The sequence below is a fragment of the Cetorhinus maximus genome, chromosome 3 (genome assembly GCF_964194155.1).
Source record: "Cetorhinus maximus chromosome 3, sCetMax3.hap1.1, whole genome shotgun sequence".
Lineage (NCBI taxonomy): Eukaryota > Metazoa > Chordata > Chondrichthyes > Lamniformes > Cetorhinidae > Cetorhinus > Cetorhinus maximus.
The window spans coordinates 179,327,270-179,471,448 of NC_135881.1; the positions used below are offsets into that span (position 1 = coordinate 179,327,270).

Below are 144,179 nucleotides of genomic sequence, written 5' to 3' on the forward strand. Positions count from 1 at the left end.
CCTCAGCGCCCCCTCCCCCACTTCACTTCCCCCCCATTCCCCCTTCACCCCTGTTCCTCCTCACTCTCACTTCATCACCACCCCTGGTCATCCTGAATGCAAGGGGAATACTGAGGGAGTGCTGCACTGTCGGAGATGGTGTCTTTTGATTGAGAGATTAAATTGAGGCCTTATCTGCTCTTTCTGGTGGAAGTGAAAGATCCCAGTTTACTACAATAGGGGAAGGGCAGGACAGTTCTTCCTGATGTTCCTGGCCAATATTTATCCGTCACCCAACATCACTAAAACAGATTACCTGTTTCACTGTCGCTAAGGTGTTTGTGGGACTTGGCTATGTGCAAACTGGCTGCTGCATCATAACAGTGATTACTCTCAAAAGTACGTCATTGGCTGTTAAGTGCTTTGGGACATCTTGAGGTTCCTCCTTTTTCTTTTCTGTGAACACTGCAAAAAAAACCCCAGAAATCTGGCTGACAGATTTTAATCCCTAATTGTTGACCACAAGGAGCATCAGACACGATTGCAACTACTAGTCCAGTGGCTGGGAAAAAGAAAATCGACCCAGTTGGGACAGTGACCTGGGAAAAGACTGTTGGAAGGTGGGAGACTGATGGGAAAATCTGGGTGCTTCCCAGGAATTTTGGGAGGATTGGAGGACTTCCAAAGGTGGCCCTATTCCCCTTATATGTCCTTAGTTGCCCTCCATTTGTTGCTTTTAGCAGGTTTATCCCTGAAATGATGATACTGTATCCTGCACCAGCAGATGGTGCTGATAGACCTCTGTTGGCACGAAATGGATTGACTCTGCCTCTAATCTCCTCCCTGTTGCAGATTTTCAACAAAGCTTTTATTGAAGTTTGTCAGAGATGGGGACTGGCAGGGGAGCTGTGGTTGTGATGGTTGTCGCAGTGACGCCATGCACAGGAAATGCAATAATGCTTTTTAATCTTCCATGCATATGACTCCTTCCAAACCTCTACTGCCCATATCCTAACTCGCATCAAATTCCATTCACCCATCACTCTTATGCTGTCTGACCTACATCGGCACCTGAACTAGCAATTTCTCAATTTTAAACTCTCACTCTTGTTTTCAAATCCACCCCCCTTGGCCTTGCCCCTGCCTATCTCTGGATACTCCTCCAGCGCCACAATCCTCCGAAATATTTGCACACGTCCAATTTGGGTCTCTTTCGCTTCCCCGGTTGTAATCACTTTGCTGTTGGTGGCTGTGTTTTCAGCTGCCTAGGCTTTAAGCTCTGGAATTCCCTCCCTAAACCCCACCACTTCTCTATAAATCTTCTTTGTTAATATATTCCTTAAAACCTACTTGGTTGGCCAATCTTTTGGCCATCTCTGCTATGACTTCTTAATGTGGCTCAGTGACAAATTTTGTTTGATAATGCTCTTGTGAAGCACATAGGGACATTTTAGTATGTTAAGGGTGCCATATAAATGCAAATTGTTGCTTTTGTTAATGCAGATTGTATCATTATGTTAAGCTGTTTGTCAAACGCTTTGTGGATAGGGACACTGCTCCTTTTATGTATGAAAAAAGCAACTCTGAACTATGACATCGAAACAGTCAGTGTGGGGCAGGGAAAGAGTTAGTGGATAATTTGGCAAGTTTAATCAAAAGCATTTTCTTTTTATCCTATATTGCAACAGTGACTATCCTTCAAAAGTATTTCATTGGCTGTAAAGTGCTTTGGAACGTCCTGAGCTAGGAAAGGCACTGTATAAATGCAAGTGTTTTTTTGTTTCTGGAACTGACACGCCAGTCAACTAGTTGTTTTGCCATTACCTTGGGAAAGTGGAGGAGATTGAAAATTGTGTTTAATGTACAGCTGACTATAAGGCATCTATTCTAGATTTTCTGCCATCTAGTTGGATGGGTAGAACTGAGCAAATATGGGAGGAGGGGTTAAACAAACTCTCTCTGAGAAAATAAAGTACTGTTGCAAATTATCTCCCAAAATGCTTTTCATCTGTTCCTTTGAAATATGCAAGTGCCAATTTTAGTTAATAACAGCCGTTTCTTTCAAAGTTTAATAAGGATTTAGCAACAAAAAAAAGGTTACTGAGCATTCAAGTGTCCACTAATTAACTTAAGCTTTACAACCCCATACTTAAGACTTGAAAGGCACATTATATCCTAAGGAATGTGGTTCAGTAAGCAAGAGGCAGCAGTGGGACATAGTGAACTATATTTGTGCAGATATGCAGATAATATTGTATGTGCCACGTGTATACCTGAAATAATGCACAAGAGTAACACACACTGACACATGAGAGGTTGTTTCAATTGTGGATTGCTAGTTAAGAATTAAAAATGTTCAACCCTTACTACAGCTTGTGCTGTGCGTGCCATTCTTTTGTGAACACGTGGTTATGCTGTGCTATTCTATGTCTTTTCCCTCCCTATAATGAAGAGAGTGCCTGTCTTAAAGTTTGAGAGAAGGGTTTTAACTTTTGGGACTGCTTTAAGGACCATTCTTTAACACAACAGCAGATTATGCAGCACCAGCATTGCTGGTTTTGAGGACTCTCTAATTTGCAGCTGAAAATATAATATATTCTTTAAAAGGCAATTGTTACTTAATTTTTTTGAAAGTTAGCCAGTTAGTTAATGAAGTGCCTTCTCATTTGATGTTTCATAGAAATAAGGAAAGAACTCGTTTTTACATAGCACCTTTCATAATCTCAGGACATCGCAAAATATTATACAGCCAATTAAGTATTTTTGAAACATAGTCGCTATTAAGGAAGGGATGTTAAAGAATGGGAAGCCAATATATGTCAAGTAAACAGCGATGTGATAATAACCAGAAAATCTATTTTTCAGAACTTATGAACAGAGGTAGGCCCTTTGGCTCCTCGAACATGTTCTGCCAGTCAAGGGGATAATGGCTGATCTATAACCTAACTCCATAGACCTGCCTTTGCCCCATATCCCTTAACACCTCTTTTTTTTAGTAATGTTGTTTGAAGGGTAAATATTCATAAGGATATCAGGGAAAACTCCTCTGCACTTCTTTGAATAGAGTCATGGAATCTTTTATGTTCATCTCAAAGGATAAATGGTACCTTGGTTTCATATGTCATCTGGAAGCCAGCACTTCTAATAACTCAGCACTTTCTCCAGTACTACACGGGAGAGTATGTGCTCAAGGACACAGAGATATGAATGCTACCAACTGTACCATGGCTGATATTTCCTTTATAAATTTTCTTACTTGTGAGAAGGAACCCTGAGTTATAGAATTGTGCCGTTTGTAAAGGGACCCCTACATTTGTTGTCAATAGAAATAGTTCATGGGTTATGGGTGTCATTGGCTAACCCTTGCCCAGAGGGAATTTAACAGTCAACCACATTGCTGTGGATCAGCACATTTCCTTTCCTAAAGAGTAATTTTAGCAGCAATGGTTTCATGGTCAGATTTACAGATTTTTATTTAATTCAAGTTTTACCACCTGCCATGGTGGGATTGGAACCCAGGCCCCCAGAGCATTACCCTGGACCTCTGGAATACTAGTCCACTGACAACACCACTATGCTCTGCTGCCTACAGAAAGAGTGAGATTGATCAACCTTTCTTGTTTCATGTTTCAATTAAAAAAGTTGTTATGTCACTTTGACTTGTTCTTTGGTCTTTCTTCCCTGGAGTGTCGTGGGATTATTTGCATCCAACTTGGGAGGGTAGATGAGGCCTAGTGCACTATTGAAAACTGGCACCTCTGACACTGTCGCATTCCCTCCAGTGTAGCATTGAGGGAATGCGACAGTGTCAGAGGTGCCAGTTTTCAATTGAGATGCTAACTGAGGCCTCATCTACCCTCCCAAGTTGGATGCAAATAATCCCACGACACAACTTTGAAGAAGAGCAGGGTAGTTCTGCATGGTGACCTGGCCCACATTTATCCCATAAACTGTGTCACTAAAAATCAGATTGCTCTGCTGTTTGTGGGACAAACAACACAAAGATTTATAGATTTTGGAATTATTTTGAACCAAGTAACTGTGTTTGATGCCTGGAAATCATGCTGTGGATTTCCAGCTGGGCCTCGCTTTGTAAACTGTGAAAGATGTGCTTGAAAGCGAAAGCAAAGTGAAGATCTAATTTAAAAAAAAACCTTGGCTTCTTGAGCAGTTGACCAGGTTTTTGACAATGAAGAGAGTGGAAAGATAAGCTTGTTAATAGGTGCGTGGTATTGCATTCACAATCATGTGTACCATTAAAGCAATCACTAAAGCGTGCTAACACAAGCTTGCTTTTCAAAAATGCACACCAGAAAAGACTCTATGGTGGGTTACAGTAGGATTTTTGAACAGATTAGCCGAGACTTTATCTGCAGTTAGGTCTGTCAGAAATCACCCCATCAAGGTGTCCATGATACCCAGTGTTGCCTGTGGTGAGCTATTGGCCCAGTATTGGCTGGAAAAATAAAGGCGAGTTCACAACACCTGCTGTTATCAGTGCGGGAATAAAGCAGCAGTTTGTGGTGAGGAAGAGATAGACCATGAGTTGCAAATTGCTGGATGACTTGTTCTGTCCCACTGGTAGCCTCGCAACAACTAGAGCTTGACATCAACCTCCCCCCACGAATGTCTAGAAATTGCTGGATTTGTGCCATATTTATAAATTAAAGTTGCCGCAGAAAGTTAGGGAGGCATTTCATTTCACGAGGACCCTGTTAATGGGTTGATTTTTGGCACTCAATCTTGGAGGTCCAGAAATGGAACAATTGAGACTGTGGAGTCTCACTCCTGCAGGTAGTAAATTGTTGCTAGAGGTTTTTGAAATGTAACATATTTTTAAAAAATCTTACTTTTCCTTTCTGTCTCTTTTTTTTCCCTCTCAATCTAATCTTTCTTTCCTTTTTCTTTATTTCTCTGTCTATCTGATTGGACTGCTATTTGCCCTATTTCTTTTCCATTGGTTCCCCTGTTTCTTTCTCTATCCCCAAATTTAAATGGTTAATGAAATGAACTATAGGTCCCATCGTCAGGAGGTCCCAGATGCTCCATTGATGTTCATGTTTCCAACACATTGCAGCAGCAAAATAATTGGAGCTGAAAGGTGAGGGAAAGCATCTAACCTGGAGTGCTCACCACAAGAAATCCCGCTCCAGCAAATTCTGAGCCAATTTTTTTTACCCCCTTCTTTTAGTACTTAACAGCAAATGCATACATGTGTCAGGAAGGTGTATGTTTTACATACTCAAAACATTACAAACTTCTGAGATGGATTAAATAAAATACTGATCAGAAACAGGGAATTGGCCACACAGCCACAGTTGTTCATAACTTCATATTGTCTGCCAGATGTATGATACATGTAGATACTTGCATACACTTGGCTCACCAGTGTATAGTGCAAACCTCAGCACGTTATTTAATTCTGGGAACTATTCCAGCTTCCTTTGAAGTTGTTGGCATGGAAACAGCAGAGACACCAGCATTAAAGATCTAGCAGCTCTCACTTGTACCTGAGTCCAAGGAGGCAAATTCTTGATGTGAATGGTATCTGACTTTAATCCACAGATTTTTATGCAACATTCTTAGCTAGTAAACTAGTGATTTTTTTATATCTGCTTATTCAGATTTGTTGCGTACAGCTGTTTCAAGGCATTTAAAGAGAAATAAACCTGTCAAATGGGAATTAACGCTAAGTTCAGCTATGCTCAGTTTACAGACGTTTTTTTTAAATTCATTCATGGGCTTGAGATGTGGGTGTCGCTGGCTAGGACAGTATTTATTGCCCATCCCTAATTGCCCTTGAGAAGGTGGTGGTGAGCTGCCACCTTGAACTGCTGCAGTCCATGTGGTGTAGGTACACCCACAGTGCTATTAAGGAGGGAGTTCCAGGATTTTATCCCAGCGACAGTGAAGGAACGACGATATAGTGCCAAGTCAAGATGGTTAGTGGCTTGGAGGGGAACTTCCAGGTGGTGGTGTTCCCATGTGCCTGCTATCCTTGTCCTTCTAGATGGCAGCGGTTATGGGCTTGGAAGGTGCTGTCTAAGGAGCCTTGGTGAGTTTCTGCAGTGCATCTTGTAGATGGTACACACTGCTGCCACTGTGTGTCGATGGTGGAGGGAGCGAATGTTTGTGGACAGGGTGCCAATCAAGCGGGCTGCTTTGTCCTGGATGGTGTCAATCTTCTTGAGTGTTGTTGGAGCTACACTCATCCAGTCAAGTGGAGAGTATTCCATCACACTCCTGACTTGTGCCTTGTAGATGGTGGACAGGATTTGGGGAGTCAGGTGAGTTTCTCATCGCATGATTCCTAGCCTCTGACCTGCTCTTGTAACCACAATATTTATATGGCTAGTCCAGTTCAGTTTCTCAATGGTAACCCCCCAGGATGTTGATAGTAGGGGATTTAGTAATGGTAATGCCATTGAATGTCAAGGGGTGATGGTTAGATCCTCTCTTATTTCAGAAGGTTATTGCCTGGCACTTGTGTGGCGTGAATGTTACTTGCCACTTGTCAACCCAAACCTAGATATTGTCCAGGTCTTGCTGCATTTGGACATGGACTGCTTCAGTATCTGAGAAGCCACAAATAGTGCTGAACATTGTGCAATCATCAGCAAACAACCCCACTTCTGACCTTATGATGGAAGGAAGAAATATTAAAATGATAAGAAATAGATAACCTCTAGCTATATGGTTAATGTCACATAGATTGGAATACATCATTAGAATTTTGTTTTAAAGTTTGAAACCTCCTTAATTTAAAGGCCTCGGACTTTACTACACTCTCTTCCTTCACCTGCTTACTTCCTGTTCATGCCCTGTTACTTCACACGTCCACTTGTAAAGTTGTGGGGTGGGGAGAAGGGAAGAAAGGACAGAGAGAGAAGGGGGAGGGAGGGACAGACAGACAGAGAATGAAAACTGAAATGAGGTATGGAGAGAACTTTTATGGTACCAACATTTTAGAATTTGAACAGCTTCCCCCAATATCATCTTTATTAGATATTTCACCATGAGGGGTCCCTCGCTTTGGCAGCAAGGCCCGAAGTGCTTTACTTTTCTTTGTACTGGAAACATTCACCTTCCCTGCATTTGGTCTGAGATTCCAGTTTGTCCTTTGAGAGGGATATCTGTGGTCTGGTTCCCTGTCCTCATCATGTGCATGTGGCATTCTATTAAAGGATACAGTATTCAAAAAATAGTGTTCGACAAGTCCTTTATTTTTCTTTGATATATATTAACGATCTAGGCTTGGATGTACAGGATGTACAATGTAAAAGTTTGCAGAACACTTGGAAGTTTTATGAACTGTTATGAGAACAGAGATAGACTTCAAGAGGACAGACAGGCTGTTGAAATGGGTGGACATGTGGCAGATGATTTTTAATGCGGAAGTGTGAAGCGATATATTTCGGTAGTGTTACAATCCTAGTTGCTGTTAATGCTGGACAAGTGAGATCCAGAGTTAAACCTGGCTTGATAATTCCTAACTTTTTATTTATAAACCGTGGAGGAAAGTTACTGAACAAATTCGCATGAGTCCACTGATGAACTTTTAATACAAAGAATAAAACATTTATTAAAACAGGAAAAGTGAACTATATTATTCCAGACAAAAAGGTCGGAAAGATCTCAACACAAACACAAGAACACGATTCAAATTCCCACTGTTCCTTTACCCCAGAAATATCTTTACTGACACATAAACCGGTGAAGAGTTACGACTAGCTTGACACAAAGGCTTCTTGCTTAGGACTGGCACAGATGCAAACGATTTTCTTCTGGTGAATTCCTGAGCATTTACTTGATGCTTCTCACCTGACCCATATCTCTCCCCATGACTCTCAAAAACCGCACTCTAAGCTCACTGTTTCTTCAACTGTGGAGGAAACAAATGAGTTCCCTAAACTCAGTCTGCCAGTAGCACTTCCGCTAAACTGATCACTTTACTGTGTCCCATTACCCGTTATTCAGTTAACTATTGTCCCACTAGCCTTGCAGTTTTACTTCTCAGAGAGTTTCAAACCCTAGTCATCTCTCTGACACACACACACACACTCTGAACTCCCCTCTCTCACTCCTGTCTTTTCTGTGTCCCTGGATCACTGTCACTAGGCAACACTTTGTGTTTTGTCTCCAGAATCACTGAATTTTCAACCTCTTTTAACCAATCCCTTTAACTTCAGGGGTTGTAAGGCCTCATTAAAAATGTATATATACAAACAAAACCAAAAGATCTGAAACCTCAGTCACAAATCTATCCAGACTCATAGGCCAGAATTTTTCCATTGGCGAGTTGGGGGCGGGGCCCGCTCGCTGACGCAGAAATGACGCCGGATGACGTCGGGAGGAACCCCCAATGTCATCCCGGTCCATTTAAATATTGAGGAAGGCGGGCGGACAGCAAAATCAGCTGTCCACCCGCTGACCTGTCAATGGCCAATTTAGGCGGCCATTGACAGGATAATTAAGCTCATTAAATGCCCTGCCCGTCCAACCTTAAGGCTGGTGGGCAGGCCAGGAGCCCCAGCAGGAAATAGAAAAAAACATGAAACCTCATCCACTGGTGGGATGAGGTTTCATGTCTGTTTTAAAAATGTTTAATAAACTTTATGTCCTTTTTATTAACATGTCCCATCTTGTGTGACATCGTCACATGAGGGGGACATGTTAATAAATTTTTTATTTGTCTATTCTTGATGTTTAAAAAACTTTGTGATCTCCTTGAGGCAGCACTTAGTCTCAGGGAGCAGTGCGCTCTTTCGTGCGCATCCGTGAAAGAGCGCACTTTGACAGTTGGGGAATCTCTCTGCCCCCCCCCCCCCCCCCCGCATAGTGCTTCCTGTCGGGCAGCCCGCTGGGCGGGCCTTAATTGGCCTGCCCACTTAAAATGGCGGCGGGGCCCGCATCGGCAGCGGGGGTCGGCTGCCCACCCACCCACCCACCAAGGGCAAAATTCTGCCCTTAGGCACCAAGGTTCATAAACAAAGCCTAAATGAAACTGAAACCATTTTGACATTTCTTAATTCACAAATGTATATGTAAATTCAACTTAAAATTATACATTGTTCTAACAGTAGAAAGAACCAGGAGAGGCAATATAAAATAAAGGGTACAATTCTAAAGGGAGTGCTTGTAAAGAGAGATATGGGGGTAGATGTTGAAGGCAGCAGGGCTGGTTGAGAAAGTGTTTAAAAAGGCATATGGGATCCTGGGTTTTGCAAATAGGGCAGGATCTTTCACTTGGGAAATAAAGCACATTGATGTCCACCGAGCAGCACGCCTACCGACACTTAAAAGGCCTATTAAGGCCATTAAGTTAACAATTGTCCTGCATTTTCCACTGCCCGTTCAACCTAACAGTTGACAGGAAGGCGAAACGGCCAAGTGGCCTTTGCATTTTTAGGAAACATCATCCACGGGCGGGGTGAGGTTTCTTAAAGCAAATAAAAATAAAATAAAAATTTTACACTTGAATTAAAAACAGAGCCATATGAGCAGGGAGATGTTTTATGACATTCTTATTTTGGTCATTAGTTTTTTTAAACAGCGCTTCATCACCCTGAGGCAGCTCCGTGCCTCGGGGAGATTAAAGTGCTCTTTTGCACACGTGTGTGAAGTTTACGCTAGGCCCGCTCGCCCGCTTCCCCCCCCCACCACCTTTTGTGCTGCCGCTCGCGTCCCACGCTGGGCAGGCCTTAATTGGCCCGCCCGCGTAAAATCGCGGTGTGTGCCGATCGCGGGCGGCGGTCGGCTTCCTGCCCGCCCCCACTGAGCATCCCCACCAAGGGCAGAATTCTGCTCATAGCGTACAAAAGCAAGAAAGTTATGATGAAACTTTATAAAACACTGGTTCGACGTTAGCTGGAGTACTGTGTTCAATTCTGGGCATCACACCCTGAGATGGATGTAAAGGATTTAGAGAGGGTACAGGAAAGATTCATGAGAATGGTTCCTGGGATGAGGAACTTCAGTTAGGTGGATAGATTAGAGAAGCTGGGGTGGTTGTCTTTAGAGAAGAGAAGGTTGAGAGGAGATTTGATGATGATGTTCAAAATCATGAGGAATCGAGACAGAGTAGATAGAGGGAAACTGATCCCATTGGCAGAAGAGTTGAGAACCAGAGGACACTGATTTAAGATGAAGGGCAAAGGAATCAACAGTGAGGTGACGAAGAACAGCAAGTAATTAGGATCTGGAGCGTCGTGAAGGCAGATGCAATCGTGACTTTCAAATGGGAATTGGATAAGAACCTGAAGAGAAAAGATTTGCAGGGCTCTGGGGTATGGGTGGGGAGTTGGAATATGTGAGTTTCTCTTGCAGAGAGCCAGCACAGATACAATGGCTCAAATGGCCTTCTGCTGTGTTGTAATCATCCTATGACTCTATGATAAGAAAAAACTTGGCTTCTTTCTCAGCACTCCTGCCAAAATTGGAGTTTCTTTTGTCTCTAAGATATTTTCAAGAGATTAAAATGTGAACTTCCTTTTTGTCATGGTGAGATGTAACTGTCTAGCTTTTAGCTGTGTAAAATGACCTGGATCCATTTTCTTACTTAGTCATTACTTTAAAAAGAAGCAATTTGCCTCTACCAGTGAACATTATAAGGCCAACTGATTTGGAGGTGTAGATCCAGGGGACCACTAATATGGCTCAGAAGTAGGCTGCTTATCATCTTGTGTTGAAAACATGAAGATATTTCTGCCACTATTTGGGTCAGATTAATCTACCATCATTCATAGCCCTATTATATGTGGTTTAGAAGTTTCTGTAAATTTGGGGTTTCCATTTGATGTGGCAATGACTTTCAGGAAATTTGATTCTTTGTTCTCGGATATTCTCATACGGCTGGTGATCTCCCCCAGCTTTCCCCTAGATTTCCTCACCTAGAGTTTGTTTGTGTAGTCTTTCTATATCGCACCTATTTATCTTCTCACCCTTTCCTTTGATCACTCTGTGGTCTCATGAAGGCTGGGAGGCAATCGGCAAAACATCCTATGGTGAATGTTATCCTGTCCCAAACAATATGTGGTCCTAGATCTTAATAAGCTGCAGTAATGACTTCTTTAGAAATGCAATCAACAATCTCAGGAAAAGGACACATATCCCAATCAGAGTCTCATATATTGTCATCCAGATACTGAGAATGACCAAATAATTGCACCTTTATGGTTGTGTCAGTTCTTACAAGAAATTGAGTAACTCAAATGTTTTGATCAACTGCATCAAGCTAGATCAACTGTTGCTAACTTCTGCCCCTTCAGCTTGTTGAACATCTTCAGTTCCATTATGGGTTCTGGGTTGAAATCCGTGTTTCAAGTCAGGTTTTCTGCTTTCCATGTTTTTTACAGTTCGATGTTGGACAAGGTTGCCATTGACCCTAAACTGGGATAATAATTGGAGTCTTCATGATTATACAACACAGGGTTTGATACCAATTCTGTATTTTCCAGTGCCTTTCAAAAAAAAAATGTATGTTTATAACAGTCATTTTACATCATCGATCCGGATCCCAAATTATTCAAAAGTAGGAATCACAAGGCTGTAAGCTACATAACAAATTAGAGACCTGTGACTGTACAACATAAAGTACAGCTGACAAAATTGCACTGTGGGTTACACATTGTGGCATGTGCAAATATGCTTATCAACATGAACTTTCCTGGAGCCTAGTTTTCAAAGCGAAGTGAACCACAAGTTTTCATGTGACTTAAAGAAGTCTTAATACTAAACGTATATGGTACAATGGAGATTCACTGAACTACCTGAGATGGCTACCTCGTGAGGATCTCAAACTAATTGACCTTGCTGCATTTAAGAGTGAAATCGAAACCAATACTGGACTGATGTTGCTAAGTGCTTTAGTTGATTTTTTTTTTTTTTGCTGTGCACCAGAAACTGCTTCATACTGAAACACAGAAGTACCAGAATATCTGCAGCCTTGGTCGCTTAGGGCCGAATTTTTAGCTCGGAGGGCAGGCAAGCGCCCGACCTGACTGAGTGTGAAATGACGTGCGATGATGTCGGTCGAGTGTGCCGACATCAATGTGCACTCATGCGATAGTTTGGACAGCGGGTGTGCGCTGGAGCTGGCAGCACGCCCGCCAACAATTAAAATGCCTATTAAGGCCATTAAGTTAACAATTGACTTTAATTTATTTTCACTGCCCGTTCAACCTGACAGTTGGCAGGCAGGCGAAAAGGCCTTTTTGGAAACTTCATCCATGGGCGAGATGAGGTTTCCAAAAGCAAATACAAATAAAGTAAAAGCTTTATTTTTTACTTAAAAACATGTCCCTGCTCATGTGACAGAGTCACATGAGGGGACGTGTTTCGTTACATTTTTCTGCTCTTTGTTTTTTTTTTGGAAATTTCTTCATCTCCCTGAAGCAGCTCCGGGCCTCAGCGAGATAATTCTGCACTCTCGCGCGCATGCGTGAAGCTCACGCCAGGCGTACTCGCACTCCCCCATCCGCACAGGCAGCGCTCAGTGATGCCACTCGCGTATCATGTTGGGTAGGCCCTAATTGGCCCACCTGCGCAAAATTGCAGGGCGCTACCGATCGGCTGACCATCCCCCACCATTCCCGCACGCCAAGGGCAAAATCCTGTCCATAGTATAGCAATCACATGAACTTTAGTATACAGCATTGAAATCAGATTATTGGTAAGTTTTGGTTTGCTTTATAATGACTGCCCTCAACTGTTTTCATATTTTTCTTTTACCCTTCCGCTTATTACTGTTGCATTGCCTCCCTTGAGTTGCATGTTAATTAACGGTCAGGGCTAGGACAACTGTCGGGAAGGCAAAACAGCATCCTCATTCCCTTATTTCACTCTTAAAATTCATGGGCAGAATGCTATCCTCCCCCGTTGGCTGGTTTGTGGGCGGGGTTTCCATAATATTCCTCGGACGGCCTCCCTGCCGGGTTCCCACCTGCCCTGACTGCTTTGCAATTTCACGGTGGGATGGGTGAGGCCTAGGCCATCCCCCCCCCACCCCCACCACCACCATTTCCCCAGTTGAGGCCCTTAGTTGGCCAGTTAATGACCGGTTAAGGCCTGTTCCCCGCCCAGCCTCAATTTTCAGCCTGGCGGGAGGAGCTCAGGGGCGCGGAGGAAGCCTGGAAAGTGCCCCTGTTCAGGCTTTGGACGGGAAGGTACTTGTGGCGCCTCCATAAACAGCCTCCCAGCCTCCTTTCAACATCGGGCAGCATGTCACGGGCCAGATGGGTCCTTGGTAACTGTGTGGAATGCCCCTAATTGCCATGCTGGAGCCTATTTAAATGAAATTATGCATACACATGCATATACATGTGCAAAAACATGCACTGACACACATGTGCATGCACATAAACACGCAAAAACAAATAAAAATCATAGAAAAAATTCATATTAAAACAGAAGAAAAGCTCAAACAAGCCTGTCTGACCAGCAGTTATATTTGACCCTATTCCAATTTCCAACCCCTCAGGATGAGATCCAAGTCCCCCAAGAACCTTGTTTGCCAGAAGACACCAAGTTGCTTCATATAGACACCGCCCTTGGCATAAGAAACAACTACTAACATACAGTCTTTTCACATTTACTGGTAAAACATCAAGATTATGAAGTCTGCTTGAACACTTCAAACCAATTCCCATTTATTAAAACACAGCCCCATTCAATCATGAAGATTCATAATTAAGTAAAGAATCCTAGAAGAATTTCTGAACAGTAAAAGAGAAACTTGTTTGGGTGGTTTTTTTTTTTTGCCTGAGAGCTAGAGAAGAATCTTGCCTTTCAGAGTAAAACTCATATAACAGTAATAATGCCTGGCACTGTGATATGACCCTTTGGGATGCTGTAACATCAGCACACCAGCTCTAATCAGCCCAGATGTGGCTTTAATACGGTCCCAGCAGCGGATGTTATTGCGAACTTCGGAACGTATTCTGGAACCAATTTAATGCTGGGCTTCATGTCGGATTCTAATGATATGGAAAATCTCCATTTTTATCGGGGTTAAACGCTTTAAAAAGACAATACGTTAAGACAGTTAGTACAGTGTGTGGAGCGTTGACAATATGGTGTCACCTTTTAGATGTAAAAGGACCGAAGAGTAATTATGGTTAAATAGTCTGGGGTACTTTGCGTATGGTGAATGTGAATGTTTAGTCAGTGCATGAGCTGCGCATTGGGAATTCTAACAGTTAGCTTGGAGGTGTGTTACATACTTGCATTTTTAAAAAAAAAATAAGGAATGGCTAAAATGACAGTACAAATTACTGGAAATGTTTAAGAATACTGAAATGTACTATTGTCAAGTCACTGGCTAATAAATGTAGATCCTTGCATTAACACCTTTCAATCTTGCTATGCATAATTTCTCTTGTAGCACAGCATTAGCTAGGTAAATTCCATGTACAGTTAATCAAGTGCTATCCATGTACTCCTTCCCGATAACCACTCTATGTACAGTTAATCAAATCTTACCCATATATTCCTTCCCGATAACCACTCTGTGTGCAATTAGCTAAATTCCATCTGTATACCCTGTCCCTGTTCTCCATGTACTTACTAGCCTGGTACTCTGCCCATACACAGTAAACAACACTGTGGTGTAACATGGAGCCATCATTCCACCTCAAAACTGCACAGAGCTGTCACCCAATTTTAATAACTGACACGTTATGAGTTATTGAGCTTGAGAACAGGATGTTAATGCATCACAATGCATGCAAGTAGTGTTTTTTATACAAATGTTTTATCTGCATATAGCATAAGACTGCTATATTATTTAATCTTAGAATGGTATAGTAGCATGACATCAGAACTTGAATACGCCTGAGGGGAATACCACACTACTCTTTTAATTTGATTCATTTTCCTGTGCACTTGCAGCGAGCAAGAAGAGATGCAAGTAACAACCGTGAAAATAATTGCAAAAACTATTGATGGCATCTCTTCTTAAACAAGGATTAAACAGTGGGTTTGGATAAGCAGCAAATGCATGATTGTCATTAATAAAACCAGTAGGGAATTCAGGGGAAAGTTCTTTGCCCAGAGAGTGGTTAAAATGTGGGACTCAGTGCTGGAGGGATTTGTTGAGGAGAATAGCATAGATGCATTCAAAGGGAAATTAGATAAGTACATGAAGGAGAAAGGAATAGAAGGTTATGCTAATAGGATTAGATGAAGTTAGGTTGGAAGTGATTCACGTGGAGCATGAGGAAGTTGGGGCAAATGGTCATTCTGGCTGTAAGTTCTATGCAATATGAATGGACAGTCAGCTTTATTTAGTGCAACCCTGAGCTTTTTCACAAGTTCAAGTATACAACTTGCTATTGAAGATGGGTAAGTGCAAACACAGCATTCTGTTTCGTATACAGGGCTGTCCGTGCCCCTTTTGGTTTCTGAATCCCAGAGATGCTTATCCCATGTGTTCATGGATCTTGAGTATGCGGGATGAATGTTACCCATTTTCAAAAAATAAGGGAAAAAGGAAGGCAGATCTCAATCCCATTGCCTGGCATTTTCATGGAGCTTGTTTTCTTTCAATATTGCAGGTTGCACCGGTAATTAAGGAGAGGATGATGAAGAAAGGCAGCATGATGGTTGGTTACCAGCCTCACCGTGACAAGGTTAACTTCTTCCGTCAAATCATCATCAGCCCCCTGGTCAGCCGTGAGGATATGGACTTTATTCTCAATGAGATCGACAGCCTGGGGAAGGATTTGTAATTTGGATTGAAGGTGTAGATGATAAGATATGTTTACAAGAAAAAGTTTCAAGTTGTTCAGGGTTTAGCTTAGAAAACTAGGCAGAACTGACTTGTACTGTACTCATTTTAGCATGAACAAAATTAACTTTGATGAAGCAGATTTCACCCTTCAGAACACATATACTTGCTTATTTTACAGAACAAATGATGAGGCTTAGTGGAATCTTAGGGAAATATTTTTAACCTATATTTGTATTGAGTTGCTGTTATCTAGTGTTATAATATAAATGCCATGCCTACATAGTAGTGTACATCTTTGCTATCCTGTGTGTGCCTGAACTTCAAAAGGAAAAACTGACCACCTATGAATTTACCTATTGCTTACAAAATTATGAACATATAGCTCTATGGCTCCCACTTTGAATGCCTCCTTTAATTGTTTTGTTGCTGGAGCCACATGTCCTAAAATATGTTTCATCCCAGCAATGAGCCATGCTCAAGGTCAATGGCCATAATCCAGCAGTAGGAAGGAAGCTGCGGCAAATCAGGAAAAGATGTTACCAATGCTACTAGCATGGGAATAAAAAAGTAATTCTTTCAGTTGGAATATTAGTTTATATTTGAGAAAAGTAAAAATTCTTGTTTAGCGTATTGTGTGTTGTCAGTTACAAGAGCAATTATAAGCTTGTCAACTTGTGTTCCTTATATGAAGAAGACAGGGAAACTTCGCCAATTGTGCAATATTAAATAGGTACGGCTTTTTGTAGTTAATATGACACATGGTATATTGCCACTGCATTAATAGCAGCAGTGAGGCGGTTGTCACATTAAGCAAAAAGGCAAGGTCACTTCAGTTGTTTCTTGAAATTATTTCTGAAGCTTATTAGATATTTTACAGAGAAACGATTTTCTTTGCACTTGAACCTTTTCAAGGAATGATATAAAAATCTCTTAAAGGGATGCTTTCTCCTAGCAAGGCTGGAATTTCTGTTTGTAAACATCCCTCCTCGGGCTGATGGTCATCCAAACATCCAGGTATCTGAGTGCCTGTTTGAAGTCCAGTAATAGTACTTCTGACAGTTTTGAATTGCATGCTTTTTACCTAGAATTTTTATTTCAAAACTTTCAAAAGTAGCCTATTATTGGAAAGATCACTCCAGATGAAAGGCGCTGCTATGTTAGATTATGCTGTTTCTTATTAGTAAAATGTGTTGCCTGTAATAAGGTATCACTGTATCATGATGACTCACCCTTTCCATAAGATGAAAGTGCGCCTTTAAAACAGCCATTTTATCAGTGTAATATAAAGTGTTTTTGATTGGCCCAGTGCTAGGCTATACATTACTTTCTTTGATCTCCTAAGATCATTCCAGAGATGTGAGCTTTAAACAAAATATTTTGCATATAAGTATACAGGTCAGGAAATGCACTTCAGAAATGTACCAGAGATTAGCCACTAAATTAGAACCTGCTTTCTTTTGCAAAGATTCAACACTTTAGGCTCTTCAGGCCTCTTTAACTCTGGAAACATTAATATTTCTTGAATAGAAAGACAATTCCAACTTTTGAAAGACACCTGAACAAATCTGATGAGTTAGTCAGTTTTAAAGGACAGACCATGTTCACTGGCCTTGATTAGCTGGACCCACAAGCCATCAGAATACCAAAGCAAAGCACTTCTTTGCATATTTTTTTATTTTCTCTTTAAGTACCTCAACCTTGTTCTAACATTCCTATTATTTCTCTCTCTAAAATACTGGGTCAAGATAATTTGCACCGGAGAGATTAAATTCCATCTCTTCTGACCTTAATGAGAAAAAAATCCCTCAAAGCCTGTTTTACACACCAGAAAAAAAAAACATGTTTTAACAGTGAGAAAGGTTTCTTTACCCAGAGGGAAGCTGCTGAGATTATAATGGGAGAGGGATATCGATATCTGGTGATCGATCTCCACGGTCCATTTGTTTTTATTCTGACCTTTACCAGCAATCAGTGGTTCTATTTTCATGAGATTATTCTGTTATAACTTATCGATAGGTATGTTGAATTGCTTTCGTTGTCCTCTTTTTCATCAAACAGCACATCAGGATTTATTGGCAATAAATCCTATCCATAGTGATGGGGGAAAAAAGGAGAAAAATCAATTTGTAAATTTTCAGGTAGAATTTATTGATAACATTTTTGACAGAATTCACTGATAAAATCGATTGATTTGGATTCTTAAGAAATCCATCTAGCAAGAGGGTTTTCACTGATTGCTGTTTGGAACGAGAATTTTAAACGCGTGTCCAAAGAACACGTTTATGATTCTGCCACAAACAAAACACAGGGAAATCTTCCTCCTTGATGCTGAGAAAAAAGTTGAAATATTTAGCAAAAGATTGGAGCACATCAGCCAACATCATATTGATAGAATCTGTGATTGGTCAGTTATCTCTAGGGTTGTCAGTCCTCCTGGATTGTTGTGGAAATTCGAGGAATTAAAGATTAAGCTCCAGGGCACTGCTGCAAGCAAAAACCCAGGAGAAAAATCATTGACACAATTTTAAAAATTGTTTATTTTTTAAAGGTTCTTTGAACGCTTTTGTTTACTAGCTATAAACATATTGAATATGGGAGAAAGTGCTGTTTGAATGACAGTTAAAAATCCCCCAATCAATTCACAAAGTGTCTACTCACTTTCCAATTGGCAGTGATGACAGTGCACTATGAGAATGGGCATGACGGTAGCCAATGACAGCAGTGTGGGGCAGGGAAGTTGGAGGCAGAAGGTCATGTAATGGCACCTCCGGGCTTATGTCCAACCAAATTTGTCAACCTTAGACCCTTCTTGGTCTCTTAAGTCAGCCATTTTATGTTGTGTTGCTAACATTCGGTTAATGTATCGACCTTTAGTCTAATGGGGACATATACCTTTATGACAACAAATAAAACCGAATAATCATCATTTGAGAATAAAACAAATCTGAGACTAGAATTTTACTGAACAAATGAGGTCACATGATTTCCTTTCTCTAACACTCCATGTATGTGCATGTTGTGTATTGTGCTGCTTTTCTGCTTAATATGATGTCACTGAAGAAAAAGTTGCCACTAGGACTAGACACCACATCTGAAAGTAAAACTGCTTATGAAGTGATTGTTATCTGTGTTTGCAGTGCTACTTAACTCCTAGTTACATTGCGCTATCACTATTGGTGCCAGTGTTTGATTGTCTACTACGTGATGCTGGACTCCACTGAACAACTCTAGTGAACACCTAGAGTGAAACCTTATGGTAACTTTCCTGTATGTAGTGCAGTTTCAGCATTGTTTTCAAAATGCAGCATTTTAGGTGTTTTGGACCATTTAGTCTAAAATAGAACCAAGGCATCAATTTTTTTTTACACTTAATTTATTGGGCTGAATGTACTTGAATGAGACTAGAGGTGATAACTTATGTTTCGACATATAAAAGTAAGATTTCTGTATTTAATGCGGTGAAATAAAAAAGTAATTAAGTTCACTTGTGTCTTCTGTTTTGTACAGAGAAATTATCATTTATTTGTTATTTGGTGTCTGAGAAGCTTATCGTTTTGAGTTGGGGAGCTTATCTCCTGCAATAATGCCTCCTCCCATATCTTCAGGGTCACTTCTGCTGTACCCTAAAATTCTGTCTATTCTCATTCATATGCTAGCTCTTGGTGAGCATGGGATCATCTGCCTAGGTAGTCAATGGTTTGTTATCATCATTGTGGGTCTTAGATGGGGTTGTCCATGGTCTTGATTTACAGATACTGTTGGAGGCAAGGCTGTTGATAAACTTTACCTTTTATTGAACATTCTACTATGTACAGTACAAAGCTTAGCACGACGCTTCACATAGAACTATCTGTCAGCATACTCTGTTGTCATGTGATCTTACATCACTGATGATGTAGACTATCTATTTACATATTTAACATTAACTCTTTGCACTACAAATGGTACCCAACTTCACCTCTGCCGCTACCTTTGGTTCCGTGACTAGAGCTGTGATAGTTGTTCTCTAAGTTGAGGATGAGCCAGAAGAGCTTGTGACTCAGGAGGGGAAAGCCAGAAGCATCCTGTTCACCCACTGCTGGACATTGCATGACCTAGCTCCAAAATCCATCTCCCTTCCCAATCCAGTTCAATCCTACTCCACCCAGAGCTGAGCTTTGAATTCCACATCCAGTCTATCACCAAGTTTGTGTTCTTTCACCTCAGGAACATCACCAAACTCTGTTCTTACCCCATCCCATTAATTTTAAATCCTCATCTACACTTTTTGTTCTAACACCTTCCTTTCTGGACTCCTGCATTCTTACATAAACTCCAATTCATCCAGAACTCCATCATATGCTTCCTATCCTAAATGAAGCACTATCAGTCTATTTTTCATATCCATCAACTTCCAATTCTTGTCCTTGATTTCAAACTCCCCCACCTTGATCTAGGACATATTAATTTGCTTATAGTGTGACAAGTAAATTAATTTACCCTGCAGTAGGGCATGGGTCCCACAAGAAATAGGCACTCCACGTGAATTAACGAAAATCTTTTGAGGAGGAAGTATCTGTGAAAAGAAGGTAGGAAAAAGTTATGACAGGCGTGTGAGTGTACACTGGGCCTGAATTTCCGCTCCCAGTTCGGGAGCAGAGTCAGGACAGTTGCCGGCTCTGCAAACCTGACCTGGGAGAAAATGCCTGGGAAGGTTGGATTTCGGATTTGGGGGAAGAGGGGGAAGAGGGTGGGTGCAGGGCAGGTGAAAATGGAAGTTGTGGTGGGCGACCCCGGAAACAGCGTGGAAGCTGCTGGGTGTGGAGGCAGGCTGGGTGGAAGGCACCGGCACTTTGTCAAAGATATGAAAAAAGAAATAAAACACAAAACAGCCCTCCAGCCCTCACACCTCTGACCCCACACTCCCTATGTCCCATCTGTGCCAACCCATGTCACCTCATGCCCTCCAACCACCCCGTGGCCCCTCATAACCCTCCATATTACCTCATACCCCTGTGACCATCCTCTTGGCCCCTCATACCCTCCATGTTACCTCATACCCCTGTGACCACCCTCTTGGCCCCTCACCCTCCATGCCAATCTATGCCTCTGTACCCGCCCGCAAAGCCCTTCATACCCTCCATGCCATCTCGTCCACCACCCAACCCCCAATGGCCCTTTATAGCCCCTATGCCAACTTAGTGCCAACTCGTCAACCCACGACCCACTTTGCAACTCCGCAAAGTTTAGACATGCCCCTACCAGGTCTAATCTGCACACGTCGTGTTTCCCACTTCTAACTGACAAAAATAAGACATGGCTGGAAACAGCTGCTGTTTTATATGGGCAGCTGCCTCTGTGAACCACGGGTGAGCAATTTAGAACCTGTCCCCATTAGTTGCCCTGCAAAAATGGTAGGTGCCGTGTTTGGGGGCAGGACTGCTGGATTTGGGCCTCCGGAGCCATTTTTGCAACGACAAAGAGCCTGTCCATCTGCGCAAAAATTCAGGCCTTGGAATCTTACAGTGCTCTGCTCGGAGCCCTAGCTACTTACTCAGCAATAAGGAACTTTAATATAAGACTTGCTCTTGGTACAAAACTATTTGGCTAACAGGTGATTTAAAGATCAATGGCATTCAAAGCGATTAAGGGGATGGGCTAAAGAGTGGGATTTTCCGGCCCTGTCCTGACAGGACCCACCGCAGGAGATTCAGCAGCCCAGCCCAAAGGCCATGGACTTTCAGTGGGACCGGATGATCGTGGCAGTTGGCGGGGCTGGAACGTCCCATCCTAGATTTCAATGTGGGCAAATGTAACTTATACACATTGGAATATGGAACATCCATTATCAATTGGCAAAGTGGAAAATTTAGGGGTTTGGGAACAAGTATATTAGCCATTCACAAAATGTAGACTTAATTGAGAATATTTTGAAATAATGCATTTCAATAGCATTTGATCACAATTCTGTTCACGTTCTATAAAATCTGGGTCACTGGCGTATTGATATGCAGCATTCAGAGAGAAGTGGCTAGCTATCAATAAGATGTTGATGCATTGAAGAAGCTTCTGAGAACAATCCCAACATCTCAAGTCCCTCCTCATTACTATGGTTTCCCAAGCCTGGCACACCAACCTGGTAAACCGATGCTGAACCCTTTCTGTTGTTTTAACTGCTTTCTATAAAGGAGTGACTAAAACTGCATACCGGTGACTGTGGCCCAACTATTGCCTTATACACATCTTTGGAGAAAGTCAACCCTAACCAGTAACCACAGGACGGACGTCACTTCTGTCATTGTCAAGCAGGTGGCATTCCTGAAGCATTCTGCTCTGTTTTTTGGTAAATTGAATGTTCTTTCCAATAGTAAAACATTGAAAAACCATTCCCATAACAGCTAATCAGAAATCTACTGACTAGGTTAAGCCATTGTCTCAATTGCAAGCGGGTGGTAGATATCAACAGGTGATTTAAAGATCAATGGCATTCAAAGCAATCTGGAGCAATTAACGGGATGGGCTAAAGAGTGGGATTTTATGGCCCTGTCCTGATTAAAAAAAAAACCGAGAGGCCTATATAGTTTGCCTTCTACAATCCTGGTAGTTGCATGATACAACAATAACTCTCCTGACCTCATTACAGCCTTGGTTGAAACGTGGACAAAAGAGCTGAACTCCAGAGGTGAGATGAGTGACTGCCCTTGACACCAAGGCAGCATTTGACCAAGTGTGGTACCAAGGAGCCCTAGCAAAACTGGGGTCAGTGGGAATTAGGGGGAAAGCTCTCCGCTGATTGGAGTGAAACCTAGCACAAAAGAAGATGGTTGTGGCTGTTGGAGGTCAATCATCTCAGCTCCAGGACATCACTACAGGAGTTCCTCAGGGTGGTGTCCTAGGCCCAACCATCTTCAACTGCTTCATAATGACCTTTCTTCCATCATGAGGTCAGAAGTGGAAATCTTCGCTGATGATTGCACAATGTTCAACGCCATTTGCGACCTCTCAGAAACTGAAGCAGTCCACCTCCAAATGCAACAAGGTATGGAGAATATCTAGGCTTGGGCTGACAAGTGACAAGTAACATTTGTGCCACACAAGTGCCAGGCAATGACCATCTCCAACAAGAGAGAATCTAACCATCTCTCCGTGACGTTCAACAGCATTACCATCGCTGAATCCCCACTATCAACATCCTGGGGTACCAAGACCAGAAACTGAACTGGACTAGCCATATAAATACTGTGGCTACAAGAGCAGGTCAGAGGCTAGGAATCCTGTGGTGAGTAACTCAGCTCCTGACTCTCCAAAGCCTGTTCACCTACAAGGCACAAGTCAGGAGTGTGATGGAATACTCCCCACTTGCCTGGATGAATGCAGCTCCAACACCACTCAAGAAGCTTGACACCATCCAGGACAAAGCAGCCCACTTGATTGGCACCACATCCAGAAACATTCACTCCCTCCACCACTGAATCACAGTGGCAGCAGTGTGTACCATCTACAAGATGCACAGCAGGAACTCACCAAGGCTCCTTGGACAGCACCTTTCAAACCCCCGACCACTACCATCTAGAAGGACAAGGGCAGAAGATACACGGGAGCACCACCACCGGCAAGTTCTCCTCCAAGCTACTCACTATCCTGACTTGGAAATATATCCTCAATTCTTCACAATCTTTATGTCAAAATCCTGGAACTCCCTCCCGAACAGCACTGTGGGTCAACATACACCACGTGGACTGCAGAGATTTAAGAAGGCAGCTCATCACCTCCTACTCAAGGGCAATTAGGGATGGGCAATAAATGCTGGCTAGTCAGCAATGCCCACATCCCATGAAAAAAAAAATCATAGCTATCAACCTCTATCAATTAACCTATAACTCTAGCGCAGTAAAGCCCAGTGGTGGAGAGCATTGCGAACCATAGATCCAAAGTTGCTTCCTCATTCCTGGGATGTTACACTTACCGCATGTCATGTTGGGATACAGTATGTGTAAATTCAGACACGTTAGATTTGCAGTTAATCTATGTAACTTGCATTTACATGAATAAATATTAATTGTTTCCACCATCTCCCTTGTGGCAACATGTAGCATTAGAAGGGGTTCAAAAGCACACTACACAAAGAGGAATTTAGAACTTTTCTTTATTTATACAATGAGATGCAAATAATATGTTTAATAGTTTCTTTTTAATATATACAATACTCTCTTTACATTGCAAAGATAATTATTATGTGTGTGCGTTTACACACGTACATATAAGATTGGATATTGCTTTAAACGGTGTAAAATATATTGTTAATCATTCAGATAAAGTTTTCTATTTCCCTGCTGTGCACCAATTTACATTCATTCCTATTTAATGGACTGAAGTCCCAAGTCATAGATTTTGTAACATTTGTCACAAAATAGTTTGTATTTATTACAACAGCCAAAAACTATTAGTGAGTTATTTTTTGTAAATAAATACAGCAAAATGGGATTTTATTCTGAACAGAGTTCCTATTTGAGAAAAGGAGTCTTAAAAATTACTTTCTTCCTTTTGTTGGATGACCCAAGGTTGATGGGGCAAAGTTAATCGGTAAAAGGTTTCACATTGGCTCATGCACAAAACTGAAGCTCAAAAGTGGAAAAATACAGATTTTGTTAGATAAATTAAGTTACTGCGCCCAAGTAATTGTCAATGCATGTATTCCAAAACAAAAATAAGTAAAAAATTGTTGTGCATATTTGTTCACTCCATTCCTGTTTCACTTTTGAGGTGGTTGGATTCTTAAGGATTCAATTCATGTGACACTTGTACCAATGAAAATTTTGGTACAGTATCCTATATGGAAAACGTCAGACATTTAAAAAATTGTACAATATATCAAGCAATATATGGAGAGTGTGCCATTTAATGACTCTCACCAATGACTCTTGTCCTGAGATTGCCTGAAAGTCCCTTTAACATCATCTCAATATAAAAGCTTTCGAAAGACTGTCAGACACATTAATCCTATGAAAAAAAATCACCTTACATCTTTTTTGCATAAATGTCAATTACTTGTATTAAAACAATTATGTAGCCACTTAATATAAGTTGAGCACTCCAGCATTTACAAAAAGATATAAAAATGAGGATTATATATAGTGACAATTTCAAAAAAATACATTCAAGCAGCATATAGTCCTGAACCTTGATTAATCTCCAAGCCCCACAAAACCAATTAATATAACGGAGCCAGTTTATATAGTCAGTTTTACGTGTGTGCAGCTTAAATTTTGCAATATTCTAAAAAAAAATCACAGTCTGCAGTGAAGAACTTGCAATATAATATTTCAGTTCCAAGCAACATTAATATGTTAATAGGGTGCGCAAATCCCCAGACAATGGGTTAGGTAATCTTGTTTAATCAAATTCTTTATGGAGCCATAGGAACAGAATAGTAGGTCATTTAGCCCTTCAAGCCTGTTCCATCAGTTTGTTAGGCATAGCTGACTTGAATCTTAACTCCATTCACCAGTCTTGATTCTAGGTTCCTTAATACTATTGCCCAATAAAAAGCCAACTATTAAAGTTTTCAATCGACCTAACTTCCAACAGCTTTTTGGAGAAGAGAGAATTACTGATTTCCACTACCCTTTGTGTGAAGAAATGCTTCCTGAATGGTGCAGCTCTAATTTTAAGGGATGCCCCCTTGTTTGAGACCCTTATCCAGAGGAAATAGTTTCTCTCTATCTACCCTATCAAATCTTTTAATCAGGCTAAACACCTCAATCACGTCACCTCATGATTTTTTTTATACTCAAATGAATATAAGCCGAGTCAATGCAACCTGTCCTCAAAATTTAGCCTTTTAGTCTCAATTTCATTCCTAATCCTAATCTAGGATATAGTTTTGGCACCACATGGTATGATCTGAGAATGTCATTCCTGCAGTTGATTTGGTGTTAGAGTAGCATGACATTTTCCTCTGTGTCTTAACAATGACATATTGTTTGCGCACTGTGTCAATTGAGAGGAAAATGCCAAGGATAATTATTTTGTGGGTTGAAGCTAATTGGTTCCAAAACTAGTGGCACCACCTGACCTTTGGAGCCAATCACAATTCCTCCTTGAAACTTATGAATAATTAGTGGAGGTGGCTTTGTCCTTTTAAGCGCACTGGTTTCACCACTAACTAATGCTTTGACTGGATTGGTTATGAGAACTGTTATCAAATCTGCAGTGATTCCCTACACTGATTCATATCAGAGCACCATTACAACAAAGAGAGCAGGGGCTAATACATAGGCATTGAGGCCTGGATTTTCGTAGGGGCAGAAATGGGCCCGGGTCGGGATTTACGCATGCATATTACACGGAGGCAGATGCCCATTTAAATCAGCAGGTGCCTCCACTCGTGTGATTTTGGTGAGCCAGGTGTGTGAAGCACGGTGAGCACAGTTAGACTTGGCAGGAGTCCTTTGGAGAGGTGGGGAGCCCTTTTGGAGAGATATGGTATCCCTTTTGGATATGGTCCAGGGTTACCTCTGAGGGAGGTGAGGTGCCCTTTGGGAAGGTCATGTGGCCCTTGAGACAGGTATATGCCCCTTGGGATTGTTAAAATTAGGCATGAATGTGTGTAAAATGTGCAAAAACCCATTAACTGTCTAGCTCATTGAAATGTTAGATGTGTCAAAATGAACTGTCAGAAGCAACTGTCAAAAGTGCCAAAATGAACTCTCAAAGGCAGTTGTCAAATGTATCAAAATAGATTGTCAAGCCGTCAAGGCATTTAAAACTCCTGCCCTTTAAATCTTTGAAAAAAAAATTCTGGAGTGTTTAAAAAAATCATTTTTTGCTGTTTCACTCTGTCTCTTGACATAAGCCTCAAGGCTACCAGTACTGGATTAGTACTGCATGACTGATTTCACAATCTTCCATTTTCACAGTAGGGTGCCTTCCATTTTCACAGTTTGATTGGCAGCTGCAAGTGGCTATAGACTCTTTGAAGAGGGACTATGAATTCCAATGTTTGTTTTTATAAGGGGTGAAACACTTGAATGGAATGTTTGTTTTTTAATAGTGAATTCATCAATAGACAGGGAAATTTATTGCATTTAACCTCAGCCTGGGTTTTAACTTCTGCTCGTGGTGGAGTGAGTTGGCAAGTTAGGTGTAAGGGCAAAGGGTGGTGGGTGGGGCCATGGCTTGGCTAGAGTTAGCACTAAGTTGGCATAGGGGCTATAAATACACATGGGGTGGGTAGAGGGGTATAAGTTGGCATGGGTGGTATGAGTGGTTATGGGTGAATGTGTAGGGGCATGGGTTGGACTGGAAGGTATGAGGGACCATGGGGATGGGTAGAGGGCATGAGGTGGCATGCAATGGCATGGATGGGGCATGGGGAGCGTGTGGGGGGTGAAGGGGGGCTGAGGGATGAGGGCTGGAGGGACGTTTTAGTTCATTTAAAAAAAAATCTTGGACACAGTGCCAGGGCACAGAGGTAGGCCTTCTGCCCACTCCATCTCTGCATTAGTTCCACGGTGGTAGACTTGACTCCCAGAGAACCCTGCCATCCTGGAACAAAAATCCCAGCTTCTGGGGCACTTTCGCCCGGGTCGGGTTTGTGGAGCCAGGAAACGGGATGACTCTGTGCTCCCGACCCAGTAGCGAAAATCCAGGCCTGAGTGTCTTTGGTTTAGAAGTGGCCATCAGCCTGACTCTGGGGGACCATACTTTAGTGAGCTGGGTTAAAGTCAGACAGCCGGAACATAAAGCTGACAAATTGGAGTCAATGCTCTCATTGCTTACCTCAGCAATTTACAAGTAGATTCCAAGTTACGCCTACTGTTTGGTCAAACAGAATTACTGTATGTGAGAAACTTGGGCTACACAACATTTTATTTATACTAGCTGAAAAATGTTTCCTGTCTTGGAGGTATGACTGACTATAGCTAATATCATTATGCAAACCACATCCTATCTTACCAGAGATCAGGACTAATGCAGACTTTGGTACAGATCAGAAAGAATTCAGATGAACCATCGCACCCCAGTCAGACCTTCCCTCAGATACTCTCAAAACAGGATGCACCCACTGCCCTGAATTTAAAAATCTGCATGGCGACTGGCCTGTCAATAGAGTCCTCATCAGGCCAAATGCAAATGACAAAGGCTGTGTGTATATGAATGCATATTAGGCAGAATTGTTAGCTTTTTCATCTGCACCACCATGCCCTCTCCTCCCTGCTACAATTGCTGAATGCTCTGATGTAGCTCCATGGCCACCAGCAGTAGTCCTGATCCTCCCATAATTGCCTATTTTATCTGTGAGCCACTATACTGAGTATTGTTGGGGTGAATTGGGCAGTAACAAGGGCCATGAAGCTGTCAGATTGTCATAAATAAACAACTAATGTCCTTTAAGGAAGAAAACCTGCCATCCTTACCCAGTCTGGCCCAACACGTGACTCCAGTTCCACACTAATGTACTAATGTGGCTGATGCTTCACTGCCCTTTGAAGTGACCCAGAAGCTACTAGTAGCCTGTACGCTGATGATTTTAATCGGGTAGGATGCAGATAATGTGGATTTCAGACAGACAAAGTGTTAAGTCCAAAGTTTCCTGCCTGAGATCTGCCCAATGACCACTTCACAGGCTCCAGACCTGTAGTCCTACTGACTAAATGTTTCAGGTTATGTTTGCATACAGGCCAACCTTTTGCATACTCCTGCCATCACTATCATCTGAATGATAATTTCACTGTCACTTCCGTAAATCAATTATCCCTTGTACGCTGTCAGACCAGCAAATCAGCAGAACCCACTTTTCCAACGAAATGAATAGATCTGGTTTTACTTCACATTGGCACAGTTTCACACCCCAGAGGGAGGGCAGTGGTGTCCATTAGATCAACAACAGGCATCAGTCTCTAGCTTTAACAGGGCAGGCCTGGACCTGGTTCCTGAAGCTCCCTCCACTTCTGCCCAATCTTTATTTCTCATTTGAATCCATGCAACTGTTTGCCTTCAATCTTTCAATGTAGTCCACCATGTTTTTTTACTTATTTCACAATGACAGCGGGACGCTCCAAGGGCACACAAGGTGAATTTGTTCCTATATTATACCAGGCAAGTGAATAAATGAATAAAAACATAAATTTGAGGGGTGGGGGGGGGGTTGGGGAGGAGGGTGCTGGTGGATTTTTAAGCGGTTTGTTGCTGCATACAATTCCTTAATGTCATCAAAGAGGCACCTTTGTTCCTATGAATACCCTTTGAATATTGAAAAGAAACATTGAAAATTCCTTGAGGTATATACTTATATATACCAATAAAGTGCAAGGATAAAGGTTACACGATGGAATCTTTGGTTTCCTGAGCAGTTGGTCAGAATTGCAATCCTATAACAAAACGATATCCCAATCTTCTTTTGAGTTCCCAGAACTCCACTCCTTACATGAAGAATGGCCCGTCCTTCGTTAAGTGACGTGAGAGTTTCTTCTGTGGGAGTGAAGCTAGAGTTCTGCCAAACTGCCCGCACCTGACCACAAGTTCTTCTTCGTTGTCCACTAGCCATTCTTTATGCCACAGTGACTACCCTCAGGCTCTGTTTGGTCTCACTGACAGAGCAATCTTCCGAAATCTTCTCCTCAGAGCAGCTCCGACCAGAGAGCTTGTCCATCTGCTCCAGGTCATTGAAGCGTTCCACTACACACTGTGCAGTGAGACGTGCTTCTGGATCGTGGTCCCAGCATTCCACAATGATTTCACAGAGCTGCTGCACAAGCTGAAAGACAAAGGGAGAGAACAACGTTCACATGAATTTTGGGCAAAACGCATACTGACTCCAAGAAAGGCACATGTGGGTGCAGCAACAGCGCAAAACTAGCTTCCAGCTAGTAATCAAATTTGCCTCCAATGGTACATTTCACATTCCTCGAGGTTATCGCACAAGTCAAGTTGTAATGTCGAAGCATCCGATGGCTGACCCTCCTACCGCAACATCAGCCGTATCTTACTTGAACTGATGTTCATGAGTACACAGCACCAGCAGCTGTGGAGAGGTCAGATCAGTGACTGAATCAGCCTCAGTGAAAGCAACGCGTTCTACTTTGGGAAAAAAAGGCCCAATTCACCTCAAAGAACGAGAGGAGTAAAACATATATGTACTTCCCGTTGCAGGCACTTCCTCCCAACCAGGAACTCACTCCAGTGATAAATCTTCCGTCCTTTGTTTATTAGCTTCATATTCCAATTCCACTAACTGTGCTGATCGTGCCTTGTTAACAAGTGCTGAAGACTAAAATTGTGTTTTTTTTTACCAAGTATTGTCAACAAGACTAACCTACTCATCAAGGTGAAAGCTAAATGTAGGCTCTAATTTAGTAAATTCTAATTTTTTCCAGGGAATGGCAAGGGGATTCGGAAGGACACTGGAGAGGTGGGGAGGGAGAGTGGGGGGAGGGGAGGAAGGCTCCACTACAAAAGCACATTTGACTGCCGGCCCTTCCTCTCTGGTGTCCTCTCTCCCCCTAGTTGGTCAGTCCTCAGCATTTGGAACTGCTGTTGGAAATGGATGCTAACAGGGGGCAATTTTCACTTTATAGTTGCCTCTTTGACACTCAGATACAGGATGGGGTCTGGCCTGAAAATAAAGTGCCGTGTATTCATATATAAGCAAGTGTCAGTCATGAGGAACGATATTTAAAAGGAATCCTCAGCTGCTCTCAGGTAACACTGTTTGCACTTTTTGAGACACGTTTTCCGCAGTAGATCAAGTTTATTCTCCATCTTAAAAGGATTTGAAAGCACTTGTAATTGATGTTGTAGGGTCTGAACTCCTCTTGCTTGCTGCTCCAGTGTTGCTTCTCTCCGAGACATGTAGAAAAAAATCATGTCCCCTTTAAGCTGCCACAGCCAACTGGGAAACTGTTACACCACCTAATCTCTTGCTGTCAGGTCAATAAGTTGCCTACTGAGAGTGCACAAATGGGCTACCGCATGGAACATTACAACAGTGACTGCGCTTTCAAAAATTACTTCATTGGCTGAGAAGCACGTTGGGAGGTTCTGAGGATATGAAAGACGCCAAATAAATGTAAGCTCTTTCCTTCAAATAAGCTCACTTCATGCTATCTGGCGAGACCAGCTCGTTTTTGTACCTGGCCAGTGCATGGAGTGGGTGAGATCCCCAATATCAGCTACACATTGAAATAGCAGTAATAATAGAGCTGGAGAGCATTAATAGGAATAGATAGAGCACACATACATTGTTATAAACACAACATTTGGAAGATTGTTATGTTCTGGGATTGTCTCTTTAATTTAAGGTAAATTGGAACAGTGACAGGGGTCATGTGACTTGCTCCAAATTCTGCCTCACAACAAGCTTGGGTGGCATGGTTGCTATGGGGACAAGGGGGATCCAGGATGACTTACTGGGAAGAAGGTGCTAGATGTTCACACACGTAGACAATGGCAATAGCAGCTGTGCTGCCTGTGGGTATTCTGTTAAGGTCAGATTTTTGCAAAGTTGGGTAGTTTCCACAGACATTTAAAAATGGCAGGCGGGACCCAGATCCGGAAGTCTCATCCCCATTTCCAACAGATCCAACTTTTATCGGTAGGGTAAAGATGCCGGGGTATGGATCACACAGGAGGGAAACCCATACCCAGCAGGGCCATTTGAGCTTACTGCTGAGTTCAAACAGACCCCATTTTGGCTGTTGCATGGGCCTTGAAGGGCAAATGCTCTTGAAGGGCAAAAGTGGTCTGTTTAACAGTCATGATCTGAAGCTTTTTTAAATCCCCCACTCTTTAAACTGTAAAAAAAATACTGCCTGCAACGGTCAGTGATTGTTTAAAAAAAACTGCTGGACTGCTTTGACTGACAGGCCATATGTTGTAGCATCTGTTAAACAGTTTCAATAGAGTTATTTGTTGGTATTTCCCTAGGAGTTATTCATTATGAATGCTTGGCTGAGTTTCAAAAGCTACAATTATCCCAGCAGGTGTTCTGAGCTCACAGTTTGATCGACAGCTTAAAGATGTTATTAAAGGATTAAGGGCATAAACAGAAGTTTGTTTTTATAAGAGATTAGCCACTTGTAGCGATTTAAAAGCTCTGACACTTTCATGAATGTAAGTTTCTTAGTCTTTCAAGTGTGACTTCAAGTGATTCCACAAGCCCGCGTCCTTTTGACTCAAGCACTGAGTCACAGCTGATATTAATACTGAGGATGTGTGGTTGGATGGATTTATACAGAAGGACATGGCCTGATAGATTGAATGGGCTACTCATGCTGCCGGCTTTCTTGCACTCCTTTGCAATTGGAGAGCGCTATTACTACAAAAGGAAGTCCCTGAAAGAGTCTAACTCTGGTGTCTTTGCCAAAGCTGAAAGGGAAGTCCTGGATGACCCAGAGCTCAGCTGATTTCTTCATGGGCAAAAAATTAAAAAAGTGAAGGTCAACTTGCTGAATGACATAACATTATTTACTGGTAACAAGATGGTTAAAGTACCTGGTGATTAAGCCAGCTGTTGGGGATCTCAGGCCTTCCCCGATCTCTCAGAACAACATCCTTCATGCTTTCTACACAGGGATGCTCCCGGACCTTGGAACCAAAGGCAGGCTCATAGTCTTTCACTTCTGTGGAGAAAAATTTCAATAATAAATTAGGGTAGATACGAATAAACTATTTTCTCTGGTGTAAGAATTAAGAACAAGGGCACATAACTCTAAAATTAGAGCTAGGCCATTAAATAGCAGAATCAGAAAAGAGTGGTTACAATTTGGAACTCTCTCCCCTGCAAAAGACTTGAATGCTGGGCTGGGGACAAGACAACTGGAGCTTCTAAGTCAGAGGTAGATAGATTTTTGTTGGGTAAGAATATCAATAAATATGGAGAAAGACAGGAAAATGAAGTTGAAGTGCAGATCAGCCATTATCTAATTGAACGGCAGAGAAGAATGACTGACGCCTGTTCCTAACACTCCTATATTTCTAGGCCAGGAGGTGAAAGGGGGCACAGTGAGACTTGGTATGGGTACACATATATAGCTTGTTGAAATCACTTCCCTGCTGGCATTTCCAATTGTTACGTAACTTTATCAATATTTCTTTATAAAACACTTTTCCAATTTCAGTAAAAATACTGCTCATGTGAAATCATATGAAATCAGGTTTACTTTTAATTGCAATGAGGGACTGGTGGAAATCACCTCGCTTTATGGTATCATTGCAGTTAGTGAAATGCAAATTTTCTCTCTCTGTTTACAAAACCACCACAACCTAAGAAGCCATGGAAATTTTTTTCACAATTCCCAACTAGAAAGAAACACCTCATGCAAGTTTGACCAGGTGTAAAAACTTCCAGTACTGAAGCCTGCATGGCTGGCATTACTCTGAACCACATGCTAGCAGTCTAGCCAACTAACTAGCATCCCTAAAGCTCCTCTACTTCACCTTGATAACATCTTAAGTCAGTTCTCAAAGAATATTTCCACTTTTGTTTCTTCCATACAGCATACAAGGTCATTTGGTCCATTGTGCCTGTGCCTGCTCTTCTGCAGATGTTTTATTTTTAAGTGTATATGCAATTGCCAGCCATCTTTTGAAGTAGACAGCCAATTTAGTACAAGCTTGTGCTGTATTATGGGCAGTTTTAATGATCTGGATTCTCATTTGCAGGAAATTGGAGTGAGGCTGCTCAAACCCAAAGCAAGAGGCTTTTCTCATTAGTTAAGGCTGGATTGCAATCCAGTTCTCATGATAAGACAATGCACCAACAACCTCCATCGCTCAGTTCCTCTGGGGCGTAAGAGCTAAGAGTGTGTCCTTTTGCAAATGGAGAGTTTTATTAGCATATTAACTTTTCATTAATTATCCATTCTGCAGTAGCTGACCTAGAGGGTTAATATGGAACACTGCGTTCCCATTCAGTGTCTCTGGCCCACTGTAGTCAGCGACAGTTTGATGTTTATAGGTTAACTATGAGCTGGTATCTTTGGCTTTGCTAAATAGCTGGGGCAAAGAAAACACTCGCAGGCTTGGTAGAGGCTCCAACATTCCAGAAGAACAGGAGTTTGGTTGATGGTGAGTGTGTTAACACAATGTAAAAAATGTGGTGGCTCCCATCTCCACTTGGGTAGAAAATCAGTTCATCATGTGCACCAACTTACGTTGAAACCTACAGTTTACATTTCAGCCTCAAGCATGTGAAGGTAAAAGCTCTCTCCTTTTCTGTGGGAACGCAAAATGACAGAATCTAGAAGTCTGCCAACTCCCTTTTGCACCATTTACGAAATGCTGTCATGTCTCGCGGTCAAAGTAAGCTTGCAGTTTGCTTCCTGAACTTCAGCATCGCACAGTCTTTTCTTGTACCTCAGTAATGTTACCAAGCCAAATAACCGAGCAAGTGAATTTATATCTATTTCACTGCTGGCTCTTTCATTAGTGAGAAACAGATTGGATTATAGAGCTCCTGCATTTGGGGAACATCTGTATTGGAGTAAACAGATAGCAACTCCACAAAGAGTAGACCTTATGTGTATTTTAGCTTTGCCACAAAAATGCTTTTAACCAACAATCAGTAGGGAACAGACTAGAATTTTCTTAAAACTATACTGGAATAAAGTGCTAAATTAAGCCACATTTTGGAATAGCCGATATCAGTTTTGTTCTGCCTAATCCCATTTGTGCACTAGATTGCAGAATGTACAAGGCACCAATGGGGGCAATGGTCACAATATGTGCACATGCTGGACAAAGAGATTTAGAGATGTTCTTCTGGAATATCAGTCAGCATGTTGTAGAGTAATCACAGTTCCAGCAGCCTTGGTTCAACTAGTGAGTTAATGAAACCACTTGAGCTACTGCCGTACAAGTGACAAAAGTCCAGGTGTCCATCCACAGACAGAATCATTGTGTTTAGCTGTACAGTTATTGAAGTGCAGCAAATGCAGCTCCCAAAGATCTTGTTTAAGCAGCCTACCACTCATGACATGATGCTGTCCAAAACTCTGTGACCCATATTCTAATCTACACCAAATCCTGCTCAGCCATGTGCACACTGGCCTACAGTGACTCCCAATTCACAAGCACCTCGGTTTTAAAATTCTCGTCCTCATATTCAAACCAAATGATGGCCTTCCCCTTCCCCATATCCGTTTCATCCTCCAAGCCTCCAGACCTTCAAGAACTCTGAACTCCTATACATCGCCCACTGCCTTTGCCCCATTATTAGCTATTAGAAGGTCCAGGATTCTCTCTCTCCTCCTCTAAGATGCTCCTTAAAACCCATCTCTTTATGCTTTTGGTCACATATCTTAATATTTTCTTCTATGGCTCAGGGTCCATTTTTGTCCTATTTTGTTCTATTACGCTCCAGTTAAGTGCCTTGGGAGGTAGTATACTGTGTCATGCAAGTCATTGTTGTCTAATGGCCAGATCATATTTCTCTGACTTTGGAGAGAATGGGATGCAGAATGGAGTACATCAACTTCATCCACTTGAATGCCCTGCATTGTTTTGGACATGGCAAGCGTTTAAGAAATGAGGTGGTTTTCTCTCTGCATAAAATGCTACACAGCAAGATCCAAAGCTCTTCTATTTGATGACAGTTTAAGTCTTTAAAAAATAGAACTACCATGACGTGGTTTCTACAGAGCACCCTGTGAGCTAGCTCATCAACAGATTAGATTGCAGAACTCTCGCATCTGAAGGCATGGGTAGAACTTATTTTCTCCACATGGAAGTTGGGCGTAAGTGCTCTCTGATCTTAATGTCTTAAGAGATTGCAAAGCCTCAGGAATCTCTCTCGAATACTCATGACTGGACCAGGCTCTGATGATAGGAATAGGGAAACAGGATGAAGTAGGACATTCAGCCCCTTGAGTCTGTTCCACCATTCAATTAGATAATGGCTTAATTGTCTCGTAACTAGCCTATCTTAACATCCACTAGTCTGTCCACGTTGTATTGCAGTAAGGGGAAATGCATAGGTTTTCTCAGCAGCTTGTCAAGCAGCTATGGCATTCCACCAGCAGTAGATTCAGGTTTATAATTTCTACGTGTGTTAGGTTTTGTGCTCACTGGGGGAAAGGATGTCAGCACTGGAAACATATATTTGACGGGCTTGGTAACAAGAAATCCAAGTCAAGTATATGATGAGTTAGATAAAAAGTAATGCTCTCTCTGCTCCAACAATGCTCTTTCACTCTAACCCAGGTACAGCAGATCCTACCGTTCCAATATTGACATCTGTATTTCTCAGACCTACTACCCTAATGCCTACTCAGCAGCCCGATACCAAAACCTGCCAAGTTCCCAGCACTAGAACGGAACTCACTTAGGACCATTAATATCCATCAGAAGAGATTAGGCTAATTGTGCTCTCTGTTTGGGCTGGACTGAACCCATGTCCCAGAGGAGGACGGACAGAGGATAAAAGGCAAAAAACTGTGGCTGTTTGGAAATCTGAAACAAAAACAGAAAACGCAGGAAACACCCAGGCACTATCTGGAGCGAGAAATAGAATTAACGTTTCAGGTTGAAGACGTTCTGTCAGATCCAGTAAAAGTTAAAACTGTAACAGGTTTGAAGCAATTGAAAGCCAGGAAAGGAGGGAGGAGGGAGGGAGAAAGAACAACAGGAAAGGTTTATGATAGGATAAAAGGCAGAAGAAATTAAATTGTCCCCTCCCCTGCCTCTGTACCATTTTAAAACCTGTTACATCTCTAAATTCTTCCTGCTCTGCGGGAAGATTATCAGTCTGAAACGTTCACTCTGTTTATCTCCATTGATGCTGCCTGACCTGCTGAGTATTTCGGCAATTTTCATTTTTATTTCACGACAGAGTTCTAATCACTCGCTGAGTCACGTAATTTTATTTTTTAAGATCAACATTACAGTCACATGGGAATAGTTGAAAACGGTTCTAAGTTTCTTGTCAACAGCACAGCATACCGAATAAATCTCAGCATTTCTGTGGGTAGCATGAGGAAGCAATGAGCACAACTTGCATTTAACATAGTGAAATGTCCCAAGGTGCTTTGTAGGAGTGTTATCAAACAAAATTTGACATCCAGGTAGAGAGGTAGGTTTTAAAGAGAGTTTTAAAGTAAGGGAGAGAGGCAGAGAGGCTTGGGGAGGAAATTCCAGAGTTTAAGGTTTAGGCAGCTGAAGGCACAGCCACCAATGGTGCAGCAATGAAAATCAGGGATACTTAAGAGGCTAGAATTGAAGGGGCCTAGTGATCTTGGAGAGTTGCAAGGAACTAAATACATCAGGTTATGAGATCTACAGGAAAGGCAAAGATAATGAGCAGAATTTTCTGTGCCCGTTGGCATCAGGTGTCATCGAGTGTGTGAGCGGACAATATAGCGGGAACGCCAAAAACTGGTTTCACGATGTCAGAAACCAGTTTGCAATTGCCCCCTCCGTCTGTCAACGGCGGGCCGCGTTTCCCACCACCGCACATCGAGGACTTCATTTTAATACATCTGCATATCACTATAAGCCTTGTTTGCCAGAATTACCCCTCCAAAGTTGGATCATCCAGGCACATCGACGTGTGCTTCACAACTGAACATAAGTGATGCGCACCTGGTGAGCTGCACTCTGCTTGGGACTTTGAGGTTTGTTTGCCTACCTTGCTTCGGGCAGCACTCACAGTCATCGGCGTCAGGCTTCGCAGACAGCACCACATCACTTGGGGGAGCTCACGGGCAGGTCTCTACTTATAGTACCTGCCGTAAGGTAGGGGTAGCTTTTCAGCAGTTGCCAAGTTAGGGCTTGGTTTGGGAAGGGAGAGAAATGGCCTCGGGCAAGGGAAGAGGCTGCAGGACTAGGGCTTTACTGGGGAAGGAGGGTATCCCCTTCCACACAGGGTGTGTGTGGAGACACATGCCTCAAGAGGGTGAAGGTTGTGGAGTCAGTTTCCAGAGGAGATGAGGCCAGATGGAGATGTGAGGGTGTGTGTGAGAGAGTGAGTGGTGATGTCCCTTGAGCTGGCAGTGACTGAGATGCTAGTGAATGTGTGATGGGCTTATGAGTGTGTGAGTTTAGAATGATGAGATGGTTGACTTACCCTGGTGGCACGGATGAGATCATTCATCTTCTATCTGCACTGGATGGCAAACCTCTTCTGTGCAGCATTGGCACTGACCACCACTGCCACCGCCTCCTAAGCTGGAGTGATGACACTGATAGGCCTCCTGCAGCCAGAGCAGAGATAGAAGACATCGTGATGGGCTCCAACAGTGTCCAGAAGGCATTCCAGGGATGCGTCACTGAATCAACGGACTGCAGTCTCCTTGCCTTTTGTCTTCTGTGCAGCAGTCCTGGGCTGAAAGCACTGAGACGCGTGTGCACGGCTGCACTTTAAATATCGCACTTGGCGTGAGGAAGTGGCGAGGTGATGCTGTGGTGGGCGAATTGAAGCTGCCTGCCAGTGAAGTGGTGTGTTTCTTGGGAATGAATGATTAATGAGGCAGGATTGGGACGAAACGGCGCAAAAACCTACCATTGTGGCCAGTAGGCAAAACGTCCTTTTCCCCGCCCACTACTACAGTTAGTGCAAATCTGGGATGATTGTGCCCCTTGTTACAGGCGTAGGAGTAGCCTTAGTGATTTAAGAATGAAATCACTTCCATGGTAAGAAGATACAATGAGAGATAAGCACGTAATGAAGACTTTAAGAGTCTAGAATTAAGAAAAAGACAAGGGGAGGGATTCTCCGCACCTGCCCACCGCCAGGATCTTCCGGTCCTGCCGCAGATCAATGGACTTCTGGCTGAGGCACCACCTCACCCGCGGAGGGTCCCGCCCGTGACGGGGCCGGAAAATCCCGGCCAAGGATTTAAGGCTGTAGTGAGGGTTGTGCACAGGTAGCAGCTGTGAAGTGGTAGATTATATAAAAGAGGGGAATAGATAAGCATGTAGCAAAGGCAGCATAGTTTTATTGCGGATTTTAAGCTTCAAATAGATTGGTACAAACAGGGTAGCACGTGTTAGAAAAGTAGTGAATTTCTTGAGTGTGTCCGGGATGGTTTTCTGCAACAATACGTCTTGGAACTAAAGCGGGCAGGCCATATTTTAGATTTAGTAATGAACCAGATTTAGTTGGTGATTAATGTTGTGTGAACATTTATCAAAGAGCAATCATAATACAAATGAGTTCAACATAGTGTTTGAAAGGGAGAACCATGAAAAAACTACTAGGATTTGAGATTTAGCTAAGGCAGACTTCAATGGGATGGGACAGGCTGTCTGCAGTAAACTGGAAAAATCTGTCAATGAAAATCAGTGGGAAGTGTTCAGAGAAGAATTTGAGATACAGGACCAGTTTAAACTCCCCAGGGGCAAGAGCTCAACTTGCCAAAAAAATGCAGTCATGGACAACTAAAGAGGTAAAATAAAAAACATACAAAAAATAGCACAGATCCTGGTGAATGGGAAAGGTACAAAAACAGCAAAAGGTGGCAAAACAGAGCTACTAAAGGGAGTGTGAAAAGAAACTTGCAGAGGAATATCAAACTCTTTTTTATACAATTATATTAGGAAAAGGAGGGTGGTCAGGAGCAATCTGGGCCCTTGAAAATTGAGAAGGTTGATATTGCCAGTGGAAAAATAAGGAAATGGTGGACATACTAAGTAATCACGTTGCATCAGTATTTACAGTGGAGGAAGAGATCAACATGCTGGACATCACAAGGAAAATATAGAATCAGGGACAGGGGCTCAACAAAATTAATGTAAGCAACATAACAGTAATGAAGAAAATAGTGGCATTAATGAGTGACAAGTTCCCAGGACCAGATGGTTTCTCTCTCAGCCTTTTAAAGGAAGTAGGTAAGAACATTATCAATGTCCTAACTATAATTTTCCAAAGTTCTCTCGATTTGGCAACAGTTCTCTGAGATTGGAAAATAGTATATGTCACTTCACTATTTATGAAAGCTGACAGAGGGAATCCAGGGAATCATAGACCAGTTAGCCTAATATCTTTTGTTGGGAAATTACTAGAGCCTATAATCAAGGGCTATTCACCTTGAATATTTTCAGCTGCTCAGAGAGCGAGCACGGATTTGTAAAAGGTAACTCACAACTGCCAAACCTGATTGAGCTTTTTGGAGAGGTGACTAAAGTAGTGGACAGAGGAATATCTAAGGATGTTATTGATATGAACTTCCAGAAGACATTTGATAAAGTCCCTCACAAGAGATTGTTAGCTAAAGTTGATGCTCATGGGGCTGGATGCAAATTATTGGCCCTCTGGTTAGGAAATTGGCTGATGGACAAGAGACAGAGTAGGGATAATGAACAGGTATTCTAATTGAAAGGATGTGACCAGTGGTGATCCACAAGGATTTGTGTGGTGCCTCAACTATTCACTGCATTTATCCATGACTTAGATCATTGGATAGAAAGCCCTATATCTAAATTTGGTATGACAGAAAAATAGGCTGCATTGTAAGCAGTATAGATGGAAGCATAAAATTATAAAAAGATACTGATAGATTAAGTGAATAGGCAAAACTGTGACAAATAAATTTCAATGTAGGCAACTGTGAGGCTATGCACTTTGGACCTAAGAAGGGTAGAACAGGGTACTTTCCAAATGGTGAAAAGTTAGAAATAGTAGAGGTCCAAAGAGACTTGGGGGTGCAGGTATATCAATCATTTAAATGTGACAAACAGAAGATAATCAAAAAGGCTAATGGAATGCTAGAATTTATATCTAGAGAACTAGAATACAAATGGGTAGAAGTCACACTTCAGCTGTATAAAACCCTGATAAGACCACTGCTGGAACACTATAAGCAGTCCTAGGCAAGGATATATTGGCCATAGAGGGAAGGCAGCATAGACTTACTAGAATGATACCTGGACTCCAAGGATTAAACTACGAGGAGAGATTAAACAAACTAGGCTATTTTCCCTGGAATTAGAAGGTTAAGGGATGATTTGATAAAAGTTTTCAAGATATTAAGGGAAACAGATAAACTGGATAGAAAGAAACTCTTTCCACTGGTTGGGGGCTCTAGGACTAGGGGGCAAAGTCAAAAAATTGATCCAGATCTTTGAGGAATGAAACACAAAGGCTGGTAAAAGTTTGGAATTTTCTTCTGTAAATGGAATTGATGGCAGATGGCAAGTGGCAATTGATGCTAAATCAATTGTTAATTTTAAAATTGAGGTTAACAGATTTTTGCTAACCAAAGGTACTAAGGGATATGGGGCGAAGGCCCATGGAGTTATGGAGATATGGAGTTATATAGCAGATCAACCATGATCTCACTGAATGACTGAATAGGCTTGAGGGGCTAAATGACTCCTTTTGCTATACTCCTACAGAAGCTTACAAAAGTAACGAGGAACGAGCCCAAGGTAAGGATTTGAACAAGGCTGAGAATTTTTAAATTGAGGCATTACCAGACCAGCAGCTGATGCCGCTCACCGAATGCAAAGAAAGCAGGAGAGTTTTGTAATGAAAGTACAGCTGAGAGCTGTCGATTTTCAAAGCTTAAAGCTATGTGGCCAATTATTCTTTGTCACGTCATCCCTTGTCTCATTGCCAACTCTGCCCTGTAAATTATTGGCACCATTGCCGGCAGTTTGTTCAAATAAAAAGCATGTGCCAAAAATTTACCAAACAATCAAATTGTCTCGCGCTCAAAAGAATAGGTATTTGAGAAGCACAAAGAACCAAAGAAAGCAATCATAGAGACCTAAGTCTCAACACGTTTTAGTTTGTGCTCATTTGTAACTGGAGATCAGCCGATGGGAGCAAGGCTGGAACAGGGAGAAAAACCACAGCAGGAAAGGAAGTTTACTTGTCCCGATGCCAGGACGACAGGAAATGACCATTTTGTGTTTTTTTTGTTGCTGGTGGGAGATAGCCGCTTGAGGTGCAGCAATCCAGATCCAGTTTTAATAGCATTTACCCTAGCTTTGCATTTGTAACAGTTGAGAATGTTCCCTGTCTCCCTGAGGCTCTGGACACAGGCTTCACCTAAAGTATGGTGTAATCCAATTGGAAGTGGAGCAATGCTGGAAAGCAAGTCCTGCACATGTTTTGTTAGCTGATAGCTACTCAGCAGCTTGATTATAATGAAAATATTTGTTTTTAAAAAGGGAAAACGTTCTCGGACATATTAAGTCAATAAAGGATACTTAACAGGAATGAGTGGATTAAGGAGAGATTTTAACTCTCAGGAGGTGGGTGGCTACTGTTAAGCAGTCTCTATCATTCGATGTCGGAATAAAGATCAACCTAAACTGAGTACCAGGCAGAGTGCTTCTGTCCAGTCACGGCTGGTCACTGAAGAGCTTCATAGAACAATAACCTCAGTCCTCACTCTCTGAAATGTCAATAGCTCCATTAACAAGGAGATGCCAAGTTAAGACAAATCCGTAAAGTTGACATCTGTTTTTCGGTTTGCTCTCATGAATTAGAAGCATTCTTTCTGAATTTCGTGACACAAACAGCAGGTGCCGTTTTTGAAAAGTTAGGTAACTCTAGTCAACATATAATTATATAGAGTTTAAGCTCTACCCATGGCTCCTCCCATTCTGCTTCGTCCAATCCTATCAGCATGTCCTTCTATTCCTTCCTCCTTCGTCAGCCTATGCAGCTTCCCCTCAAATGCATCTATGTTAGTCATCTCAATAGCTCCATGTGGTAGCAAGACCCACATTCTACCGCTCTTGCGTAATGTAGTTTCTCCTGATAATGCAGTTCAATTAGACACTAGGAATATTTTTGTTTCTGTTCAATGTCACAAACACTTTCCCACAACAGACAATAGACAATGAAAACAGAAAGTGTTTGGATGTGTGCAACACGTAGGGCAGGATTTTGCCCTTGGCGGGGGCCAATTAAGGCCTGCCCTGTGTGGAACGCGAGCGACAGTGCTGAGCGCTGCCTGTGCGGGCGGGGGGAGGAGGGGCAGCCGGGCCTAGTGTGCAGTTCGCACATGCAGGCGAAAGAGCACTCCAATCTCCCTGAGGCAGCTCCGTGTCTCAGGGAGATTGAAGCACTGGGTAAAAAAATTAAGAAGAGAATAAAAATTTAATAAAACGAGTCCCCTCATGTGACTCTGTCACATGAGCTGGGACATGTTTTTAATTCAAAAATAAAGTTTTTATTTAATGTTTATTTGCTTTAGGAAACCTCATCCCGCTCGTGGATGAGGTTTCCTAAAAAAATGTAAAGGCTGCTTGGCCTCTACGCCTACCTGCAAACCATTAGGTTGGAAGGACAACCTAAATTTGAACTTAATTAGATTGTTAATGGCCTTAATAGGCCTACAATTTATCGGTGGGCACGCAGCCAATTCCGTCATGCGCCCGCTGAACGAAATATCGTGAGCCTGCGCAATGACGTCGGGATGCACACCCGATGTCATCGCGTGTCATTCTGGGGTGTTGGGCGCGTGCCCGCACGTCAAGCATAATATCCTGCCCTTAGTGTCTGGGGGTAGGATTTTCTGCCTGTCAGGTGGGCCGGGAGCGGGCGTGGGCGGGCATGGAGCTGATTGCCGCCCGTGATCGGCTGCACGCCACCATTTTACGTGCACAGGCCAATTAAGGCTCACCCATTGTGACGTACGGCCAGTAGTGCTCAACGCTACCTGTGTGGCCGGTGGGGGAGGAGGGAGAGTCGGGGCCTGCGCTTTGTCACGCATGCGTGTGAAAGAGCGCAGAAATTTCCCTGAGGCATGGAGCTGCCTCAGGGAGATTAAGTTCATATGGAATGTTTTAAATAAAGAAAGATAAAAATCATTTAGACATGTCCCCTCATGAGCTGGGACATGTTTATGAAAAGTGAATAAATTATTTATTTATTCAACAAAACCTTCAGGAAACCTCGTTCCGCCCATTGATGAGGTTTCCTGAAAAACGTGAAGGCCACTTGGGCTCTTGGCCTGCCCACCAACCTTAAGGCTGGACGGGCAGTGTTGTTAATTACGTTAACTGGTTTTTTACTGGCCTTAACAGGCCTTTGACAGTTTGGCCAGCGCGTGCCTGCCGAATGAAAGATCGGGATGACGCGCGGTGATGTCGGGGATGCCCATCGTCACCACTTGTCATTTTACACGTTGGCATGCTGGGCCCGCCCACACACTCTGACGTGAAAATTCTGCCCTGGGAAACAGAGATAAGTTAAGCGTTTGATAAATCATTTCATCAGGGTTTTCCTGAGTGGCCCCATTCAAAACATTAATCAAACTTTCTCTTTTCTGGTCATGACGGAGTTGCCTGTTCAGTTTCAACATTTGTGTTTTTCTATTTGATATTTAAGGCTTCATTTAGTGACAGACTGTAGAATCAATCATATTGCCTGAAGGTTGCACTAGAACACTCAACTTCACATATATACCTAACAGTGGAAAGTTTGAGTTTTAGGTTAATGTTTGCTGAGCACATTACACTCAGTAGTTTTAACCAATATAAGGTGACAGATGTAAACAGGCTGGTCAGTACAGATTGTCATGAAAATATCATAGTTTTCAGAATATTATTGTAGGCTGATGGGTGTGAGTGTGGATGGTTCTGTCTGTGTGACGATTTAATTAGACTAGAGACGTTTAGATTACAAGGTTGAAATTATCGAAAGAGTTATGGGTAAAACAGACTTTTGAAATGGAGATGGATAAGCTAGGATGAGGATTCCACAGATAGGGAGAGAATGAAATTTGCATTTTCAGATAAGTGAAGGGGTTGTTTAATTTTCAAAGGGATGGTGTGATGTTTACAACTAACAAGATAAGTGAGGCAAAGCAATACGCTTATCTTTCCCAAAAGCAAAAGGCCATATTGACAACATGAAAGATTTTTATATCACGGGAAAAGTAAATTTCCAAAGACATGTAGAGCAATGGAATTTTACACATTAGAGAGAGAGAAACATATATAAAGAAGGATGGAAGGCTAATTGGGGGTGGCTGTGGAAAACCTGGAAAGGTTCACTGGGTGAGACAGACTTGGGAATAGACTCTAGCCACACTGAAGAAGTGCTGCTCCAGTAACTAAAGTTGTATTAAAAGCCTTTGGAATTCCACTGTCGAGTGGGTGGTGTGGTAACCTTGCTGGATTGCTTATTTAAGTGTAAAATCCATTTTGGACTGTTGGCTTAAAGAGGGTGCGTAGTTCGGAGTCAAGTTAATTAAGAATTTTGGGATTTGTTATAATATCAAGATGTGCTTAAATTCTTTTATTTTGTTAATAAATGTTTTAATTTAATTTTTAAAATCTCTGAAGTTGTTGGTGGGCTCATTACTCCTGAATTCAGTGCACAAATCTTCTAGTAATAAATGCAAATGGTAAAACTGTTGTGATAGCGTGGCCAAGTTTCCGATGTGGATTTGGTCCACCTGGCACATAACACTTGCCACCTCATAACAAATACAATGTTCAAATGAAAAAATGTGGATGGGTAAAGCTAAAATATAAACAGAAAATGGTGGAGATAATCAGTAGGTCGGACAAGATCTGTGGAGGAAGAAACAAGTTAATGCTACAGGCTGATGATTATTTGTTAGACCTGGAAACAAGTTAGGAATGTATCACAGGCTTGGAAAGTGGGGGGAGTGGGGGAAAAAACTAAAGGGAAGGTCTGTGATAAGGTGAAAGGTCGGAGAGATTAGATGACAAAAGAGATGATGATGTAAGGCACAAAGGGGTGGTAATGGGGGTTCCACAGATGCTGCCTGATCTACTGAGTATTTCCAGTATTTTCTGTTTCTATAACATTGGAATACATCCTGATGACAATAATGAAGCTGTCTTTTAGAAACTCTTTTTTGAGGATTATTCCCAATTTGTTTTGGTGATCAGCTGCCATTCAGGCCGATATTTAAACGACTTCTTTGGTGGCATCTCCCTAGTGTGCAACCTCTGTCACCCAGAAGGGCAAGGACAACAGGCACATAGAAACACCATCATCTCCAAGTTCCCATCCAAGTCACACAACATACCAACTTGGGACATATATCTGCCATTCCTTCACCGTCAATGGGTCAGAATCCACAAACTCTAACTAACGACACTGCGGAAACCACATGGACTGCAGTGATTCAAAAAGACAGCCCTCAAGGGCAATTAGGGATGGGCAGTAAATTCTGGCCTTGCTAGAGTCAGCCATGTCCCAAGAATAAACTTTAAAAAGAACATGATTTTCACCATGGAATGATTGAAGAGGTTCTTTTTCCCCATGCCACATTTTATAAAGCATGTTTTGAATTTCAATGGTACTTTCAAGTAGGCCAACTAAAGGTAACACATTTCTCTAATACAAGGGCTTCAGATAATGCTGATAGGAGATTTTCTCAGCACTACATGAACGTGCACTGCTGATAGGTGTCGATTTTTGCTACAGCTAATCCCTGGACAAATCCTTGTGTACCCTAGAAACAAACAGAACAATAATGGCAGTTCTGATGAGAGGTCATTGCCCAGAAACATTAACACTGTTTCTCGCTCCGTAGATGCTGCCAGACCTGCTGACTGTTTCCAACAATTTCTGTTTTTATTACAGTAATTGCTTTATTGTCCTGGCTTTTAGCTGGTGTGTTGAATTTCCTTGAAGTACCTTCCCACAGCTAAGAACTGTAAAGAGAAATGCTTAACATTCAACTTAAAATCATCACCAGGGAAAAGGTTCCCAGAAAACTATTAGATGTAAAGTCTGACAAGTCTGCAGGACCAGATGGCTGGCATCCTAGGGCCTGAAAAGAAGTGGCTGCAGAGATAATAGTGGCATTGGTTATTGGGTTTGCCTTGTTGCCCTTTACTTGTTTTTTGGCTGGGTGAAGTTTCTCTTACTCTATGGGCTGAATTTTCTGTTTGTCGGGCGGGCGGAGCTGACCCAATCGTGGGCGGGTGTGGACGGCGATCGGGGCTGCACTGCCATTTTATGTGGGCGGGCCAATTAAGGCCCGCCCAGCGTGACGTCCACAGGGAAGCTCTATGCGCTCTCTGTGCGGGCAGGGGGGGGGAAGCCCTAAAATTGAGAGTGTGCTCTTTTGCGCATGCGCACGAAAGAACGCACTCATCTCCCTGAGGGAGATCACCTCGACTTGTAAAATATTAAAAATAGAAAAAAAAAAATCCCTTACATGTCCCCTCATGTACATGAGTTGGGACATGGTCATAATTTCCATAACAACTTTATTACAATTTTTAAAACCCTACATGAAACCTCATCCCGCCGGTGGTTGAGTTTCCATGTTTTTTCTAGTTGCCACCAGGGCCCCTGGCCTGCCTGCCAACCTTAAGGTTGGATGGGCAGGTCCTCAAGTAGCCATTGACAGGTCGGCGGGCCCGCAGCTGATTTTGCTGTGACCCCGCCTTCTTGAAAATTTAAATGGGGGATCAGCCCGATGTCATCCCGTGACATTTTACGCATCAGCGAGTGGGCCCCACCCCCGCTCGCTGACGGTAAAATCCAGCCCTATGTGTGACTTGGAGATAGTTAATATTAAGTTTTATCTTGAAACTATTTACAGCGATTTACATCCAAGACCTCGTGCTAAGTACATTTTCTCTGGACACTGAGTTGTTTGTGTCTTGCTCCCTTGGAGTCTCCTGGTTATCTGACCCTGATGTCATACTTCCATCATCATTAACATCATTGTTTAATTAACATCAGCTGTGGCTCAGTCCATAGCACCCTCGCCTTTGAATCAGAGGGTTGTGGGTTCATGTCCCACTCCCGGAAACCAAGAACTGTGATTGTACTCAAAAGAGTTGCAATCTGTGACTGTTGATAACTCGAAAAGAATTATTCACCCATTACTCTACAGCAGCTGTGGGCAACCTGCGGCCTTTGGGCTGCATGCAGCGATTCATTCAGGGCTCTGAGTGCAGCCCGCGAGACATTTTGTTGACCATTGCTCAAGTGCAGGGTTGCTAGATTCTGCTGGTTTTTGTCCGCATAGTTTTTTTTCTACCTGTATTACTAACGAGATACGCATGTAAAGCAAGGGTACGTGAAGTGAGGTGCATGCTGATTGCACACAACATTAACTGTGAGGGCTGTGTGCTCCCTCTGCATCCAATCAAAGTGCTGCTACGGTTCAATCGGCACGTCCTGCAAATTCTAGGTACACAAGCGCAGTTAGCAAAACTATCTAAGAAAGCTTATGGAGGACAGATCCAACCAGAAGTCACACTGAGTATGATGAAGTGTTTTTACCATTTGAAGTTGATGACAGTTCTATTAATTTGTGAATTATTAATCATTTTCTATAACTTGTTATGAAATATTCAATGGGTAATAAATGTATTTAATCTTATTCATGGGGTCATGGTTAGTGCACATGCCCGATTTCAATCTTGCGGCCCGCTGAGATGAAGGAGGATCACTCATGTGCTCCACTCACTATCCTAGGTTGTCCATCACTGCTCTACAGTTTGTAATCTTCCAAAATTCCTTTGATTCTGAAAGGGTCCTATCAGATGGGAAAATAGCAAATGTAACACCTTTATTCAAGAGGTAAACAGAAAGCGGGAAATTATAAGTCAGTTAGTCTCACATCTGTCATAGGGAAATTGCTAGAATCCATTATTAAGGAGGTTATAGCAGAATACTTGGAAAATCATAGTGGAATCAGGTTGAGTCAACATGGTTTTGTGAAAGGGAAATTGTGTTTAACTAATTTATTGGAGTTCTTTGAAAAACTAGGCAAGGTGGATAAAGGGGAGCCTGTAGATGCAGTGGTCTTGGATTTCCAAAAGGCATTTTATAAGGGTGCCACATCAAAGGTTACTATACAAAAGAAGAACTCACGGTGTAGGAGTTAGCTTTTTAGCATGGATAATGGAGTGGTTAGCTAACAACATACAGAGAGTAGGGAAAATGGGTATTTTTGAGGTTGGCAGCTGTAATTAGTGGAGTGCCACAGGGATCAGTGCTGGGGCCTTAACTATTTACAACCTACATCATTGTCTTGGATGAAAGGACTGAATTTATGGTAGCTAAATTTGCCGATGACACCAAGATAGGTAGGAAAGTAAGTTGTCAGGAGGAGATAAGTAGTTTACAAAGGGATATAGATAAGTTATGTGAGTGGGCAAAAAAATGGCAGCTGGAGTATGATGTGGGAAAATGGAAACTTATACAATTTGGCGGAAAGAATAGAAAAGCAGTATACTATCTAAATGGAGAGAAATTGCAGAACTTGGTGGTACAGAGGGATCTGGGTGTCCTGGTACATGAATCACAAAAAGTTAGTATGCAGCTACAGCAAGTGATTAGGAAGGTGAATGGAATGTTGGCATTTATTGCAAGGAGAATGGAATATAAAAAGTCAGTATTACTGCAGTTGTACAGGGCCTTGGAGAGACCACATCTGGAGTACTGTGTACAGATTTGGTTTCCTTATTTGAAAAAGGATATAATTACATTAGAAGCAGTTCAGAGAAGGTTCACTCGACTCATTCCTGGGGTGAAGGGCTTATCTTATAAAGAAACGTTGAACAGGTTGTGCCTTTTCCCACTGGTGATTGGAATAATTATGACTGAAACATAAAAGGTCCTGAGGAGGCTTGACAGGGTGGATACCAGGAGGTGTTCTCTCTTGTGGGGGAGACTAGAACTAGGGGCAGGATTTTCGGGTCGTTGGGCGGGTGCAGTGGGTGGGTCTGGGAGTGGCTGGGAAACGGGTGATCGGCCAGCCAGCGATTGGCCAGCCAGCGTGAAAGGCGCACTGAAGAGCTCAGCGCTGCCGGTGTGAGGGCGGGAAGAGGGCGAGTGCTGAAGTCAGCACGGATGCGGTGGAACGCGCAATGTAAGCTCCCCGAAGGCAGAGAGCTGCCTCAGGGAGCTGAAGAATTTTAAATCCAAAAGTAAACATTTTGAAATTCCAAAAAAAATTTCCACCCATTAAAAATCACTCACTGCAACACATTGATGATTAAAAAAAAGCTTGGGTACAATTTTCAAAATTAATATTGGAAACCTCATCCCACCCTTGGATGAGGTTTCCTTGAAAATCCAAAGGCTGCCTAGCCGATTCACCCTCCCGCCAACTGTAAGGTTAGACGGTCAGCGAAAAATCCAGGTCAGTTACTACATTAATGGCCTTAATATGCCTCTTAATTGTCGGTGGGCGTGCTGCCGACTCTCGAGCGCACCCACCGACCGAAATATCGCATGAGTACACGATGACATTGGCACGCTCACCCGACGTCATGTTGCACTATTTTATGCCTGATCAGGTTGGGCACGCGCCCGCCTGCCCGTGAGAAGTAAAATTCTGCCTTAGGGGACGCAGTTTAAAAATAAGAGGTCTCCCTTTTAAGGCAGAGATGAGGAGAAATCTTTTCTGTCATTAGTCTGTGGAATTCTCTTCCCCAGAAAGCAGTGGAGGTTGGGTCATTGAATATATTCAAGGCTGAGTTAGCCAGACTTTTGATAAGACGAGGGAGCCACGGGTTATGGGGGCAGATAGGAGAGCGGAGTTGAGATCACAATTAGATCAGCCACGGTGGAGCAAGCTCGAAGGGCCGAATGGCCTACTCCTGCTCCTATGTTCCTATGTAACACTTTGTCACGTACGGAATGGTAGGACGTGGGTGCCAGTTCTTGGCTGTACTATTCCATTGAGACACTGAGCAAGAAGGCTTGAAATACTCAATCCCAAGAAGTTGCCAAGGATCCACAACGGGAGACAACAGATTGATTTCTGTTGTATGAATCCTGAGCTCATCGTGATTAGTGATTGGAACATATTCTATTTCAGACACACAGTGCCAATGTCATAAACTCCCAGGCCAAGTGCAGTGCAGCAATATGTAGGGCAAATCTACTCTTACTCTTCCTGAACAACATATCTCAGTTTGAAACACTGGGCAACATTTCCCCCCATCGGGGGGGATGTGCGGGGGCAGGCGCGGGAGGGTGGGTTCCTGATCAGCGCCCCCAATTTAGGGCATGCCTCCATTTTACATGGGCGGGCCAATTAAGGCCTGCCCAGTGTGACGTCTGCCAGGAAGTGCTGTGCGCTCCCTGTGCAGGCCGGGAGGGGGGGGAATTCCCTGAGCCGGGAGTGCGCTCATTCACGCACGCGCGTGAAAGAGCGCACAGGTCTCCCTGAGGCAAAGTGCTGCCTCAGGGAAATTGGCTCAAATCTGAAAAGCACTATAAACAATAGAAAAAAATTCGATGCCACATCCCCTCATGTGACACTGTCACATGAGTCGGGACATGTCCATAGCTTTTATTTTAAAACATTCTGAAATTTTAAAATCCCCTATGAAACCTCATCCCGCCCGTGGATGAGGTTTCATGTTTTTTCAGAAGCCTGCCAGGGTTCCCGGCCTGCCCGCCAACCTTAAGGTGGGACGGGCAGGTCCATTAATGATGTCATTTAGATTTTTAATGGCCTTAATAGGCCGACCTGAATATGTAAATGACGCGGGATGACATCGGGACTTCCGCCCGACATTACCCTGTGTCATTTTATGCACCGGCGAGCGGGTCCCCTGCTCGCCGATGGAAAATGCAGCCCACTGAAAACCTCCACTGCAACAATGTGACATTTTGTCACTTCCCACAGTAGCCATCTTGAGGCCTTCTCAAGTGAGACTGTGGGCAGAATTTTGCTGTCGGCGAGCAGGGGGCGGGGCCCACTTGCCGACACGTAAGATGACGTGGGATGACATAGGGGCAACTCCCGCCGTCATCCCGCCCCATTTAAATTTTCAGGAAGACAGGCTTACAGCAAAATCAGCTGTGCGCCCGCCGACCTGTCAATGGCCAATTGAGGCCATTGACAGGATCAATTATACAATTAAAGGACCTGCCCGTCCAACCTTAAGGTTGGTGGGCAGGCTAGGAGCCCCGGCGGGGAATAGAAAAAACATGAAACCTCATTCACCGGCGGGATGAGGTTTCATGTAGGGTTTAAAAAAGTTTAATAAACTTACAATGTAAATTATGAACATGTCTTGTCTCATGTGATATTGTCACTTGAGGGGGACATGGTAAGGATTTTTTTTCTATTTTTAATGTTGTTAAAAATATCAGCGATCTCCCTGAGGCAGCACTTATCCTCAGGGAGATGTGCGCTCTTTCATGCGCATGCGCAAAAGAGCACACTCTCGCTTTTGGGGAATCCTCCACCCCCACCTGCACAGGAAGCGCACAGCGCTTCCCGCCGGACGTCATACTGGGAGGAGATTGGTTCGGGCCCGCCCACCCGACAGGCAGAAAATTCTGCTCTATGAATTTAATGTCAAATTAGAAGCAGTTTTGTTGGCACTTTGCCTAATTGCAACTGCATTGAATCTTCTCAAATTTACGACACATAGGCCTACTAGAGCTAACAAGTAGAAGAGGCTTTCATGCTAACTCTACTGGTTGGATTCAAATCGGGAACATTCAGTCTTTAACACACTATACAACCACATGTCCTCTGGGAATGGGATAACTTTAACTCAGATATGATTGCCAGTTCTTAGGCACTTTTACACCTTATCTGAGTTCTGTTAGCGGGTGACATGTGTCACTGTCTGCTGGCTGCACTCAGGAGTATGAAATCCCCAGTGTACAGGGAACTGAAAACATCAATGGGTCCAAGAAAATATGGATCTACAAATGCAAGGTTCAGAGTACATATAAAGAGATAATCCCTGTGTTCACACATTGTAAAGCAATTGAATCTTTGTACAAAGATGTGGAACCCAGCATGACTTGCAGTCAGATGAAAATTAAAAGGAAGAGTGTGACACATGAAGATCAGTCTCCCCAGAGAACAGCAGTGGGACTTCAGCATTGTAGAAGCACAATTTGAGTCTTTGATATTGTACTAGGCAGCAAAGCAATTCTAGAGAAATGGCAGGAAACCATGCATCATCGGACCATCAAATCCAGATTAAGCTCATCCTTTTTATGAAAAGGGAGGACTAGTAGTTGCATAGACCCTTTCATGACCTCAGGATATTGCAAAACACTCTATGGCCAAGGAAGTACTTTTGAAGTGTAGTTACTGGGAAATGCAGCAGCTAATTTGTGCACAGGAAGTTTCCATAACAGGCAATGAGATTAATGACCATTTGATCGTTTTTTTTTACTGCTGTTACACTGATCGAGTAAATGAAGAGGAACTGTTCCACTGGCAAATAGGTCAATAACAGAGGGCACAAATTTAAGATGATTAGCAAATGAACCAGAAGCAATAAGAGGAAAAACTATTTTATGCAATGCATGGTTAGGATTTGGAATGTCTTACCCATTAGGGTGGTGGATACAGATTCAATAGTAGCCATCAAAAGAAAATTGGATGAATACTTGAAGTAGAAAAATTGCAGGGATATGGGGAAAGAGTCGGCAGTGGGACTAACTGGGTTATTATTCAAAACAACTGGCACAGACTCGATAAGCCAAATGGCTTCCTTCTCTACTGTACTATTCTATGTAGATAGTTTGATAAATATTGGCAAGAAACCCTCTACTCTTCTTTAAAATAGTGCCTTGGGAGCTTTCATAGACACCTGAGGAGGCAGGCAGGGCCTTGGCTTGATGCCTGACTTGGCGAGGAGAGCACTATCAACTGAACAATGGTTGAAACCCGTGATCATTTTTTCTTAGTTCTCTCCTTCCTGTTGAAATTTCCAAATACTTTACATCAACAGGACTAAATGTGGAGTTTATTGTTGAACAATGTTCTAAAGAGCAGTCTGTTGTAGTTTTAAAATATAGAGCTTTAATGCCACTTACCACCAACAGCTGTACATCGCGATGCTATCTCCCACAGAACTAGTGCCATCGAATATACATCAGTCTGTTTAAATGCCTCAATGTCCTCCAAGTTGATTCGAGACTCCAGCACCTCAGGCGCCATATACCTGGCTGTACCAACCTACAAAGTACAAACAAAAAGGGTAAGAAACGTCAGGTATTGTACAGCAAAGAGCATCTGACACAACTTGTAATAAAATCCAACAGAACTGAAGTGACTCAGGTCAAGAACAACTTATTTTGTATAGCACCTTTAATTTAACAAAACATCTCAAGGCACTTCATCTGTGCGTTATAAAGGTATTAGGGCAGATGATCCAAAACTTGATCAAAGAGGTGTATTTTAAGGAGCTTCATAAGGGTTGAAAGAGGGGAGGAGAAGTTAAGGGAGGGAATTCCAGAGTTTAAGGTAGAGACAGCCAAAACATACAGCCACCAACTATGGATCAATTAAAATTGGGGATGCTCAAGAGATCAGAATTAGAGGAGTGCGGATATCTCAGAGGGATGTGGAACTGGAGGAGATCACAAAGATAGGGAGGCATGAGCCATGGACGGATTTGAAAACAAGGACGAGAATTTTAAAACTGAAGCATTGCTTAACCAGGAGCCAACATTGGTCAGTGAGCACAGGGGTGATGAGTGAATGGGATTTCAAGTGTAAGGATATGGGCAACAGGGTTTTGTAAGACTTCAAGTTTACAGAGAGTAGAATGAGAGAGGCCAGCTAGGAGTGAGTTGGAATAGTAACGTCTAGAGGTAATGTTGTGAATGAGGGTTTCAGCAGCAGATGAGCTGATGAGGGGGCAGAGCTGGGCAATGCCATGGAGGTGGAAAAAAACAGTTTTCGTGATGGCATGGATATGCAGCCAGAGCTCATCTTGGGATCAAACATGACACCAAAGTTGCAAACAGTCTGGGTGATCCTCAAGACAGTTGTCAAGTGGAGAAATAGAGTCAGTAGCTAGAGGATGGAGTTTGGACCGAGGACCAAAGCCAATGGCTTCTGTCTTCCCAATATTTAACTGGAGGAAAATTCTGTTCATCCAATACTGGATGTTGGATAAGCAGTCTGATAATTTAGAGACAGTGAAGGAGTCAAGAGAGGTGGTGAAGTGGAGCTGGGTGTCATCAGCTTAATTGTGAAAACTAATGCTGTGTTTTCAGATGATGTCAACAAAGGGCAGCATGTGTATGTGAAATAGGAGGGGGGCCAAGGATAGACACCTGGGGGACACTAAAGGTAATAGTGCAAGAACAGGAATAGAAAACATTACAAGTGATTCTCTGCCTATAGTTAGAGAATAATGGAACCAGGTGAGAGTAGTCCCACTGGATGTAGGCGAGTTGGAGGAGGATAGTATGGTCAACTGTATCAAAGACTGCAGGCAGGTTGAGGACGAGGAAGGAAATTCACCTTTTTCACAGTTGCATAGGATGCCATTGTGACTTTAGTAAGAGCCATTTTGAGGGTACTGTGGCGGGCAGAAACCTGATTGGCACGATTCATATGTGGAGTTCCAAGGAGGTTTGGTGCAAATTTGGGAGGCGACAACACATTCAAGGGCTTTGGAGAGAACAGGGAGATTGGAGATGGGATGGTGGTTTACAAGGACAGTGTGGTCAAGAATTATTTTTTTGAGAAGGGTTATAATGTTATAACGGCTACAATAAATAATTTGAAGGAAAAGGGGACAGTATCTGGAAAGAGAGAGAGAGAACTGTTCGCATATCAGGTAATATGGGGACCAGCTGGAAGGGAAGTTAGGCAGTCAGCAGTTTAATGGAAATAGGATTTAGGGAGCAGGAAGTGGGTCCCATTTATAAGATGAACTTGAGGGACCATAGGAGAGAAACTAGAGAGCAACGCGAGTTCAGGGCTAGGGCCGAGGAGACCTTTTGGAGGAATTTTGGCCTGGTAGGCTGGGGAAGGGAGTGAATGGCAGAGGCAGTTGAATGGATGGTGTCAATCTTAGTAACAAAGTAGTCCAATTTTAAAAAAAAAATAGCCAATTGTTTATCTTTAGCTTCAACCAAATGTTTTTCCTCATTGGTTTCCTTGCCCCAGGCAGTGAAACTATAAGCAACCAGGCATCCCAATGTCCCAGCTATTGAGAAGGCTGTGCAACACCAGCGACCACAAGCTAATTGGAGCATTTCATAAATTCTCTCTTATTTCCCATTCCTGTGGGTCGGGTGTGGGTCCAAGGGGAGGCTTCCAATCCCAAGAGCATTTGATATTAGCAATTCTGCAATGAAGAGAGCAGGGAGTTCAAATAAACAGTCTTTAACACACCAAAGTTGGTCAAAAGCATTGGAAAGAAGGCCAATTTTACAGCAGTACTGTGATATAAGAGTTGCTCTTGTCAGCTCTACAAGTCAACTGGTCTAAGGGTTCAACTGTAATGAAATTCAAAAAGAGTTATTTGACTAGCAATGAGTAGATTATAGGATTTCCCAATAAACTCAGTTACATCACAAAACTAAAGTATCACTGGCAAAGGATGAGTGAGGCCTCTATTTTGGAATAAGGGACCTCAAGCTGAATAAGTAATTGTGCAATAATTAGCTTTCTGTCTTTCATTTGAGGGGCATGTTTCCTTGACATTGGGCCTGGTACCAAATATGAAGTGTTCTCTCTGTGGAACAATGTTGACATCACTATGAAGCCAGGATATGTTAAACTTGAAGTTTCTTTCTCCCATGAAGACTGTGACTTTGAGACCAAAAGCTCCAGCCACCAGTTCCCATGAACAGTTGGGCAAGGCCTGATGAATTGGAGAATGAACCATATTTCCTTACATTTCAAACCTTAGCTTTTTAAAACTCTATTTATTTAAAAAATATATCCTAACTTCACTTTCAGTAGATCAAGCAATCAGAAAATTAAGCAAAGCTCTATGTTAAGACTGTGAAAATTTTGTTAGCCACAGATACTTCTGAAGAGAGTGGTGTGGGGGAAAAACGCTTCACATTTTAACAGCTGTTCAAACTTAATTCATTCTCATTGTAGCCAGTTGTCCAAAAATGATCCAAGTGACATAAAAAAGTCTAATTCACGACCACCCAAAGGAATTCCTTTGTAAGGCAAGTCATAACTTCTTCATGACTATTGTTACAAATGAGGTGTATAAGATTGTTATGTTTAGGGCCTGCATCTTTAATTTAGGATAAAAGGAAAGGCATCATACGACCTGTTCTGATGTCTGCCTAGCAACAGCCCTGGAAGAGGTGGCTGTTAAAGATTAAAGGAAGGCTCGGGTTGTTTTGCTGGAAGGAAGGTGTAAAATGTTCACACTTGGAGACAATGACAGCAGCAGTGGATAGACTGGTACTCTCCAAAATCCCAGGACAGTGTTGAGACTTGTGAACAGTTGTACTCTAAACTGTCCATTTACTTCCAAAATAGAATAGAATTGGAGTTTCAAGGATAGCTAATCAGTATTTCTACCTGGACAAAAGGTCTATGTGTTTCACGTTGCCATGGAGATGGGCACTGAAAGGCGGACAGTTTCTGAGATATCCCTGAAAAATCACAGGATACACAGGTAGTCTGCCAGAATCCGGAAGAGAGCAATCAGTGAGAGGAAGAAAGCCTCATAAGGTTGAGCATGTAGGAACATGGTGGGAGTTTAGCGTTTGGATTGAAAAGACCACATTTGTGAGAATTTGAAATGAGGCTGGAAGATTTGCTTAGCTTGCGCTAGAGGGAAAACCACCAGGAAAAACCCTCACCAGGAAAGACAGTTCTGAGGTTAAAAGTTACCAGGCTGGAAGGAAAAGAATGAAAGTAAACCCTCGGTAGCTGAGAATCACTTTGGACTGGGTCCAGGGAAAACTGAACGACTACTTCAGGGACTTCAGTGGGTTTTTTGGTTGTAGTAAAAGGGGAAAGTTCTGTTTAAGGTATAAGTTGCCTACAAAAATAGCATTTCATCAATAATGCTTTTAGTCTCTTTGTTATAGTGAAGTCTTAAAACGTGAAATCTTGTCACGTCAACCTTTCAGCTATCAACTGGAAGTTCGAATTTAAAGGGATCGCTTTAAAGGGATCGTTTGACAAGGGATTGTTTTACAAGGGATCGTTTGACAAGGGATCTTAACACTGCCAAGATTTTGAGTTATGAAATCAGTTTTGTGCAGCACAACCTTGCAACTGACTACCCCAGCCTAATTTCTTCATCACATTAATGACCACTTACTGCTTTTTAGGCTGAAAAAAGATGCACACAAAAATAAAGCAAAACACACCCAGGGAGGGCAAGGTGCTTATCCTCGAATCAAAACCTGGCACTATTATTTAATGCAAACAACACATTTTCTTTACCCTGAGGCTACAATAAGCCACCTTACATACCAGCATCTTGTGACAATATTGGAGCAAGTTATTAAACTGATAAATAGTTTCATACAGCATAATACTGCCATTAATAAAAAAAAAAGGTCACACAACTAAGTCACAGGGACATCACTAGTGTCCACGTGGTCTATCTAAGGCAGTGAATGATTGTGGCATAAGCTGGAGTAAAGCTCATTGAACCAAAACCAAAATCCACTTTCGGGGTGAGACATTAAACTGAGGTCCCACCTGCCCTTAAAATATTTTAATTTAATTTTCAATCCAAACGCTAAACTCCCATCCTCTCAGGCAGATGTAAAAGGACCTATGGCATTATTTTCAAGAAGAGCAAGGAAGTTCTCTCTGGTGTCCTGGCTAAAATTTATCCCTTAACCAATGCCGCGAAAAACAGAATATCTTAAAATTTATTTCATTCTTGTTTGCAGGACCTAGTTGTTTTGAAATTGGCTTCCTACATTACAACAGTGAAAACACTTCAAAAGTACAGCTGTAAAGTGTTTTGGGATCTTGAGGTCATGAAAGACTTTATATAAATGCAAATTCTTTATTTTTAAAAAAATATCTGCAAAACACATACATGCAAATTTTATGCCTATTACAATCGTTACTACACATCCCTACGACAAACTGAGTTGTTTTGGCTCCATTCCATTGCTAAACTTCTGGAATGTAAACTGATTTTGAATTAGGTCTGAATTGACTTTGAAGCTGAGGCTCTTTCCTTCCCAGAGACTCACTCTGCTTTAGTCTGGTGTCAGGTTAGGCCGAGGGTATATCTACATAACTGGAACATTGGTGTGAAGTGACACCTCTGCATCGATTATGCTTCAGTCACATGCTGAAAGCACCTTTCATAGGCTGTACATAGTGATACCACTATTCTCACCCAGAATGGAGATGATTGAGCAATTCCCCCAATAAACATACCCACACACATACCATACACACACCCACCCCTTTCAAACACAGACACACCCCCAACAAACGCACACAGCCCACAAACACGCACTCCCCCCCCCTCCCCCCGCCACCCCCACCCCACACACACACGCACACATACAGTTACGAATGTATAATAATTTTCATAATTTTTTTTGGCTTGTTTGTAAAGCAGGTTTATAGGTGTGAATGTAGATGGTTCTGCCTGTGTGATTTAGTTACATTTGGAGTCAGGTAGACTGCAAGCTTGAAATTATCAAAAGAAGCTAGATGTAGAAATGTACTTGAAATGCTAATGAGGAAACATGGATGCTGTCTTAGCATGCAAGGTGTGAAGGAAATTTACATTTTTAGATAAGTGAAGGGATTGTCTGGATTTCAAAGGGATCTTAGTCTACTTACAAATAGCCAGATAAGCAAGGCTAAGGAATGTGTTTATTTTTCCCAAAGTTACTGACAATATTGACAACATGAAAATTTTTATAATATGGGAAAGGTACAGTTCCAAAGGCATATGGAGTAATGGAATATGCATATTAAAGAGAGAGAAACATATATAAAGGAGAATGAAAGGCTACGTTGGGGGCTGTGTAAGATCTAACATGAATGTGTAAAACAACCTTGAAGAAGCCTTCAGCCATTTGTGCACAAGTCTGTTATGTCCAGTAACTAAAGTTGGAGAAAGTCATTTGGAATTCCACTGTCAAGTGGATACTGTGTTAACTTGCTGGGTTTTAAAAAATCTAAAATCTATTTTGGATTGTTACCATAAAGTGGGTGTGTAACTGGGAGTCAGGTTTAATAGGAATTTTAGGAGTTGTTATAGTATTAAGTAATTGTAGTCTCATGTATGTGCTTGAAATCTTTTACTTTGTTAATAAATATTTTAATTTAATTTTTAAAATCTCTAAATGTCTTGGTGGACTCATTACTTCTGAATTCAGTGCATACATCTTGCAATAAATACAAATTGCAAAACCATTGTGATAGTGTGATCAAGTTTCCTTTGTCAATTTGGTCTACCTGGCACACATCATCTGCCACGTCATAACACACATCACACACACACACACGCACATATTTTCTTTAGTTTTATACAAATAACATTACTTGCCTTTGTATAGCACCATTAAGGTAGTCCAAAAATGTCCCAAAATGGTGCATCGGATAAATTAACACTGATCCACAGAAGATATTAGGACTAATGACTAGAAGCCTGGGCAAACAGGTAAGTTTTAATGGGCACCTTAAACAGGAAGAGAGAGGTGGAGAGGCAGAGAGGTTTAGGGAGGGAATTCTAGAATTTAAGATCAACACAGCTGAAGGGGTGGTTGTTATAATTAGTTATATACACACATAATGCAATACATATTATATGCTAATCATATGGCCCAGATTTTCACTTCAGGGTTGGGTGCATACCTGGATCAGTGAACCCAACTTTTAAAAATGGCCGCCTGAGGTTGGGATTGTCATTCTTGGGGTGGGGGCTGAATTAAATGTCAGGCCTGCCAGCCCCAGAATGAATGTGGATGCCACTGGGTGCGAAGGTGGGCTGTGGGTGGAAGGCCCTTACCCCCTTGATGCCCAACTCACCTAGTGTCCTTTGACTATTCCTTGACAATTCTCTACCAGCTTGACAGTTCCTTGACAGCTCCAATGAATTTATGCACATTTTACGCACACTCATGTTTACTTTTAACAATCCCAAAGGGTGCCTTACCTCCCCTGAAAGTTTAAGGGGACCACATCAAAATGGGTTCCTTGTCTCTCCAAAGGCATACCCTGGTTATCCAAATGAATCCACCAAGTTCAGACTAGCTCTTAGCTGGTGTAATCTGCACACTCCAAGTTTCACACTCCTGGCCTACCAAAATCCCACTTCAGTGGAGGCAGCTGGTGATTTAAATGGCCAGCTGCTGCCACAAACTGCACATGCGTGAACCCAGGCCCAACCCCACTCCCACCCTTGCGAAAATTCCTGGCAGGGGGGCTTAGATTTTCTCGCCATTTCTGAGATTTTTGTCATGATGGAGAGCCTCTCTGCTGTGGCAAAAATCTGGGCTTTTGCCTTTTACATTTTTTTTTGGGATCCAAGTTGGCTAGCAAAGCCAGCACTTATTGCCCGTCTGTAGTAATCTGATATGTAATATACCTTTAAGACAAGTATTGTAATGTAAGGTCACATGATCTTAATACCCAATATCAGAGTAGCGCGGGTACCTCTCTTTGAGAGAGTTTTTGAGCTAGACACTGAAGAGTGAAGGCAGAGTTTTAAGTTATAAGCACACGGGTGTAGCTGCTGAGTTTAGTTTGTAAATAAGCAGCATGTGTTTATTCTAATAATGATCTCCTGATGTTCTCTGTCTCTGTACCGACTCGGTCACCCCAAAACAAGTGTGCAACCCGGATCCTTTAGCCCCTACAAACCAAGGGCACTGGATCCAACACCATCCCTAGTTGCCCTTGAACAGAAGGTGGGCTATCTTGCACTCTGTATATCACCTTTTATTCTGTTAGCACCTGCCTTTTCACTATATGTGCTATTCCTTTTGCAGCACATGGTAAAAAAACTCCTAAACACTGAAATCCCAATCAGAGGTTTCAGGTGCAGGAGCATTTGGCCTATCACTGTCCGCAGAGAAATGTGCTACCAGCAAAGTAAAATGAAAGATGTTAAATCACCAGAACAGGAGCACTCCAAGATGTATACATCATCCCAGCAGTAATGTCTGTGGGTGAAGAGAATGTGGGGAAGTACTCTTGTTCTTTATGCAATTTCCACCATTCCATGCTTTATTCTGTCCTCTAACAAGCTCCAGCATCTGAACAAATGCAAATTTCACTGATGAAACATCTTTACCCCTGGATTGACACTGGTTTTCCAGTGATAGCCTGATGATATTTCTGGTTTTAAAAGCACCGAACCTACAGAACAGACTGAATCACATTCACTGCATTCGAATCCAAAACAGCAGATTCAATCCAAAAACTGGTTAATCACTAAATTATCTTGATCAGTGTGAAGATATAGTTCCCTACAAGGGATTGCTATCCCCTACCAGAAAGCGTTTTGGCACAGATTTACATCGAGGACATAAATCAGTTCAGCTGTGATGCACTCAAAGACAAATAGTCTTTGGTTCACATTCACTATTTAGGTTGACACATGAAGAATGAGGCTTAGGGTGCTCCTAGCACCCTGATCCGTACCCCAGAAATCAAACCGCGATCCGTAACCCAGCTGTCAACCCGTGATCTGTACCTCAGCGATCAACCCACGGTCTGTACCCCAGAAATTAACCCGTGATCTGTACCCCAGCCATCAACCCACGATCCGTACCCCAGCCATCAACCCACGGTCCGTACCCCAGCCATCAACCTACGATCTGTACCCCATCCATCAACCCGCGATCTGTACCCCATCCATCAACCCATGATCCGTATCCCATCCATCAACCCACGATCCATACCCCATCCATCAACCCGCGATCAGTACCCCATCCATCAACCCATGATCTGTACCCCATCCATCAACCCGTGATCCGTACCCCATCCATCAACCCACGATCCGTACCCCATCCATCAACCTGCGATCCGTACCCCAGCCATCAACCCACGATCCGTACCCCATCCATCAACCCGTGATCCGTACCCCATCCATCAACCCGCGATCCGTACCCCATCCATCAACCCGCGATCCGTACCCCATCCATCAACGCACGATCCGTAGCCCATCCATCAGCCCGCGATCCGTACCCCATCCATCAACGCACGATCCGTAGCCCATCCATCAACCCACGATCCGTACCCCATCCGTCAACCCACGATCCATACCCCATCCATCAACCCGCGATCCGTACCCCATCCATCAACCCGCGATCCGTACCCCATCCATCAACCCGCAATCTGTACCCCATCCATCAACCCATGATCCATACCCCATCCATCAACCCGCAATCCGTACCCCATCCATCAACCCGTGATCCATACCCCAGCCATCAACCCACGATCCATACCCCATCCATCAACCCACGATCCGTACCCCATCCATCAACCCGCGATTTGTACCCCAGCCATCAACCCGCGATCCGTACCCCAGCCATCAACCCGCAATCCATACCCCATCCATCAACCCGCGATACATACCCCATCCATCAACCCGCAATCCGTACCCCATCCATCAACCCGTGATCCGTACCCCATCCATCAACCCGCGATCCGTACCCCATCCATCAACCCGCGATCCGTACCCCATCCATCAACCCGCGATCCGTACCCCATCCATCAACCCATGATCCGTACCCCATCCATCAACCCGTGATCCGTACCCCATCCATCAACCCGCGATCCGTACCCCATCCATCAACCCATGATCTGTACCCCAGCTATCAACCCGTGATCCGTACCCCATCCATCAACCCGCGATCCGTACCCCATCCATCAACCCGTGATCCGTACCCCATTCATCAACCCGTGATCCGTACCCCAGCCTTCAACCTACGATCCGTAACCCTATGTGGAATGAGAACAATCTGACTAATTGGATAGGCCTTTCGAAGAGCTGGCACAGGCACATTGGGGTGACTGACTTTGTTCTGTCCTCTATGATTCTATGAATTCTTCAATGTGACACTAATTCCTAAATTTAAAATAAAATAAAAAAAACTTTAACTAAAAATTTTGCTTGCCTAACCATAAGTCTGCAATAACTGTCAAAATGCTGCTAACAAGCTACTTGGAGATCTTCTGCTTATTTACTTTTGGGTGGATGGTTTAATTTTAAGCTCGTGGTGAGCTCCACAAGAATAACACCAGTGACTCATTGTTCCAACGCCAAGCCTATTAAATGGAATTAACCTGCTGGCTGAATGCCCTTTTGCTCTCCTTTATTAGTACGATACGGTAACATCAATTAGGTGTCAAATAACATACCATGAATGACAAAGTTAGCTTATTAGAAATGTTAATCTAACATATTGTGTCTATGGACTTTGAGGTGTTTGACCAAGTGTCACATAATAGGCTTGTTAGAACTAGAACCCATGCAATTAAAGGGACTGTGGCAGCGTGGATACAAAATTGGTTAAGGGCCAGAAAGCAAAGAGGAGTAGTGAATGATTGTTTTTCAGATGGAAGGGAAGTATACATTAATGTTCCTCATTGATTGCTATGAGGACCACGGCTCTATTTGATATATATTAATGACCTGCACTTGGGTATACGAGGTACAATTTCAAAAGGTTTGCAGATGACACATAACTCAGAAATATAGTAAAGAGTGAGGAAAATATTAACAGACTTGAGGAGGGCATAGGCTGACTGGTGAAATGGATTGACACTTGGTAGATTTAATTTAATGCAGAGAAATGTGAAATGCTACGTGTTGGTAGAAGAATGAGGAGAGGCAATATTAAAAAAAGGTACAATTTAAAGAAGAGGGGAGGCAGGATCAGAGAGGCCTGGTGTGAATATTCACAAATCTTGGAAGGCGATTAAAAAAAAAGGATACTTAGCTTTATTAATAGAGGCAAAGAGTATAAAAGCAAAGAAGTCGAGGTGAATCTTTATATGATGCATGTCAGGCCTCAGCTGAAATATTGTATTTAATTCTGGGCACCTCAATTTTGGAAGGATATCAAGGCCTTAGAGAGTTATTGGTACCGGGGATGAAGGACTTCAGTTCTGCAGAGAGACTGGAGAAGTTGGGGTTGTTCTCCTTGCAGCAGCGAAGGTTAAGACAAAAGTAGAAAGAGGTGTTCAAAATTATGAACAATTTTGACAGGGTAAATAGGAGAAACTGTTTGCAGTGGGAGAAGGTTGGTAACCAGAGGATACAGGTTTAGATGATTGGCAAAAGACAAAGAGGTGACATGAGGAAACTTTTATTTTTACACAGCAAGATGTTGTGAACTGGAACATAGTCCATGAAAGGGTGATGGAAGCAGATTACTTTCTAAAAGGGATTTGGATAAATACTTGAAGGGAAAACATTTACAGGGCTGTGGCACAAAAGCAGGGGAATGCAACCAGCTCTACCAAAGAGCCAGCACAAACTTGATGGGTTTAATGGCCTCCTTCTGTTCCATATCATTATATGATTCCACTAATACTCACTGATATATTGCATTAAAGATGTTAGTTAGGATGACGCTATTTTAGGAACATGTTTGAGACTTCTTGTTGTTACTTTTGTACACTTCCATTGCATTCCTAAAAATATCTGCAGGTATCCCTTTAAAATATTATGTATTGAATAACATACTAATGAGGGGTTTGAAATTTGTCTTGGACTGTTTCTGGATACAGACTGAGTCATGATCAGGCATCTTAACTGAGATGCTGAGGCAGGCCCAAAATTGGGCCTGAGGCTTCATGAACCCTTTATATGCAAATGTCAGGCCACTCCCCCGCCAGCAGCTACCTGAAAACAAGTTCTGGAATCGAGTAGTAGCTAGGTCGATAGAGATCACTGCGGAGTTGGGTCAATTATGTGCCTACTCTTCCCATGCCCATAGCGCAGGATTTTAATTTAATTTATCATCAATAATTGTATAATTTACCTTTTGTTGCTGCCTGCGGGGAATACTGAAGAATCCTAAGCAGGGAAAACCCGGCATCAGAAGCAAATTTTCCAAAGGAATCCTAGAAAAGGTGTCAAATCCCTAATTACATTACGGAAAAGATCTTCATGCCTGTTTTTGGAGGCAACCAGGAATGCCAAAAAAGATGGGCCTGAAGAACACATCAATGGCACAGATTGAGTGTAGGCTGTCCCACTGCTAAATTGGTCACATAGCTCCCGTTTTACATCCGTAAAACAGACACAATGCATACCGATTTCTCTGCTGAGGTGTTGGGAGAATCAAGATATGCTAATTGCACAGCCTAAGTGATCTTCCAAACTGGCTCAGGGAGTCATTGAGCAAGAGGGAGATAATTTTCAGATCTCTATGGGAGGTTAAGTGTCAATCAGCATCATACCCATGCTACTATCATATAGCTACTGGGAGCTGGTTTCAGAGTTGCCACTACAGAAAGCCTGGGGATAAATCCCATGATACCAGCAGGAGGATGGGAGTTAAACAGATTCCCACAAAAATAAATAAGACATTCCATTAACATTGGACTATTGCAAGAACTATTGCATTGTTTCTGTCATCGTCGGTGATGTTTTCATTTGTACTCGTTCGAAACACAATCAATGCAAGATTGACAAGTGCAGAAAAGTCTCCCAGCTTTCTGTGTTTCAACAATTTGTCTATTCTCCATGAAAATACGGTGAGGACTCCTCAAAACTGTCTCTTCTTCCTTCTAAGCTGCCCTTACACCATCCTACATGGTCTTTCTCCTCTGTGCATCCTCATTATATTGAGCTCCACTCTCCACAGTCTCTTAGTCATACTCAATCTTTCCAGAGCCTTATACTGCAGGGCTCCTTACCTTCCTGGGCCTTTTCTTCTGCCAAAGGTCTTCATGTTTTTAAAACCCATATTTGCCATGACTCAATTGCAACTTCCCTAATCTACTTCATCTTCCGTTTTCCGTGTGAAAAGTCTTCCCAGTGAACTTTGCCACGTCACCTTGGCTTCTCAGTAAAGAAAACTCATTGATCGAGTGTATGCGATTTGATTACTGCAAGGTCTGTGCAGGAAGAGCAATGACTCACACGCTGAGAGTACTCTCAAAAAAAAAATAGGGTGCTATCTCACAGGGTTTGCTCATGTGCCTGGAGCACAGACTGGAATCCTCATTGTCTTATCCTCATAGTAGTGCAGCAGCCATTCAAATGGTAGATTATGTGCTTGGATCTTGCTGTGCACTGTAAAGTATGGAAATCATCTGTATATTAAAGCAAGTGGCACTTGGAAGTGGCGGTCTCTGGAGCACACAGGAGATAGGAGGATATGGCATGGCTAGCCATGTGACAAGGTACCCATCTTCTCCAAAGGGGATTAATGAATAACTTATGAGTGGCAAAGGGCATGAAAGGGTCAGTCTTAACTTACACCAGTGTGGAGGCTTAACACTAAAATACTGTGGTATTTCTTCAATGTTAGAATCCATAAATTATACAGCACAGGAGGACACTATTTGGCTCATTATGCCTGCAGTGGCTCTTTGAAATGGCTACCAAACTACCCCACTCCCATGCACTGCCTCCATCACCTTGCGAAGTTTCCTTTCCAACTATATATCCAATTCTCTTTTGAAAGTTTTTGTTGAATCTGCTTTTATCACCCTTTCAGGCAGTGTATTTCAGATCATAACAATCCACTCCTTAAAAAAATTCTTCTCATCTACCCTTTGGTTCTTTCGCCAGTTAGTTTAAATTTGTGTCCTTTGGTTACTGACCCTCTTGCCAGTGGAATCAGGTCTTCCTATCACTCTATTAAAACCCTTCACAATTTTCTACACCCCTATGAAAACTCTCCATAACCTTCCCTGCTCTAAGGAGAACAAGACCAGCTTCTCTAGTCTCTTCATGTAAGTGAAGTTCCTCATCCCTGGCATCATTCCAGAAAACATCCATTAATAGATAAAGAATCCCTAGGAGGTTTTTTTTTAATTTCTCTTAATATTTCTCACCACTTAACTAAAAACCTGAGTGTTGTGTAGCCAATCTGTGACGGTCTGATTAGGATTTGCTTTTCCTGAGTGCGTGGTGATGGTTTCATGCTCGGAGGGAGTAACCATCAGAGATGGAGTGACAACAATATAGCCTCGATACTCCCAATGAGTGCTCCTGTGTGAGATCAAATTGTCTCTCACTCCTGAGATAGGTTGGACTCTACACTACAGGACAGAGGGGAACTTTGGAACTTTGGAAGTTCTATTATTAACGGCAGTCAACAATGACTTACACTCCTATAGGGCCTTTAATATAGAAAAACATAAGTCAAGTCCTTGGAGTATTATCAAACACTATTTGACATTGAACCATCTAAGGTGTTATTAGGATAGGTGAACAAATACTTGGCCAAAGAAGTAGACCTTAATGAGTGTTTAAAAGGAAGAGGAAGAGGTAGAGAGATAGAGAGATTTAGGGATGAAATTCCAGAGCTTGAGGCAACCACCATCATTAGTTGAAGACTAACACTTACCTGCCCACTGTTCGCTAAATCATCCACAGACAGAGATGATTCCAACCTTAGGGATAATCCAAAGTCACACAGACAACATGTCAGGTCATTTTTTACCAGAATGTTGGAGCTTTTCAGGTCCCTGTGGGCAATGGGAATCTTTGGCCTGCCGCATGGGGTGTATTCACTATGTAAGTGCGCAATCCCTCTGGCCAGTGATCCTCCCAGCAGGCACAGGTCCTCCCAGTTCACAACATGCCTCATAAGGTAGTCTTGCAGGTTGCCTTGGGGGTGATAGGCCGTGATCAGCCAGTACTGCTTGCCCATTTCTGTCTCACGTTCCTCTGCAGTCAGGAACTGCAGCACATTTTCATGCTTCAGGTTGATGTCAGAGAAGATCTCCTTCTCGTTCTTCCACGACATGTACTCGTCAAAGTGGAAGATCTTTGCCGCCACTGTCTCGAACTGCTCTGAGGTACTCTGCCTCAGTTTGGCTTTGTACACCTCGGCGAAACGCCCCTTGCCCACCACTGTGTCGAGCTCCAGGGGCAGCAGCTCAGTATTATGGTTGATGTTGTTGGCACAGGTGGAGCTGATGTCAGATTGGTCATCGTCGAGGTGCATGGCGCTGCCCTCACTGCGTTCATTTGGAGGCCGGCGCCGACGACCTGGCTTCCTGACCTTTTGATCCTTCGCCCACTCTTTGTTTAGCTTCCTCCGTCTCTGGACCCGGTACCAATAGAAGGTAGGGATCACCACGACAGCGATGATAAGTAGTGGGACAAGAGTGACGAGGACAACCTCCAATATCTCTTGCCTGTTGTCCCGTTCAGGATCTAAAGGAGAAAGGCAACATTAGAGTTGTAACAAAGTATGTCAACACACACCAGTCAGATAGAGATCGCAAGATAAATCTTTTGGATGAAAAAACACAGCTGAAAAAACAGTCACTTTACTCTTGTGTCAACTCAGCAATCATTCAGTTCAATTTAAACTCCCTTTAAAAAGCACAATCATAAAGTAAAACAAATGTGACTTATCACACCTTTTATTAATCTATTAGCATGTAGCACATGGGGGTTACCAAAACTGACCAGCACCAATACTGCTATAGCAAAAAGGTTCAGCAGATTGTTGGGTTGTTCAGGTCCCCATGAGATATAGGGATTTCTGGCCCAGATGTAGACATGCTACATGCTGAATGGACCCAGGGCTTGTAGGAATGGTCGAGACAAATAAACTGAGCTTTTAAATTGAGTTTGATGATCCACGCTCGTTTGCTCTTTTATTTTTCCAATATGTAAATGCTTTTAAAGGAGTGTCAACTCAGTCCATAGTTTTCAGCTGGTGTCTGAAACTATTAATTCTTATGGCATCCTCATTTACATCTACTTCTTTGGATCACAGTCCCTGTCAGCTGTGGTTCAATGGTTATACCCATACTTCTGAGTCAGGAAAGACATGGGTTCAAATCCCACCCTAGAGACTTGTGCATATAATCTAGGCTGATACTTCCGGTGCAGTACCAAAGGGAGGGCTGCACTGCCAGAGGTGTTGTCTTTCGGATGAGATGTTAAACCAAGGCCATGTCAGCCCTCACCTGGTGAACTTAAAAGATTTTATGGTACTAATTTGAAGAAGATGGGAGTTTCCCCCAGTGTCCTGGTCAATATTTATCCTCAATTAAAATTAGTAAAGCACATATTATCCAGTCATTTATCTCAGTGCTGTTTGTAAGATCTTTCCGTATCCAAATTAGTTGCTATATTTCTCTACTTTAAAACAGTGACTACACTTCAAAAATGCTCCATTGTCTGAATCAAGCTTTGGGTCGTCCTGAGACCATGAAAGGCACCATCATAAATGAAAGTGCTTTCTTTAACAGTATGCAAACAGAAATCATAGCAATTGTACCAAGAAACTCTCATCAATCTCATTGTTCCAAGCATTTTTCCTACTGTACAACGAAGCACAACTGCACAACCAAGTCTCATCTCATCCAACATTAAGTGGGAGATTCTTCAGGGAAATTAAAAGGGAAGCACAGGCATAAGACATGGAGATGTGATCTGGATCACAAAGGTATTTACTTGTCACATCCCTGGGTTCTGCAGCAGGATAGTGGGGGCCATCTCCCCAGACTAGTAAAAACTGGGATTGCTTAGGGCAGCTAATGACATTACAACAGCCTGAGCAGAGACCTTATGATAAAATTTGTAGAGGAGGCTGCCCTTGAACATGTCTCATTGTCATGTCCTTATTGGAACGGAACTCCCACTTTTCCCAGTGGCTGAAGTATTTCCCACTTTCCATTAGGTTCACAATTTGCTGGTGAGCAGTTACGTTTTTTTTGTTAAAGTTTAGCATTCAAACTTTAGGGATGAACACTGCCAGCAGGTTTACCATAGCAGTGGAAAATATCTGCGTCTGCTGTGAGTTATTTAACTGCTGGCAGTGATCCCACGCTGGCTGCTAACAGGAGTCAGGCCTAATTTGTTATATCTTTGGGATTAGGAGGCACTCAGCTCACCTGCTGTGAACCAGGCATCTCATAATTTCCCCCAAAAAGCTAATCTACTACTTAAAAAATATGGAGATTTAAAACAAGACAATTGACTAATCCCAGGGATAAGATTGTCAACTCCAGTTTTTACATACTCCCCGAGGCTTCATTACACAACCTCCCATTTCTAACTTCTCACCCAGTCAAACAGCTATTTCTTCCCATCTCCCATATATTTATAATTAATAATCAAACCCAGTCAAAGAAAATGAAAAAAAAGTGCACAATTTTTCCTTGATTGTTTACAGCAATGCCCAGGATATTAATTGTTATTTCATTGGGGACTTCGGGATAATCGTGGAGTTTTGGCAGCCTTCACCAGGGAAATAATTTCTTGAATGAAGCATATCTCTTACATCTAACACAACTAACCATCAATATGAAGGGTGGGAGTGTGCACCTGGGAATTTTTCAGGCCATTATTAAGCCACAAACCCTTGGAGTGAAAAGGCATAAAAAATGACAACAACTTGCTGTTATATCACGCCTTTAATGTAGTAAAACATCCCAAAACACTCCTCAAACGCATAATCAGACAAATTTGACACCAGGTCAAGGGAGGCGACATTAGGACAGGTGACCCAAAGCTTGGTCAAGGAGGTAGGTTTTGAGGAGTATCTTAAAGGTGAAGAGTTGGAGAGGTTTAGGGAGGGAATTCCAGAGCTTCGGGTCTAAACAGCTGAAGGCACAACCACCATTTGGGAGAAGGGAAAGGGGGATGTGCAAGAGGCCAGAATTAGGGGAATGCAGAGTTCTCAGGGAGCTGTGGGGCCAGAGAATATTGCAGAGATAGGCAGCCGAAAGGACTTGAACACAAGAATAGGAATGTTATAAGAGAGGTGCTAGAGGACCAGGAGCCAATGGAAAGGTCAGCTGGCAGAAGACTGTTGGGTGAATGAGAAATGGCGTGAATTAGGATTCAGGCAGCAGAGCTTTGGTGAGGTGCCATGTTGGTGGTAGATCGCTTAAGCAGGTATTTGGAGAGCTGCTGGGCATGGAAGTTTAGGATGAGCTCAAGTTTATGAAGGGACAATAATAGCATCCAAGCTCGAAATGTCCGACTTTGGCTGGATTCAATTGCCTGCTGATTGAACTAATGCGGTTCAGTCACAAACCAACTGTTTTATTTAAGCAATAATCTGCCAGGGGAATTCCTAGCTGAACTATTCAAACCAATGAGCTGCTTCGAGTTCGACACTATAGCACAGCAAGCTTCCACGATTTTAAAGATGTTTCTTGAGGTGTTTTTTTTCTGCCCATGATGAACGTGCTTCACAAAACTGAGTGGAAAGCCGTCACGACCCTTCTCCCCCTGAGCCAAACTGCACATGTTTGTCTGTTAGAGGTTCCATGGGCAGGATTTTCTGGTCGTCGGGTGGGCCCGGGAGCAGTCGGGAAATGGTCTGCCGCCTGCGATCGGCCCCCTACCGCGATTTCACGCTAGCTGGCCACAGGGTGCGGGAGGAAGGAGCGCGAGCACTAAAGTCTGCGCATGCGCAGGGGAGCGTGCACTGAGAGCTCCCTGAAGCCACAGAGCTGCCTCAGGGAGCTGAAGATTTGGAGAAAAAGAAATATTTTAAAAAGTGAGAGAAACATGTCCCCACATATGGCTCAGTCACATGAATAGAGAAATATTAAAAATGATGTCTAAACGTTTTTACATTTTTTAAAATTACTGTTGAAAACTTCACCCTGCCCTATGCAGATTTACTGCCATAAAGGCTTTGTTTCAGACAGCTTATTCTACAGTCAATCTGTCCTGTGGTTTAAACTTACTCTCTGTTCTATCACCATCTTCTATTGCAAGTGTTGACAGCAAACTTTTTTAGCCAGCACCTGACGGTTTATCATCCACTCAATTTCCAGGAGAGGGGGAATGTGTCTCATAAATACATTCCTTCACAGAGAGCTGAGAAATCCATAGAGAGAGAGAGAGACAGACAGACAGACAGAGGGGTGGAGGGGTGGCAGGGCAGACAGAGCGGGGTGGCAGGGAAGAGAGAGAGGGTGGGGAAGAAAGAATATAAAAACATAAGACATAGGAGCAGGAGAAGGTCATTTTCCCCCTTGAGCCTGCTCCTCCATCCAATAAGATCATAGCTGATCTGACTGTGGCCTTGACTCCACTTTCCTGCCAGCACCCCCTAACCATAAAAATCTAACTCAGGCGAGTGAAAGCGTGGGTGAGCAAAAATGGGTAAAAGAGGGGGGAAGAAGGGTGACAGAAGGACAGGGGGAGGGTAGGAGTGGAGGGACGGAAGGAAGGAGAGAGGGAGGGCAGTGAGTGGGGGGGAGATAAGGAGGTGAGATGGAGGAGGAAGGGTGAAAGAAGGTGAATATGGTTAGTGTAGAGGAAGAGAAAGGGGTGAGAGAGTAAGACAGAAAAAGAGATATTGAGAGAGACAGACCAAAAGAGTGGAGAGAGGGATTGCTGAATTTAAAAAGTCAAATTGTAGTATAAGGGTCTGGCACATGTAGGGCTAATGTGGGACTGAGCGCAGTACTGCCAACACAGTGTTGTAAGAGAGCATAGGGCCTGCCCCTAGGGGTCAGTTTAACGTTGGACAGAGCTGTGTGCGCAAGCAAGCATGGAGACAGCTCCTAGCTTGAGCCCTTCACTGTAAATATGTACATAGTTCTTGTCATCAGTTAACCTACTTAAGATCATGAAGACTTCATTAAGGCCTACCCGAACAGTATTCAACACACTACAACAAAATTCTTAAAAAACACCTTTTCTGAGGTGGGGTTCAATCCTGTCTCTCCAACAGTTTAAAAATGTTTGAAAAGTAATCAGTGAGCACAAATCAAGAATGACTAGGCTACTGTAAAAGAAAATGATTTGAGCTGGGAATAACTTGTTCAGGTTAGGCTTAAGAATTGCAGACAACAAATCAGGATCGTCCATTGATATTTATGTAAAAGGATCTCAAGAAAGAACCAATTTTTGAGACGTTCAACTTGGACACCAGTCAGATTGCAATAAATGAGTGCAAGCGGTATCTGCTTGTAAACATGGCTTGGGGAGTAGCAGGCTTTGATGTGCTAGTAAATTTAAACACAGACAGGAAACCGCATGTCTGAGATCAGACACACGATTCACTTCCAACCACAGATACAGTACATGACGTGAAAGCAGACAATCTGTTTTCAGTTAATGTAAAGAGAGAAGGGACAGCTGGAATCTTCAAATGGTGATTAAATAGTAACTTCAGTCTTATTTTTTGGGGCCATTACAAAAGAATCCAGCCTTTGATGAGTTAAGTTGACACAAGGCAGGCTCCTTTGGTGGCTTATATTTAACATAACGCCTTCAGAAGGGTTTCAGACATCAAAGGGCCTTCCTATGAACCACCCACGTTTGTCATCTCCATTGTCTGATCTGTCACGCTGCTCATCCGACAACCATTGTTGCACAAGCAGAAGTTTCTTTCAATCAAATAAGACCAAAGCCATTGTCTTCAGCCCCAACTACAATTTTGTTTTTTAGTAACCAACTCCATCCCTCTCCATGATAACTGATGCTGATTCAGACCATTCATAAGCTAGGCATCTCATTTGAACTAGAGCTGAGCTTCCGATCCCCTTTTCTTTCTGTCACCAGGACAGTCTGCTTCCACCTCGGTAACATTGCCTGTCGCTGGCCCTGCTTCAGCTCATCTGATGCTGCTCGTTCTTGTAAATTAGAGTCTATCCAAAACTTTGCTGCCTGTATTCTAACTCACAAAGTTGCATTCACCCAGCACATCTGTGTTTGCTGACCTGACATTGACACCCGTTCTGGAAATGCTTCAAATTTAAAATCCCCATGCTCACTTTCAAATCCCTCTGTGGCTTTATCCTTCCACATCTCTGGAACCTCTTCCAGCTCTACAACCATTATAGGTTGTTGTACTTCTCCAATTCTTCCCTCATGTGTATCCCTGATTCTCTTCATCCCACTCAGGGGAGGCGATGGCGTAATGGTATTGTTGCTGTCGCTGGACTAGTAAACCAGAGACCCAGGATAATGCTCTGGGGACCTGGGTTCAAATCCCGCCATGACAGAAATCAATAACAATCTGGAATTAAAAGTCTAATGATGACCATGAAGATGTTGTCAATTGTTGTTAAAAACCCATCTGATGCCCCTTTAGGGAAGGAAATCTGTTGTCCTTGTGACTCCAGATCCACAGCAATGTGGTTGACTCTTAAATGACCTACCAAAGAAATGAAACTGGATGGACCACCTGGCATTGACCTAGGCACCGGAAACAACAACAGCAATCTTGACCCTGTCCTTCTTACTAACATCTGGGGGCTAGTACCAAAACTGGGAGAGCTGTCTTCACAGACTAGTCAAGCAACAGCCTGACATAGTCATCCTCATGGAATTGTACCTTACAGGTAATGTCCCAGACTCCGCCATCACCATCCCTGGGCATGTCCTATCCCACAGTGGTATACAGTCAGGAGGAAGCTCCCCCCTGGGGGTCTTCAACATCTGCTCTGGACCACATGAAGTCTCATGGCATCAGGTCAAACATGGGCAAGGAAACCTTCTGCTGATTATCATGTACTGTCCTCCCTCAGCTGATGAATCAGTGCTCCTCCATGTTGAACACCACATGGAGGAAGGACTAAGGGTGCAGAATGTATTCTGGGTGGGGGACTTCAATGTCCATCACCAAGAGTGACTTGGTAGCACCACTGCTGGCTGAGACCTAAAGGTCATAGCTGCTAGATTGGGTCTGTGGCAGGTAAAGAGGGAAAAACATACTCGGCCTCATTCTCTGCCAGCTGCAGATGCATCTGTCCATCACAGTATGGGTAGTAGTGACCACCGCACAGTCATTGTGGAGATGAAGTCCTGCCTTCACATTGAGAATACCCTCCATTGTGTTGTGTGGCACTACCACCATGCTAAATGGGATAGATTTCAAACAGATCTAGCAACTCAAGACTGGCCATCCATGAGGTGCTGTGGGGCAGCAGAATTGTACTCAAACACAATTTCTAACCTCATAGCCCAGCATATCCCCCACTCTACCATTAACATCAAGTCAGGAGATCAACCCTGGTTCAATGGAGAGTGCAGGAGGGCATGCCAGGAGCAGCATCAGGCATACCTAAAGATGAGGTGTAAAGCTACAGCACAGAAGTACTTGTGTGCCAAACAGCATAAGCAGCAAGTGATAGACAGAGCTAAGTGATCCCACAACCAACGGTTCAGATTTAAGCTTTGCAGTCCTGCCACATCCAGTCATGAATGGCGGTGGACAATTAAACAACTCACTGGAGGAGGAGGCTCCACAAATATCCCCATCCTCAATGATGGAGGAGCCCAGCATATCAGTGCAAAAGATAAGGCTTGAAGCATTTGCTACAATCTTCAGCCAGAAGTGTCGAGTGGATGATCCATCTCGGCCTCCTCAGGAGTTCCCTGGCATCACAGATGCCAGCCTTCAGCCAATTTGATTCACTCCACCTGATATCAAGAAACGGCTGAAGGCACTGGATCGTGCGAAGGCTATGGGCCCTGACAATATTCCAGCAATAGTACTGAAGACTTGTACTCCAGAACTTGCCACGCCTCTAACCAAGTTGTTCCAGTACAGCTACAACACTGGCATCTACCTGGCTATGTGGAAAATTGCCAGGTATGTCCTGTGCACAAAAAGCAGGACAAATCCAACCCGGCCAATTACTGCCCCACCAGTCTACCCTCGATCATCATTAAAGTAATGGAAGGGGTCATCATCAGTGCTATCAAGCGGCACTTGCTTAGCAATAACCTGCTCACTGATGCCCAGTTTGGATTCCACCAGGGCCACTCAGCTCCTGAACTCATTACAGTCTTGGTTCAAACATGGACAAAAGAGCTGAACTCCCGAGGTGAGGTGGGAGTGACTGCCCTTGACATCAAAGCTGCATTTGACCGAGCGTGGCATCTAGCCTTAGCAAAACTGGAGTCAATAGGAATCAGGGGAAAACTATCCGCTGGTTGGAGTCATACCTAGCACAAAGGAAGATGGTTGTGGCTGTTGGAGGTCAGTCATCTTAGCTCCAGGACTTCACTGCTGGAGGTCCTCAGGGTAGTGTCCTGGGCCCAACCATCTTCAGCTGCTTCATCAATGACCTTCCTTCCATCATAAAGTCCGAGCTGGGGATGTTCGCTGATGATTGCACAATGTTCAGCACCAGTCGCAACTCCTCAAATACTGAAGCAGTCCATGTTCAAATGCAGCAAGACCTGGACAATATCCAGGCTTGGGTTGACAAGTGGCAAGTAACATTTGTGGCACACAAGTGTTAGGCAACGACCATCTCCAACAAGAGAGAATCAAACCATCGCCCCTTGATGGTTCAATAGCATTACCATCACTGAATCCCCCACTATCAACATCCTGGGGATGTGGTGGCATAGTGGTATTGTCACTGACTAGTATTCCAGAAGCCCAGGGTAATGCTCTGGGAACCTGGGTTCAAATCCCACCAGGGCAACTGGTGAAATCTGAATTTGATAAAAATCTGGCTGTAAAACCCATCTGGTTTGCTAATTACCATGTGACTCCAGGCAATGTGGTTGACTCTTAAAGGCCACCTTATCAAGGGCATAAATGCCCACATTCCATGAACAAATAAAGGAAAACCCATTGATAAGGCTGAAGCATTTGCTCTACTCTATGGCTAGCCATATAAATACTGTGGCAGATCAGAGGCTAAGAGTCATGTGTTGATCAACCTGTCCACCATCTACAAGGCACAAGTCAGTCAAAGCAGCTTGATTGGCACCACACCCACAAACATTCATTCCCTCTACCTTTTTTGTCACATAGTAGCAGCCCTGTGTACCATCTACAAGATGCACTGCAGGAATGCACCTTCCAAACCCATGGCCACTACCATCTAGAAGAACAAGGGCTGCAGATAGATGGAATGCCACCCCCTGATTTGGAAATATATTGTGATTCCTTCACTGTCGCTAGGTCAAAATCCTGGAACTCCCTCCCTAAGAGCACTGTGGATGTACCATGGACTGCAGTGTTTCAAGAAGGCAGCTTACCACCACCTTCTCAAGGGCAACTCGGGATGGGCAATAAATGTGGCCCAGCCAGTGAAGCCCACATCCTGTGAATGAATAAATAAAAAAATCACTGAGGGGCTGTGCCTACAGCTGCCTAGGCCTTAAGCCCTGGAATATTTTCCCTAAACCTCTGCCCCTCCAACTCTCCAACACTCTTCCTTGGTAAGATGCTTCTTAAAACATACTTTTGATCACCTGCTCTAACATCTCCTTACATGGCTCAAAGTAAAATTTGCCTGTAAATTGCTCCCGCAAAGTGCCGTGGGACATTTCGGGTGATGTATTAATGCTTTTTGTTGTTAGAACGGTTACCCAGACTGAAACAACTCTTTTGCTCCTTGCAACACTAGGGGCAGAATTTTGCCCTTGGCGGGCAGGCTTGGCGAGCGCGGGCGGTCGGGAAGTGAAATGTCGCCTGCGATCGGCGCTGCACCGCGATTTCACACTGGTGGGCCAATTAAGGCCCATCCAGCGTGAAACATGAGCGGCAGCGCTGAGCGCTGCCTGTGCAGGAAGGGGGGAAGGTGGTGGCGGGTGCGAACCAGTCGAGCATGAACTTTGTGCATGCGTGCGAGTGAGCCCTGCATAATCTCCCTGAGGCAGCTCCGTCCCTCAGGGAGATGAAGAGATATCAAAAAATAATTTAAAAAATAAAAATGCAATGAAACATATTCCCTCATGCGGCTCTGTCACATGAGCAGGGACATGTAAATAAATGAAAATTGAAAGTTTTTATTTGATTTTTATTTGCTTTTGGGAGCCTCATCCTGCCCGTGAACGAGGTTTCCAAAAAAACGCAAAGGCTGCTTGGCCTTTTCGCCTGCTCGCGAAACCGTTAGGTTGGACGGGCAGAGAAAAATTTGATTTAATTGGTTACTTAATGGCCTTAACAGGCCTCTTAATTGTCGGCGGGGGTGCTGCAGGCTCTGCTTGTGCCCGCCGACCGAGCTATCACGCGGCTGCACGTTGGCGTCGGCAAGCTCAGCCGACCTTGACGCGCATCATTTCATGCACGAGCGGGTCGGGTGCGCGCTTTTCATTCGAATGAGAAGCCATGGATCGGAGGGAAAGTTTTCAGCAATAGCTGATCCTGAGATACAGTCTTCCTGAAACTGGTTTTAGAAGTGCCACTTGCCAAACATGATTAGCTGCATCAATCGCCGAGGCATGAAAAGCTCAGTAACTCAGGCAACTGAAGTAAGGATAAGCGGAATTATGGTCAATCATTAACATTTCAAAGACTCAGAAAGGTTCAAATACAAGATTTATTGGTCTAAATTATCAAATAACTGCTTTGGCTTTTCATGCACTACTTCTGAATCTGGACATTTTAATTGGGTGCTCATCACCTTGAAATCCTATTTCAAAGACCATTTAACTTAAAAGTTATCAAACACCTCCAAGCTGCAAAATTTACAAGGAGAACTAGGGGACAGTATAAGATATGTGAGCAGTCATATCTCAGGCCCAGATTTTTGCCACAATGGAGAGTCTTTTGCGAGGGGGGCACAGCTTAAAAATTAGGGGTCTCCCATTTTATACTGAGGTTAGGAGACATTTTTTCTGAGGGTCGTTAGTCTGCAGAACTCTCTTTCCCAGAGAATTGTGGAGGCTTGGGTCATTGAACATATTCAAGGCTGAGTTAGTTAGATTTTTGATTGACAAGGGAGTCAAGGGTTATGGGGGCAGACAGGGAAATGGAGTTGACGTCAGCCACGATCTCATTGAATGATGGAGCAGGCTTGAGGGGCCGAATGGCCTAATCCTGCTCCTAGTTATTGTATCATTCTAATTAAAAGCCTGAAAGGCTAGTATACACACAAACACAATCAACAAACAAGTTTCATTTTCAAATCCAACTTACCAACTTTGTCAGTAAATATCAGATCTCTGTTGCATTCGTCTTCCGTCGAGCATGAGCACATATAGAACACAGAGCCTGGAACCTTTTTCTCTTTCATCTTGCATTGTGTATTATTGTAGTCATCCAGCAGGTGTCCATACAGAGGAGTCGCCGGATGATGGCACAGTGTTTCTATGGTTACGTTGGCATCTTGCTTTCTCCTAAATTTTAAGAAAAAGCACAGAGTCATAGAGGTCTACAGCACAGAAAAAGGCCCTTCAGCCCATCAAGTCTGCGCCAGGCAAACAAGTGCCTGACTATTCTAATTCCATTTTCCAGCACTAGGCCCATAGCCTTGTATGCCATGGCATCGCAAGTGCACATCCAAGTATTTCTTAAATGTTTTGAGGGTTTCTGCCTCCACCACCCTTTCAGGCAGTGAGTTCCAGATTCCCACCACCCTCTGGGTGAAAAAATTCTTCCTCACATCCCCTCTAAACCTCCTGCCCCTTACCTTAAATCTATGCCTCCTGGTTATTGATCACTCCACCAAGGGGAAAAGTTCCTTCCTGTCTACCCTATCTATGCCCCTCATAATTTTATACACTTCAATCATGTCCCCCCTCAATCTCCTCTGCTCCAGGGAAAATAACCCCAGTCTATCCAATCTCTCCTCATAACTAAAACTCTCCAGCCCAGGCAACATCCTGGTAAATCTCCTCTGCACTCTCTCTAGTGCAATCACATCCTTCCTATAATGTGGATTCCAGAATTGCACGCAATACTCTAGCTGTGGCCTAACCAGTGTTTTATACACTTCCAGTATAACCTCCTTGCTCTTATATTCTGTGCCTCGGCTAATAAAGGCAAGTATCCCATATGCCTTCTTAACCACCTTATCTACCTGTCCCGCTACCTTAAGGGACTGGTGGACTTGCACACCAAGGCCCCTCTGATCCTCAGTACTTCCCAGGGTGTGCTTAAATTGAAAGGTGCAAGAGAAGCAGAGAAAGGGACTTACTAAGACCTTGTGACGACCAAGTATGGAGTGCACTACAGGAGGCAAAAGACTTAGTACAACTTCTAGTACAGGTCTCACATATCAAAAGCAGGCAAAACCCCAATGAGCTCTACAGACCTTGGTCTACTTTCTCCCCCTAGCAAGTTTAAAAAGATAGAGATTTGATAAGGTAGATCCAGAGAAACAATTTCCTTTGTTGCATGTATCAAGAACAACGGAGCACAATCTTAAATCTAGAGTTAGGTCATTCAGGAGGCAAAGCTGGAAGCACTTTGTCATACAAAGGATAATGGAAATCTGGAACTCTCTCCCCCAAAAAGGCTGTGGATATTTGCGATCCATTGCAATTTTCTAGACTTGAGAACAATAGGTATTTATTAGATAAGGGTTTCAAGTGATATGGAAAAAAAGTGGGGCAATGAGGTATAGATCTGCCAGAAAATTCCACATCTCCACTAGCCTTTGTGTGGAAAAGTGCTTTCTGATTTCACTCCTAATTGCTCCAGCTCTAATTTTAAGATTATGCTCCCTTGTTCTGGACTTCCCACCAGAGGAAAAAGACTCTCTGCATCGATCCTATTGCAACCTGTTATAATTTTAAACCCTTCAATTAGATTACTCTTCAAGCTTCAAGCAAAGGAATATAACCTAGTATGGCACAGCTGACATAATTCATTTAGCCTCACAGGGCCTGTGAATTATGTGGTAGGACCTCTTTACTTTGCATAAACCATCAGCCTTTGGCAGGTATCCTCTATACAACTGGGATGGTGATCTTGGAACTACATAGTGGGCCTTGGCCCTTCACCGGAGCTACTCAATTAATAAGTAAACAATCAATAATTAATAAGAAATGAATGGGCCTTCAATTATGGCTTGTCTTGCTCCTTGCCTCAGTCTGACTTCACTGGCTACTGAAGATTTCATGACGAAGAGTAAACAATTATTACCCACTGCCAGCAAATAACAATGATCCTAATCAAAAAGGAAGAACTAGCATTTATATAACACCTTTCATGACCTCAGGACATCCCAAGCACTTTCCAACCAATTGAGCGTTTTGGAAGGGTAGGAAGCATGGCAGTCAATTTGCACACAGCAAGCTCCCAAAAATAGCAATGAGATAAATGACTTGATCAGCTATTTAAGGTGTTAGTTGAGCGATAAAAGCTGGCCTGGACTCTGGGGAAAATTCCTCTGCTTTTCCTCAAATAGCACTGTGAGATCCTCTGAACAGCAATAGATTAAAAAATACCCTAGCGGTGGAGACGCCGAATGTACCGAAATTAGAATGAATTGTGAAGAGGATGGGCCCTTACCAGATCGAGACGCACACTTCTTCCTTATTCTCACAGATGGAGTTAATGCTGCAGTTAACAATGCAGATACCGCTGTTGGTGCAAGAGGTGGGCTCGATGTCACAGAACCGGCAAAGGTTACTCCCCAAATATTTGTTTGAAATCATGAAGTTTTTATCTTTTGTTGGAAAAAGAAGAGAACAACAAGGTTTAAACTTTCTGATCAAATCAATCTGCACAGACTTCCACAAATAATAGCTCTGTAGACTTTCCTTGGCGTATTCGTTCCTTTAAAAATTATACTTCACCTACAGCTCAGACCATCAACTGGCAGTGAAGGTGTTATTGTGTACGGCCACAAGAGTGCTCACTTTGTGACTACCATGTGATCCCTCAGGTTGTCTTGAAGTCCAACCCAAAAGCTCCTACTCCACACAAAAAAAACTTACATTTAGAAAGTGCCTCTCATATCCTTAGATCACCCCACAGTACTTCAGAAGCCAATTTGTACACAGCAAGTTCCCACAGACAAATGATCAGAATGAGCACAGGCGTCTGTAAATTCTCCAGTCCCTGTGCATGAATGGTGCTCTCCCAATATTAGGCCTTGGGTCTATTGAGCGGCTGAACTTCTGAGAATAGACACTGCTAACATTGCAGCAGCCCTGAGGTAAGTGAGGAGGGAGGGTGGGGATGGGGTGGAGGTGGGGGTGGGGAGCGGTGATGGGTAGGTGAGGGGAGTGGGGGAGGCAGTAGGCTAGCAGCACTCCTGCTCCTCTAAGTTTCAGGTTCAAGTAAGCATATTTCAAATACTTAACTTGATGGCTGTGGCTTGCAAAGTTTCTTTTTAGGACCAGCTCTTGGGTTATATGTAGAATTGGTTTTCCTGAGTGCAGTCGGTGCTGGGTGCCTCCGAGGCAAACCAATGTTGCAGTGGGGTTCCCTTATTGGCATATGCGAAGAGCCCATCACCTGTTTATGGTGGGGGCACTGTGCACAGTTTTTTGGCCTTTACTAATATGGCTGGCAGTCCACCTCTGGCTTGTAATGACCGTCCACTTCTTGCTCTCTGGTAGGGAGGCTTAGGCTGCACTTTAATGCTTGAAAAATGGTTGTGGTATCTCAAATCTCCACACCACAATGCCTGTGTTGCCAGAGTATTCATAAGTTCCTATGATGCTATGATTATGAATTGGGACATATTGTTGGCCACTATTAAGATCACCTCAATACAGCAGCAATTTTGAGTGGGCCGACATCACTCTACCTAAAATTGTGGGATAACTTATATAACTAAAGGCCAAGGATTGAAGTAAACATTTTCACACCTGCATCAGTATTAATGGTGACATATTACGTAATTGTAGGGATATGAAACAAAGGCACAATTTTAGCCAGTACCAGACAGCACCAGTTAAACCACCCAATCTTAGAAAGATTATTTAACCACATTTCTACCAGACAATCTGCACCATCATATTGAAATTGTGCCAATGCATCAGGGAGGACATGACCTCAGAGTTGGAAGTTCAAATAGCCATTGTTTCATTTTTGTGTATTGCTAAGGGGGGCATTAAAATCCATTCCACAGATCTGTTCACAAGTAAAGTTTTCCCAAAAGCAGAAGGGAGGGTAAAATGGTGAATGTCACATTCCATCTGCTACCCATCCCTCATCAACAACTGCCACATGTTCAATGGCGTGAGTGTAACAATGCCCAAATTGGATTTTATATTGATATATATATATAGAGCATGTCCTGTCACAGGCAGGATGTGCAGCAACACCTCTGCAGAAAATCTTTCTGTTGCCCTCAAAAGTGAAAGTGCAGCAGTATGACTTATTAGATAGACTGAGTGATTCACTGGTGCGAGAACTCAGGAACAGTTCATTCATCTCTGACACGCATGGTGCACCGGTAATGGGCTTCAGTTACTTTCAAGCAGTGCTTGTGATAATCTTGAAAGTTTTTGGATGTATAATTAATATTTGTATAATCTAAGTCTTAGATGGATAGGATATATGGTTGCGAGGCCTGGATCCCCTAAAAACCTGATCCCAGAACCCTTAAGCAGAGCAGTCAAGGTTATATCAAGCAAGGCCTGGTCATGATGAGCTAATTTTACTTTGAGCTTTCCCTTGTGTGTCCCATGAAGTGAACCACTGTTTAAAGTTTAATCACACCAAATACGCTAAATGTAATGCTGCATACCTGCTACTGCTATTGGGCATCACAAGGCCCCAAGTCCTGAGTGACAAGCTTGACAATTCCAGGCCTCCCCATAGCCTGGTGTACAGCACTATTAGATACATTCTATTCGGCGGTCCATAGTCAATCTCTATGGTCCATTGTCAACCAATTCAGAAAAGATTTTATGATATAAATAACACTAGGTCTATTGCCATAACCATGCTTCACCGAAACCTGGAATGGTCAGGTCACTAGCCCGAGTGACCAACTCAGTGACCAGACAGCTGAATGTGCAGAATGTCTGAGCACTGGGGGGAAGCAGTTTATGCTAATTGTGAATATTAACCGGCCCTCTTCCTGCTCGCTCATTGAATGAGCAAGATCTTCGCAGGTCATTGGCTAAGTCAAAAGTGACTAAGTCTCATGGAGCTTTTCTTTAAACAGATGACTCCTGACTCTGCATCACTAAAGCTGTAATACTACAAATCATGGTCTCACTTCAGAGAAAACCCAGCTCGAATTTGACAAAACACTCTAAAGAAGAGTCACAAACCATGGGGGTATTTGAACCAACTTACACAAGTCATTGAATGGTAGGTTTTCCAGTGGCAGGTTTAATATTAGGATTTTATGTGGATTTATATTAATTGATCTTCATTTCTTCCATTTCCAATTCTGATTTAAGCTGAAGTTGAAACTTTAGACAACATATTTTCTGATAGATAACAGCCCTCAGCACATTGCAAATCATTTGTGACTCCTCAACAGAGTAGCCACATGAAGTATTCTGACTTCACCAGATCTCTATATTGCTCCCTACAGAGATAGCATCAGAGTGCAAAAAAGAAAGTGAGTGAAAGAAAAAGAAATAAAAGAGAAAAAAAACCCTACATTTTTATGGTGCTTTTCATGACCTCAGGATTTCCCAAAAGACTTTACAGCTAAGAAGTGCCAATTGAAGTGTGTTAGGAAAACATGTTTTATGTCAAATAATGATTTTTAATCCATCAGCTGGAAACATGAGCTGAAGTTTTAAAAACAGAAACATTTTAAAAAAGAGACTAAGGCCTGAATTTTCACGCAGATGGAGAGGTTCTCCATCTTTGTGAAAATGGCGCAGGAGACCTGAAATCAGAAGTCCCCACCATGTGCGCAGGTGGGGGGGAAAGTGGGGGTGGGTCGAACTTTGGACGTCCGTGGTTCACTGAGGCAGCTGCCTTCAGCCAGACCTGATTTTTGCAAGGAGAGAGTGGGAAGTACAACTTGTGCACATTAGACCTGGTAGGAGAAGGTCTAAACTTATCAGAGGTCTTTGGAGAGGTATGGTACCATTTGGAGAGGCAAGGTACCCTTTTGAATATAGACCCTGTGGGAGAAGTCAGGTGCCCTTTGGGGATTGTTACAACATAAATGAACATGTGCAAAAAGTGCATAAACTCATTGGAACTGTCAAAGGGAGCTGTCAAGGCATTTAAATCTCCGGCCTTTTAAATATTTGAAAACAAACTGTCTCCAGGGTTAAAAAAAGTGCTTTCTATTTTACTCTGACTATTGACATAAACCCTGAGGGCAATCATTATAGGATCAGTGCTGCATGACTGATTTCACAACCTTCCATTATCAGAATGGCAGTTCACAATTTGATTGACAGCTTCAAGTGCTTATAAAGTATTTGAAGTGGAAATATGAATACAAATGCTTGTTTTTATATGGGACTAAAGGAAGTTATATGTCATGAATGTATTTTTTTAACAGTGAGAGTGTTTTTAAAAAAATAATCAATAGGGGCTATAAAAGGGCCATGGGGTAGGTAGAGGGGCATAGGTTGGCATCAAGGGTATCAAGGTCAATGGGGGTGGGTGAAGGGGTGTAATTGGCATGGAGGGTATGAAGAGCCATGGGGGTGGGTGGATACATGAGATGACATGGGTTGGCATGGATGAGGCATGGGAGTGTGTTGGAGGGGGTGGAGTAAAGGGGTGTGACAGGCGAGTGCTGGAGGGCTAGTTTTGGTTTTATTATTTTCTTTCACGCCTGAGATAAAGTGCTGGAACACTGTGGCAGGCCTTTTGGCCAGCTCGCCTCTGCACCCAGTAGCCCCTGTGGCTCTCTACGAACTCTTTCCAGGGGCGGTGTGACTCCCATAAAACTTGGCCTCCCTGGAATTAAAATACAAACTGTTGAGGCAATTTTTCAGGAGCCAGGTTTGCAGAGCCTGGAATTCTTCCAACTCTACTTATTTGACACAAGAGCGAAAAGTCTGGCCTAAATGTGACTTGAGATTACAGCAAAAGACGGCTACACAATTTGCATCACTGTACCCTCCAACATGCCAATCCACTGAGCTGGAGACACCATGTCTTTGCAGACGTGGATAATGACCTCAGATGAATATGAGTGAGCCATATATCCCGTCCCATTAGCGAGGCAATTGCCTGGGATATTCAACAGAGGCTTCCCAGACATGAATGCATTAAGCTACAATGGGAATAAGCTTTAAACCCAATCACTTGAACAATGGAACTCAGGCTGAGAGAGGAGATTCTCAGACATGAACTGATTAAGTTACAAGGAGGAATACACTGATAATAACCATGTCTGAATCGCTGGGTGACAGTCATGTGACAGGCCCACCTTTTGTTTGTTTAATCTTCTGTTTTCTCTGAAGAGGACAAGCAGCTGAGATGTTGGCAAGAGAAGGCCCGAGTGGGGGCCCTCCTTTCTCCCTGCTCTCCAACCCAACTTGCAAACTTTCAAACCTTGTTTGCTGACTGTGACCACCCAGGGATGCCCCTGATTCAGACAGAGGCCTCTTGAAGGAAATCATCGCCACACCACTGTCTCCAGGAGAACAGCCAAATTGGCCGTCTACGTCTTTAAATCACCATGATGCCAGAAGTATTGGGACAACCAAGGGAAAGTTTCAAGACCACTGAATTCAGCCTGAAGCCAGCCAAGTCATCAACCTCCACAGACCATATACCCCTTTCATTTCTCCACACTCTAATTTGATTAATCTATCACTGCTTCACTGCTCTGTAATCTATTCGTCTGTGTGAACTTTGAGTGTATGTGTGAGTGCGGGAAAGTCAGAGCACATATTATTTTTAGTTATATCAGGTTAAGTATAATAATCTTTGTTAAAACTTAAGAACACCTGTCTGATTGGTTCTTTTATGATCACCGCAAGTAAACAATTAAACATTCACTTATTTAAAAGGATATACTTGCCAATTCAAAGTGTTGGGTCAAACGAGGAGAGGAAAAAGAGGGGAGTCATCCGAGCCCTCCTCACCTGATCATGGCGAGTGTATTTATTGTTTCATATGTAGGAAAGTTGGCAGCCAGTTTGTGCATAACAAGGTCCCACATATGGCAATGTGACAATAACCTTTTAATTTTTTTCTAAGTGATATTGTTTGAGAGATAAATATTGGCCAGGAAACTGGAGAAAACCACCCCGGCTATTATTTGAATAGTGCCATGGAATCTTTTATGCCCTTGACGGAGCAGATGGAGCCTTCGTATAATTTCTCATCTGCAACAAAGGCATCTTTGACAGTGCAGCATTCCCTCAGTACTGAAGTGTCAACCTAGGTTGTGCGTACAAGACTCTGGGAGTGCAATTTGAACCTATTCTTTTCTGATGCAGACATGTAAGTGTTACTGTTGAGCCAAGGTTGACATCATTGTTCAATTCTGTTCCATCATTTTTGTGAACATTAATTTTTATCTGGGCCTCAAGTTCTGTGGGGTCTAGATCTGATCAGACCATGGTCTCAATGGTCTCAATGGTATCCTTTCCATCAACCTTGAAATAATGTAACTAATTTTCATAACATCCTGATACTGCTGAGATGCTCCATTTACTGATGATTCCCTCATACAAGGAGGTTGCTGTCTGTCATTACTACAGCATGGTTCCCCACAAACATTCACGGGAGGGAGACTGTGGAAAAGACCTACTGCTTTATCCAGCCTGTCCCATACACACGTAATTCCAGAACTTGAGCACAAAAATCTAGGTTGATACGCCATTGAGGTACTGAAGGCATTGTGCACCGTTCCAGTTTCCGTCTTTCAGGTGAGACATTAAAATGAAGCACCATCTGCCCTCTCCGGTGTATGTAAAGATCCCACAACACTTTTCCGCAGAAAGGAAGGGGAGTTTGCCCTGGTGTCCTGGTCAATATTTACCCCTCAATCAACATCACAAAAACAGATGATCACATTGCTGTTTGCACAGATTGGCTGCCACCTTCCCTAAATTACAACAGTGAATACACTTCAAAAGTTCTCTGAGGTGACTGGTCATCAGGAAAGGTACTACAGATAAATGTAAGTCTTCCTTTTTTTGTGCATCATAGCACAGAGTCCCCACCCACCCAATGTCCTGGGAGAGGTAAAAATACAACAGATCGAAGGGGTGGGGGAGAAAAATGCGGAGGATCGTGGTCCAAACCACTTAGGCGATCAAAACTGATCTAGAAGACCACTCTGGCCCTGAGTAATGTAACATGGTATCAATCTCATGCTGATGAAGGAGTTAACAGGTTATCTCTTCTAAAGAAACAGATGGTCTGCTTAAAATTTATGACATTGCCCAGGTTGCTGTCTGAAAGTGATACCTTTCCCCTTTGATATATTAATGCTAGTGGAAGTGTCTACTGACCACAGATTCTGCCCATTGATCATCATTTTCCTTGAAAAGTCTGTGTGTGGGGGTTGAGGTGGGGAGGAGGGCTGGATAGATGTGGGGGGAAAAAAAAAGTGCCTGATGTACACCCTTTCTTCAGGGTCCCTGGGATATCAGGCAGTGCTGGTACTCCATGGCCAGAGCCTGACAAACAAGTCAATTCTGTTTTGCTTGCATTCTTTGTGCCGCTCAAAAGATTACTGCAGCTGTCTCCTGTTTGAACAGAGTCAGCAATCAGCAAACAAGCCAGCACAAGTCCCAGAGGAGAAAGCAGAGCTCCAATGGCCTGCTTCAACACAGCAATGGAATGCCTTAAGCGGCTATATATAAATCCTTAGGTGGAAACAACGCCCTGACTGTGTGCCATGTGACACTATCTTCAGATCCAATGCTCTTCTTGTGCAAGTTCTTGCTGAGATGTCAGCAATCTAAAAATCACTAGAATGTCAAAATACAAAAACAAAAAAATGTGGTTTTGGGAAATAAAACTAATTTCAACCAGCTTTTTGGTCAGACCCCGATCTCAGGTGACATTTTCAACGAAATCACCAATTAGCAGCTAAAAAAGCAACTGTTTCTGCAATTCTTAAATAAAAAATGACAGGCCTCCTCATTTTAATTACATCTCACACTTGTTTCCAAAAGATCTGCACTTGGCTTTGCTGCATTTCCCACCTATTTGCTGGGGTTTCTCTGCACTGAAGTCTCATTCAATAGGAAAGCAGTAAATGCAAGCTTTAACCAATTTATTACTCCCCCAGTTCAAAATTCATTGATGGGGCACACATTTCCAAAGACATTTGTCAGTATATTCTTCCAGAGGCAAAAATGAAGTGGAAGGAGAGATTGAATCGCTTATGGGTCAGCAGAGATTGTTGTCATCGCATAACCTTTTGCAGAGCATAATGTCTCTCACCTCTTTAAAATTAAACCATCATAAGAGCAAAGACCTGGGTGTTGACCATGGCTCATTTGGTAGCAGCCTTGCCTGTGATTCAAAAGGTTGTGGGTTCAAGTCCCATTCTAGAGGCTTGAGTGCTCCAGTGCACTACAGAGGGAGTGCTGCACTGTTGGAGGTACTGTCTCTTGGATAAGACATTAAATGGAGTCATCTCTTCTTTCTTAGATGGATAAGGTATGATTTCAAAAGGAGATAAGGGAATTTCTCTCAGGTGGCCTGGCTAATGTTAACTTCTCAACCATTATCACTGAAATAGATTTTCTGATAATGAGCACAATGCTTCCAGCGAACCTTGCTGTCTGCAATTTAGTTGCCGCATATCCTACTTGACAGAGACTATGGGCAGGATTTTGCCTTTTGGGTTGGGGCTCTGATGTCAGTGTGATGTAGGGGGTCACTGCACTGGGTGGAATTATCAGGTGGGAAGGTGCAGGGAACAGACCTCGACATTTCCCCACTTCTGCCCTGATTATATCTGGGGCATGAAGGCTCATGGACAGCCTTCCAGCCGCGTCGCCAATTAGGACCTTTAAGTGGGCAATTAATGCCCACTTCAGGGCCTCATCCTGCCGCCAGTGGCATTCAACAGCAGCAGGTGGGATAGTCACCACGGAGGAAGCTCAAAAAGCAAAGCCTGTTGTGCTTGTGGCCTCCTGGGGGTTCTCAAAGGCAATCAGTGCCTCACTAAGGGACCCGGCATCGAGAAGCTAGGGGGTGGTGGAGAGAATGGCATTGATAGAGACCCCCCCCTGCTCTTGCTGCGAACCCTCTTCACCCCATCTGATGATCCCCATTCCGCCCTCACTCATTTGCGGCCTATGCCCCTTGGCAACCTTAGGTCTCTCTCTGGATGCACTACTGACAACTGCCATCACTCCCACTGACATTGCCTGCAACAGACAGCTGCTGGCCTCTGATTGGCTGGTGTCTCTCAGGTAGCAGATTTCTGCTCTGGAGTCCTTGAACCCGGGGAAGGCCCACTGCTGGCCACTTAAGTGCCTGAAAGCCGTCCTCAAAGGAGGTAACATGGGCCACCGACAAGCTCTTCAGCCAGCGGATGAGATTCCCCACACCTGCATTAAATACCACCCAGTCACTTGGCGGTGCTCTTTCCCAAATTGGCCAATTAGTGGCGAAAAGATGGGCTCACCATCCAATTAAGAACAGTGAGAGAGTTCTTGAAGCCGGAGGGACATTGACTGGAGCAGCAGCCTGCAGTTCAGGTAAGAAAGAGAGAGATGTGAGAGCAAGCGGGTGAGACCAAGAGAGCACCTCCATCTTAAGGCAACCTCCCTGCAACTTTTAAAAGTTTTCCATTAAGAAAATGCCCTCAGCTAGACCACCATTGTGAAGGGGGCCTCAAGGGAGGACGTCCTGGAGCACTGGTTCCCCCAGTCTGCCACAGGGTGGTTGTTTTCAGGTAGCTAGCCTAGTTCCCATGTTCTGGGGGACCCACAGGCCGATCAAAAAGTTCCAGTTGACCTCTCGGGATAGGCCTTAAGAGGCCATTAGCTCCCATTCTGCCTTCGATTCAGCCTCCGGGAAAAGGGCCTGGGGCGGGAGGGTGCAGGGAAACCAGCATGCCAACCGGTGCTGAGAATTTTCATGCCCACCTGCTTTTGTGTTTGTATCCATACATTTCAAAAGCACTTTATTGGCCTGTCATGGTTCTATAAGGTGCTATGTAAATGCAAGTCTGTCTTCTTCCTTCTCACATATTTTATGGCCACGATCAAAAAATGAGGTTAAAAACAAACAAATCCGATCTCTGCTATCTATTTATGTTACAGGTTATAATTTTAACAAAATAGAAAGCCCCACTAAAGTTTCTATTTTATCACAGGAGAGTTTAAATGAGAGAATTACTTTGTGGCTCTAATTTCCAATCGCAAGAAGGAATTGGGAGCTTCCATATTGCTTTATTAATTAATAATTAAATCTTCTGTATCTGCTCTCACTTCCTGCCAAGTTGGTTCATTATAAAAATTCCTATGTCCACATTTATAATGGAAGTTGCCTATGTTAACCCACTGCATTGTAATGATACCCTCCTGCCAATTTTTATCCATTAACCAACATGACAAAGCAGATTATCTGGTGATCTATACCATCAGTGTTTGTGGCATCTTACTGTGCTTACAAATTGGTTGCCATGTTCCTACAATGCAACATATTTTGAGATTAATTTGTTGGCTGTCAAATGCTTTCAGGTATCCTGAGGTCACAAATGGCACTTTATAAATGAAAGTCATTCTTTTACAAAATCTTGAATACTGCTGAAAAGAGAGACATGTTGCTGAAGCTTTGCATCTTGCACTAATCAGGACAAACTCAAGAATACCAAATTTCAAATGATCACTACAATTTATACTGTAGGAGAAAAAGAGTGCTGATTGGTTGGTAATTCAACGCTGATTGGCCGAGGGCAAGACAAAAAAGCCTCAGTAGCATTTCTCCCTTTTCAGTAATATTCAAGTTTTCAAAATCTATCGATCTGAATCTTGAAAATCTCAGACTAAATCAGAAAGGGCAGACACCAAAATGGCTCAGTACCACAGTGAGTAGCACATTTATCTTCAAAGCTATCAAGTTAGAAAGGCTGCAAATATTACAAACAAGAAACTTGTGGATGCATTCAAGGTGTGGCAGATTTCAGAGGTTCCAGTAACATCAGAAACCTCAAGGGGGGTAAGAAAGGAATTCACTGAAGGTTTCACACCCTGAAGGAATATCGCAGCATTTAACGTGATCATAGAGACAGATCATTTGATGTTTCAATTCAGTTTTGGATTGCTGCAATCTGCATCATATGGAAAAAAAGGGAAGAATTTGCATCTCATGACATCCCAAAATACTTTACAGCTAAAGCTGTACTTTTTGAAGTAGTCACAGTTGTAATATCAAAGACAAGGCAGCCAGTTTGTGTACAGTCAGCCTCTAAAAACAACACGTTAATGACCTGATAATCTGTTTTGCTAGTGATGTCAGTTGAGGGATAAATATCAGCCAGGACACAGACCTCCCCAGCTCATCTTCGAAATAGTGCTGTGGGATCTTTTACATACACCTGAGAAGGTAGTCGGATTAAAGTCTCATGTGGCTCATGGTGCCACTCCTGAAAGTACAGCACTCCACCAGGACTGCACTGAAGTGTCAGCCTGGATTCTGTACTCAAGTTTCTGGACTGGGGCTCGAATCCACAACCTTCTGGCTTAGGTGAGAGAGCAGGATATGAGACAGGGCTTGGGCCTTTAACAGTTGGAGTGAGATAAGCAAACAAGAATGAGGGCTTTATTGGGAGGCAATGCCCTCTGCTTTACAGAGATAACACTCCTGTCTGTATAGGTTATCAAGCTGCAAAGTCTCAACTGCTGAAAAAAATAAAGCACATAGGATCATATTCAAAAATAAATGATGCCAGTACATATATGGATTGGAACTGCTGAAAAATACACACAGTGTGCTAATATCTTGTGGCCTAATGTGTACTGAGAAGGTTTCGCTCTATTCATAAGTGACTTAGATCTGACCAAGTGATTTTCTTCAAAATCATTGCGTTTACACTATATACATGGTAAGCTACTGGGTAAATACATCTCTCTTGTGTACAGACTATTCTCGCTAACAGAGTCTCTAGCCCATACCACTGATGTCACTGTTACATCATAATACATATCACTCTTATTAGCATAACTATTAACCCATTATGCGACATCTACCCCCAATTACAATGTTAACTTTTTTAATTGCAATGTAAAACTAGTTCTTAAATAATTTACATTAATTTGTCAAACTTTTGTAGCCTTTTTAAATGTTACAGATTTTATCCAACTCCTACTCCTACTGTCCTTCCCACGCCCCCAGAGGCACTGTCACAAAGGATTCAATCCCCCACAGTCTTCTTGGTTCTCTGGGAGGATGTTGTGGATGCATGTGCTTGCTTGTCTTTTAGCTGGAAGACAACAATGTCAGCAGAATGGGACAGCAGCTTTCCAGCACTGCTGGTAGCTGGGGTGTGATCTCCATAATGGCTGAACTATTGAGGTCGCTGGGCTAGTAATCCAGAGACCCAGGGTAGTGCTCTGGGGACTCGGATCTGAACTCAGCCATGGCAGATGTTGGAATTTGAATTCAATAAAAAACTGGAATTAAAAGTCTAATTATGACCATGAAACCATTGTCGGTTGTTGTAAAGACCCATTTGGTTCACTATTGCCCTTTAGGGAAGGAAATCTGCCGTCCTTACCTGGTATGTGACTCCATACCCACAGCAATGTGGTGACACTTAAATGGCCTCTGAAATGGCCTCGCAAGCCCCTCAGTTGTATCAAACCACTACAAAGTCACAAAAAAAGGAATGAAGCCGGACAGACCACCGGGCATCGACCTGGGCACCGGAAAAGGCAAAGGCAAACTCAGCCCTATCAGCCCTGCAAAGTCCTGCTTATTAACATCTGGGGGCTAATGCCAAAATTGGGAGAGCTGTCTTACAGACAAGTCAAGCAACAGCCTGACATAGTCATCCTCACGGAATCATACCTTACAGAAAATGTCCCAGAAATCACCATCACCATCCCTGGGTATGTCCTGCCCCACTGGCAGGACAGACCCAGCAGAGGTGACAGCACAGTGGGATACAGTCGGGAGGGAGTTGCTCTTAGAATCCTCAACATCGACTCCAGACCCCATGAAGTCTCATGGCATCAGGTCAAACATGGGCAAGGAAATCTCCTGCTGATTACCACGTACCGCCCTCCCACAGCTGAATCAGTGCTCCTCCATGTTGAACACCACTTGGAGGAAATACTGAGGGTGGCAAGGGTGCAGAATGTACTCTGGGTGGGGGACTTCAATGTCCATCACCAAGAGTGGCTCGGTAGTACCACTACTGACTGAGCTGGCAGAGTTCTAAAGGACATAGCTGCTAGACTGGGTCTGCGGCAGGTGGTGAGGGAACCAACAAGAGGGAAAAACATACTTGATCTCATCCTCACCAACCTGCCTGCTGTAGATGCATCTGTCCATGTCAGTATCGGTCGGAGTGACCACCGCACAGTCATTGTGGAGACAAAGTCCCACCTTCACATTGAGAATACCCTCCATCATGTTGCGTGGCACTACCACCATGTTAAATGGGATAGATTTCAAACAGGTCTGGCAGCTCAAGACTGGGCATCCATGAGGCACTGTGGGCCATCAGCAGCGACACAATCTGTAACCTCATGGCCCAGCATATTCCCCACTCTACCATTACCACAAGCCAGGGGTCAATCCTGGTTCAATGAAGAGTGCAGGAGGGCATGCCAGGAGCAGCAGCAGGCATACCTAAAAATGAGCTGTCAACCTGATGAAGCTATAACACAGGACCACTCGTGTGCCAGACAGCATAAGCAACAAGTGATAGACAGAGCTAAGTGATCCCACAACCAACGGATCAGGTCTAAGCTCTGCAGTCCTGCCACATCCAGTCGTGAATGGTGGTGGACAATTAAACAACTCACTGGAGGAGGAGGCTCCACAAATATCCCCATCCTCAATGACAGAGGAGCCCAGCACATCAGTGCAAAAGACAAGGCTGAAGCATTTGCTACAATCTTTAGCCAGAAGTGCCAAGTGGATGGTCCATCTCAGCCTTCTCCAAAGGCCCCCAGCATCACAGATACCAGTCTTCAGCCAGTTCGATTCACTCCTCATGATATCAGGAAATGGCTGAAGGCACTAGATAGTGAAAAGGCTATGGGCCCTGACAATATTCTGGCCAAAGTACTGAAGACTTATGCTCCAGAACTTGCTGCACCTGTAGCTAAGCTGTTCCAGTACAGCTACAACACTGGCACCTACCCGGCTATGTAGAAAATTGCCCAGGTATGTCCTGTACACAAAAAGCAGGACAAATCCAACCCGGCCAATTACCACCCCATTAGTCTACTCTCGATCAGCACTAAAGTAACGGAAGGGGTCATCAACGGTGCTATCAAGCGGCACTTGCTTAGCAATAACCTGCTCACAGATGCCCAGTTTGGGTTCCGCCAGGGCCACTCAGCTCCTGACCTCATTACAGCCTTGATTCAAAATCCTTGATTTGGACAAAAGAGCGGAACTCCCGAGGTGAGGTGAGGGTGACTGCCCTTGATATCAAGGCTGCGTTTGACTGAGTGTAGCATCATGGAGCACTAGCAAAACTGGAGTCAAAATAGGAATCAGGGGGAAAACTCTCCGCTGGTTGGATTGACACCTAGCACATTGTGGTTGTTGGAGGTCAGTCATCTCAGTTCAAGGTCATCACTGCAGGAGTTCCTCCGGATAGTGTTCTCGGCCCAACCATCTTCAGCTGCTTCATCAATGACCTTCCTTCCATCATAAGGTCAGAAGTGGGGATGTTCGCTGATGATTGCACAATGTTCAGCACCACTCGTGACTCCTCAGATACTGTAGCAGTCCATGTCCAAGTGCAGCAATGTGTGGACAATATCCAGGCTTGGCCTGACAGGCAGCAAGTAACATTCGCGCCACACAAGTGTCTGGCAATGACCATCTCCAACAAGAGACAATCCAACCATTGCCTGTTTATGTTCAATGGCATTACCATCACTGAATCCCACACTATCAACATCCTGAAGGTTACCATTGACCAGAAACTGAACTGGACTAGCCATATAAATACTGTGGCTACAAGAGCAGGTCAGAGGCTAGGAATCCTACGATGAATAACTCACCTCCTGCCTCCTGAAAGCCTGTCCACCATCAACAAGGCACAAGTCAGGAGTGTGATGGGATACTCTCCACTTGCCTGGATGAGTGCAGCTCCCACAACACTCAAGAGGCTTGACACCATCCAGGACAAAACAGCCTATTTGATTGGCACCCCATCCACAAACATTCACTTGCCCCACCACCGATGCGCAGTGGCAGCAGTGTGTACCATCTACAAGATGCATTGCAGGAATTCACCAAGGCTCCTTAGGCAGCATCTTCTAAGCCCATGACCACTACCATCTAGAAGGACAAGGGCAGCAGATATATGGGAACACCACCACCTGGAAGTTCCCCTCCAAATCACTCACCATCCTGACTTGGAACTATATTGCCGTTCCTTCATTGTCACTGGGCCAAAATCCTGGAACTCCCTCCCTAACAGCACTGTGGGTGTACCTACACCACATGGACTACGGCGGTTCAAGAAGGCAGCTCACCAGCACCTTCTCAAGGGCAATTTGGAATGGGAAATAGATGTTGGCCAAGCCAGCGAAGCCCACATCTCATGAATGAATATATTAAAAAATAACTTTTCAATGAACGACTGATCCGAGAGAAGCCTGCAAGGCCTGGACAATCGCACTCTCTTGAAGAGGAATAGGACAAACTAGTATTCACTCAGGAAACTTCTGCTCCTTCTTTGCTCACTGGAGAAAGGCCTGAGAAGATGAAGTGTTTTCAACTCCACTGGAGAAATGCACAGCTGCATCATTCACTGCTGCATTGAGGGCGAAAATGGTATTCAATATCTGAGATTTGAACAAAACTGGATGACGAAAAGAATGACAAAATTCCTATAGATATTGCAGGAAAAGAAGAAGAAGCTATGACTTCCCACAATGCCTAGGAAACTACTTTCACTTTCTGCAAGTAGTGGTAACATTGCAATACTTGCTACATCTAGACAAAATTCTGTTATCGGAATCTTCAGCTATAAAAGCTCTGTAGTTTTGGCCTCTGCTTCTGCACTGAAGGACAACTTTAGTGGAAGGAAGATTTTCTGCTGAGGCTGAATGTGGACGTCAACTTACTTTCACCCAGACTGATGGGCTCTACTGATGCTCTTGCGGTGTGGTCCACTATGGAATCAAGCATTTTGTGCTCTCTGGACAACTCTCTATCATCAGCTAGAGATAAACATTGCATCTCATTGGTGGGGTCAGTGGGACAAAGATACAAATTTTGCTCTTCGGCATCAAACACAGCTGACTCCTCAAAAGAAAAATAACAGACTTCATATGCAGTAGATTGGCAGTAGATTCAAAGACTGTATCAGTCTCTGGGGCCTCACCTTCCAACAGATCACTTGTTACTACAACAGCTTCTTTCTCATAACCTTCTTCAGGAAAGAGCCAACCTAGGTCTAGAAGGTCCCCTTGCGGATGGTAATGGTCTGCTGCAGTGTCTTCTGTTTCTGCGGCCTATCTTCAAAAAAACCCGAGATTGACAATCTCAATCTCTTCCTGGGGTCCAGCGGATGGTGTCTCTGTGATGGAGAATGACCCACAGCTCAATTAATAAACATCACCAACTGCTGCTGAATTGAAATCCATTATTCTGCACCCGACTTTGGAAATTTCTCCAATGAAAAGGTACCCAGCTGTCCCTCTGTAGGATTTTGCATGTTAAATATGTAAGTTGATAAGTCCCCGGGACCTGATATTCTGCACCCTAGAGTGTTGAAAGAGGTTGCTGTAGAGATAGTGGATGCATTGGTGATCATTTTCCAAAATTCTATAGATTCTGGGATGGTTCCTGAAGATTGGAAGGTAGTAAATGTCACCTCACTATTTAAGAAGGGAGGGAGAGAGAAAACAGGGAACTACAGGCCTGTTAGTCTTACATCAGTAATAGCAAAAATGCTAGAATCTATTATAAAAGATGTGATAAATGGATACTTGGATAATTATGATCTGATTAGGCATAGTCAGCATGGGTTTGCGAATGGGAAATCATGTTTGATGAATTTGTTGGTGTTCTTTCAGAATGTCACTAACAAAATCAATAAAGGAGAGTCGATGGACGTAGTACACGTGGATTTTCAGAAGGCTTTTGATAAAGTCCCCCACAGGAGGTTGATTAGCAAAATAAAAGCACGTGGGATAGGAGGCAATATACTGGCGTGGATTAAGGATTGGCTAACAGGCAGAAAACAGAGAGTAGGAATAAACAGGTCATTCTCGTGTTGGCAGGCAGTGACTAGTGGGGTACCGCAAGGATCAGTACTTGGGCCCCAGCTGTTCACTATATCAATGATTTGGATGTGGGGATCAAATCTAACATTTCCAATTAAGTGGATGATACAAAGCCAGGCGGGAATGTGTGTTGTGAGGAAGATGCAAAGTGACTGCAGGAGAATTTGGTAAGACTTAATGAGTGAGCAAGAACGTGGCAGATGGAATATAATGTGGAAAAATGTGAGGTTATACACTTGGGCAGAAGGAACAGATGTGCGAAGTATTTCCTAAAGGGTAAGAGATTAGAAAGTGTAGATGTACAAAGGGATCTGGGTGCCCTTGTTCATAAGTCACTGAAAGCTAACATGCAGGTGCAGCAGGCAATTATGAGGGATAATGAAATGTTAGCCTTTATTGCAAGAGGATTTGAGTACAGGTGTAAAGAAGTCTTGCTTCAATTGTATAGAAGCTTGGTTAGACAGCACCTGGAGTAGTGTGTGCAGTTTTGGTCCCCTTACCTCAGAAAGGATATTATTGCCTTAGAAGGAGTGCAACGAAGGTTCACCAGACTTGTTCTGGAGATGGCAGGGCTGTCTTATGAAGAGAGATTGGGGAAACTGGGCCTGTATTCCCTAGAGCTTCGAAGAATGAGAAATGATCCCATTGAAACTTACAAAATACTTAAAGGAATAGACAGAGTAGATGAAAGTTAAGATGTTTCTCCTGGTTGGGGAGTCTAGAACCAGGGTACACAATTTCAAAATAAGGGGGGAAGCCACTTAGACCAGATGAGGAGAAATTTCTTTACTCAAGAGGGTGGTGAATCTTTGGAATTCTCTACCCCAGAGGGCTGTAGAAACTCAGTCATTGAGTATGTTTAAGGTGGAGATTGATAGATTTCTGATTAACAATAACATAAAGGGTTCTGGGAATAGGGTGGGTGAAAGGCATTGAAGTGTTCGATCGTCCATGATTGTATTGAATGACGGAGCAGGCTCGACGGACTGGATGGCCTTCTCCTGTTCCTATCTTCCTATTTCTAGAATGCCCAGTTGTATACATGTATTTCCACTCAGCAAAGATATGCTTTGATTGTAGATGATATCGAGAATCTCAACAATCTGTCTCCCCTTGTGGTGAAGGGTGGTAATTATCTGATCTTTTACTCCAAGATCCATACCACCTGGAGCTTGCAATTTAATGCTTGATGGCTGGACGGGTACTGTTTTGAGCCATTCCAGATGATCAGTCAGTACTGTGACGACAGCTTCAGTATCAAGTTTGAAGTCAGTTTTAAAGCCTTTAACTTCCAAAGTGACTGACCAAAAGTCTTGTTCGTGATCCGTCACTTCACGTAGGAAACCTGTAATCTCATTTCTTTCCTTATTCCCAATTTCCTGAATTGTCTGCCTTTCAGAGGCATTCTCTTGCTGTCTTCCTTTAATAATTTTTTTTGATTTACCAAACTGCTTGGTGTCCTGTCTTTTCACATTGGAAACACTTTGCGGCCCTTGCAGGCCAATCTTCCCTTCTGTTCTGCTTTTTAGTGCTGAAGTGTAAGCATCTCAAGATGGTGTTGTGGGGTTTCTCGCACTTCCGACCCTTTTGTGGGCTTTTGCGCGGGGCCAGTTGCCACCTTTGGTCCTCCCAAACTAACAGACTCGCCCGAGGCTTCGGTATCTCAATGGATTATGGACCAATTTTGCTCCCTAAGTTCAGCCTGCCTAGCGTATTGAACCGTTTGATCAAGTATGAGCTTGTCTTTTTTCAAAAAAAAATCCGACAGCTTTTCATCACGGACCCCGATGACAATGCAGTCGTGAATAAGTTAATCTTTCAATGCACCAGGCCCTCATCAACTGGCCAGCCTCTACCGATCTGTAAGAAACAATTTGGCGGATTCCAGTGGCCTTTGAGCCCTCTGATTGGACCATGCTCACTCGCTTACAAGGTTCTGTTTCGGGCTGAAAAGTACATCAAATACTTTTAGGACAGTTTCGAAGTGTGTAGAGGTCTCTTCTACCTCCTGTCTCAGGAGGACTTCATCAGCGATAGGCGCCACTGTGTAGAGAAATGAACTAACCTGGTGTTTCTGCTCTATGGCAAGCAAACCTGATGCTGCTCAATACCTCAGGAAGTATTTTTTCCACAACTCCCTACACTGGTCTCTCTGTGGACCTTCAAGGTTTTCAAATGGGCACAGGAGGGGGAATGGCTGCTCGGCTGGTGTGGACATTGCTACCAATTCGAAGTGTGCCTCTCACCAAGCTAAGTCTTCGGATTCCCTTTGAAGAACTCTTCTTCCAATTTCTCGTTATGGGTGTTCTGTCGATGGCACCAAATCGTTGGTAGATTGGTGTTACTACTGTTGCTACCATGTTTTACGATATATCTTGTGGTCTAATCTATACTGGGAAGGTTTCCCTCTACTCATGAGTGACTTAGGTTTGACTCAGATAGGTTTCTTCAAGACTACTTTATTTACACCGCATACATAATAAGCTATAGGTATGTACATTTCTCTTGTGCACAGACTATTCCCTCTTTCTAACAGAGTCTCTAGCACATGACTACAGATGTCACTGTTACATCATGATACACATCACTATCTCACTACCATAACTATTAACTCATTATGCCATATCGCTATCTGCCAACACTGCACTGAAGTGTCAGCCTAGATTCTGTGCTCAAGTCTCTGGAGGCGAAAGAGTGTAACAATTTGAGGGCTTGGGCCTTGGAGCAAGATCAGCAGACAAGATTGAGTACTTTACTGGGAGGCAATGTCCTCTGCTTTACAGAGATAACACTCCTATATAGGTTATCAAGCTGCAGCGCCTCAATTGCTGAAAAAATTAAGCGCATAGAATCATACTCAAAAATAAATGACACCAGTACATACATGGATTGGAACTGCTGCAAAATATACATCATGTGCTAATATCATTTATTTAATTGCAAAATATTTGCAAAAAATGCATGGTCTGTTCTGTACTGGAAACTTTGCTACCATATAACTCATTAACATGTTAGAGCCGTCCAGGTGGTTTAGATTAGAAACATGTGCATTATTTGTAAGTGTAAGTAGTGTTAACAATCAGGATCTTTCATATTGGAGAATATTACATCCATTATTAAAGAAGTACCCCTCCCACCCACCTCCACCACCTCAATTTATAGAAGGCCCTTTAAATCAAGCGTTAATCAGACAGAGCAAGGCCCAACAAAAAAAAGGGGAATTTCTTTTCCAATATTTGCTGTAGTCACAGCAAAAACAGGGTCTTGATCAGAAGGGAGCTTTCAAATGATCCTGAGGCTTTCTTTAAAATATGTTTTACAGCATTCGCAAAAGAAAGGGAGGAAAAATGGATTTTTCAAAGTTGAAAGCTGAGCCATATCTCTCACGATTTATACTTTTTGAGAAATGTTAGAATGTGAACAAAGAGTAGGGTTGCTTCAATAAATTATATTGATTTTCAAAATATTGAGCCTAAATATACAAAGTCTCAACAAAACAAAACACAGCAAAGCTTTCAGGCCAATTCTTATAACTCTGCATAAAACTGCTGAGAGTGAATGGGCAGGGTACGTCTTTATATTGGCAATCTTCAAACTGCATCAAATGACATAGAATTTACCGCACTGAAATAGCCCATTCAGCACAACTGGCACATGCTGATGTTTATGCACCACACGTGCCTCCTCTCACTTTACCTCATCTAATCCTATCAGCATATCCTCCTACACCTTTCACCCTCCTGTATCAATCTAGCTTACTTTAAATGCATCTAAGGCATTTGCTTCAACTACTTCTTGTGGCAGCCAGTTCTATATTTTACACACTCTTGGATTTATTAGTGACTACCTGATGTTTATGTCCTCTAGTTTTGGACTCCCATACATGGGAACATTTTCTCTATGACTACTCCATCAAATCCTTTCATAATTTTAAAGACTTCTATTAGATCACCCCTCGGCCTTCTGTTTTTCCAGAGAAAAGCCCTAGCCTGTTCATCCCTTCTGGATCGGAATAACCTCTCAGTTCTGGTATTATCCTTGTATATATTTTTGTACCTTCTCCAGTGCCTCAATATCCTTTTAATAATACGGAGACTGGAACTGTACACTATACTCCAAGCATGGTACCAAATCAAAACACTGCAGACGATCCCTCTCTGGTCAAGTTCCCCTGATGTGTCTCTAACTTTTGCTGGAACCTTTTGTAATGCAATGCAACCTAAAGGCAGATTTTCAAAAGCAAGATCTCAATTTGCTTCAACGTTGAGGTGCTATCTGCAATAAAAATGGCGCCTGCATTTGTCATGAATGGTTTACATTATGCTGATTGCATGCTGGTTGCCTATATTTATCAAACCATAGCCATATATTATGGCTGCTGAGGTGTTAATGCTTCTGAAAAATAATCAAGGAAAACAATAATAAATTAAATAATGAGTGGGAGGATTTGTACAGTTGTATTGACAGCACACTATCCAAAGATTAAACAAATGAACTTGCATTTCTATAAACACCTTTCCTGCTCTCAGAGTGTCCTAAAGCACTTTACAGTCAATGATGTACTTTATGAAGTGTAGCCACTGTTGTAATGTAAGAAACATGGCAGCCAATTTTGCACGCATCAATTTCTCACAAGCAGCAATGTGATAATGACCAGATAATCTGTTTTAGTGAAGTTGATTGAAGAGCTAACTATTGGTCAAGACAGTAGAGGGAACGCCCGACCTCCTTTGAAATAGTGCCTTGCAATCTTTCATGCCCACCTCATCCATAGTCATCACTAGACCACTGGGCTGCAGTGCTTAATCCCGCAGTGTAGTGTTTAGAAAGGTGGCAGTGTTGCCTAAAGCCTTCAGTTTGTTGGGCTCTTTATAGACGGGGTTACATCAACAAACTGCTGCCATGGTAACATTGGGTTAAACATTAACTGTTCACATGTGTTAAGGTCATTTTTAATCAGTGACACTGCATATGCAATGAAACCACTATATATATTCGTGGTTCATTAATACGCTTTCAATGATATCTCACTCCCATCCAGAGAGACTATCATTTGACCCTCAAAGTGCTAATATCTGTGTAGTTTTATGCATCAGTTCAACTGAATGCCACTTAAACAGGAGTATGCTTTATTTTTATGATAAATAATTATTTCTTTAAAACAGTTGCACCATTGAATCTCTAACCCAGCTACTGAAATTCCCTCCAGAATAACAGACGTGTGTGTGTGTGGACTCTTGCATCTGCCATGGGCTGCCTGAGAAATGGAAGGACTGGACTGGGGCGAAGAGGAGACTGGCTGTATTTCAGCTGGAATACACAGCTAGAAAACACCCAGGTCTGCTAGGTTTTGAATGGCTTCCCCTGGGCACCAGGAGTGTTTCACATTAAATATATGTATATTCTACAGTCAACTATCTCCATTTACATGGATATGGTTTATTACAACTTGCTGTTGACAGCTGTACCAGGCTGACTAAAATTGGAAAGCAGGTAGTGTCAAATGAATTGCTATCTTTTCTTACCAAAAGAGAATGTGGGAGTGCAGTGATTATGTTACTCAGCTAGAATTCAAAGGACTGGGCTAATACTCCAGAGAAGGTGAAAACTCATATCCCACCATGGCAGTTGGAGAATTTGAATTCAGTTTCAAAAACAAATCTAGAAATAAAGCCCGATAGCAGGCTGAGGTGGCCATGAAACTTCTGGTGAAAGGTCATCGACCTGAAATGTTAACTCTGTTTCTCTCCATGGATGCTGCCTGATCTGCTGATCGCTTTTCTAACTCTTTTTGTTTTTTTACCTGAAGCTTCTGATTGGTCATAAACCTCCAACTGGTTCATTACTGTACTTTAGGGAAGGAAATCTGCCAACCTTCCGGCCTCTATGTGACTCTTGTCCAACACTAACAAAGCTGGCTCTTAACTGCCCTCAGAAGTTAGCCTAGCAAGCCACACATTATAATACCATCTTCTCAGGGCAACAAGCAATGCTGGCCTGACTAGCGCCTCACCCACATCCAGAGATTTTTCTTAAAAGTACAAGTAAAATAGTAAATTTCCAATGTATATAAGCCTGTCCTTACTTTAGGTTTTCGCGTTACAGGAGCACTGATGCTTTCTTAGGATGTCTTCCAGCTAGATATAAAGCCGCTTCTGAACAACAGCATAAATTTATATAGCACCTTCAAGATAGTAAAACATTCCAAGGCGTTTCACACCAAAATTTGACGCCGAGTCACATAAGGAAATATTAGGACAGGTGACCAAAAGCCTGGTCATAGATGTAGGTTTTAAGATGAGTGTTAAAAGCAGGGGAGGTGAATTCCAAAGTTTAGGGTCTAGACAGCTGAAGGCACAGCCACCAATAGTGGAGCAAGGAAAACCAGGGATGCACAAGAGTCTAGAATTGGAGCGATCTGGTGTTAATGGTATGTTAATTATATTATCAAGGATACACAGGTGAAGGGCATTGTTTAATTAAGTACCGAGACCACATATAAAGAGAGGCTGAGGCCTTCCGTGCCTGGTGGGCACTGCGGGGACTGGGGTGTTTTGTTGACCCCTTTAATCACATCTTAGTTTGATGTTTGTAATGTTCCTTTAAAGTTTTTCCTTGATTTTACAGCTGACCTGACTTAGGGGCTGTGCTTGATTTCTCCCTTGTTTTTGTTAATTTAGTTTATTGTTTTGACTCAAAAGAGTTATAAAGAGAGGCTGCTGGAATGCATCATCAGCCCTGGAAACATTATTTTAATTTAATTATTAAGCTTCCTGTAAATTTTTTTTTAACAGTGACCCTTTTAAGGGCTGTCAATTTGTTCATTTGATTATTAGTTAATTTGTTTATTTATCTGGTATATTCAAGAGAATGAGTAGAGGCTACTGGAGTGTATCATCAGCCCAGGAACATTATTTTAATTTAATTTGTTGAGTTTCCTTTAAAGTTCTGTTTTTTTTTTGTTGCAGTGCCCCTTTAAGGGGTTGTTAATTAGTTTATTTGTTTTATTGGTTTGTGCAAAGTAATATAAAAGGAGATTGAGGGTGGCAGCTGTGGCTCAGTGGATAGCACTCTTGCCTCTGAGTTAGGAAAGTTGTGGGTTCAAGTCCCATGACAGAAACATGAGTGCATTTTGGGTGAGGCTTTATGGTGACCAGTGGGTACAGCAAAGGCTGGAGTGCATTGTCCCTCCCCGCAATATTATTTTAATTTAAATTATATAAGTTTCCTTTAAAGATTTGATTTTTCTTAACAGTTTGTTTTAGTTAATTTATTTATTTGATTTTTACTAAAAATATAAATAGAGACCGATCTCAGTCTCTGTGGCACAACTGGTCAGTGTGTTTGGCTGTTAACTGAAAGGTTGGTGGTTCAAGACCACCCAGGGGTGAAGCCTTCACTGTTTTCTCCCCATCAGTGTTCATTGCCACACAGCTCTGGATTGCCAATAGGTATTTTGGCTGCCAGAAACTAGCCCCCAAATGTTGTCAGCTCTACTGTTATCCAGTGAGTTCCCACACAAACCGTTTCAGAGGGAGGTGTTGGTGTACTGGTAATGTCACTGGATTAGTAATCCAGAAGCCCAGGATAATGCTCTGGGAACAAGGGTTCAAGCCTCACCATAGCAGTTGGTGGAATTTAAAAATATCAAAAAATAAATCTGAACTATAAATAGAGATAGAGGAGATCTTGTGACAACGTCCCTATATCTGGGCCAAAAGCTCTCAGTTCAAGTCCCATGGCAAGGCTTATTAACCACAGAAGGAGCATTCATGGTATGGTTCAATGGGCTGATAATCAGCCTAGGAATTCTTCCATTATTTCCCAAAGGGAAAAAAGGTGGATGGGAAGATTTGTTTTAAAGCTTAAAATATGATTAAAGACTGTTGGGACCTAATGGAGTAGGTAGGAGGCAGACATGTATAATGCTGCATTCTGTAAATAAACCTTTTGCCAAGAAAAGGCTTAGTGTCTAGTTTCCTAATTCATCAGCTGGCTTAGGATCGATTTAACATCTGGGAAGATTGTGGGGCTGGAGGTTATTACAGAGATAGGCATAGATGAGGCCATGGAGTGATTGGAAACAAGGAAGAGAGTTTTTCAACCAAAGCATTGATGGACCGGGGACCAATGTAGGTAAGTGAGTACAGTGGCGATGGCTGACCAGAACTTGGTGCAAGTAAAGATATGGGCAGAAGAGTTTCAGGTAAGTCCAAGTTCACTTCAGATACAGAAAATCTGTATGTGGCTCAGGAGAAGTGAATTGACCATCCTTGGTCCATGACACACACATCTGAAGTGTTACAGATACAAGGCACAAACACTATAAATGGTCCCTCATCACACCAAGTGTTTTCACAGACAAACACACCTAAAGACATATTGGCACTATGTTATTAGTATGCAGTTTTAGTTTAACTAACTTACTAGAATTCTCTTAACACAAACAAATAGCCTATTGAAACAGACTGAACTTTTCATTTTGATTCCATAAAATGTGTTCCACTGCATTTATTTTAAAAAAAGCAAACATTATTTGATTAAAGAAAAGCTGTGCTCCAATCTCCCAATTGCTGAAGTGCTTTACATTATATTGTTTTCTGTTAGACAGATGGTATGCATTTCATATTCCACCTTTGTCCTTTCCACTCACTTGCCGACCAAATGATTATGCTTTGCTGGTAGCACAGGATACATAATTAAAAGTGCTGTGTTGCAAATGTCTTCTGAATCAAATACTCTGATCAATGATCATTGCACTGTTGTAATGCAACACCCACTCTCAGTGGAGCTGAAAGGGCAACAGGATGATAGAAATGCTACATTCATTCTTTCGCTGGACAAATGAAATCCTATCAAGCTGGATACTTGCAGGATTGGCACACACCTAAAACTATTTCTCTTTGGAAATCATACATTTCAGTTACCTAGGACACACACATGCACACGCACGCACACACATACAAGACCCAGGCACCAGAGGAATGTAAACCTTTATATTAACCTTGTGAAATATCTGCCTTGCCTAGCTTTACATCAGTCTTGCCATAACATATCTCAACATTAAACACCTCTAAAATCAGTCGTTCCCAGTAAACAGAACCCACTTCTGATAAGTTTCCCCAGGAAGACATCACAGAGTAAACACAGTCCACCTCTACAAATAAGTTTCCTCAGTAAGATATCATAAAGTAAACACCGCCCACTTGTACAAATAAGTTTTCTCCTGAAGCACAGCTCATTTCAACAAATCAATCACTCCCTATAAATACAGTGACCTTCTACAGGTCAGACACTTCCAATTCTCACAGCCCACCTTCCCAATAGTGCCAACACAGGCAGCCCACCTTCCCAATAGTGCCAACACAGGCAGCCCACCATCACAATAGTGCCAACACAGGCAGCCCACCATCACAATAGTGCCAACACACGCATCCTGCCTTCACAATATTGCCAACACATGCAGTCCACCTTCCCAATAGTGCCAACACAGGCAGCCCACCTTCCCAATAGTGCCAACACAGGCAGCCCACCTTTCCAATAGTGCCAACACACGCATCCTGCCTTCCCAATAGTGCCAACACACGCAGCCCGCCTTCACAATAGTGCCAACACAGGCGGCCCACCTTCGCAATAGTGCCAACACAGGCAGCCCGCCTTCGCAATAGTGCCAACACACGCAGCCCACCTTCCCAATAGTGCCAACACATGCAGCCCGCCTTCACAATAGTGCCAACACAGGCAGCCCACCTTCACAATAGTGCCAACACAGGCAGCCCGCCTTCGCAATAGTGCCAACACACGCAGCCCACCTTCCCAATAGTGCCAACACAGGCAGCCCACCTTCCCAATAGTGCCAACACACACAGCCCACCTTCACAATAGTGCCAACACAGGCAGCCCACCATCACAATAGTGCCAACACAGGCAGCCCACCATCACAATAGTGCCAACACACGCAGCCCGCCTTCACAATAGTGCCAACACACGCAGCCCACCATCACAATAGTGCCAACACAGGCAGCCCACCATCACAATAGTGCCAACACACGCAGCCCACCTTCCCAATAGTGCCAACACACGCAGCCCACCTTCCCAATAGTGCCAACACACGCAGCCCACCTTCCCAATAGTGCCAACACACGCAGCCCACCTTCACAATAGTGCCAACACACGCAGCCCACCTTCCCAATAGTGCCAACACAGGCAGCCCACCTTTGCAATAGTGCCAACACACGCAGCCCACCTTCCCAATAGTGCCAACACAGGCAGCCCACCTTCCCAATAGTGCCAACACACGCAGCCCACCTTCCCAATAGTGCCAACACAGGCAGCCCACCTTCCCAATAGTGCCAACACAGGCAGCCCACCTTCCCAATAGTGCCAACACACGCAGCCCACCTTCCCAATAGTGCCAACACACGCAGCCCACCTTCCCAATAGTGCCAACACAGGCAGCCCACCTTCCCAATAGTGCCAACACATGCAGCCCACCTTCCCAATAGTGCCAACACAGGCAGCCCACCTTCCCAATAGTGCCAACACACGCAGCCCACCTTCCCAATAGTGCCAACACACGCAGCCCACCTTTAGAATATACTCTGCACTCAGTTGCCCACCAATTCCCTGTGCCCATTCTGCCTCCAGTCAGCAGCAGATCCGATGTATATCACCAGCCGTAATGTGACAATCCAGGGGTGCAGGCAAGGGACGGGTTCTTTACAATTTAAATGGGCTACACCCTGTGGTGTTTCCAGCCTGAAACCGATCACTGTCAGTTCAGCCCATGCCCGGTGCCTTCATCCTTTCGCTCGCCCGTGTGAACTGCTTTCAACCCCGGGCTTTGAGCGCTGCGATCCGGAGCTGCACTCAACAAACTTACCGGAAGCCTGGAGGAAGTCTGAAAAACCTGAGGCTGTAAATAAAGTGAAGACCCAAAAGGAATCCATTAGTCCCATAGTTTAAAGGTCCCGTCTGAGAGCGGCCGGGGACGATCTGGGGGTTGGAGAAAACAAGATGCGAAAGAAAGTTTCTTAATGAAAGCTTGTCGGTGTCACAACTTTGAATCCTCTCTCCCTCTGTCTGAGAATCAAAAAGCGCCTATGAGTCATTGGTTTATGTACTTAAGGGGAAACAGGAAACTTCAAATTCAGAAAGAGGGCTGGGCTTCCAGTGAGGGAGAGAAGCCTCCTGCAGCCAATCAGCAGCCTGGCTCAGGTCTTTCCTGCTGGGCAATATGCAATTTTCAAGACACAGAGAGAGAGAGAGAGAGAAAACCACACCAAGTGTGCACACAGCTCAGTGCAGGGTAGAAACAACAGTTTCTGATCTTAGCAGAGAGGAAGCTGCCTTGCACATATGTCTGATCTGAAAGTTTAGAGGGCTGGCTGCCCATTTTCCCTTTTCTCTCACACACAAAAAAATGTTTATCAGGCTTTTGGCACTTCCATCTTTCTCACTAGATAGTAATGCTTTTAAAGAAAGGGATTGAAGTGCAGGGGAATTGGGGCTTGAATTGGCGCTGGAGGTGGGGCCGAACGGCCTCCTTCTGCACTGTGAACTCTGCAGGGGCTACTTTCCTGTCCTTTGGACACTGAGGCGAAAAGGCCAGGGAGAACGCAGTGGATGCTCCGTTTGAGTCAGCCCAGGGTTCCTGGGAACAGAACAGGACTGAGATTCAGCCCCTCCAGTCTGTTCTGCCATTCCAATAGATCAGGGTCTGTCTGTATCTCAACTCCACTTACCCACCTGGGAGTTTCCAGTAATGTGGGATGTGGGATGGGGGTGGGGAAGGGGACTGCTGAACTGATACAGGCCTGACAGAATTATCTAAATGATGGGGATAATGAGTGTGGGGGGAGAGGGGGAGATGGGGAGATGGGGTTCCCAGGCACTCATTTCCATTTGGAATGCTTGCTGGAGTATCCAAGTTCAGTTGGCACTGTGGCTGCTCCAAACTACTGCTATCAGAGGATCTGAAGGTGGGGGTGAGTGGTAGTCAGAGGAGGAGGAGGGAGGAGGTCCCAGTGGCAGGCTCAAGAATGTGTTTATTGGTGTTATTGTAGAGGCGGGCTGTGTTTATTGGGGCTATTTTGAAGGTGGACTGGGTTTGTTGGCATTATTATAAAGGTGGGGTCCATTTGCTGGCACAGTTGTGAAGGTGGGCTGCATTCATTGGCACTTTTGTAAAGGTGGGCTGTATTTGGCACTATTGCAAAGGAGGGTTGTGTTTGTTGGCACTATTATGAAAGTAGGCTGTGATAATTGGGAGTGTATGGTCTGTAGGGGTCACTATTTATTGGGAGTGATTGATTTGCTGAGAGAGCTGTACTCCAGGGGAAATCTTATTTGTAGAAATGGGCTCTGTTTACTTCCTGATGTCTTGCTGGGGAAACCTATCAGAAGTGGGTTCAGTTTACTGGGAGTGACTGATTCAGAGGTGTTTAATGTTGAGAGATGTTATGGCAAGATTTGTTGCAAGGCAGATTGCTGGAATATTTCACCCTCCAATCCCCAGCTACTGATCTGTAGTGGCAATCAAAAGGTCTCGAGCACCCAGTGGAAGTAACAGGTACATCTAAATTTCCTATCCCAACTCCTATTGGGTCAATTAAATTGCCAGGGACTGAAAGTAGGGTCATTTCCAGAGCTGAACAGCTTACAATGCACTTCAGGTGTGCTTCTCCTGTTCAGTGCTCCGATTGAATGGGCCCAGTGTTGCAGTTCATGTGAATGCAGATAATCGATTGGTATTCTAATAAAATTGACAACTTTGATCATAAAAGCGGCACTTGGTAACTCTTATGTTTTGAAAAAAAGAGACATCTGTTCCCTGTTAGGATGTAAGATTTGTTTGACAGCTACATGGATCTTTGTCAGGTGAAGGTACTCCCAGGGTTTTGTTAGGTCGCAAGTTCCAGGATTTTGCCCCAGTGACAATAAAAGTCAGGATGGTGTGTGATTTGGAGGGGAAATTTCAGGTGGTGGTGTTTCCATAAGTCTGCTGCTCTTGCCCTTTCAAGTGGTAGAAGTCACTGGTTTGGATGATACCATTGAAGGAGGCTTTCCAAGTTGCTACAGTGCATATTGTAGATGGTGCATACTGTGATGGAGGGACTGAATGTCTGAGGTGATGGATAAGGTGCCAGTCTAATGGGTTGTTTTGTCCTGGACAACGTTGAACTTCTTGAGTGTTGTTGCTATTGTGCTGATTCAGGCAAATTGAGAGTATTCTGTCACATTCCTAACTTGTGCCTTGCAGATGGTGGAAATGTTTGGGGAGTCAGGAGGTGAGTCATTTGCTGCAGAATTCCCAGCTTTTGACATAATCTTATAGCCACAGTTTTTATGTGGATGTTCCAATTAAATTTCTGGTCATTCCCCCAGCATGCTAATGGTGAGGATTCGACAATAGTAATGTTGTTGAATGTCAAGGGGAGATGGTTAGACGTTCTCTTGTTTGAGATGATCATTGTGTTTCAAATGTTTCTCACCACTTATCAGCCCGAGTCAAACATTGCCCAGGTCTTGGTGCATATGGGCGCAGGCAGCTTCAGTACCTGAGGAATTGAAAATGGGCAATGTGCAATGATCAGCAAATGTCCCTACTTCTGACCTTATCATGGAGTGAAGGTTAATGATGAAGCAACTGAAGATGTTTAAGCCTAGGATAGTCACTGTCACCTTAAATCTGGAATTCAGTTCTTTTGTTCATGTTTTGATCAAGGTTGTAATATGATCTGGAGCTGAATGGCCCTCGTGGAAACCAAATTGAGCATCAGTGAGCAGGTTATTGTGGAGTAAGAGCTGCTTGATAATACTGTCCATGACACCTTCCATCACTTTGCTGATGCTTGAAAGTAAGCTGATGGGGCAGTAATTGGCTGGATTGGATTTGTCCTGCTCTTTATACTCAGGACCTACCTGGGCACCTACCCAAAAAAGTGGAAAATTGCCCATGTTGTAGCTGTACTGGAACAGCTTGGCTAAGGGTACTGCAGCTGAGATGTTCTCATCATCCATAGCTTTGCTGTATCCAGTGCACTCAGGCATTTCTTGACGTCACATGGAATGAATCCAAGTGACCGAAGACTGCCTTCTGTGATGTTGAGAACCTCAGGAGGAGACAGAGATGGATAATCCACTCGGCACTTCTGGCTGAAGGTGGTTCAGGTTTTGTCTTCTGCATTCGTGTTGGGCTCCAATATTTTGAGGATGGGGTTGTTTATGGAGCCTCTTCCTCCAGTTAGTCGGTTAATTGCTCACCACCATTAATGTCTGGATATGGCAAGACTGCAGGGCTTTGATTTGATCGGTTGTTTGTGGGATCACATAGCTCTATAACATGCTGCTTCCGCTGTTCAGCATGCATGTAGTCCAGTGTTGTGGCTTCACAACAATTTGTCTGTATAAATTGTGACAGTTGCTCCCTCGTTGCTTCCTCGTAACTTTATTCCTTAATAGAGGAAATTAAGTATTAAATGAACATTTCATATTAAACTGACAATGTCGTTTAGGGAATTCTCAACACGTGCATATATTGATTCAGCCAACTCCTAAGATTCAGTTTAAATGCCAACTTGTTGACTGCTGGAGAAAGTTGGTATCGGAGAACGTGCATGATTCTTGTATAAGCAGATGTGATCAGTGGCATAACATTTTGTTTATTCAAAATGTCTCCTTAAAAAGAAAATAAAAAAAGGATTCACATTTATATAGCATTTTTCATGAGTTATATAGCATTTTTCATGAGAACCGGGCATCTCAAAGTGCTTTACTGTCAATGAGGTACTTTTTGAAGTGTACTGAAAAGTACTTTTACATTGTTGTAATGGAGGAAATATGGCAGCTAATCTGCCCTCAGCAAACTCCCACAAACAGAAATGTGGGAGTGACCAGATAATGAGTTTTTTCTGTGATGCTGATTGAGGGATGTCTTTTGGCCAGGACACCGGGGATAGCTTCTCTTGCTCTTCTTCAAGATAGTGCCATGGGATCATTTCCACCCACCCAAGGAGGCAAATGGGGCCTTAGTTTAACGCCTCATCTAAAAGATGACAATGCACCCTCAGTACTGCACTGGAGTGCCACGCAGCCTAGATTTTTGTGCTGAAGCCCTGGAGTGGGACTTGAATGCAGAACCTTGTTTCAGAAACAAGTGTGCTACCAACTGAGCCATGGCTGACACTAAGAGGCTGAGATGTCATCAATTTTTCGGTGACTCTTACGTTGGTTCATATCTTAGTAGGTAACTTAAAAGACACAGGCTGGGAGTTTCCGGCCCCGGCCGCCGCCGGGATCTTCTGGTCCCGCCAAAAGTCAGTGGACTTCTGGCTGACGCTGCGACCCCCCTTGGCAGGTCCCGCCAAGGCGGGGTCGGAAAATCCCAGCCATAATTACTAGGTTACGAATAACATGGTGCACTAGTGATCAATAAGTGAATAAAAATGATCATCATCATAGTGTCACTACACCTTATTGGCTAAAATATGCTTTCGAAAGTCTTGAGGTCATGAAATGTGCCATAAATATGCGGATTCTTTCTTCCTTTGTTTTAAACCATGAAAAGTACAAGACCCCTCATTTGACCTCTGACCAGTACTGATTTTAGTTGATCTCAGCTAAGAGATAAGCTGGGATGCGGCTTTTCACTTTAGTGCTCCAGGTATTAGAAGCGTTCACATTTATGATCATCCACACTTGAAGAATGGACACATAGGCAAAGGACTGTAACCAGATTCCATGGGAATGTATCCCAGCTAAAAATAGTGCCTTTAGGAGTGGAGGGGATGAGGACAAAGTTTAAGGGGGGGGGAAAAAAACCATCCCAGCAAAACCAGAATTGGATCCAAAGGAACTGGTTTCCATGAAGTCTAGGCATAAAAAAATGGAAAACCAAATAGGCTCCAATACATGACCATGCTCCGCCATATTGGATTTTCCTTAATGCTCTGTGTCTAGGCAACTCGTTACATCAAACCCAATAAGAGGAAAATTCATTAAACTCCATAAATATTTGGTTCCAACTGGACAATGTTAAAATATCTCCTGAACCACAGAATTATAGAATGGTAACAACACAGAAGGAGCCCCTTCAGCCTATCTGCAGCGGTTCAAGAAGGCAGTTCACCAACACCTTCTCAAGGGCAACTAGGGATGGGCAATAAATGCTGGCCCAGCCAGCGAAGCCCACATTCCACGGATTAATAAAAAAAACAACTCAGCTCGCCCCACTCTCCTGCCCTTTCAAAGCCCTGCAATTTTTTTTTCTCTTCAGGTGCTTAACTAATTCCCTTTTGAAATCCATGATTGAATCTGCCTGCTTCAGACTCCCAGGCAGCACATTCTAGAACCTAACCGCTCAATAAAAGAGCTTTTCCTCATGTTGCCATTGGCTTTTTTGCAAATCAGTGCCCTCTGGTCCTCAATGTTTGGGGACAGCTTCTCCCTATCTACTCTGTTGAGACTCCTCATGATTTTGAACACTTCACTCAAATCTCTTCTCAGCCTTCCCTGCTCTGAGGTGAACAGCCGTGGCTTCTCCATCGAAAGAAATAAACAACTGGATTTACTTAACATCATTCACAACCTTAGGGTATCCTATTAGCTTCACAGCTAATTAAGTATTGCTGAAGTGTAACCATTATTGTAATGTAGAAAACATGGCAGCCAATTTGCGCACAGCACTGTTCCACAAAGAGCAATGTGATAATGACCATCTGTTTTATAGTGGAGTTTGTTGAAGGATAAATATTTGTCAGGTCACTGGAGCGAAGTCCCCTACTCAACTACTGTCACAGGATCTATGTCTACTGGATAGGGCAGATGGAGCCTTGAATTAACAATGAACTGAAAGATGGCACCTTCAAAGGTGCATCACTCTTTTTTTACTGTATTGAAACATCAGCTTAAAATATGTGCTCAAGTTTCAAGAGAAATGTGAACCCAGAACCTTCTGACTCAATGGTGAGAGTGCTACCACTGAACCAAGGTTGATTGCTTAACTACACATTTCCTGAATATTATTAGCCAGTTCCTAATATCTGGTGGGGCTTTGAGTTGCAGCTTCTGTTCTCAAATCCACTTGAAATATGTGAAGACCTAATTTGGAATATTGTGGATAACCCTCTGGATTGGATCCCAAAGCATTATTGCAGATTAACATCATTCCCAGATTTAGGGTTCTAAGATACGAAAAGAGGCTGTCAGAGTTGAATTTAATTGGAGAAAAAAAAAAGAATGAGGAGATGATCCCGGTCGTAAGAATATGAACATATGAAGAAAAGAAACAGGAATAGGAGTAGGTTATTTGGTGCTTTGAGACTACTCCACCATTCAATTAGATCATGACTGATCTGATCATGGTTGAATGCTGAGAGATTTAGGCATAGTGTAGACTTTGGTATAGTGTAGCGTTAAATAGACTATTGGAATTAAACTACATGCAGAGCACCATAGGATATTGCTTTATATTTAAGTTGCAATTGAGCCAATGTTTAGAACACATCTTTTACTCAGAGTAGTGGGATACATGGGGCAGAGTCCCATCGAAAGCAGTTGGGTCTGATTCACCAAACATCTTCCAAAAGAAGTGGGATTAAGCAATCAGTTTGGATCAGCTTTGGAGGCTGTAGAGATAAGCATGGGGCAAGTGACCGAATACAGAATAGGACATGGGCCAGAATTTTATGCTCTGCCACCAGGTTTTTAGGCAGCGAATGTGAAATTGCAGGGACAAGATTCATTCCGGGTTCTCGCCTGCCCCAACCATGCAACGATTGGCAAAGCCTTGGACAGGAAGCTCACTCTGCCACAGCTGAGGCCCTTAATTGACCAGTTATTGGCCACTTAAGGGCCATTTCCTGCCCAGCCTCAATTTTTAGGCTGGCAGGAGGATTGACCTTGTATGGGGAGATCTTGAAAATCAACGGACTTAGATTTCAGGCGGGAAGGGGGTGGCGGTGGGGGTGGGGTGGCGGTGGGGGTGGGGTGGGGGGGTGGGGGGCGCCTCCATCAGAAGACCTCTTCTGAAGTTGGGTCCGTTCCCCCTCCCCCCCACCACTTTAAGGTCCGTTGGCCTCCGGATCTCCCTCCCCCACCTCCCAGCCTCTCCCCCAAGACACCGATAGTCTCCTTCGCGCACCCCCAGGCCTCCATACCCTCCCCGCCTTAGGACCTTTTGTACTTACCTTGGCCTCTGATGCCCGGACGTCGTCTCAGGCGTCACCATGCAATTCCTCCTCAGTCCACTGCGGCTCTTGTCGCTGCAGGGACCGGAGAGCTGCCGGCCAATCAGATTGGCCAGCAGCTTTCTAAGGCAGGACGTCCTCCTGAGTGAGGGACGGAAGGGCCGCCTGCAGACACTTAATGCTCATTCGAGCACGATATGGCAGCAGGGCACTCGGAGTGCGTACCCCGCTGACTCTTCAGATGGCGGGAAGGGGAAGCCACTATTCAAAAAATTCAGGCCGTGGAAGTTCTCTCCTGCTGGGGCTGAGAGATGAAGTGTTCCCTGTGGAGAACAGCAGACTAGATACCAGGATGAATGAATGTTGTGGGAATTTACTCCTGACCGTTGGAGATCAGGGAACATTTTTGTGAACTTTTCTCAGGTAATTCAATGGGTTGAGAGAAATCTGGGAGAAGTGAAATTGTATACGTTTTGTGGAGAAGTGGGCTGACGGGTTTTTCTCATTCTATGTTTTTCTGCGTTCTTAAATGAGTTACAGGAGTTTTGTTTGATTTGTTCACGTTAGTTGGGATTATAGGGTCATAACAGACGGACGATATGCATCAGCATGGTTCAGTTTGTAGCATTGTTGTTTCTAAGATCATAATCTAAGTTGACTGAGAGAATGCTGTATTGTTGCAGGAGCTGTGCAGGGGTATGGGGAAAGGAGGGAGGGAAATGGGGCTAGTTGAGTTGCTCTTGCAAAGAGCTGGCACGGACACAATGGACTGAATAGCCTCCTTCCATGCTAACCAATCCTGTGATCTCATTCCTGTTTGTGGAATCTTTGCGTGCACTTCCTAATTGGCTGCTATGTTTCCCACAACACTGAAAAGAAAAGAAAGACTTGCATTTATATAGTGCTTCTAATGACCACCAAATGTTTCAAAGCACTTTATAGCCAAGGAAGTACTTTTTGAAGTGTAGTCACTGTTGTAATGTTGGAAACACAGCAGCCAATATGCTCAGCAAACTCCCACAAATAGCAATGTGATAATTAGCAAATAATCCATTTTTTGTATGATGTTGATTCAGGGATAAATATTGGTCAGTGAAGAAAAATCATATTGGATTTGAAACGTTAACTCTGTTTCTCTCTCTACAGATGCTGCTAGACCTGCTGAGCTTTTCCAGCACTTTTTGTTTTTATTTCAGATCTCCAGCATCCACAGTATTTTGCTTTTATTTTAGAAACAACTTACATTTTTTGGCACTATTATGTTACTGCAAATTAAAACAAATAGAGCAATTGGAAAACACTGCAAGTTGCTCACCAGCTAAAATCTGTTAGGTCCAGTGTAAATTTACCAAGAAAACACCAGGAAATGTGAGCCCAGTCTTCTTTACCTATTCTGGGCTGTCTGACCAACATCTGGTTTCATTCTGTTGCCAACATGCATGGTTTTGTCGTGATATCATAGAGTAAAGCTTCTCATTACAAGTTGCATGGAGTTTTTAAAGCTATGAAATTTGCACAGCGTACATTCACAAACTCAGGTTACGGATAAACTCCGATTCTTCCCCCTGTAGGCCTGTTTGGATGTTTCCGTCTAAATGCCTCCCTGTTGCTTAATTTCAATAATATTATAAACTCCCTCTTTCACAGCTGTCCCAACATGAGTTAGTTACTGTTTACCTGACAGGCTATCAGTTGACTTGTTAAATAGATGTTCCAGGATAGGTTGGCTTGTTGTCTGCAATATTTCAAAGCTATCATAAAATTTGTTGGACTAATATGCCATAGGGCTAAATTGGCCCGCTCCCAAAAATGGGTGTGGGCCTTCTGGTGTGCGATTATTCCACACCTGTTCAATGTGATGAGGGAAGCACGCTAATTTCATGTTTCTTGCTTATTACCATAATTGTAGTGTGTACCTGGTGCGGACTGTGCTGCTGAGTGGTGCATTGAACCTCTGCAGGGCACCCAAAACCGTGAGAGGTGAGCATAGGTTAAAACTAGCCTGCACTTCTTAAGGCCAGCCTCCACGCCTTAAAGGGAAGTTGCATTGTGGCTGCAGTTGACAATTGAAGTCCTTGCTTAAGTTACCCTGAGATAGAAAAATTCTGAATAATGGCTTGGGTGAGAGAGTACTCTAAGCTTCTTGGATGCTGCACTAGAGGCCTCGCTGGAGGAGATGCAAAAGAGAAAAGAAGTGCTCTATTCACAGGTGGCTAGGGGGCCATCCCAACAAATAGTGGGGCGGCGGGAAGATAGCCATGGGGGTTAATGCCAGGAGTCAAGCTCTGAGGACCTGGGTGCAAAAGGTTCAATGGCCTCACATGAGTCGTCAAGGTCAGTGAATTCACCTTCAAATGCCATATCCCACCAGCTGCACCACACTGTTCAATGCACCGCGCTTACCAACAATCTCTATCAATCAGGACTCTTATCCCCACAGAGCTGTTAATGCTCAATTGGTGAGATCGATAGATTTTTGGATATGAAGCAAATATGGGGAGTTTGGTAAGGGGGTAGTGAGGAAACTGATGGAAGATCAACATGAAGACTTGTGGCATCAGGTCAAACATGGCAAGGAAACCTCCTGCTGAATGCCACCTACCACCCTTCCTCAGCCGATGAATCAGTGCTCTTCCATGTAGAACACCAATTGGAAGGAGCACTGAGGCTGGCAAGGGCACAGGGTGTATTCTGGGTGGGGTCCTTCAATGCCCATCACTAAGACTGGCTAGATATTACTGACTGAGCTGGCCGAGGCCTGAAGGACATAACTGCCAGACTGGGGCTGTAGCAGGTGGTGAGAGAACCAACAAGAGGGAAGAAGCTACTTGAACTCATCCTCACCAATGTACCTGTTGCAGGCACATCTGTCCATGACAGTATTTTTAAGAGTGACCACCACATAATCCCTGTGAAGAAGAAGGCCTATGTTCACACTGTCATGTCAAGTGGCACTAGCACCGTCCATAAATGGGATAGATTCAGAACTGATCTAGTAGCTCAAAATTGGGCATCCATAAGACATTGGGGGCCATCAGCAGCAGCAGCAGAATTGTATTCAATCCAAATCTGTAACTTCATGACCTGGCTTATCGCTCACTCAGCCATTACCATCAAGCCAGGGGACCAACCCTGGTTCAATGAAGAGTGCAGGAGCAGCACCAGGCACACCTAAAAATGAGGTTCCAACCTGGAACTACAACACAGGACTTACGTGTATGCTGAACAGTTGAAGCAGCATTGCCATAGACAGAGCTAAGTGGTTTCATGACCAATGAATCAAATCAATGCTCTGCATTCCTGCCACATCCAGTCATGAATAATAGTGCATTCCTGCCACATCCAGTCATGAATAGTGGTTGACAATTAACCAACTAACTGGTAGAGCAGGCTCCACAACCATCACCATCCTCCTTGATGGAGGACCCCAGCATGTTCATGCAAAAGACAAGGTTGATGCATTTGTAACCATTTTCAGCCCAAAATGTCAAGTGAATCATCCATCTCTGCCTCCTCCTGAGGTCTCCAGCATCTTATATACCGGCCTTCAGCCAATTCAATTCACTCCATGTGGTATCAAGAAATGGATGAAAGCACTGGATACAGCAAAGCTATGGGCACTGACAACATTCCGGTTGTAGTATTGAAGGCTTGTGCTTCCAAACTAGCTGCACCCTTAGCCAGGCTGTTCCAGTACAGTTACAACATTGGCATCCTCATGGCAATGTGGAAAACTGCCCTGCATGTCCTGTCACAAAAAGCAGGACAAATCCTATCCTGTCAATTACCACCCATCAAGCCATTCTAACAAGAGATGGAAAGTATCATCAACAGTGTTATCAAGTGGCACTTATTCAGCAATAACCTGCTCGCTGATGTTCAGCTTTTGTTTCACCAGGACCACTCAGCTCCAGGCCTGATTAAAGCAAGGGGACAAACTTGTGGGGAAGTGTCATGACCACGGATCCTATCCCTGAATTACTTATGGACGTATTAAACTTTTAAGCAAGATGTGCTTTTTTTAAAAAAGGACATATAAGCAAAAGCTGGCTGAGACTGTTAGGGAACCAATTGCTGGAAAATTCCTATATGGATTACTTGACCAACTAGTTCAGAGAGATCAGAATGTCACATCTTAAAGGTGTGACATGGCTTACTTCAGACAGAGGCACTTCAAAGGAAAAGATACAATGTAAACTGAACTGTAACCTCCTGTCTTTATGGAGATAATGGAAAATTATTACCATCTCAGCCGAAACCACCTCCTGTTGAGTTATATCCCAGACTATGAACATGAACTAAGTTGAAAAGAAAATAGATCAGGGTGAAAGACATGTTTGTTTTTTTTTTCCCTTCCAGGAATACACAAGGAAAGAGGTTTTAAAAAAGCCAACTGCAACCCTAGTTCTGTGTGCTGGTCTGGTGTGTATGTGCTGTGAAGGAACACCAACTGGGCATCCCTGCGCTTGCGGGTAAAAAGAAAACTCTCTCTTTGATTGCTGGAAGCAAGTCACAAGTCAGCAAATCCACAGATAAAAAGAAAACAGGACAACTTCTTTCAGCTAACCTGCAGAACCAAGAATCTCCAACCCAACTGCTCAACTGCCAAAGTCAGCGCTATCGGAATCACCCAACTTAACAACCACAATGTTTCACCACCTACTGTTCACAGACAAGCCAAAGGACTGATTCGTATATTATTTTTAACTTTTATTTTTGGACTCAATTTCTCATTTCTAATCTCTGTGTATGTCTGTTGCATTTTTATTATTTTTCCCTGCATTTAGGAATGAATAAACTCACTCTTTCTCTGACTCAAGACAGCCTCGTTAAATTGGCTCCTTTAAAAATATAAATATATTTGGGCTGGGAAAAGGTATCCATGAGGGAAAGGATCCTTTTTAAATTAACCTTGTTGCGAACAACCTAGGGGGTTGAATAAAGAAAAAGGGCCAGTTCATCCAACCTCACCTGGGACCATAACAATTTGGGGTACCTCATCCGGGATCATAACAAATTGGGGGAACCTCGCCTGGGGACCGGTCGTTATACACCACCAATGCACAGTGGCAACAGTGTGTGCCATCTACAAGGTGCACTGCAGCAACTTGCCAAGGATCCTTTGACAACCCGTTCCAAACCCCTGAGCTCTACCACATAGAAGGACAAAGGCAACAGATGTATGAGAACACCAACACTGCAAGTTCTCCTCCAAGTCATACACCATCCTGACTTGGAAATATATCACCATTCCTTCACTGGTTTAAAATCCTGGGAACTCCAGCCCTAACACCACTGTGGGTGTACCTGCACCAAATGGATCGCAACGGCTCAAGAAGGTGGATTACCACCAACTACCACCAACCACCAAACTACCAGCAACTTGACTGAAACCTTTAAGATCCTGAGGGGTCTTGATGGGGTGGATATGGAGAGGATGTTTCCTCTTGTGGGAGAATCTAGAACTAGGGATCGCTGTTCAAAAATAAGGGTTGCTCATTTAAGACAGAGATGAGGAAAATATTTTCTCTCAGAGGGCCGTTAGTCTTTGGAGCTCCCTTCCTCAAAAGGCAGTGGAAGCAGAGTCCTTGAATATGTTTAAGGCACAGCTAGATAAGCAAGGGGGCGAAAGGATATCGGGGGTAGGTGGGAATGTGGAGTTGAGGTTACAATCAGATCAGCCATGATCTTATTGAATGGCAGAGCAGGCTTGAGCCTACTCCTGCTCCTAATTCGTATGTTTGTAACCTCTCAAGGGCAAGTGAAATAATTGCTGGCTTTGCCAATGACATTCACATCCGAAGAACACAAAAAAATGAGCTTACTGAATGGTGGAGCAGGCCCGAATGGTAGAGTGGACAACTCCTGCTCTTGTTTTTTATACTCTTATGTACCTAACATTCAAAGCTTCACTGCATCCTCTCACACTTAGCACTGCTGCAAGTCTCACACACACACATTTCACAAGTTATCCGAGCTGCCATCTGTTCAACCAGGACAGACACATCCCTCAAACAGATTGCATCATATTCAATGACACATTTCTCTCACTCTTACTGGAGGATGTGGCACACAAACACAGGTAGTAGGAGCTAACCAGTGGTGGCGGTGGGGGGGTGGTGGGGGCAGGTGGGGAGAGGTGGGTGGAGGGAGAGGTATGCCCACAGGCCTTTAAACCCATGGAAGAGACAGTGATGGCCCTAATTGGAGCAGCCATTGCAGAGGCCATGGCCAGCGGTGGGGCTGAAACCATGGAAGATGAAGTTATCTTTCTAATTAATCCTTCTTCTCACATCCCACCCCTCCCTCATCCCACAATCTCACCTGACTTATAAACTGTCGATGGTGGAAGCTTGCAGCTCCTGCTTCTCTGCCTCCCCCCCACTTCCCACAACACAACCTTACCCTTTCTCCTTTCAGGCACCCAGGAACTACAAGACCAGGCAGTAGTGGAAGAGAAAGAGATGGAAGAGCAACAAGACACGGAAGAAACACCATCACTCAATTTCACACTTGCTTCACAGCCACAAACTCAGCTTCTGACACTGCGTGTAACTTTGAGGACAGCATAGGATCTGCATGTGGTGAGATACTGGATATAAGTAGCTTTGCAGCCAGGGCAGGAGGAAAGGATATAGTGCAGGTGCCAGCTCACCAGAGGGTGAGATTGCACATGAGTTCTGCTGCAGAGGACTCAGATGAGGATTTAGGCGGGATGGCCATAGAAGAAGGCTGGGTAAGTATGCACAGTGCTTAGTGCATTGGCAAGCCTGCTTGCAATGTCAAGGAGTATCAATGAGTCCAACACCAACTTTGCTCAGGACTTTCTGCTTGGAGCCTATCATTTCTGTGTGGATGCAGTGACCAGCTTTATTAGCACACTTGTGGTCCCAACCATGATGCAGCACATGATGGCTGATTTCTCAGCTTCCACTTCAACGCACCCAATATCTGGTTGTAGAAGTGGATGTGTAGACTTCTGTCATATGAGTTAAGCTTACAGCCACACCAGGTCAGACTGCTCCCATCATAGCTGCAGATACCAGTGTTCAAAAGGGCTTGCAGGCTCACATAGCGGTCCAGCAATCTGCCCTCCAGCAAATTTCGAGGATTGCTGAGGCGCTGTCCTGGGGAAGCGATAGTTCTGTGGAGCACAAATCTGCTGTCCTCTCTCAGAATGACAGCTATTGTCCTCCCAGTGCTGCTACTCTGCCAGTGTCCCTCTGTCAGACAGCTGTTGCCCATGTTGAAATGTAGCAATCCAAAACAAGGCCTTCTAGGACCACCCTGGGCAGATATGGCTTCCTGCTGAGAGCCCTTCTCCTCTTCCTCCTCCTCCTTCTTCTGGCAGTTTGCCACACTCAGTGTCTTCTCTGCTTGTTCTTCCAGTCATGCCACATTCCAAGGGAAATACCTACTAATGCACCCCACATTTGGGAGCAACTGGTTTGTGGAGAAGCATTGAGTTCTGGACAAAGTCCTTCAGCAGCTGCCACACCGCTCACTTTATACTTTCAGGAACTCTAGGAAGTACCAAATACTTGTACAATCATAGCAACAGGCAGTAGAAATCAATCAGCAACTAACCTGAAAGTAGTTAATGATCCCTCTAAATAGCACTGGTGGAAGTTCCTTCCTGTTGCTGAGCGATTCTTCAGCTGTGTGAGTTTAAGAAAGTGCGTTAGCTGGAATATTGAGCTCTAAAATAGCAGTGCTGGCATTATATTAGTGTCACCCACTGACTGACATTATGATATGCCTACTCTGCATATTTCCAGTGAACCCTTACTGCACATGCACTAACAGCCTCACCATTATGACATTCGGTATGCTCGCAACAGAAGTGTTCATGTGTACCGCAGACACTATTTTAGACCTCTAAGGGCACTCTTAGTGCCCCAAAAATCAATGTTATGGATGCAGATTTTACGTTCCATCTATTTTAAAAAGCCGTGGATCGATTTCTTTTCCCCGAAGAGAACTGGTTTACCCCTTTCACCAGGATTGAGTTGTCCTTGGCCATTGGTCATAAATGTTGGGCGGAATTTTCTGAGCCCGCGGGCGGTGGGCGTGATGGGTGGTGTGCGCGGAAAATATGGTGGGACCCACTTCACGATGGCGTGAAGGTAGGTCACGATCTTCCGCTCAGCCTGCCGACAGCGGGCCGCGTTTCCCACCACCGGCCAGCGGGGAGCTAATTGTAATACATTAGCATATAATTAAAAGGCCATCCTGCCAGGCTCTTAAACCCCGCCGTATTGTCCGTCCACATCGGCGGGAAAGCACGGCGATGTGTTTCACAACAGCACGCAGGCAACGTACACGCGGCGGCCGTCACTTTGGGGGAACGGAGGTGAGTGAGCAGCAGCGTCCTCCACAGCTCACCCGTTATTTACAGGCCTCAGGGGCGCCGGGGGGCGGGGGAAACTGATGCCTGGCCCTGGAGGTGACTGCTGATGGGGGGGAGGATCAAGTGCTGCCCTGGTGACGCATCCCCCACATAGGCAATTGAGCTGGGGGGGTGCAGGGTAAGCGAGGGAAGTGGCCATGCATTAGGGATGCCTGTATAACCTGACCATGTCTCTGCAACTGAGATAGATCAGGCACAGCCACAGTGATAATGATTGGGGTTAGGCTTCTGGCCTGCCCACGCATGCAAGCACCAAAGGGCCACCAAGCGGTCCATACCTTACACCCCCCCACCCCCCCCACCCTGGCACAGACTTTGAGTCCACCACTACTTTATTGGACCGCGGAGCAGTTGGACTGCACACGTTGTACAATCTCCTCGCTATCGCTGGCCATGTAGCAGTCACTGCTTTAGGTGCTCACAGCCCCTTGCAATCTCAGCATCCTGGTTTGGACCAGTGTCCCCCATGTCACAGGTTGACAGGGCAGCCATGCAGTGCACTCATGTCTGGCCATCTGAGAGGTAACCTGCGCTTTCCGGGAAGCATTAAGGAGCAGTCACACGGGGCCAGGAAAGGTGCTAAGTACAGCCATGATAACCACATCTGTCTCTCTCTCTTTCATGCTGCAGGAGGGCCACATCAGGATTACGGATCCTGGTGACCTAGCTGTATGCCTGATGGCCTACAGAGACCGTAGAAGATGGAGGAGAGAGCGACTGCGGCACCTGACCACGCAAAGGCAGGAGCAGCAACCTCATGAAGAAGGGGCAGCAGGGGCTCCTGCACACGCTGCTCAGGAGCAACAGCGAGCCATGGCTGGTCAGCGCCTAGTGACACCCAGGGTCTATAGACGCTGCCTGCCATTCCTGCAGATGACTGAGAACCAGAACCTTTGACTGCACATGTCTAGAGACCTGGGTGGCTCACATCTGCCACTTACTGCAGGACTTGGCGCCAAAGGGACATGGAAGGCATCCACTGCCAGTGGATGTGAAAGTGACTGCGACGCTCAATTTCTATGCCAGTAGCTCCTTTCAGGGCTCCACAGGTGACCTCTGTGGGATTTCACAATCCGCCACCAAAAAATGAATTCATGAGGTCACGGATGCCATCTTCCCCAGGGCACACACTTTGTGCATTTCGCTTCAAGATCTGGACAGCCAGGATGCAAGGATTCATCCATTGGATTTGCCCTGATCTCGGGATTCCCACAGGTGCAGGGTGCGATTGACTGCACTCATGTGGCACTCAGGTCTCCATCACTACACTCAGTGGACTTCATCAAGTGCAAGGGCTTCCACTCATTGAATGTGCAGCTGGTATGTGACCACCAGAAACGCATCCTGCAGGTATGTGCATGGTTTCCAAGGAATGTGCACGACACCTACATCCTGAGTCACTTGCAGATCCTTGCAGTCTTCCAGGGTCCACAGAGGCTGCAGGGTTGACTCCTTGGGGACAAGGGCTACCCACAGAGGCCGTGGCTAATGACACCTGTGTGGCGGCCTCAGAGTGCAGCAGAGCGACGGTATAATGAGGCTCATGCTGCAGTTCGCAACTTGGTGGAGTAGACCATTGGGATGCCGAAGATGCGGTTCCGGTACCTGGACCAGTCTGGCGGAGCCGTGCAATACAGTCCACAGAGGGTGTCACGCATCATCATCATCTGCTGCGCCCTTTACAACCTGGCACTGCAACAGGGAGAGGAGCTGGCTGAGGAGGAGATGGAGGAACTGCACGTCTCCTCCGATGAGGAGGATGCCGACGGGGATGAGGGTGAGAGGGTCCTCGGTGGTGACAACAGGGATGAGACTCTCACACTGGCCAGCCGAGGCAGGCGAGCTCAGGAGAGCCTCATAGCTGCCAGGTTTGTGGAGGATGATGACGACATGCAGTCCCTGTAGATCCTCACATCACATTTGTGAATGTTTGACTCCAGTCTGGCTTATGGCAGCGCCAAGACCCTCTGAGAATGCTCCTGTTATGGAGATGCAGTGGAGGCCCTAATAGTCACTCGATCGCAGGAGGGTAATGAGAACATGCAGTGAGGACACTCCATAGATCTTCACACAGCCTCTGAGAATATCTGACTCCTGTCTGGCCGAGGGCAGCTCGCTCGCGCTCTGTGATCAGGACCATCTCAGAGTTGCAGCCATGAAACTTTAGATGCATCTGATGCTGCGTCTGCCTTCAGCACCTCAGCCCTTCAGGAGCTGGTGCACAGCATCACTGGTCGCAAATGCTGGTGTGATGGGGGCCAACCCCACCTTAAAGGTGCTGAGAGCACACAGAGAGTATGAGAGAACTCTGTGGCGCCTGCCCACTATATTCTGGCAGCAATGACCAGCATTGTCAAGGTGCAGGCATCAGTAATGTTTCCAGGGAGTGTGAGGCCGGACCATCACTGTGGTCTGAAGGCTGCACAGATCACAGGGAAGAGGCCCTAGACTGAAACACCTGCCTTTATCTTGTGCAGAAAGGTTTCACATCTGAGTGACAAGAACACTGCTCATCAGAACAAGGAGCCACAGGCAGGGAGACATTCTTGGGAGTTTATTGACAATAGCGAGCAGTATGTACAAGTGATCAATACCCGTGGCCAGGCTGTGCAACTACTTTTACCTAACTTTCCTAAACCTGCCACTATGTCTTGGTGTTCCCTGGACATCTACAGCAGAGGTGGAGGCAGCCTGCTGACTGCAACACCCTGCCTTTGATGATTTTGGCGGGTGTCCTCTGGAGGACTGAGACTTGGAGGGCCCCGGTCTGCTTTCGGGATCCTGCTGTGTGGCAGTGGCACCCTCCTCGGCCGGTGAAGCTGGATCTGTGGAGGTCACAGGAAGAGGGGAATTAGATGGGCCGGTCACTCCCAGTGTCACCTGGGTGGATGGCCCCGGAGTGTGCACCTGCTGATCCTCCTCCCTTTGGGTGCCCGTAGGGCCCCTGGCTGACTCCATGAGCAGAAGGGGTAGCTGGAGTGAGATCGAGCTGCCCTGCACCCCTCTCGCATACACACTATTGGAAGCCAACTATGGCATCACTGATGGAGATGAGCCCGTGCTGCAGTGCAGGACCGATGTCCTGGACAAAGGTCTTCATGGTGGCCGCCATCCTACCAGTGTTGACCTCCGTGCATTGCAACGCATGGGCCTTCTTTTTGCTACAATTAAGGGGCAGTTGAGAATCAATCACATAGTTATGGAACTGGAGTCACACATAGTTAAAGATGGCATTTTTTTCCCCTAAAGGTCATTATTAAACTAGTTGGATTTTTGCAACAATCCAACAACTTCCTTGTCACTTTTACTGAGAGCTTCTTTTTTTAATTTCCAGACTGCCATGATGGGATTTGAACTCCGATTCTCTGGATTATTAATCCAGGTCTATGGATTTCTCGTCGAGGCTGGTATTTTCCCAGTCCCGCCCGCTGCAATCTGCCCAAAGTCAATGGACCTGTGGCTGGTCCGTCAAGTTTTCCGTCCCGCCCGTGATGATTCCCGCTGCCGGCAGGACCGGAAAATCCCAGTCCCGGTGACATAGCCAATGACACTGCCATGCCTTTGCTTCGGTGATGGGTTAAGGTTCTGGCTTCATTTCCTGGACTGTTCGGAGTTAGCTAATGTCAGCCAAGGTGATAGCAGGGGCGTCATAATTGGCTTTGAGTCTCCCCACCCCCTCCGTCCCCACCACATCCCAAGCAAGGGAGGTTAAGTAAATGACCAGAGACACCTGTCCTGATTATCCAAACAGCCTCTGTGTCTGTGTGTAGTGAGCACTGGATCAGGCTCACCACATATGATGCCCCTGGAGTTCAAATAATCCACTGACACTCGCAGTCAAGGTTTAAGCATTAGTAATGGCCATTTAATAAGCTGCCAGAGGTCAAGCAGTGCTTAAGGATCAGAGGTCAATCAGTGCTCATGCACCAGTGATTGACGAATGCTCATGGTAGCCTGGCCAGTGAAGGAGCCAACAACTTCAGGGCTGAGAGGGGAGATAAGAAAATTGATGCGAAAGATAATCGGTTAATGTGGCCTTGCAAACAGAAAGTTAGGTAAGTACACTCTGAAGCATACTTCACACAAACCCACATCCAGGCTTATTTACGTAAAGACCTAAGCTTTGCAAAGCCACATTTTTTTGTCACAAGAGTGGGTTTGAGTGTGTTTGTAAAGATGCACTCAATTATTCAGCATTACATTTTCTTAAGATTTCTGAAGGGAATAAGCTGAATTAAGAGACGTCCTGCCGTATATAAAAGGGTTTGGTATCAGGAAAAAGTTTTAATGAAGTGTTTTCTTTGTGGGGTTTTACTCACCTCTCTTGCACTATGACAAAATCATTATGTTTTCAAAGAAGCCTCAATAATGTGCCTGGAGGCTATTCACTCACATAAGAGAGTGACTGTGAAAATGGAAAGTAGGAAAAATACTGAAGATTGGGAAGATAAAGAAATGAAACTGAATATGTATGGGTCAAGGGGATGGCAAGTCTTCAGTGGGGACACCTGCCAAGTCAGGATCTGAAACTACTGAGATCCTGATGTATAAAACGATTAGGGCAAGTTTGAACTCTTCTACTAATCAGGAAGGGATTGTGGTCACCTCCCAGAAATGTGCATTGCACAACGTGAGCTGTCTTTGGAAAGTCACTTCATGCCATTTCACTCAACGTGGAGTGACTTTCCTAAATGGGCTGCTCCTAAAGGCTGTCCCTTCCATGTCCTTGTCTTCTATCCAGACAAGCCACTGTGTGTGATCTTGCCATCCCGCAGAGATAGGGTAGGTGGCCCTAGTGGGAGATTCCCCTACCCAGCCTCACCATTGGGGATCTGGAGTGGGGAGTGTGTCATGGAGTTGTACCATCGAATAGGTTTTTAAGTTATATTATGGAGCCCCATGCCACCAATAATTTATGCAGCCTGGCCAAGATTGTGTTTTCTACATTTTAGTCCACATTTAATTAAGTGTGGAAAGAGCCCCTGTTTCACCATTTGAAGGTGCTACTCCTCAACTTCCAGCTCCACTTCATTTCACGTTCCTGATCTTTGGACATCCAGTGCAGAGTCTGAGTGATGGTGAAGACAGAAGATCTCCTCATGGGTCTGCCCCTGGGAATGGCCAAGTTATCTACAGCTCCAAGTAGGAGTGGTGACTCTGGTTGCCTGCCTCTCTTCCACAGCCTTGTCTGTTCTCAGGTGAGCCTGGAGAAGGTTGTCCCCCGGTATGTGCAAGGCCTTCCACAACGAGAGGGCATCGCAGAGAGAGGAGTGGCTAGTGGATATTGATAATAACATGTCTATGCTTATAAATTTCCATTGGACTTTTTTGTGGTTTAGCTCTTTATTATTTGTGCTGCTCTAAAAAGGGAAGTTTTTGTTTTTCATTTGATGGTACTGGATTTATTTAGAAAAGGCATACTGATTGCAAGATTAAACTCCTTATATTTAACTTACTCTTTAAATGGGTCGTGCTTTTAAGAAGTCTCTAGTTAAAGGTTCACAGTTGCAAAGCAGGCTGGGGGGTCAGCATGCAATACCACTGGAACAAAGGAACTCACTTCAATCTTTCACTATGCCAAGTTTTTGATGGAAGACAGACACCTCTGCTTGGGATGGAAGATAATCCGAGGGAGTTTTGCCTCTGGAACATCGTCACGTGCCTTCCAGTGGTTGCGTGTGGAACCATTTTGTTTATTAGCTCTTAAGATACTGGAGATGGGAAGAAAGTCAGGCTGACTAAGCGGGACAGTTGGAAGAGAGAGGCCATATAGTGAAACCTCCAGGAATACATCTACTTGCAATGTCCTCATGGATTATGATGCAACCTGAATTCCAAGATGAACCTGCTACCTTGAGATACACCCTGGACATCTTTCAAGTTGCTGGGTGACTTTGCATGATTTTGACAGCAACTGTTAGCTGTGGATTCCATGTGCTTGTTGATCTACAATCAGAGTATAATATATTGGGGATACTATAGGGGTTGAGGGCAGCATATCGTCATTTGTGGTACTTGCAATTTTCCAAAATTCATTTCAATGGCCAGAAAATTGGGTGCATTACAAATTGGGTACATTGACCTTTGACTTATACAGCCGTTAAATAAATCTCTGCATGAAGAAGGAACCCTGCCTCACAAAAGTGCCCCTTGTATTAGAGGAAGACTTTGGACTTGTTAGTGTGATGCAACAATTATTTGTGCTCCAGTTACTCATTTAAATTCGCCTTCCATCCTGATACTATTGTTAGTAAAGGAGTATTGGGTTTGACTTTCCCTCTTGTTCATTCATTGTTTGCGTGGTACAGTGTGTTACCATCTATGCTGCTCTCGAATGAAAAATATCGATATATGAAAGACAGTTTGATTGAGTCAACAATAATAACAATTTGCATTTATAAAGCATCTTTAATGTAGTACAATATCCCAAGTTGCTTCACTGCAGCTAATCAGGCAAAAAACTGACACCTAGCAACATAAGAGGACATTAGGCCAGATGACCAAATACTTGCTCAAAGAGGTGGGTTTGAAGGAATGTCTGAAAGGAGGAGAGAGAAATTAAGAGCTTGAGAATTTTAGGGAGGAATTTCCAGAGCTAAGGGACTAGGCAATTGAAGGCACAACCGCCAGTGGTGAAAATTAGGGATGTACAAGACAGAAAGATGTGATGGGATAGAGCACTGTCCTTTCACCTCTCGGAACTCCTGTATGAATCCAGTTAGATCAACAGGATTAAAGTCTTCTCTTTAGTGGCTGCAGCAACCAGCACAGAAATTCCCATCGTTTGATGCTAGTTTCACAGTGGGTGCAATTTTACTGCGCCCCCACGAGGGGCTGCCATGTAGGGGAGCCATAAAATTGGGTGCCATGGCAGTGGCACCATGTCCGTCACCTACCTGTCTCTGCTGGTATTTTACCAGCAGCATGGGAGGTGTCGAGTGTTATTGGGACAATTGAGGCCTTTAAATGGCCAATCAGTGGTCATTTAAAAGCCTCCTGCTGCTGCAGCTGGTATTTTTATGACCAGTGGGAGGTATCCACGCCATGTGACGGACCTTTATGAGGGTTGAGGAGGGGTCCCTCCTGTTTGGGCACCCTATGCCCAATGGAGACCCCCTTCTCCCCACAATCTTACCACTCCATATGTTCCATCCCACTGCCCTCCCAAACGCAGTGCCCTACCTCCACTTACTGGGGCCTGCCAGACTGGCCCTGGCGGAAAACCCCAAGTCACCTCATCCAGCTCCATCAACAATCATAGTTGTGGACTGCCTGCAGTCTCAACAATGGCCGCCACTGCTGGGACTAGAGAGCTGCTGGTCAAGCTCTCAGAGGCAGGGCTTTCCTCCGAGATGGGGTGGAAGTCTCCCATGCGCCAATTCACCGCCAGGTGGCTGTAAAATGGGCTTGGGGGGAAACTCAGCCAAGCGAAAGTGGGCTCACCTCCAACTTTTCATTGACAGGGCAGGTCCAAGACCTTCACATAAAATTCAACCTAGCGTCACTCAGAAATGGTGTCACATTTTGGGAGTGCTGCTGTGGGTACTCTTTTAGTTTAAAAACGTATGTTAGGGCAGAGTAAATGGAGCTTTGGAGCTACCTGTGTGGGGATTACGCAATGTGTCAAATGAGATCTGTGGTAGTACTTCTGGCTCTGACACAAAGACCAGAATCTTCTGTTCAGCGTGCAGGGGAGGGCCCCGCACGCTGACGGGTAAAATGATGCGCAGTGACATCACCGCGCATCATTCCGACCTTTCGCTCGGCGGGTGTGCACCGGAGTCGGCTGTGCACCCGCCGAACTGTCAAAGGCCTGTTAAGGCCATTAATAAAACAATTAACCAATTTGACAGGGCTGCCCGTCCAACCTTAAGGTGAAGAGCCCAGGCAGCCTTCGCATTTTTCATGAAACCTCATCCACAGGCGGGATGAGGTTTCATGAAGGATTTATTAAATTAATAAATATTTTTTAAACATTTGATAAACATGTCCCAGCTCCATGTCACTGTCACATGAGGGGACATGTGTAAATGCTTTTTCCTTTTTTTTATTTTGAAGTTCGAAATTGAACTTAATCTCCCTGAGACAGCTCTGTGCCTCAGGGAGACTTCTGCACTCCTTTGCACGCATGCACGAAAGAGTGCAGGCCCTGACTCTCCTTCCTCCCCCTGAGCGCTACTGGGCATGCATCACGCTGGGCGGGCTAATTAAGGCCCGCCCACATAAAATGGCGGCGCACAGCCGATCGCGGACGGAAATCGGCTCTGCGCCCGCCTGTGCCCGCTCCCGACCGGCGCGCCCAATGGGGAGAAAATTCTCCCCAACAGGTTGCAGGATCAAGCCCAAACCTGGATATAAGTGCAAAAGGTAGGACTGTGTGAATGTTAGCAACAAGCCACTTGAGCCTGGTCCACCATTCAATTGGATCATGGCTGATTTGCACCTCAACTCTATTCGCCTACCGTTGCTCTATATCCCCTGCTACCCGTACCCAACAAAAATCTATCGATCACTGTCATAAAAGTTCTATTTGTCCAAATACTCACTGCCTTTTGTGGGAAAGAATTCAAAATTTCTTCTATCCTTTGTGTAAAAAGTGCTTCCTGATTTCACTCTTAATGGCCTAATTCTAGTTTTACGATCATGTTCCTTGTTTTGGATTCCCTCACCAGAGGAAGTAGTTTCACTGGAATTATCTGATCGAATTCTGTTATCATCTTAAACATTTTGATTAGATCAACCCTCAAATCCCTATACTCGATGCAACACAAGCAAGTTTATGTTCATAATTTAAGCTTCTGTTCCCTGGTATCACTCTGATTAATTTGTGCTGCAGTCCCTCCAAAGCCAATATTTCCTTCCCTAGGTGCGCTACCCAAAACTGAATGGAGTATTCTAGATTGGCTTGAACCAGAGCTCTGTACGACTACAACAATCTCCTCTAAGAAAAAAACAAAAAAACTACTGCGGATGCTGGAAATCCAAAACAAAAACAGAATTACTTGGAAAAACTCAGCAGGTCTGGCAGCATCGGCGGAGAAGAAAAGAGTTGACGTTTCGAGTCCTCATGACCCTTCAGCAGAACTGAGTAAAATTAGGAGAGGGGTGAAATATAAGCTGGTTTAAAGTTGGGGGGGAGGGGGGAGAGAAGTTGAGGGGGTGGGGATGGTTGTAGGGACAAGCAAGCAGTGATAGGAGCAGATAATCAAAAGATGTCACAGACAAAGGAACAAAGAGGTGTTAAAGGTGGTGATATTATCTAAGGAATGTGCTAACTAAGAATGGATGGCAGGACACTCAAGGTACAGCTCTAGTGGGGGTGGGGTGGAAAGACTGACAGGGCATTACAGGTATAGATTTAAAAATAATGGAAACAGGTGGGAAAAGAAAAATCTATATAAATTATTGGAAAAAACAAAATGCGCTCCCGCACATCCGCCCTCACGCCTTCTCCTCTCTCCCTGAAACATGATAGGGTCCCCCTTGTCCTCACTTATCACCCCACCAGCCTCCACATTCAAAGGATCATCCTCCGCCATTTCCGCCAACTTCAGCATGATGCCACCACCAAACACATCTTCCCTTCACCCCCCCCGGCGGCATTCCGTAGGGATCGTTCCCTCCGTGACACCCTGGTCCACTCCTCCATCACCCCCTACTCCTCAACCCCCACCTATGGCACCTCCCCATGCCCACGCAGAAGATGCAACACCTGCCCCTTCACTTCCTCTCTCCTCACCATCAAAGGGGCCAAACACTCCTTGCAAGTGAAGCAGCATTTCACTTGCATTTCCCCTAACTTAGTCTACTGCATTCGTTGCTCCCAATGCGGTCTCCTCTACATTGGAGAGACCAAACGTAAACTGGGCGACCGCTTTGCAGAACACCTGCGGTCTGTCTGCAAGAAAGACCCAAACCTCCCTGTCGCTTGCCATTTTAACACTCCACCCTGCTCTCTTGCCCACATGTCTGTCCTTGGCTTGCTGCATTGTTCCAGTGAAGCCCAACGCAAACTGGAGGAACAGCACCTCATCTTCCGACTAGGCATTTTACAGCCTTCTGGACTGAATATTGAATTCAACAACTTTAGATCTTGAACTCCCTCCTCTATCCCCACCCCCTTTCCGTTTCTTCCCGCTCCCTTTTGTTTTTTCCAATAATTTATATAGATTTTTCTTTTCCCACCTATTTCCATTATTTTTAAATCTATACCTGTAATGCCCTGTCAGTCTTTCCGCCCCACCCCTACTAGAGCTGTACCTTGAGTGTCCTGTCATCCTTTCTTAATTAGCACATTCCTTAGGTAATATCACCACCTTTAACACGTCTTTGTTCCTTTGTCTGTGACATTTTTTGATTATCTGCTCCTGTCACTGCTTGCTTGTCCCTACAACCACCCCACCCCCCCCACAACTTCTCTTCCCCCCCCCACCCAACTTTAAACCAGCTTATATTTCACCCCTCTCCTAATTTTACTCAGTTCTGTTGAAGGGTCATGAGGACTCGAAACGTCAACTCTTTTCTTCTCCTCCAATGCTGCCAGACCTGCTGAGTTTTTCCAGGTAATTCTGTTTTTGTTTTGTTTTTCCTCTAAGAAAAAGGTCAATGTACAATTAGTTTATTTGGTTCTTTTGTGCACCTATCTTCTGACTTTTTACAGATATGTGTACTCAAATGCCTTTTCTCCTCCATAGTCCCTAGTTTTGCACTATTTAGAAAATACTCCAATTTATCTTTGAGTGTCTCACATTTGCCCACATTAAACTCCATTCACCATAGTTTTGTCCACTCACTTAATCTGTATGATCTCACTAGGCTAGATAGTGAGATGCCGATCGCAGGAATTAAGCTGATATGTCTCAATATTATCTTCACTGCCTTTAGTGGCAACATAGGCACGGAAAGGACAGGGCAAATTTTAATAATGTGTTTTATGTGAAACTAGTAGTGGCATCATTGCACTAAAGGGGAAGGTTTAGCTGATTTCACAATTGTAAACACATTCCAGCAGCAAAATATTCGAAATGAAGGGAAGAGAGAATCTTCATTCATATATGGCATCTTACACTCCTCAGTATGTCCTAAAGAGCTTTACAACAGCAGATTACTTTTGAAGTCCTGTCATGAAGATTGAAGTGGATGGTGTCACACTGGAACAAGGAGATAAGTTTGTCTACTGAGGACAAATGATAACAGAAGATGGTAGATGCAATGCCAAAGTCAGAAGGACAGTGATAGCCAGAAGCATTTTGTGAAAATAAGGAATGTGTTAACAAGAAGAAAACTCAAGCTTGTAACAAGGAAAAAACTCTACATTCTATCCACTGACCTGCATGCTTCAGAAATCTGGACAATAAATAAGGATCTGTGGGAGAAATTAAAGGCCATAGGAATGTGGAAGCTAAGACAAACGCTTAAAATTCTATATACAGATCATATGACAAATGAAGGGGTGCCTGAAAGTGCAAGAGCAAAAGAACTCTTAAAAAGTGAGATCCAGGAAAGAAAATGTCAGTATTTCGGCCATTTGGTCAGAGCTGAAAAGCTACAGGGATTTCTCCTGGAGGCCAAGAGGAGGGAAACACAAAGAGGGGTAAACTGTGCAGGGTTGTTTGTGGGCTCCCGGGGAGGTCCCTTGTTTAAAAAGGCACTCAGTGCCTGACTGGCTAACTGAGAACCAGGCCTTGTCCTTACTGCCAACTCCCCTCCCCCTCACCCGTTACTCCCCCCCTCCCGTCATCACTCACCTCTGGCCTGGGATCCAGTGACAATCCGAGGTCTCGGCGGGATGTTGTACTGGTAGCAGGCGCTGCTATTCAATAGAGCGCAGTTAGCTGGCAGCTATCTGCAGGCAGGACTTCACCCTCAGGGCCTTGATCCTGGGGAAATGTTAAGTGCCTGAATGGAACAAGATGCAGTGGACCTTCCAGAAAAGAGGCAACGTGTGGCTGTTGCTGGCGAGACCCTCATCACCTCCACAAGATTCCACCTTAGCTGTTCAATGCATGTACAGGGACAGACAAAAAGAACAGACTGGAAAGAACTAGAAAGGCTTTTGTTCATGTATGATCATTTTCTTAAGGGATATGGAGTAACTTGTAAATGATGGTGCATGCAATTTAAAAAAATATTTTCAGGAAAAAGGGAATGCTTGGATGAATACCTCTGCACACTGTAGCTTGCCATACTCATGTGACCTCGGATGTCATGATGTGTAAATGAAGGCTTTTGGGCAGTAGCCATTTTACACACCACATGGAACAGTCACTATTGTAATGTAGAAAATGTAGCAGCCAACTTGCATGCAACAAAGTCTCACAGCCATGAGATAATGACCAGATAATCTGTTTTAGCAACGTTGGTTGATTGATAAATGCTGCCAGGGCACCGGAGAGTACATGCAGGGGAAGCCATTTTTCTCATTGTTTCAGTGCCAGTTCTTTAGTTGAGCATTCCAAAACTAATCTCACTGCCACCACCCCTCTACCTTGCTCCTCTGTTTTGTATTATAAAGGGTTAATGTTAAATATGTAAATATATAGTCTACATCATTAGTGACGTAAGATCACATGACAACAGAGCATGGGGAGAGAGTTCTATGTAGATCCTCGTGCTAAGTCTGTATGTACATAATTAGTATAATATTCAATAAAAGGTAGAGTTTACTAACAGCCTTGCCTCCAGCATTATCTGTAAGTCCAGACCCATGACTATCACATCTAAGTTCCACAACAATAATAACAGACAGTGACAGTAGAAAACATGACAGAAGGAGCAATAAGTGAAGAGCCCAGTGACTAGAAGAAGCAGCAAGAGGACTGCAGGATAAAGCAGCATGGGAAAATCTTCAACTGAACGCCAAAGAAGGTAACAGTTAAAGGAAAACATGGGAAAAGTCCAACCTTTACCAGAGTTCCTTGGCCCGGATCAAGCTGAGAAGTGGCAGAATTGGTGTCGCAGTTTTACCAGGTACTGAAAAGCACCAGGACTAGCAGAGGAGATTAGCAAGGAGCACGTCAGTACCTTACTCTACCCCACAGGCAGTAGGACGGACGGTGTAATGGCCAAACAGGGCATAAATGAAGGCACGGTAGCATATGAAGAAGTTATCAAAACCTTTGATACTTATTTTAATTTTCGAAAGAACACCATTATAGAGAGAGCAAAATTCAATAGGTGCATCCAAATACCAGAAGAAAGAATAGATTATTTTACTAATGAGTTATATTGATCAGCTGAGAATTGCGACTATGGAGCCCTGAAAGACTAATTAATTCAGTATCGCAGTGCTGTGGGAATCTTAGAAGAGACTTTTTTGGATTTTCTGCAGTCTAGGGAAGGTTTGACCCTGTCGAAGGCTGTGCAGTTAACAAGACAGGCAGAAGTGAGAAAGAAAAACAAAATTTATATCCGAGGTGAAAAAGAAATCTTGTGGAGAAAAATGGCTGATAAGGTCCAGTTTATAACATGTAGAAGTTGCAGCGCACCTAATCCCCAACAGAGAAAAAGTGAAGAGGGTCTGGCAACCACCATTATTTAATGTTCTCGTTGTGGCGGGAGACCTTTTTAAATTAGTTTGCCACAGAAAACAGCTCTTAACTCAAAAATTTAAGAAGAAATAATTAAAATCATGTACCATTCACGAAGTTGAAGATAATCAAGAAGTTGAAGAAGAAAATGAAATGTCATTCTTGGGAGAAATTACAGGATCAAATGGCAACTATTGGTCAACAGACATAAAACAAACTTCAAATTGGACACTGGAGCAGGAACTTCAATTCTTTCAGACACAGAACAGTGGTTAAAACCAGACATCCTCCGTCGAACATAAGACTCCATGGCCCAAGAGACCTTCAACTGAGGGTCAAGAGACAGTTGACTGCTAAACTCCAGTACAGGGGTAGAGAAATCGCTGAAACTTTGTGTGTGGTCCACAATCAAGAATGTTCACTGTTAAGTCAAAAAGCTTGCACGGATCTACACCTCATCTACAAAGTTGATGAACCTGGAATGGCTCAATAGGAATTCATGTTGACCTCACACAGTTAAAGAAAGCAGTGGAAAGGGAGACCCACCCAATGACATCTGTGGATGAGAATCTAGCAAAGCTAGCAAGAAGTACCATGTTTATAAAATTAGATGCAAACAGTGGCTTCTGGCAAATACCTTTGGATGAGGAATCCACACTACTGACTACATTTATCACACACTCCAGGAGATATTGTTTCAATTGTCTACCCTTTGGAATCACATCGGCTCCAGAGATTTTTCTGGGAAGAATGAAAGGCATTTTGGAGGGATTAGAAGGGGTCATCTGCCACATGGACAATATCCTGATCCATGGGTCCACAACACTGGAGCATGATAAAAGAGTGAGAGCAATGCTGCAAGCAGGACTATCAACAATAAGTGTGAGTTCTCACAACCAAACATTACATTTCTGGGACACATCATTCATGCACCAGGTATCAGGGCTGATCCCCAAAAGAACAAGGCAATCAAAGTTTTTCCACCACCCCACAATGTTATGGAGCTTCAACGCTTCATAGGGATGGTCTATCAGGTAGGGAAGGTCTTCCCGAATCTGGCACATGTGAATGAACCAGTATGACAGTTGCTCTGGCAAGACCAAACATGGTGTTAGGAAGAACGTCAACAAATCTCATTCCAGAATATTAAGAATGTGCTCATTTCACCAGTCATATGAGCACACTATGACCCGGAACTGCCTACAGTAGTTGCTGTGGATGCATCAGTGACTGGACTAGGATCAGTACTCTTTTAAACCCAGAAAGATAGAACATGAGGCCAGAATATTATGCATCTCGGTCACTGACTGAAACAGAAAAACAGTACACTGTAATCGTAAAGAAGGCATTGACAGCCACATGGGCCTGTGAGAAGTTTGCCAACTACGGCTTAGGCCTCCATTTCACCATCAAGACAGACTACAAAAGCCATTGAACACCTTATTAAATACCAAAGAACTAGCCAAGATGCCACCTAGGGTCCAGAGCTCTCGGGTGAGATACATGAGGTTCAATTCCACGACTGAACATAATCGACGCAAACAACAAACAACAGCAAATGCAATGTCACATTTCCGTTGGGAAGCTTGTACAGGAGGACATAATTCTCATTGAGGATGTACAGTCATACAGCCATTAACGACAAAATTCCTACCAGCAGCCACACAGAGGCTGAATGAAATACAACAAGCACAAAAAGCAGATGAAGAATGCGCTAAAATCAGAGAATACAACTAAAATGGATGGCCAGGATATGTTCCAAATAATCTCATCCTGAAATAATGGCCGGAATATTTGGCCTCCATTGGCGTTGGGCATCAGCGGACAATTTGACGAGAAGGCCATTTGCCCGGGATCAGGAAAGTCAGGAAGCAAGAGCACTGGGAATTGCACAGATCTCTGGTTTCCCACAGGTGCAGGGTGCCATTGACTGCACTTACATGGTGCTTAGATCTCCGTGGCAACAAGCAGTCAACTACGTCAGCCGTAAGCGCTTCCACTCACTGAATGTTCAGCTGGTGTGTGACTACCACAAATGTATCCTACAGGTCTGCACACGGTTCCCAGAAACGTCCATTACTCCTACATACTTAGCAGGTCTCAGATCCCTGACATCTTCCAGGGTCCAGAGAGGCTGCAGGGTTGGCCCTTTAGGGACAAGGGCCAAACCCACAGAGGACATGGCTGATGACACCCATGTGGCGGCCTCAGACTGCAGCAGAGCAACGGTGTTATGAGGCTCATACCGTGACCGACATTGGTGGAGCAAACAATAGGCATATTGAAAATGAGGTTCTCGACAGGTCCAGTGGAACATTGCAATACAGTCCACTGAACGTACCGCACAACTTCATTGCTTGCTGAGCACTCCACAACTTAGTGCTGCAACAGGGGGAGGACCTAGTTGAGAAGGAGATGAAGGAGATGCAGATATCCTCTAATGTTGAGAACGTTGAAGGGGATGAAGGTGATGAGGTCCTCGGACATGAGGATGAGGACAGTGAGGCCTTCACACTGGCCAGATGAGGCAGGCATGCTCGGGAGGCCCTCATAGCCGCCAGATTCGTGGAGGATGATGACAAGATGCAGTGGGGACAGTCCTGACATCCTCACTTTGCATCTGTGAACATTCGACTCCTGTGTGGCTGATGTCAGCGCACATACACTCAGTGCTCAGGCTCATGTCATGGAGATGCAGCGGAGGCCCTAATAGTCACTAGATTCCTGGAGGATGATGACGACATGCAGTGAGGACACTCCAGAGATCTTCACATAGCCTCTGTGAATGCCTGACTCTTTTCTGGCCGAGGCAGCTCGCTTGCGCTCAGTGATCAGGGTCACGTATCATGGAGACACAGCCATGAAACTTTAAATGCACCTGATCTTTTGTCTGCCTTCGGCACCTGTCCCCTCCAGGAGCACAGCATCACTGGTCACAGCTGCTGAAGAGATGGGGGCCAGCCCCACCTTAAAGGTGCTGAGAGCACACGGAGACAGAATGACGGAACTCTGTGACACCTGCCCACTACATTCTGGCAACAATGACAAGTGCAGTCATCAGTAATGGATCCAGTGAGTGTGAAACCAGATTATCATTTTGGTCTGAAGGTTACACACGGCACAGGGAAGAGGCCTTCGACTGAGCCACCTGCCTTTATCTTGTGCAGGAAACAAGCTTTCACATCTGAGTGACGGCATAGGCAATGGGATAGTGGTATTGTCGCTGGACTGGTAATCCAGAGAGCCAGGGTAATGCTCTGGGGACCTGGGTTTGAATCTCACCACGGCAGATGGTGGAATTTGAATTCAATAAAAATCTGGAATTAAAAGTCTAATAGTGACCATGAAACCATTGTCGATTGTTGTAAAAACCCATCTTGTTCACTAATGTCCTTTAGGGAAGGAAATCTGCCATCGTTACCTGGTCTGGCCTACATGTGACTCCAGACCCACAGCAATGTAGTTGACTCTTAAATACCCTCTGAACTAGGGCAACTAGAGATGAGTAATAAATGCTGGCCTGGCCAGTGATGCCCACATCCCATGAACGAATGAAAAAAAAACACTGCTCATCATGAGAAGGAGCCATAGGCAGGGAGGCATTCTTAGGAGTTTATTTACAATAGTGAACATTATGTACAAGTGATTAGCACCCATGCCCAGGGTGTGCAACTACGTCCTCTTAACCTTCCTAACCCTGCTGCTATGTCTTGGTGCTCCCCTGACATCCACAGCGGAGGTGGAGGCAGTCTGCTGACTGCTATGTCCTGTCTGTGATGACCTTGGCGGGTGTTTTCTTGAGGGCCAAGACCTGGAGAGCCCCGGCCTGCTTTCAGGGTCGTGCTGTGTGGCAGTGGCACCCTCCTCGGCCTGTGGAGTTGGAGCTGCTGAAGTCACAGGATGAGGGGATTCGGATGGGCTGGATGCTCTCGGAGTCACCTGGATGGATGGCCCTGGGGTGTGCACCTGCTGATCCTCCTCCCTATGGGTGCCTGAGGGCCCCTGGCTGACTCATTGAGGAGAAGGGGAAACTGGAGTGAGATCGAGCTGCCCTGCACCCCTCTTGAATTAACACTGTTGGAAGCCAACTATGGCGTCAGCGATGGAGTTCAACCCATGCAGCAGTGCAGGACCGATGTCCTGGAACAAGATCTCTATGGTGGCTGCCATCCTACCAGTGTTGACCTCAGTCCGATGGCATGCCGACTGAAGGCAGACCGACTCCTACATCGTGCCTTGCAATCTGAGGAGTGTAGTGGACATCCTTTCCTGATGTTCCTGAGCTTGCATCTGCAGCTCCAACAACTGAAGTATGACCGAGCCCAGAGGCTTCTCATCTGACTCGGACTCAGCAGATTTCTGGCCTCCAGCTGTCTTCTGAATGCTGGAAATCTGGGAAGTCCCTGCCACCGCCTGCTGTGGATCAGACACTGCAATGTGCTCACCAGATTGTGACCCTGAGGCTATGCTAGATCTAGGTCCCACCGAGGTGTGTGTCTCTGCACTGGTGGAGTGTGTGGGTGAGCACTGTGATGGGTCTTCAATTAGCGTGTCATCAGATTCTTCCTCCAAGGTGACTTTGAGGCTGGAGTTCAGGATCTGGCACATGAACCCCCTCGGCTGCTTCCCAGATGTGCCTGCGAAAGCAAGGAGAGATAATTAATGCATGGCAGGAGACTGCAGATCAAGGGAACTGACTCACAGCATGGTTGTCAGATGGATGTTGCACTGCTGGATCTTCACTTGGATGAGCACCGCCGACCTCACCATCAGCACAGGAACGGTCCAGATCATTGCCGGCCAGCTGATGACTCTATTTTCAAAGTCTGTGAGGCCCTTGATGTCTGGCATTCCTCCAACAGTCTGCGACCTCTCCCTTTTGTTGTGTGCCTGCTTGTCCTGCATGAATAGAGATGGAGAGAGTGTAAGCAGGATGCTTGCCAGGCCAGATGTGAAGGGTGTCTAGCATGTGTGGGTGGTAAGTGGTGCCATGGACAGGATGAGGACATGTGTGTGTGATAGAGTGAATGGTGATGTCCCTCGAGTTGAGGGAATGAGTGAGATCCCCATGGATGTGTGATGGGTTTGTGAGTGTGTGAGTTGACAGTGATGAGAAGAGTGACTTACCCTGGTGGAACGGAGGAGATCATTCATCCCCTTTTGGCACTGGGTGGCTGTCCTCTTTTGCAGAGGGTTGGTGCTGACCACCTCTGGCACTGCCTCCCAAGCTGAATTGGTGACCTTGCTTGCTTGTCTTCAGCCAGAGCAGGGGTAGAGGACATCACGGTGGGCCTCCACTGTGTCCAGTAGGCACCCAAGGGAGGCATCGCAAAATTTGGGGCAGCATGTTTCCTCCCTTTGGCAGCCATGACTTTCCAGCAGCTTTCAATTCCTTAGAGAGTGCTAGCTCTGTGCAGCGAACCCTTTAAATATAGTGCCCAAGTTATTGAAGGTCTGAGGGGAAGTGGGGCCAGCGATCCAGCGTGTTTCCCATGAATGCATTGTTAATGAGGCGGGACGAGCCAGGAATGGGTTGATGTTGCATGAAAACCTGCCATCATTGCCGACAGGTAAAACATCTTTTTTCCTGCCTGCTACCTCACTTTGTGCAAATCTGGGATGATTCCACCCAATACCTCAAGCAACTCAGACATCCCAGCATTGACGATGGC

At 44.0% G+C, this 144,179-nt stretch overlaps 1 protein-coding gene across 2 annotated transcripts; it reads right to left on the reverse strand.

Annotated features, from left to right (window-relative positions):
* Positions 1-4,123: 4,123 nt before the first annotated feature.
* tgfbr2b (transforming growth factor beta receptor 2b) lies at positions 4,124-109,520 on the reverse strand. Of its 2 annotated transcripts, XR_013576239.1 has the most exons (8): positions 109,263-109,520; positions 81,603-81,759; positions 79,284-79,483; positions 67,812-68,626; positions 53,388-53,529; positions 32,180-32,307; positions 27,140-29,444; positions 4,124-4,138 (listed from the first exon to the last, which is right to left on the reverse strand). XR_013576239.1 is itself a non-coding variant. In XM_078539343.1 (7 exons), the coding sequence occupies exons 1-7, from the start codon at positions 109,336-109,338 to the stop codon at positions 29,238-29,240; spliced, it is 1,725 nt and encodes a 574-aa protein (XP_078395469.1). In that variant the 5' UTR covers positions 109,339-109,520; the 3' UTR covers positions 23,814-29,237. The 2 variants fall into 2 exon arrangements, 1 of the variants encoding a protein (XP_078395469.1); XM_078539343.1 differs by lacking the exon at positions 4,124-4,138 and having other exon boundaries at positions 23,814-29,444.
* Positions 109,521-144,179: the final 34,659 nt, after the last annotated feature.

Excerpts from the sequence above, each read along its gene's own strand:
- tgfbr2b (XM_078539343.1), bottom strand. The coding sequence starts at position 109,338 with ATGGGACTAATGGATTCCTTTTGGGTCTTCACTTTATTTACAGCCTCA. Across the intron at positions 81,760-109,262 it reads AGACTTCCTCCAGGCTTCCG|ATAAAAACTTCATGATTTCA; the intron begins GTAAGTTTGTTG and ends TTCCAACAAAAG. Across the intron at positions 53,530-67,811 it reads ATTTAGCGAACAGTGGGCAG|GTTGGTACAGCCAGGTATAT; the intron begins GTAAGTGTTAGT and ends TGTACTTTGTAG.